The sequence below is a fragment of the Ovis canadensis genome, chromosome 2 (genome assembly GCF_042477335.2).
Source record: "Ovis canadensis isolate MfBH-ARS-UI-01 breed Bighorn chromosome 2, ARS-UI_OviCan_v2, whole genome shotgun sequence".
Classification (NCBI taxonomy): domain Eukaryota; kingdom Metazoa; phylum Chordata; class Mammalia; order Artiodactyla; family Bovidae; genus Ovis; species Ovis canadensis.
In genome coordinates this window covers 43,398,003-43,514,131 of record NC_091246.1, presented here as the reverse complement: position 1 = coordinate 43,514,131, position 116,129 = coordinate 43,398,003, and the positions used below count along the sequence as shown (strand labels likewise).

Genomic DNA, 116,129 nt, shown 5'->3' with positions numbered 1-116,129 from the left:
TTTGAATGGAATCTTGCAAAGACTGTGTGTTGCCTCCTCAGGCACCTTGATATAATTTATACCTTGCTATAACTGTCTCACTCTTTGCCTGAATGGCTGCCTTTATTTTTATAGGAAAGATCAAGCCTCTCTGTGGCTCAGGAGTTGTCAGGCCCCAACAATCTGGTCCCAAGTGGGACAGGGTCCTTGGCGCCACCTAGTGTCAGGTGTAGCCCTTGGCAGGGAGAATGCTCACAAAAGGGGACTGATTGACTCTGTAAATTCTTGGGTCCTGGCGCAGTGGGAATACCGGAAGAGCACTTTTGTGGGTTTCCCAAAGATATATAATCAAGTGGCAGCAATAGAGTTGACATGATGAAAAGTGCTATATGGTAGTGAGTGTAAAGAGCTTATGTGGATCATACAGCAGCACTCAGAGTTCAGAGCCAGGGCCATCATTGTCAGAGGAACAGGACTCAGACAGACACGAGGAGAGCCCTGCAGAGTGAGGGGGTCAGTGCAAGTGGAATGCTCAGGTTAGGGGAGAGGCTGAAGGCGATACTGAGACAAGATTGGAAAGGAAGATGGGAGCCTTGAATGCCGTAAGATATGGTTTGAATTTCACCTTGAGGCTCTGTGGACAGTAAAAAAAATTCAGCAGGGAAGTGACAGGTTGGAAAACAGAACGTTGGAATCTTAATATGATCAGATCACCACGTGTAACAAACCATTATCTTAGACTCATGGTAGCTCTAAGAAACAGAGAACAAATGGGGTATGGATGGAGGCCCATGTGAAATGGGTCAGCCAGTGAGTTGTTGAAGGCCTTTCAAAGGCTGGACAGGTTTTAACTAACAGTAGTGTAGTGTTAGTCGTGTCTGACTCTGCAACCCTGTGGGCTGTAGCCTGCCAGGCTCCTCTGTCCGTGGGATTCTCCGGGCAAGAAGACTGGAGTAGGTTGCCATTCCCCTAACTGAAGCAGTCAGCTTTCCTCCTCAGGGCCTAAGTGTTTCAGCATCAGAGCTCTTTGCAGCCATCAGCCAGCCCGAGCCTGGGGGAGGATATATAATATCCTTTGGAAGACAGAGTTATTAGTCAATCCTGGTTCTTTGGAAGACAGAGTTATTAGTCAATCCTGGTTGCCAGAGGAGAAGGTGGGGGGCAGCCTTTGGTCTGTGCCCAGCTGTGAGCATCTACCTGCTTTGACCCAGACAAGCTGGGGAGGGGACGGGACCCCACCTAAGCAGGCAGCTGCTATTTGTCCAGCTCAGTGCCCTCGTTACTTTCTTCTGTGTTTTGAGGAATGACTTCAGAAATGATGACAGATTCGAGTTACAAGTGACCTGAGAGAGCATCTGATACAGCCCCCTGCTATCAGAGATGAGAAAATGACTTTCCCAAAGTGACACTGCTAGATAATTCTCAGGTGCTTTAATGTCAATTCTCACCATTCTGAAATAGGTACTGTTGTTATCCTAGTTGTATCGATGAAGAAACTGAGGACAGGGAGGATAAGTCACTGATTCAAGAACTCCTGGCAGTAAGGGCAGGGGGCTGAGGAGGAGCCAGGAGCCTGACTTCTGGGTTCCTGGCTTACCCTGGGCTGCTCTTGTCCCTTCACCAAAGGCAGCCTTCCAGGTCACGGGGGAGGTCACCACAGCTTCCAGCCATCTCTAGTCTGCCAGAAGCTGCCCTGGGCTCTTGGGTTTGCCTTTCCTCCCACAGGGCCTAGCTGGCAGGAAACGTGCTTCCTGAAGCTGGGACTTCCCCCATGGAGGCTGAGGGATGCCTCTGCTGGGGCTACCATGTGTCTCAGGGACTCATGGTAGCTACTCATCTGTCAGTTCGGCAGCGAGGGTGTGCCCCTCCCATCCCTTCCAGCATCACTCAAAGATAGATGATTCTTCTCTGGTAGAAGGTGGGGGGAAGGAGAGACAGCCTTCTGGGGGGTGAAGACCTGGCTCAGCTCCAGCAGGCGCTTGCCACAGTTAGGACAGTAAAAGGCAGATGGGAAGGCAGCATGCGGCCCCCCACTGTGGGGGATCTCAACCACCTTGAAGGTTCTGGCATATCTACATGGGGAGGAAGGAGTGGCCTGGAGGAGAGTGTGCCTGGTGTGTGTGTGTGTGTCTGTGTGTGTGTGTCTCTGTGTGTGTGTGTCTGTGTGTGTGTCTGTGTGTCTGTGTGGTTTGGGCCCACACAGAGCCCCATGCTGAGACACTGCATTCCTGGCTGGGCTGGCTTCCTGCTCCAGATACATTCCTGCCCCAGAGTCACCACAGAGACTGCCTGGAATCTAGCCCCACATTCTTGAAATTCAGGACAAGATCTGGCAAAAGTTCCCTCCTTTTCCCTCCCCATCCTCTGACTCAGGAGGGGGGAAGCCCCTTGACAGCCAGCCCTCCCTCTGTACCCCCCCAACCTCCGCCTCCTCCTCTGGGAAGCTTGGTGCAGGATATACCCGGCTGTTGGACTTGTACTGTCCCCAGGCCCAGGCTTCTCTGTACCTGGGAAAGAGCCATGGGGGGTGGTTTCCAGGAGGACAGGGCCGCCAGCGGGCAACCCAGAGAACTCAGATAGCAGGGAAGGGTGTGGCCTGAAAATCAAGGTGTCAAGAGTAAATTTGGGCAGTCATTGTTCCCGGGGGAGTTGGGCGGGGTGGGGGGTGGGGATGGTGAGGGTTTCGCTGCAGGCCTGTTTCCCCGTCTCACAGAGTTAGAATCATGTAGTTTTTGATTCCTGACCGATCCTGCGGGGGCTGTTGGAGGAAGGGTAGGAGGAAGCAGGGGGTGGGCAGACTGTCTTCTCCCTCCCAGATAATTACCACTTGCAACTAGTGCCTCCAGCTCCAGCCCGCCCTCCTCCCTACTCCCAGAGGCTCAGGTGCAAGTTTGCACGTCCACCAGCTCCCTTATCTCCCTCCAGGGAATTTGGGTCCAGCTGGGATTTTTCCAGCTCCGGTGACCTTCCTCAGGAGACTGAGGTTTCCTTAGAGGCCACCACCCCATCTGATCACCAGGCTGTCTCAGCTTTTGCGGTTGCCTGCGGTGGTGGAGTTCCATGGACTCAAAGTGGGTGGGGCTGAGGACTGGTGAACCTTTATACTCCCAGACCTCCGGGCTGCCCTTCTGTCCCCCTGTTTCACTTTCCCGGATCCTGAACCATACCTTCGCCCCCGCCGGATTCTGCTCTAGCCCAGGTTCCAAGGCGCCCTGCAGTTGTTGGAAAGGATTTCTCTGTGCCGAGAATCCCTTCCACCTTTGATCGCGCCAGGTTTCAGAGTGGCTGAGTGACTTTCCCGAAGGCACACAGCTGAGCGCGCGGACGCGGACGTCCTGGCCGACGATCTTTCCACCGCCTGCACGTGCTGATCCATTTCCTTCCGCGCTCGCGTCCGGTCGCCGCCCCTCGCCTCTCCCAGCTTCATCTCGGCCGCAGGAAGACAGACTCGGCTTGGGAACTGTGGGCGGGGTGACCCCTTGCCACGGGCGAGACCGCGTCCCCCGCCAGGGTCCCCGCTCCTCGGCTAGGCCGGCTGGGCAAGGGAGCCAGGGGCGGGCCTCCTACCCCTGGCCCTGACCCCGGCCCCGGTCCCCGCCAACACTGGGCTGGGGGGCCCAGGCCCCGCCCTCGCGGCCCTCCTCGTCGCATTCGCACACCTGCGCACCCTTCCCCGCCCCGTCCCTCCCCAATCCGGGCTGGGAGTGTCCCGTGGCCGCGCCCTGCCGGGTCCGGACGCGCAAGCCTAGCCGCCCGCCCGACAGCGGCTCCGCCACGGCGGCCGTGATAGCTCGGTCCTGCTGCAGCGGCCACGGCCCGGGCGCCGCACTGGGGCCGGATTCGGGCCATGCTGGGCCGGCGGCGCGTCTTCGCCGTGGAGCCACTGGGCGTCCAGGGTGAGTCGCCCACTCAGGGGCGGGCCCGGACCTTTGGCCTGGAGCCAACTCTTGTGCCCTGGCCCCTGTCTGCGCTCTCCGCCCCACCCGCAGAGCCCGCACTGCCTGGCGCAGCCCGCAGACCTCGGTGCCCCCTCCTCGCCGCCTCCCTTAGGAAGGGCCGGGGATCGCGTCCGCTGTTGGAGACTCTTACTTTTTGGCGTTAAACCGATCGTCACCTCCACCCCATTTTCCCGGGGTCCACTTACCTCTAATTCCTGGTCAGGATCCTCCTTTCCCTGGCCCCTGCCCCAGCCGGCGGTCGCAAAAAGCCCTCATCTCTGCGGCGGCGGACCTCTTTGCAAAGGAGCCGCGCAGGGGTAGACTTCCTGGTGGACTTTCTTGCCCAGAGGGGCCTGGTTTGGCATCCAGGTGCGGCAGTCCGGGAGAAGGAGGCCGGCCTCCGTCCCCTCCAAACTCCAATTCTGTATCTTTACGATCGATCGGGCACCTAGATTGCAGGAGAGCCTGGCACAGACCAGGAGAGCTGTAGAGAGGACAGTGATTGGGCGACCGCGCTGCTTCTCCTTCTACCATTTGGGTTCCCTTTCCTCAGTTCAGATTTTTCTCAACTCTCCCAAATCTTCTGCTTCTCACTTAAAAGAACAAAAGTCCAAAATGATTATGGCTATTGTGATTTTCGGTACCTTTTCCCTCCAGGACTTCCGGGATGGACTTTCTCTTGCATCCTGAGGCCAGTATAGATCCCCGCTTCCCTCTTTGTGTCCTTCCCCCTCTCCCGGAGGCGGGGGCACAGTCACACTCCCCCTTGGGGAGCAGTTGAAGAGGCTATAGTTCCCCAGTGATGGCTCAGAGGTCTTAGGCTGACCTCAGGGGCCAGAGTGCAAGGGCTCCCTGGAAGCAAGTGCCCACCCCTCGAAGGAAGATATCATTAACAATTACTTTTGTAAAAGGGACCCCGGTCCTAACCCAATCTCCCAGACAGGGATGGAGGGATCTGGACACGGCTGTTGTCCGCTGGTCTCCTCCCGTCACCTTTGACCCAGGACACTCCACCCGGGGAACACCACCAGTTGCAGGAATGTTGGCGCAGCCGGCCCAGCCTGATGAGTGACTCTCCTTGCAGATGGGGCTGGCGAGGACCTGGCACATGGTTGTGTAGTGCCTGGAGTCATCAGCACCTACAGGAAGATCCCAGATGTGGCTCCAGTTTGCTCATCAGACTCCTGGAAGAGGCACGACCAGCTGAGAGGTCCCCAGGGGCAGGCACCGCTTCTCAAACTGGCCTCCCAGGACTCAGGAGTGGAGATGGCAGTTGGGGACAGCTCCCCGGCCACCTCACTTGACTTTTCTCAAGACTCTCTGAACTTTGAGCCCCTGGGGAACTCTGAGTCCCTAGCCCTTGGTGCCCTGGAGCCTCCTGCCCACCTAAGCCGGCTTCTAGCCAGCCGTAAGCTGGAGCAGGTGCTGGAGCGCTCCCACCAGCTCTCAGTTCCCCCTACCAGCTTATCTCAACACTGCCACTCCCCAAAGCTATCGCCTAAGTGTGAAATGCCCCATTCTGAAGCAAGAGGACCGGAGGCCACAGAGGCAGGGAGTGATTTAGAGGATGGCCTGGAACAAGCAGAGGTGGTAAGTGCCAACTCTCAAGTGTGGGATGGAGATGGACTCCCCCCTACCTCCCCTGCCACCGCCCCAACCTTGTTCTCCCTGGAACTCTCCTAGGCAGGGTATTGTGTGTGTGAGTGTGTTTGTGTATGTGTTAATCACTTAATTGTGTCCAACTCTTTGCGACCGCCATGAACTGCAGGAGGAGACAACCCTGGCGCCTGCAGCTTGCCAGGCTCCCCTGTCCATGGAATTCTCCAGGCATGAATACTGGAATGGATTGCCATTCCCTTCTCCAGGGGATCTTCCCAACCCAGGGATCAAACCTGAGTCTCCCATGTTGCAGGGAGACTTTTTACCATCTGAGCCACCAGGGAAGCTGGGGCAGGGCATTCCTTGCTTCTAATTGATGGGTTGAATGAGATGTCTCACCTCACCCCCAACCCCCAGCTGTGTGGAGATGAGCAGGGCCTGGGGCCTACCTGGCCCTTTGCCTGGTTGGGCACAGGGTGACCAGCTGGGTGTGTGTTCCTCCTCTTACTTTTTCTGACCCCATCTACTGGCCTGTTGGGTGGGAGTCTGGCTGGGTTCAGAAGTCTCTCTGACCTCACTGTGTCCCACAGGTGGAGGACTTGGGGCCTGCGGCCTGCTCCGGCCTTCCGGGGCAGGGTCTTCGCTATCTGGAGCACCTGTGCGTGGTGCTGGAGCAGGTGGCAAATCTACAGCAGCTCTGTCTGCAGCTGCAGACTCAGAGGGGCCCTGGGGTGAGTGAGCTGTGAGTGGGCAGGCCGGCTGGTGGGCAGGTGAATGGGGGAGGCAGAGGATCGGTGGGACCCCTGAAACCAGGACTCCCTTCAGAACAGCCTCAGCCCTCTAGCCAGGCCCAGAGAGCCTGTCTCTCCTGTGCACAGGATCCTGAAGAGGAGGCGCAGACAACCCTGGCGTCTTCACCTCTGCGTTCTTATGCCCCAGGCAGTGAGGTGCGCGGGCCGTGGGAACGGCTCAGCCAGACAGAGGAGACAGGTGAGCGCCAACGGCATCTCCCTCTGCATCTTGCCCGCCCAGGGCCCCACAGGCAGACTGCCTGAGCTCTGGGCTTGATGAGTGCCTTCCTGTTCCTTGCTTGGGGTAACCGGATTATCTTTCTGAAGGAGCAAAAACAGCTTCACCCCCAAAGGTAGGGGCGCCCAGTGCCAGCCCTCCCAGGCTGTCAGAGGCCCTGGCAGAGCCAGCTCACACCTTCTCATCCTCCCAGGAACACAAGGTGGGTGAGGGATATATGTGGGGCCTGGCCTGCTGCAGTGGGAAGCCTCGTGTGCTGCAGTCCATGGGGTCACAAAGAGTCGGACACAACTGGGTGACTGAACTGATATGTGGGGCCTGGTGACAGGATGGGGTGGGGGTGGTATGGTTGGGATGTGTGAATACCCTGAAAGCTAGAATATGAGAGGATTCCTATTTGGAGCAGGTGACTTGTCCTGATTGTGGTTACAACTATCTGTGGGAGCTTGGTCAGGGATATGTTGTGAGGAGGGACCCTGGGTGACCCCCCTCACCCTCTGCTCAGGGGGATCACTCCCACTGGAACAAAGTCAAGGTCCTGCTCAACCGGATCAGGTGGGGCAGCCCTCGACCTGCTGAACTTGCCACCTCTGCTGATGGCCCTGTCCCCAGGTGAGTCCTGTGACCCAGCCCCCAGGTGAGTTCTGTGACCCTACCCAGGGCAGGGCAGAAGGAGGAGCCTGATGAGCTAGGAGGCTGGGGTTGTGCTGCCAGTTGTTATTTTTGTCCCTGCAAAATTTGAGAGAGGCAGTCTTAGAGAAGGCTTCCCCGGTAGCTCAGCGGTAAAGAATCTGCCTGTGATGCAGGAGACCTGAGTTTGATACCTGGATCTGGAAGATCCCTTGGAGAAGGGCATGGCAACCCACTCTAGTATTCTTGTCTGGAGAATCCCATGGAGAGTGGAGCCTGATGGGGTCACAGAGTCGGACACAACTGAGCAACTAAACAACGAGTCTTGGAGAGGTTGTGGGAAGAAACAGAAAGTAGTTAAAAAGCCCCATTTATAGATGAGGAGTCTGAGAACTGGGCTGGGGAGGGAAGTCATCTTCCTGAGGCCACATGGCGAGCCAGTGGCAGAGCCAGGACCAAAAGATAGGAAATCGTCATGTGAACCCAGCAAGCCCTCAGCCCTCAAAGCTGAAACTTAGGTCACCTCCCTGGGTTTCCCCAGGAAAGCAAGGTAGCACACAGAATGCCACAGCGGGTGCTGGGAGTGAGGGCCAGCACCTTTACTGAATAACTCTCCAGGGGGGCTTATCCCCATCAGTTAATATTCTTAGGCTTTTCACAATTGTCGGTCAACTCTGGGGCCATCGTTACTTGTTTTTTTAAGATTAAGTTTTGGCTGTGCTGGACCTTTGTTGCTGCTCGGGCTTTCTCTAGTTGTGGCCACCGGGGGCTACTCTGTTGAGGTGTGTGGGCTTCTCACTGTGGTGGCTTCTCTCGTTGTTGAGCACAGGCTCCAGGACATACGGGCTGTAGTAGTTGGGGTGCATGTTAGCACAGCCTTGCAGACTGTGTGATCTTCCCAAACCAGGGATGGAACTCATGTCCACTACATTAGTAGGCAGATTCTTTTTTTAAAAAAAAAACAACAAAAACCCTTTTATTTTGTATTGGGATATAACTGATTATTCCAGGGCTATATTGAAACCCTGGTGATTGTCCAGTCAGTTATCACCAGGGCTTTCCAGGTGGCTCAGATAGTAGGGTCTTACTGCAGTGCAAGAGACCTGGGCTCAGTCCCTGGGTCATGAAGATCCCCTGGAGAAGGGAATGGCAACCCATCCCAGTATTCTTGCCTGGGAAATCCCATGGACAGAGGAGTCTGGCGGGCTACAGTCCATAGGGTCGCAAAGAGTCGGACGTGGCTGAGTGACCACCACTTTGACTTTCATGGCCAGTTAACAATGTTGTTGTAGTTTCTGGTGAATAGCAAAGGGACTCAGCCCTACACATGCTTGTATCCATTCTCCCCCAACCCCCGTCCCATCCAGGCTGCCACACAACACTGAGGAGAGTTCCATGTGCTGTACAGTAGGTCCTTGTTGGTTATGCATTTTGAATAGAGCAGTGTGTACATGACCTTTTCAAACTCCCTAACTGTCCCTCCTCCCCACCTCCCACCCCAACCCCTGCCCTAAGCAGGCGGACTCTTAATCACAGCAATCTGCCATCATTACCTTTGTTTTTTTCCCCTAGTCTAGAGCTTCCTTCCTTTTTCCACAGGATTGCATCAAGGGACCTCCCTGAAAGGCCTCTGGGCCACCCCCTCCAGAAGACCTTTATGCCATCGTTAGTGGTTAAGAAGAAGCAAGACAGAAACCTCTCTGTACGCTGAGACCTCCTGGTGCAGGGGTCTGACTCCCATGGGGCGAGTGCAGTGAAGTCTCCTTGCCGTCTGCCCTGATGCTGCTGCTGGGCACTGCCAGAAAAAGCTGTGGATGCTCTGTCTTCTCTCTGAACTCAGGCAAGGGCTGAGTCCTTCTCCTCTGAGCAGCCAAGGAGCCCTGGGTCCCTGAGAGGCCCCAAAGTGCAGCAACTCCGGGGCTCCTCCTTGGTTGCCAAAAATCCCTGGGCTTAGGCAGTGTGAACCTCACTGATTCATGGGGAATCCATGGGGCGTGTCAGGCACAGTGGTATATCGGCACCCAGTGTGGCTGTGGGTCTGTGGGACTGTCAGTGTGGTGAACGGATTGGATCCAGCTGGCTCTCTGGAATCATGCCCTCATGGTGAGGTAACCACAGGACGATGGACGTGGCCTTCACTCCTGAGTGGACAGTTACTGATCTGGAGTCCTATCTTCTTCCTCATACTCAAGTGGGTGGCCCTAGAACAGAGAAGGGTACTCTTGCTGCCTCTGCCTTGAAATCTTGCCTGAAGACTGCACCAGGGATGGGAGGGTCAAGTACAACACAAGGAACAGCAGAGTAATCTTCAAGGTCTACTCTCTGCTGCTTTACTGCTTATATCATGGCTGAAACCAGAGGCCCAAATTAGCATTTAGACCTTGACAAAATCGCTTAACTTTTCTGAGCCACAGCTGCCCACTTAATCTCCCAAATGGTACAACGATGCCTGCCTTGCCTACCTCACAGACTTGTTCTGAGGATAAAGTGAAATTAAGCTGCCTCAAAATGCTTGCTGCTGCTAAGTCACTTCAGTCGTGTCTCTGTGTGACCCCAAAGATGGCAGCCCACCAGGCTCCCCCGTCCATGGGATTTTCCAGGCAAGAGTACTGGAGTGGGGTGCCATTGCCTTCTGAATGTTAGATGAATAGGAAAGGGGGTTGGAGGGAGGCTAGACTGGAGGGATGGTGAGAAAGTCAGAGGATAAGGGGGAACTGGGGTTGCTAATTGGGGCTAAAATGGCCAGTGATTAGTGGCGAGACTTGGAGCGAGTCATTTGAGTCTCTCACATATCACATCTGGGAATTAGAACACTAACACCTGACCTGCTCATTCCCCAAGAGTTGATGTGAGGACTAAAGAAAACGACTGTGAGAATTCTTTGTAAATGTATACCTAAATATTGTGAAGGTTTATCTTTCCATATCACCTGTGTTGACTGAAAAAATACACACAACCTAAGAGACCTTTATTCCCTGGGAATTTTTAGGACTTCAGGCCTTGGAGACAGCATTTCCTCAGAGAACTCTTTCTAAGGAGGTGAGGCGAGGAGTCAGGTTATATAAAAGTTTGCAGCAGGGGATGGGGGTCTGAACAAAAGTTTATTGTTAATTAAGGAAAACCGAGTATCTCAAATCAAGAAATTTAGCACTCTTCTAAGTATCAGAAGCTGCAAGCGTCTGGGCTCCCTGAATTCATTCCTTTCATATGCGTCTCACTTATTGGGGGCCAAATCCTACTGCATGATCATATACATCTTTAATTCCTCTTTCAGCTTAGGGAGTGGGGGATGTGGTGGGTGGCTGCCTCTTGCTCCTTCTTGCACACACCTGCCCCCTGCCCCAAGCTCCTCAACATTTACCAGGGAAGTGGCTAAGTGGATGATGGCTGCCAGATAGCTGGTATTATTCTACCTGGGCTCAGAAAAGTATTTTTCTGAGTGAGGAAATGGAGGAAAATATTTTCTATAGGAGGAGGACACAGTCAGCACACCAATATGGGAGGAACTATTCCATTTCACACCTTTTAGGTTCCAAGCTCTGTTAACTGAGCAGGGGGTAAAGTTTAGTCTCCTGCAGGCACCCAGAAGATGGGAGGTATAAGTGGGGGGTACCCTCAACGAAGGGTAGGGCTAGAGATGGGGTCATTGGTTGAGTCAGACACAAGGATATCTCTATAGAAACAGGCACTGATCATGCATCCTCCTCCAGTCAGCTGGTTCTCTTGCTGCTGCTGGCTTGGGGGTCCGCCAGAATGAAGCATAGGTGCTGCTTTATGTTTGAGGGTCCAGCTCCAGCTGTCTTTGGACCAGGAACCAGTTCTCTGAAGTCTGCTTTTCTCATGGGGCACGTAAGCGAGGACACCACCGACGCGCGGCTTCCTAACGCATATCCAATCGGGGAAGGCGCACTTCCGCTCAGCAGTTGGAGCGGGATGGCAGGCCGGTGTGGGGGAAGGGAGAGGTCGGTGGAGAGGAGGGAGGGACTATATCCGGGAGAGTGGCAGCTTCCGACCAGTGGTCGTGCTTCCGGAGAGGCGCTTCCGGTGGCGGCGGCAGCAGTGGCTCTGGTGGTTCCGGGTGTCTTTGTCCCCCCGGTGTCGCGGCCCTGGCCCGCAGGTGGGTTGGGGGGGCCTTCCGCCGCCCCTCTGCCTCCTTGCCCCTCCCCCGGCCGAGGGGCTGCGAGAGCCAAGCCGCGAAGATGCACTGGGCGCGGAAGGGGCCGAGCCCCTCTCCGGACTGCAAGTCTCGTCTCCCTGGCAACGGCCTCGGCCCTGGGGGCGGGCGGGAGGAGGAGAAACCTCGCGCCTTCGTCCTCCCACGGCGGCCTGGCCGCGGCCCGGCCCGGGAGATCCGGCTCTGTTGGCCGCTGAGACGGGAGCCGAGGCACGGGGAGCGGGGGAGCAGGAGGGCGGGCGCGCAGCCGGATTTGCGTTCGCCTGGCCGCGGAGCTGTCTTCTCACCAGCCCGTCCGGGGAACAACGGGCCGGGCTTCCGGGGAGAGGGCCTACACCATCTCCTCTCCGGCACCAGCCTCCTCCATTTTTCCGGGCCTTGCGTGGAGCTTTTTGGCGGATGTATTTGAATGAATGAATGTCACCAGGGCTCTTTCCAACCCTTCACTCTCCCCAACCATCTGAGGGTGGCGTGGCATAGTGAGAGGAGCGCTGAGTTGTCGGGAGACCTAGGTGTGAGTCCTAGTTTTTAACGTACCTGGTTCTGTGCCTCGGGCAAGTCTCAGTCCCTCCGAGCTTCGGTTTCCTTTTGTTTGAGTGTAACAGTGTTACCCATCACTAGGTTATTGTGAGGGAAACTGGAGCATTGTAATTTCTCTATTTCCTGGTCCATTTCCTGTTCTCTCCATCTGTCTTCCCTATTCATTCTCAGTATACATTTCCCCACTTTCCTTCAGATCCTTAGTTCCTTTTTGGGGGGTAGGTGGAAAATCTTCCCTGTGAATTGTTAATTTATTTCTTTTCTGATTGAAGGTTTTTTCCCAAGACTCTGAAAGAGGACAGCATTCCCAATGTCCCAGTTTAAGCGCCAGCGGATCAACCCGCTTCCAGGGGGACGCAACTTCTCAGGTGATCACCTTTATCTCTACCTGGCCCCACATTGGGAAGTATGTGGTTTGAAGTTAGTCTTTAACAGAAGTTAGTCTTTAAATCCAACAGGGGTTTTCCTGGTGGAGTGCAGTTTGCTGCTAATGTTTCTTAGGAAACTAGTCAATGACCACAGTGGTTGTCAGCAAAACTCTGTTGGGGCTTGTACAGATCCACTTTACACTTTGGGTTTCCTGTCTCCTCTAGCTGACTCTAGTGCTTACCATGGTAGGTGCAGTTCCTGGATTGCTTCTCTTCCAACAGGCGCAGCTTCGACATCCCTTCTGGGCCCTCCTCCTGGTTTGCTCACTCCTCCTGTGGCCACAGACCTGTCCCAAAATGCCAGGCACCTTCAGGTAAGTTGGGCATTCTGTCTGGTGAGTTTCAGCACTCGGGAGGACCTCAGCATGCATGGTTGTCCGATGCTTTCATTCTTACATGACATTGTTCATCCTTCTTGACACTCCTGTCGTCAACCAGTCCAGAGATAATTAGATCTCTCTGACTGGGGAGTACTTGGTTTTGATTCTAGGGAAATCTCTAGGGTGCTTTTTGGAGTTACAGAAGAACTGGGAATCCTAGAAGCAGCTTATGGCCCAAGAATCAGCATGACTCCCCCCACCTTCAGTAGGTTATGTCCACTAGACACATGTGCTTCCTTCTACAGGAAGCTCTGTGCAGTACTTTGAGCTGGGGCTGGAGGGGTGGAGAAAGATGAGATGCTAATGGCAGAGCATGGATAGATGCTCCCTCTTACCTTTAAACTGCACTTTTCTCACATAGGGTGGAGAGAAACAACGGGTCTTCACTGGCATTGTTACCAGCTTGCATGACTACTTTGGGGTGGTGGATGAAGAAGTCTTTTTTCAGCTAAGGTAGGCTGAGGCTGTTCCCCTTCTGGAAATGCTTACGGGATTTGGTTCTGTCACCATGCTGGTGGGTCCTTCTAAAGACGTTGCTTTGCTGTTACGCAAGGTGTGAGAAATCTTGATGGGAAGGGCCTCATAGGGACAGTCAAGGTGGCTTGGCCAGGGTCTCTCTCCTGACTGGGTCTCCTGGCTTGTGTGCTGGCAGTGTGGTGAAGGGCCGGCTGCCCCAGCTGGGTGAGAAGGTGCTGGTGAAGGCTGCATACAACCCAGGTCAGGCAGTACCCTGGAATGCTGTCAAGGTGCAGACGCTCTCCAACCAGGTATTCATCTCTCCTCAGCTTGTGCATTGGAAAGGGGTAGGAGGGACACCCTGGTGCCCGGAAAGATGGACAGGAACCTTTCTTTGGTCAAGAGGGTAGGGCCACATCTTTCCAAGGTAGTGAGCGCTTCAGCCATGGGATGTCCTGAGTTTCCTGGTTACTGTCCTGCAGCCCCTACTGAAGTCCCCAGCACCTCCCCTTCTACATGTGGCAGCCCTGGGCCAGAAGCAAGGGATTCTGGGAGCTCAGCCCCAGCTGATCTTTCAGCCTCACCGGATTCCCCCACTCTTTCCTCAGAAGCGTGAGTACCAGCGACGTGGATATTGGGGGTGTGGCTTTATGGAGTACTCTGGTTGAATGGACTTGTAAGAATTAGGTTGTTCCTCTCAGTAGAAGTGGAGACTAGAAGAAGGGGACAGGAAAGTTGGGCAAATATTTAGGTGTTTTGAGTCACTATCCATTTCCTTTCTGCAGCTCTGAGTCTCTTCCAAACATCCCACACACTTCATCTGAGCCACCTGAACAGGTTTCCTGCTCGGGGCCCTCATGGACGATTGGATCAGGGCCGAAGGTAAGATGATGATCAAGCAGGAAAGGTGCTTCATTTCATTGCCTCTAAGAGAATGTGCCCCCCACCCCCACTTGTTTTTGGCCACTTCTTGACACTAACATTCTCTTTGTGCAGCTAGATCCTAGTCCCCTTGGATAGGCTGACACATTGAGAAATAGTGGATCTTTATAAGCTGGTTCAACAAGTAGGGATTTGGCATAATTCATCTTTCAAAATATCACACTGAATTTGTTTTTAATGTGTAATTTTGTCTTTTATTTCTAGTCTCTAAGATTGGGACACCAAGAATCAAAACTGAAGAAAATAGTAGGGTCCAAAAAAATTTTTTTTGCAGTGTGTTTTTTTAACTGAAGCATAATTTACAATGTTATACCAGTAGATTGGATATTTTATGTATTATGAGATGATTACCACAATAGCTGGTTACTATCTGCCACTCTACAGTGTTATTACAGTATTGATTATGTTGTCTATGCTGTATATTACATCTCCATGACTTACTTACTTTATAACTGGAAGTTTGTACCTTTTAATCCCCCTTCACCTGTATTAGGGCTTCCCTGATAGCTCTTTTGGTAGAGTCCACCTGCAATGCAGGAGACCCCAGTTTGATTCCTGGGTTGGGAAGATCTGCTGGGGAAGGGATAGACTACCCACCCACTCCAGTATTCTTGGGCTTCCCTGGTGGCTCAGTTGGTAAAGAATTCGCCTGCGATGAGGGAGACCTGGGTTCGATCCCTAGGTTGGATCCCTGGGTTGGGAAAATCCCCTGGAGAAGGGAAAGGCTAACCACTCCAGTATTCTGGCCTGGAGAATTCCATGGACTGTTTATATAGTCCATGGGGTCACAAAGAGTTGGACATGGTTGAGTGACTTTCACTTTCACCTATTTTGCCTGTTCCCCCCACAACCTCCTCCGCTCTGGTGACCACCAGTATGTTCTCTATATCTGTGAGTCTGTTTCTGTTTTTGTTGTTGTTGTTTTTTTTAGTTTCCTGCAGTGCATGATTTAATTCTTAGTATAAAACATGTTTCTTCCTATACACACAGAAGTCAGTGATGTGATGGACTATGTATGTTGCACTTTGTCCAGAAATCCTGTGCTGTGGACATGTAGACGTGGCCTTGTATGGAGCAAGGCTTTGGGCCTTTGGGGCATTCTGGGCCATTGTGTGTCATCTGTGAGTGTTGGGAACTGCCAGGAGCATGCTTCCTGTTTTCTGATCCTGCCTTACCCTACCTAAAAGTTTTTGTTTCTATCCCTAGGAGTTATGCTCTAGACTAGTTTGTTGAAGACACGTTCAAGTTATTTCTGTCAGTCTTCTTTTTAACTTTTTATTGTGGAAATTTTCAAGTATAAGCATAGTAAATACCGTCATATACCCATTACCCAGCTTCAACAAGTATCAATACCTGCCATTCTTTTTCATCTACCTTATACTTTTTTTTTTTTAAGGTAAAATTTATGTAGGTTGATGTGCACAGCTCTTAGATGGGCAGTTTTGACAAATGAAAAATCCCATGTGACTCACCCCTTTTAAGATACAGAATATGTCCATCACTCCAGAAAGGGTTTTCATGTTCTAGTTCTCTTCTGAAATGAGGACTGTTCTCAGAAGGAAACCGCTTCCTCTCCCAGAAGCCAGTGATTGTTACTTGTAAGTAAGGGCTAAGACTGCAGTCTACTGCAAACATGTAAAGGGGGCATGGAGTTCCTCAGAGAAAAAGCTTTAAGCAAAGTGATGTAGCTAGTCTGCTGAAGCTACTGTGTGTTGCCTTGGGATAGGTCATTGGGAACTTTGGAGTGGGGAGCTCTGATTGTGTAGGATTTTTTTCCACAGCATCTCCACTGCTTAAGACAGTTTCATTCTCATGTTACTGGTGTATAATTCACATACACCCATACCTCTTGTCCTCTGCATCTTCTTGGTCTTCAGTTTCCAAGGACTCTACAACTCTCCCGTTCTGTGACTTTATTAAAGACTTCATTATAGACTGAGGACAGCAGGTGCCCTCAGGGGTAATGTAGCCTGGGTGGAAATCAATGGCTGCTATTGACTTTTTGCTTTAGGTTCAAGTGCAGCCTTCCGGTAAAGCCAGTAGCATTTGATTGTCCAGGACACACCAAGCCCTGTGCAAGTTCTGTGTTCTGTTACTTGGGCCATAATGCTTCGGTGTCATGGCCTCTAGAGATAGAAGACATGACTTTTGGGAGCGAGATCCTACCATGAGGCTGTAGAAGGGATTTGCAGAGCAGGGGAGGGGCCAGTAGCAATGAGGTCACCCTCTCGGGGAACAACTGTTTATAACAGAATCAGCCATCTTAGTGTGACTGGAAACCAGGCTTTCTTTTTGAACTTCAGGTTTTGGGAGGCAGAGACCAGTGTCTCCTTTGGGTTGCTAATGCTCAACTACTGAGGGGTTTAGACAAGGATACTCAGCCGGGTAGACCGTCTCAGTGTCCTGCTGAAGTTACCCAGATGGCTTCCACTGTTCGTGCTTTATAGTCTCTTCCTGACAATTGACAATAAAGATTACAGGATTCAGTGGAACATGCACTTCAACTTGAGGTTGACAGCCTTTACTGAAGAGTTCACTTCAATCACGGGTGAGCTGAAGAGAGCTGTCAAAATGACTTTGGAGCAGTTCTTCTGTTAGAGACACAGAAGCACTGATATCCCACAAGGGCAAGATTAGAAGGCAGCTTTTGGAGGGAGATACTGATGAACAAGGACATTACCCAGGCAGAAACGTGAGAAAAGAAAATTTCTGCGTTAAATATAATTGAGTTAGTTAATCAGGGGTGTAATGATTAGGGAAACAACCTAAGCAGGTCTAAAGGAAAAGAGCAGAGACCTGGTAAATAAATATAATTAGCTCAGCATTACCTCAGCACGAAGAATTGACAGTTGATTTTATTTCCCTTGTGAGACATGGGTTTTTTCCCCCCTTATCAGTCTGGCATTTTATAATGGTCTAAAGGTTTTTTCTTTTCTACTGTTTTTATTGCTTGTACCATAACATAGTGGTACTGTAATAAATGATTTATTATAAAAATGTAGTGTATGATATTATATAAAGTTAAAATACTACAAAAATTATCATTCCCTCTTTCCCTTTAAAGGTAAGCATTTAAAAACTTTCTAATTAAAGTATAGTTGGTTTACAATATTTTATTAGTTTCAGGTGTACAATATAGCAGTTATACTCCATTTAAAGTTGTGTGCTTTTATAGCTCATACTCCATTTAAAGTTATAAAATGTTGGCTATAATCCCTGTGCTGTGTATTACGCCTTTGTATCTTATTTATTTTGTACATAGTAGTTTGTACCTCTTAGTCTCCTATTCTTATCCCCCCATCCCCCTGTCCCCAAGGTAGCCATTCTTATATTTAAAGACTTTTAGAAAAGCAAAATTACTTCTGTCACTTTTTTCCCCAGTGTTCTTTTCTAGTCTTTGTATATCTATCTATCTATCTATATATGCATAGTTTTTATAATTTTAATCTGAGTTCAGATTTTTTAATGCATTCTCATTGAACATGTGTTCCATATTGCAGAGTAATCCTCAGAATTGTTTTAATGGCTGTATGATTAGTGAATTTTTATGACTTAAATGTGTAGGGTTAAGGGTTTGTTGGGCTTCCCTGGTGGCTCTGATGGTAAAGAATCTGCCTGCAGTGTGGGAGACCCAGGTTTGATTCCTGGGTTGTGAAGATCCTCCAGAGAAAGGAATGGCTACCAACTCCAGTATTCTTGTCTGGAAGATTCCATGGAACAGAGGAGCCTGGTGGGCTACAGTCCATGGGGTTGCAAGAAAGTCAGACATGACTGAACAACTAACACTTTCACTTCACTTTTTTCAAGGGTTTGTTACCAGATCTGTCTCTCTTAATTAAACTTGATAGAACCCATAGCATGGTACCATATATGTATCTCTTGTTTAAAAAAAAGTTCTTTTTCTCATTTCAAAAAATTTCATGTTAGCTGTAACTTACAATGTTAAAAAAAAAATTTTCTTTTTCTCATTTCAAAAAATCACGTTAGCTGTAACTTACAATGTTTGTAAAAATATAAAAAAATTATTTATCAGCTTTATCAGTCAGAGGCGTCCACCATTAATCTTTTTTTTCTGTCAGTCTTTAAAGCTGTTTTTGCTCATTTGAGCACTGTTATCTATACAGTGTTCCATATTATACTTTTTGTTGAATATGAATGGTTTTCTGTTATTTAAAGCATTTAAATGTGTACTTTAATATCTTTAATAACAGTCTCTTATATGGCTGTTAGTATGGCTTATTTATCCATTTCTTTAAAGTTCAGGATTCAGATGGTTTCCAGCTCTTTTTAGGCCAACATGTCCTGAAGCTGTATTTAACAGTATGGTTTCTTCCTTCTGGTGATGAATCAACCTCCAGTGATGACTATGACTCCAAGAAACGCAAACAGCGAGCTGGTGGAGAGCCTTGGGGTGCTAAGAAACCAAGGCATGACCTGCCTCCTTACCGAGTCCATCTCACTCCGTATACTGTGGACAGGTGAGTGGGGAGGCTAGGCTTCGGGGTGAGACTTGTAGCTGGTAACATTTTTCTCGTGTAAATGAGATATAGTCTGGGAGTAATTGTGTATGTGTATTCTTATGACCTTTTTGCTCACTTCATTTTTGTTTTTTAATATGACAAATTTATTTCAGAATCTCAAATTCAGACCAGCATAGCACCACTGATTTATGATTTAATCACCAGAAGTTGTTATGCCAGCCTATAATTATGGCATCCCAATCAAAATCCAGGTGCCCAATACCAGTTATAAATCAGGTGGAAACTATGGGTCATGGGAACGGTGGGACTGGTTTCTCAGGGAAGCTGTGAATGGTTTCTTGAGTGTGACGGCATGTACGAGGTCACTGGCCCCCACACAAGCTTACTTCTCACGTGTAGAAACTGAGTAGATGAGTGATCCCAGATGCCAGCTAGCAGGGGAGATGCAGGGCTCCAGCTGCTGTGTTAGAAGCCCCCAGGGCAGATCGACTTTCGTCCACATGGAAGTGAGGGTGGCCTCTGAGCACCTCCTCATGATGGGCAGGGAGGGCGGGCTGCTCTGCTTCCTCCCCCAGGCCTAGGGCACACCTTGTACTCTACATGCTGACCCGCCTGCCTCCCTGGGGTAATCTCAGGAGACCCTGGTCCCCACATCACCACTGTGGGAGGGTGCATCTTGAGTGGTCAGGACACCGATTGCTAATGATTAGCCACACACACAGCTGTGATTTTTTTTTTAAATCACAGTGGAAGCCTGTTGTACATACTATTGGGCCCTTTGTTTTTTCACTTATCTTGGAATTTATTCCACAGTTTGTTAGACTGATCTCATTCTTTTTAGCAACCACACGGCTAAGTGGATGGACCAGAATTTATTGAAACAGGTCTCCATTTTTAATCTGTAGTTATTCTAAATCTTGTTGTAATAATAAACATTCTTCTCTAGACATGTCTGTGGACAGGTGCAAGCATTTTATTGAGCTCAGTTCCTAGAAATGGAGTAGCTGGCTTAAAGGTCTGTGAACCTTGAAGGTATGGCCAGGCTTCTCACAGAGGCTGGGTCAGTTTACCTTCTCAAACGAATTGTGAGGTACTTGTACCCCTAGCCTTTGCCAACACTGTGTTAGCCAGCTTCATGATCTCTGTCAGGCCAGTAGGGGAAAAGTGATACCCTGATTTGAATTTCTTCAATTATGAGTGATACTGAGGGTATTTTCATGAGCTCTTCAGTCTCATTCCTTTTTCTAAGTATCTGTTGCTATCAGTTTTTCCAGTTGTCTCTTAGATGTGATTTTTTTTAGTGATTTGTGGGGTTCCTTTTGTATTAACTTTAAGGTAAAGACTCTTTGCTGTCATATATTGCAAATGTCTTTTTTCCTTTCCCTAGATTGACTTATAGCATTTTAGTGGTCAAATCTAATCCATTTTTCTCTCTTCAGAGGTGTCTTCCTTAGAAAACTCTTCTTTCTCAGATTATAAAAGAATTTGCTTCCTTTTTCTTTCAAGTCTTTTTAACGGTTCCATGTTTAAAAAAAAAAAAAATTCGTCTTTGCTCAATCTGGAACTCCCTGCTTTCTTCCCACAGCCCCGTCTTTGATTTCTTAGAACTCCAGCGCCGTTACCGCACCCTCCTGGTTCCCTCAGATTTTCTGGCCGTGCATCTGAGCTGGCTGTCAGCCTTCCCTGTGAGCCAGCCCTTCTCTCTCCATCATCCAAGCCGCATCCAGGTGTCTTCGGAGAAGGAATCAGCTGCTGATGCTGGTGCAGAGCCCCCCCCTACAGACAGCGACCCCACCTACAGTTCCAAGGTGAGTTGGCTGGGGTCCTGCCACTTGATCCCCTTGTTGAGGGCTGAGAAAGCTCTCAAGTGTCTCCTTCACGCCTTCCCTATCAGGTACTGCTGCTCTCCTCCCCGGGACTGGAGGAATTGTATCGTTGTTGCATGCTGTTCGTGGATGACATGGCCGAGCCACGGGAGACCCCGGAACACCCTCTGAAGCAAATTAAAGTAAGAGCTGGGGCCCAGGAGGCAAGACACACTCACTGATGATGGTCAGTCCCTGTCAGCTGAGATGCTGCTCATGAGCTCAAAGAAACAGAGTTGAGATACTAGTCGTTCTGCCAGGAGCAGGGTGTGGCCCAGAGATGGTCTTACTAGATTCACGTGGGGTTCAAGTTCATGGGTAGAGAGCCGCCCTCCACATGCAGTATGGTGGACTCTGTTCCCCTTGTTTCCCAGGGGGAGGCCCAGATGATTGGTTTTTCGTGTCTTATCCCTGGTCTCTCTTTGCAGTTTTTGCTGGGCTGGAAGGATGATGAGGCAGTGCTGGTGGGGGGTGAGTGGTCTCCTTCGCTGGATGGCCTCGATCCCAAGGGCGACCCACAGGTGCTTGTCCGCACCGCCACACGCTGCGCACAGGCCCAGGCTGGCATCGACTTGAGTGCCTGCACCAAGTGGTGAGTGGCTGCCCGAGCTTGTCTGTGGGCACCACTGAGTGGGTGAGACCCGGCCGGAGGCCAGGCTTCTGCTGGGCCTTTCTGACCTGTCAGCTCCTGTCAGTTTCCTTGTCCCTGCTCATCTCCCTCCCTCCAGCCCTGCCAGTGGTTGCCGTAGTCCCGAGCACGGCTAGGGGTGTGTAATTGTGGTGAGAGCCAGCTGACCCTCCAAGGCTCCTCAGATGTGGTCCCCAGCCACATTCCAAGCTCCTTATTGCCACGGCATCTCGGATAGTAACTGTTGGGTTACCTGTCTCTTCCCATGGACCACTTCTTGAGGACTTGGGCTGTATCTTTTAGAGCTTGGCCCTCAGTACATGTTCATTAAGTGTTGACTGGCAGCTGAAGCACTCACTTATGAATGTCATGGGTCAGCACTTCATTTTTCCTTTCACTGTGAGCAGGTGGCGCTTTGCTGAGTTTCAGTACCTGCAGGCAGGACCCCCGCGGCGGCTCCAGACTGTGGTGGTGTACCTGCCGGACATCTGGACCATCATGCCCACTTTGGAAGAGTGGGAGGCCCTGTGCCAGCAGAAAGCTGCAGAGGCAGCTCCCCCGCCCCCAGAGGTGCCAGCGGTGAGGCCAAGGCTTACGAACCAATGAGGGAGGTAGGTACATGAACCCCGGGACCCAGGTGGTCATAGCCCTTGACGTCTGCCACAGGAAGCAGAGCCTCCAGAGCAGCCGGCTGATGGATCGGAGCAAGCAGCAGACACGTCTAAGCAGAGTGCCGAGAATCCGGAGGTCACAGCACAGCAGGAAGTGGACACCGACCTCCCGGAGGCCCCCCCACCCCCTCTGGAACCTGCTGTCATGGCACGCTCCCGCTGTGTAAACCTGTCCCTGCAAAGTATCGTGGAGGACCGGAGGCCAAAGGAAAGGATCTCTTTTGAGGCAGGTGTAGGAGCCGGCGGCTGTGGGGTGGTAGGGAGTGATGGGAACACTCTGTCCTGAGGCTCATGGCCTCCCGCCGCCTCCCCCACCAGGCCACGGTGTTGGCTGAGCTGTTTCTGGAGATGCTGCAGAGGGACTTTGGCTATAGGATTTATAAGACGCTCCTGAGCCTTCCTGAAAAGGTTGTGGCCCCGTCGGAGCCCGAGAAGGAGGAAGCAGCCAAGGAAGAAGAAGCGGTCAAGGAGGAGGCCAAGGAGGCCAAGGATGAGGTACAGAGTGAGGGCACAGCTGCCGAGGCAGACGCCCCGCCGGTGAGTATCGCTGCCCTCTGTGTGGGCACTGGGGCGGCAGGTCCTAAGGCCCAGCAGAACTGGAGCACAGGCACGCCACGGCTCTCCTCTCACTCCCCCACACTCACTGCACACGCCTCCTGACCCTGGTGTGATTTGGGCACGGGGCATGTAACTCTCCTGTGTGGCTACACAGCTCGGAGGTGAAGCACCTGGGAGAAGGGAGGCGGGCCTGGAGCATTGTGAAGGGAAGCGTGGTTGACAGGGCGCCATGGACATCTGTGTTCATAGCAATGCTTTGATGGGTACAGGTGTTTTCATGACCCTACGGTTAACTACAGTACTGCATTTTCTTAACTGTTTCTAAAGTCCATGGGTGTGCTTTTTGCCTAAATATAATCAAGTAAGCAGATTGCTTATGGGATTGGGCTTGACTCCTGAGGAGCACCCCAGGTGTCTGGAACTCGCCCTGGTCTGCTCTGTGACCCCTGTGTAACAAAGTACATTAAATGAGACACTGCACGTAAGCCTTTATCCCATTGCCTGAAGACGGCTGACGTGAAAATGTTAACCATTGTTATGGTGGGTAATTCCAGGGGCAGCTCTTCTTATCATCTGGGTCTGCTTCTCCTAGAAGGAAGATGGGCTTTTGCCCAAACCCCCAAATTCTGGGGGAGAAGATGAAGAGAAACCCCGGGGTGAGGCGTCCGAGGACCTGTGTGAGATGGCCTTGGACCCAGAACTGCTGCTCCTGAGAGACGACGGGGAGGAGGAATTTGGTATGTGTGGCGCCGGCCAGATGGTGGCTTCTTGACACTGTGGCCTTACTGCTCTCGTTCTGGGTGGAGCCAGCCCGGACCCGTGTGAGCCCTGCTCTAGGCTCACCTGAGGCTTTCTGTAGCAGGAGCCAAGCTGGAGGATTCCGAGGTCCGGTCGGTTGCTTCGAACCAGTCAGAGATGGAGTTCTCAACCCTTCAGGACATGGTGAGACCTTCAGTGTGCTCTTGGGGCTCCGTGATCGGGAAGCCTTGTAAGGCCTCGGACTCTGCTGGGAAAGGGATGCTTTTACTAAAGGGCCTCTGGCATTTTTTTTTTTTAATAGAATGATAGTTCAAAAAAATTTTGTTATTTTGGCTTCACTGGGTCTTAGTCATGGCACACCAGGTGTCTTTTGCTGTGGCACACCGATTCTCTAGTTGTGGCACGTGGGCGCTCTAGTTACTCCATGGCACGTAGGATCTTAGTTCGCCAACCAGCGATTGAACGTGTGTCCCCCACGCTGCAAGGTAGATGCTTATCTGCTGGACCACCAGGAAAGTCCCAGACACCTGGCACCTTCTCATTGATGAAAGACAAAGGTAGCTCTTGGCTCATGGGATACCATACTCATATGATCCAGGAGAATACTTCAGTGTCTCTATCAGTGTGGTTCTGAGCGAGCTGTCTGATCTAGGAGCACACACGGTTCCTCTCTGGGTGACAGGCCTTGGGGCGGAAGTGCCCTAGAGAGAGATCTTTGCTCATAGGCCAAGGGTCAGATCTCCAACTGGAAGGTGTGTCTGGGTGTGACTGTGTCAGCCAAGCTGCCTTATTTTGAAAGGGATTCATCCTGGGTGATTTAGCATTAAGAGAGCTATTTGTAAATCTTGTTCATCCTTGTTTCTCTTGCAGCCCAAGGAGCTGGAACCCTCTGCGGTGCTCCCTGTGGACTGTCTTCTTGCTTTCATCTACTTTGACGCCAATTGGTGTGGCTACTTGCACCGGCGAGACCTGGAGAGGATCCTGCTTACCCTTGGGCTGCGGCTCAGTGCAGAGCAGGTAATGTCTTCCAGTCCTCTCTGAGATGCCTCTCCCAATGTCGTTGCGTGTAGGTGTGGCTGGGGATGCTATGGCTCTAGGTTCTTGTGTGCCATTACAGGGGGCTTGCACCTTCTAACTGTGGGCATCGTGGGTGTGTGTTTCCTACAGGCCAAACAGCTGGTCAGCAGGGCGGTGTCTCAAAACATCTGCCAGTATCGGAGCCTTCAGTACAGCCGCCCGGAGGGCCCAGATGGCTCACTCCCTGAGGACCTGCTCTTCGGTGCGAACTGGGCTCTGCGGCCTCCAGGGGACGGGGGCAGCTGGGCTGCTTTCTCCCACTTCCCATCCCTGAGCCTTCTCCTGGCCCTCCTAGGGAACCTGGACCTGCTGCCTCCTCCCGGGAAGAGTGGGAAGCCGGGTACGACCCCAGTGGAGCACAAGGGCCTGGTGTCCCACAACGGCAGCCTCATCAATGTGGGGAACCTGCTGCAGCGTGCAGAGCAGCAGGACAGTGGGCGGCTCTACCTGGAGAACAAGATTCACACACTGGAGCTTAAGCTGGGTGAGTGGCCTGTGGCTTGGGGAGATGAAGCGGGAGGCCCGCACCCCAGACTCCAGGCTGCCCGCCATCCACTCCCCTCTTAGCTGAGCAGTCTCTCCGGCCTGCCCCCACCAGAGGAGAGCCATAACCGTTTCTCAGCCACTGAAGTGACAAATAAGACACTGGCAACAGAAATGCAGGATCTGCGGGCCCGGCTGGCCGAGGCTGAGGAGGTGGCCCGGACAGCCGAGCGACAGAAGAACCAGCTTCAGCGGCTGCTTCAGGAGTTCCGAAGGCGCCTGACCACCTTGCAGCTTGACACACAGCGGATGCTTGAAAAGGTGAGCCTCCTGGAGAGCCGGCCGTTGTGTGGTGAGGTGGGTCAGCACAGCCGGCCCAGCTTCACTGGCATTTGCCTCCATCTGCTAGTTTCTTATGGAATCCATCAGTCAGCAGCTTGTGACCGGGAGCCTCATAGGAGGAAGTGGTTAGTAGTTCTCACATGGGATCTCGGATCTCAGCCCTTCCTCCTCCGAGCCCGGATTCTCATGTCTGTTTCTAACAGGCTGACAGCTGGGTAGAGAAGGAGGAGCCAGCACCAAGCAACTGAGGGGCCTGGTGCAGGAGCCGCCATCCTATGAGGTCAGCGATGGAGCCTGCTGAAGTTAGAGCCCAGAAAGCAGCCAGAGCAGGACCTGGGAGCTGGAGGCAGGGGTGGCTGACCCGGCGGCAGTCAGCCTCTGTAGAGGCGCTCAGGCCGTCAGGGTGGGGTCTGTCTGTGCCACGTGGGTCGGATGAGTGAGGAAGCCGGTTCCACGCGCAACTAAATCCAACATCTTGTGCACCCCTCGGATGTCATTTTGCCCTCTACTTTGGGATTCCTCCTGGGGCCCTTTCGTCTTGTGCTGACTTTCTCCTGTCCTCTTCCAGTTTAGAATAAGACAGGGCAGGAAAAGGCTTTTCAAGTCTGTCATAAGGTCTGATGCCAATAAACTAAAGAAGCAGACGTGGAATCTGGTTGGGGTTGTAAGAGCCCTTATGAATGGCACAAATCCTGCCAGGTTCCAGGAGCAGGTTTTTGGGGAGGGGGCTCCCTGGCCATCGCAGGAATGGTGTCAGTGCTAGCGAGCGTTTGGTGTGGGGCCGTGTCTGCCAGTGAACACTGTGTTCCAGCTGCCCCAGACGTGCCAGAAGAAACCAGCACCTGTCCCCTGGCTCCCTGTGTTCAGAATGTGGTATTGGCTCTGGCCCAGCCTTTCCCCTTCCCCACAAGTCTTGCCTCTTTCCATTAATCCGTGGTTTCAGTTTGACTTTGTATATAAAGTTGGTTTTCTTTCTTTCTTTTTTTTTTTTTTTTGGCTTTTTGTTTTTTAAATAAACCAAAGTCAAAAACAAACCCAGTGTGCTCCACAGCTCTCCCCTTGACTCCTTGTCTAGGTCTGATTCTGCACCCTCCTCCCCACCCTCAACCCAGCCTCTGCTGGTGGAGGTGTCTCCTCTAGAGGATGGTTGGTGGGGGGCAGCTCTGGGGTCCATGGCCTGCTGGTCAGGAGAGGGGATGCTACGGGTGGTTGGGGCGACCCCACCCTGACCACCCCCCCTAACTCAGCAGGGGGCAGCCTAACCCAGAGAGAGACCTGGGGTGGCCCCCTCTTTATAATTACAGCATACTAATATATGGACATTTCATTGAAAATTTTACTTGGAAAAATAAAATTCCAAATAACCAGGTGAGACATACACCCACTATTCTTGCTCTGAGGCCCATGACTTTGTCGGTGACGTTTAGTGTGGTAGGATATTTACACACGTTGAGTCCCAGCTTCTAAGGAAGCTGTAGGACTAGGGGTCTCCCCTGCAAGTGACCAAAGGCTACAAGTGGGCTGAGCCTGAGTGCTGGGAGACACTCCAGGGCAGTGTCGCAGCCTCTCCCAGAAAAGGTGAGTCTGAGGTGAAAAGGCAGCGTAGGTGGGGGACTCCCAGGGGAGCCCTTCGGGAGGTAGATGTGGTCCCAACTGTAGCCAGGCGGAGACTTCTAGGGAGCTGACAGTCCAGGCTCTGGCCCGAGGCCAGGAGGCACTTTGGACGGTTCTTGAGGAGCAGACAGTCTACACTGCTTACCTGTCTGCCGGTTTCTGCTACAGTGGGGTAGAGACACAGTAGCCTGCTAGGGCTCTTGGTGTCAGGCTTTCCCGGGGGCTGGGGAGGGGGAGCCACCGCTATCCCCATACTTCTCCCAGGGAGGGGCCCTTTGCTGGCTGATGCCCGAGCTTTTGAGCTTTTGAAAAGGGCAGATGAGGGAGGCTGGCTTGTGTTCCAGAGTCTTCCCCAGGCCAGGCTCAGTCATCGGCCACAATGGAGAGGGCTCGGAGCTCGCTCAGCCTGGCCTCGTTCTCCCGCTCCCGCTGCTCGTCAGGGCAGCCGGGCTGGTCAAGCTGCTGGGTCAAGTCTCCAAAGATCTTGTGCATTTCTGAGTAGTACACGACCTGGGGATGGTAAGAGGAGAGGTCTGCAGGTGCTATGCTCAGGACACGGGGCCCCAAAGCACTGCACCCCTGGGATGGTGGGCAGAGAAGTTGGAGCCTATGGGCTGGCCCCCTGCTGTTCCGTCACCTCCCCTCCACCACCGCCCTTCCCCTTGGACTGCAGGACAACCACGGCCCTGAGCCCTTCAGGAACGTTTGCTGCCCATTGCCTGGGTGCAGAGGGGAGTGACAGGTCCTTGGTGAGGTGGAGGCTTGAGCTCTCCAGGCAGCTGAGGGGAGAGGGCTGGGGGGAGTGGGTAGACCCTTGGATCTTGGGGGTGGGCCTAGGGAGTCAGGCACTTGAGGGGCTACCTGCTTTATGGAAGCCAGGAGAAGCTCTTGGCCATGGGGGAGAGATCAAGGCAGCTCCCAGAGCCCTGGGACAGTCTTAGAGGTCAAGGTGAGAGGGGACACACCTTCCCAGCCCTGACCACCACCTCAGCTGCAGACCCAGGAAAGCCAAGCCAGAGACCAGGATTGTTCTGTGTCTCCTGCACAGACACCAGAGTAGGAAGGCGGCCTGCAGGAAGGACGTGGGGGCAGCAGGCTGAGGAGCGAGGACCATCAGCCGGGGGCCCCTTCTGCCTCAGCCTCCACCTCACAACCAAATGAAAGCATGGGCTTTCAAGAAAATGTTCGATACTGCTTGAGCACCCTGAAATTTTACCAGCTCCAGCTCCAAGGTGTCTCTGGGGAGGAGGAACTCTCCTTTTCCTGAGGCTTGCAGTGCTACTAGGGGCAAGGCCAGGTCACGTCGCCTTCCACACTCCCAGAGCTGGGTCTCCACTGGCTGAGGGGTAGTTGAATCAAGGTCTCCAAATCCTGTGTCACCCAAGGGGCTGGGGCCTGGGCTGGGGTGGTGAGGATGGATGGCTCCCTCCCCCAGCTCCCTGCCCCGAGCCGCACTGCGCAGGCTGAGTCACTCGGAATGCTCACTTCTGTGACTAATGACAGCAGCAGCCGCGGGAGGGGGAGGCTGGCGCTGACGAGGCAGTAAACAACCCCTCACCACCTTGCTGCCTGGTTACAGGGCGCCCAGAGCTCCCTGCCTGGGCACTTGGTTTTCCTCTTGCACACAGTGCAGGGTGGAGGGGCCGTGCTGGGGGCCTGGGAGCACGGCACAGGAGAGGGAAGGCTAGGGCCTCCTCAAACCATTGCCCTTTAGCCCAGGGAGAAGCCCCTGGAAGCAAGCCTGCATGCACCTCCAAGGGCAGGGCCACCCCCACGCACTCAGCTCTCTGCTTCACTTTCCCTGCACCCCCGGGGTTCTGGTCACTAATGTTAATCCTGCTCAGGGCTCCGGATCCCATGATTCCCATGGGTCCTGGGGTTCTCCCAAGATAGGCTGGGAGAGAGAAACCTGGCTTTTCCTCAGAGTCTGCAACTGTGGACGCTGCAAGAACGAGTGTGTCCACTAGAGGGCGCCAGACACCCAGGCCAGGAGCTGAGGAGCTGAGGTTGGAGGCGGAGGGGGACATGCTGAGCCTTTAGCTTTGTTACCTGGTGGGAAATTGGCAGAATGCTGACTACCTGCTGTCACCTTGTGGGGGGAGTGGGAGGAGGCGGCGGGGTGTCCCACATATAGAAAACCTTTTGGTTTTGGCACCTCAACCTTTTCCCGCTAACTGCCTGAAGAATGTGGGGCAGAGGAGGGCAGGAGCGACTCTGTCTTTACACCCTTGAGTGGCAGGAGGCATGGTTCCTAGGGCCACCTCAGTGCACCTCCACCCCAGCCCAGCCCGAGTGAGCCTACCTTTCCACCGAAAGTGGTGCCCCAGAGGGAGTGCTGAGCATGGTTCTCTCCAGGGTTTAGGGACCCTGCCCAGAGTTGCTAAAGGTCAAGACACTCCCTGGTCTTCCACCGAAAGGGCTAATCAGGGTCTGTAGGAAAAGGCCTCTGTTCTTGACCTGAGCCCACCAGGCAAGGTACCTGCCCATCAGGGTGAGGCACTGTAGGTGCGGCCTGGTTTCTTCCTGCCCTTGTGGTTGAGCGGGAGTGGGGAGAACTTGAGGGAAGGACTCATGGATAAGGTGGACCTTGTCCCAAGGCTAGGATTAACCACAGAGCAACAGAGAAACCAAAACAGGAATTCTAGCCAACAACCAGAGGTGCCTGGATTCCTCCCCTCAGGCAGTGCTGGGGAGGGCGGGGGTGGTGGGAGAAAGTGGCTAAGCCCACTTCAAGTGTGTGTGGTGGGGCTGGGCTGGTCCGAAGCCCACAGCCGCCTCCCCACCAAGAGAAGCAGTGCTGGGCCATCCTCCAGGGCAGGAGGGGTGGCAGCCGCCTCACCTGTGCTCTGATCAGGGACTCAAAGCTGGGCTGGAAGTAGTCCAGTCGGCTGTTGTAGAAGCGCGGCATCTCATCCAGGAGCTGCTTGTTCTTGGCCTCAAAGTCATCCCGCACTGGCCTAAGCTCTTCTCGGGCCTGGGGAGCAACACGCTGGGTGTCACGGCTCACCCAGAACCCTGACTGGGGCAAGATATGTGTGTGGGGGCGGTGGGGGGGGGGGAGGGTGGAGTTGTCAGGACATCTGGTGTCTCGGCCCCTTGGTGAAGGAGGAACTTGCCGTGTGGGACCACACGGCTTTCGGTCCACCCCCAGCACTTCCTCCTGGTACCTGGTGGAGTTTGGCCAGTACCGGTCCCGTCTTCTCCTTCTCCTCGTACTTCTCCACCTTGGCTTGGAGCCTTCTGTAGTCCTGCAAGGCCTGCTCCCGCCGTTTCACTGCCATATTGAGACTTGGGAACACACTGCCGAACCTGGGAAGACAGGCCCGTTCTTAGAGCTGCAGGCTGGCAGTTCATTGCTCATTCAGAAACACATACTGAGTGTCTATCAAGGACCAGGCTTCATTCTAGATCTTGGGGATCTTACTATGGATGAGACAGATGTGGCCCTGGCTTCAGTGGGGTACATGCTGAGAATATCACCGTGGGGTAAGGTCGGGGGAAGGAAGACAGGGCAAAGGGCCTCTCCATGGCCCCTAAGGAGACTCGGGGTCGTGAATGCAAGATGCCAAGGATGTGGCCACTGCCTTTTAGCCCCCACCTTGTAAGACTCCACACATTTCAGAGTATGGAGGAGCTGAAGACTCCTTGGAGTATTTTTTTTTTGACTTGGTACAAAATGATTCAGCTTCTATTAATTAGCATCATGCCTCTGAGAAGAAACAAAAGACAGACGAGCTAGCAGAACCAGGAGAGCTCCCTAGACAATCATGTAGGGACAGGGGTAGACAGGGCGCAGGAAGCCATTTGAGCAAATGGAGACACACCCTTCACGATTGGGCCTGGATCCAAGGGTGCTCCAGGAGCTGGGCCAAGGGCAGCCACTCTGAGGGCTGGTGTCAGAAAAGCCTGGAGATCAAGCTTCTGTCCAACATCTTCCTTTAAAAAAGTGCAAGAGCTGAGACCAGAGAGATGACATGAATTGTCTAAGGTCACAGTTAGGTAGTGCGGGCCCAGCAGAGGTTCACTCCAGGGTCCCAGCTCTCCATCTGGCACCTCCCCACCGCCTCACACTGCCATGAGGTGCAACCATGCCTGCTCCCACATCAATCAGCCATTAAAGAAGAATGAAGTGATGCCAGCTGCAGCAAGACTGATGGACCTAGAGACGACGATGCTAAATCAGACAGAGAAAGACAAGTATCATATTGTATTGTTCATACATAGACTCTAAAACACGACACGCATGAACAAAACAGAAACAGATTCGTAGACGTAGAAAACAAACTGATAGCTACCAAACAGCAAGAGCTGTCAGTCACTAAGTCGTGTCCGACTCTGCGACCCCGTGGAGTGCAGTTTACCAGGTTTCCCTGTCCTTCACTATCTCCCAGATTTTGATCAAACTCATGTCCATTGAGGAAGGGGAGGGGTAAATTAGGAGTTTGGGATTAGCCAGATACACACCGCTATATATAAAATAGATGAACAAGGATTTACTGCAAAGTAGTTGCTGTTTAGTCACTAAGTTGTGTTGGACTCTTTGCAACCCCATGGACTGACTGTAGCCTGCCAGGTTCCTTTGTCCATGGTATTCTCCAGGCAAGAATAATGGAGTGGGTTGCCACTTCCTTCTCCAGGGATCATCTGGACCCAGGGATCAAACCTGCATCTCCTGAATTGGCAGGTGGATTCTTTACCACTGAGCCACCTGGGAAGCCCTTACTGCATAGCATAGGGAACTATATTCAATATCTTGTAATAACCTATAATGGAAAACAATCTGAGGAAAACAATCTGAAAAAGAATGTTTATAAAACACACATACACACACATACATACATATATAACTGAATGGAGAATTCCCTGGTTGTCCAGTGGTTAGCACTCTGTCTGCACTCTCACTGTCAAGAACACAGGTTCAACCCCTGGTTGGGAAACTAAAATCCCACAAGCCACACGGCATAGCCAAAAAATAAAAACAAAAAACAGAATCACTCTGATGATGTACACCTGAAACTAACATAACCTTGTAAAACAACTATATTCCAATAAAACAACAACAACCTACTCCTGCCCTTTTCTACCAGTTCCACCAGAAACGCAAGAATCCGCATGTTCTGCTGTTGAAATAGCCAAACTGTCAGACCAAATGTTTGAGAAAAATGACTCAAGGAGCTCTGCCCCACCAGGACTAAAGCAACCACAGGGAAATGCTCCAGCAGCTGGTCAGAAAGAGCAGCAGCAGAGGCATGGCTGGCCACCGTAGGCACAGTCTTTGTGATGAAGGTCCTCTTTGACTGGGAAGGGCAACCTAGTCTTGAGACGAACCCAGGGCAGGACCACATCCATGCTGCGTTCTCCTCGACTAATGAGCGTGGGAGGAGGCCGGGCAAAGCCATGAGTGGGTTTTCTGGAACTGGACAGAAAAAGGGTGGTTTGAACACTAAGCCTGAGTAGCTGGTGGAGATGCCACCTCCAGCTGAGAAGATGATGGCCCAGCGGTTATTCTATGGCTGACAAGCATGAAGAGGGAGGCTCAGAAAATAGAAGTTGGGGCAGGAAAAAGACTCAGCAAATCAAGAGTGCAGTGACCTAAGAGTAGCGACCACTTCTGCCAGAGAACAGAGGACAGAAGCCTGACTGGAGCATAATGTCCCAAACAAAGCTATGGACCCAGGCAGTAAACTCGGATGAAACAAACAGGCCACTGAAGAGGACCCTTCTAACTGCCTGTGTGTCTGTAATGGGCTCACTGTGTAGCTGGAGATGCGAATGTGGGCCAGAGCAGCCACCCATCTCAGAATCCTTAGTCACGGGCCCCTGTACACTGTAATCAAACCAATACCCGAAGGACTGCTCTGCTGGGCAGAAGACTCAGGCCTACTCGGTGCTGGGCAAACTGGAGCAGATGGCCACCTCCACGACACATGGTCCCCCAGGTAGGGCTGGACACCTAGGTGGCTGAGACCCTCCAGAGAAGATGGGACTCATTTCACCTCTTTGGCCTCAGGCAGTGCTACAAGGGGGTCTCAGGTGCTAGGGGAGCCCCTGTCCTTCCACCCAAACTGGACATGGAACACCAGCAGCTGCCCTGACTCTCTCATTAGCAACACCCCTGCCTGGCATCCCCAGTGTCCCGGCCTCTGCTCCATCTCTCTGGCTGCCCGCGAGGTGGTGGGTGGGGGCAGGCACAGAGATAGGACAAGGACCAGGCAGGCAGAGAGCGGCAGACAGTTTCCTCGTCTTTGTCAAGGTGCTGTCACCTCAGCTCCTGTCCTTAGGAAGGAGGGTGCCATGATAAGGAAGCAGCGTGTGGGGGTAGATGTACAGCTCTGGACGGGCCACCATCCCACGGTCGGTCAAGCAGTTCTCACTACTCTGGCCCCGGCAGCACCTGAACCACACACAGCTCATAACCTCTCTTTCCCTGGTGGTCAACCAGGTTGTATCTCCAAGGCCAAGGTCAGATACACTTTGGAAGACTGACTCAGCATGGGAACTGGGCTAGCCTACACAGGAAGTGTGTGGAAGAGGAGATAGCAAGAATGAGCATCGACATTTTAGGAATCAGTGAATTAAAATTGGACTGGAATGGGTGAATCTAATTCAGATGACCATGACATCTACTACTGTGGGCAAGAAGCCCTTAGAAGAAATGCAGTAGCTCTCATATTCAAGCAAGAGTCCGGAATGCAGTACTTGGGTGCAATCTCAAAAACGACAGAATGATCTCTGTTTGTTTCCAAGGCTAACCATTAAATATCACAGTAATCCAAGTCTATGCCCCAATCACTAATGCTGAAGAAGCTGAAGTTGAATGGTTCTATGATGACCTATAAGACTTTCTAGAACTAACACTAAAAAGAGATGTCGTTTACATCATAGGGGACTGGAATGCAAAAATAGGAAGTCAAGAGATACCTGGAGTAACAGGCAAGTTTGGCCTTGGAGTACAGAGTGAAGCAGGGCAAAGGCTAACAGAGTTTTGCCCAGAGAACACAATGGCCAGAGCAAACACCCTCTTCCAACAACACAAGAAACGACTCTACACATGGACATCACCAGATGGTCAATACCAAAATCAGACTGATTATATTCTTTGCAGCTGAAGATGGAGCTTTATACAGTCAGCAAAACCAAGACTGGGAGCTAACTGTGGCTCACATCATGAATTCCTTATTGCAAAATTCAGACTTAAATTGAAGAAAGAAGGGAAAACCACTAGACAATTCAGGTATGACCTAAATTAAATCCATTATGATTATACAGTGGAAGTGACAAATAGATTCAAGGGATTAGATCTGATAGAGCGCCAAAGAACTATGGACAGAGGTTCATGACACTGTACAGGAGGCAGTGATCATCCCCAAGAAAAAGAAATGCAAAAAGGCAAAATGGTTGTCTGAAGAGCCCGGAGAAAAGAGGAGAAGCTAAAGGCAAAGGAGAAAAGGAAAGATATATCCGTCTGAATGCAGAGCTCCAAAGAATAGTAAGAAGAGATAAGAAAGCCTTCCTCAGCGATCAATGCAAAGAAACAGAAGAAAACAATAGGATGGGAAATCTAGAGATCTCGTCAAGAAAATTAGAGATACAAAGGGAACATTTCATGCAAAGATGGGTATGGACCTAACAGAAAGGAGAAGATATTAAGAAGAGGTGGCAAGAATACACAGAAGAACTGTACAAAAAAGATCTTCATGACCCAGATAATCATGATACTATCATTCACCTAGAGCCAGACATCCTGGAATGCAAAGTCAAAACAAAGCTAGTGGAGGTGACAGAATTCCAGTTGAGCTATTTCAAATCCTAAAAGACGATCCTGTGAAAGTGCTGCATTCCATATCCCAGCAAATTTGGAAAACTCAGCAGTGGCCACAGGACTGGAAAAGGTCAGTTTTCATTCCAATCCCAAAGAAAGGCTATGCCAAAGAATGCTCCAACTACCGCACAATTGCACTCATCTCACATGCTGGCAAAGTAATGCTCATAATTCTCCAAGCCAGGCTTCAACAGTATACATGAACTGAGAACTTACAGATGTTCAAGCTGAGTTTAGAAAAGGCAGAGGAACCAGAGATCAAATTGCCAACATCTGCTGGACCATCGAAAAAGCAAGAGAGTTCCAGAAAAACATCTACTTTTGCTTTATTGACTATGCCAAAGCCTTTGACTGTGTGGATCACTACAAACTGGGGAAAATTCTTCAAAGAGATGGGAATACCAGACCACCTGACCTGCCCCTGAGAAATCTGTATGCAGGCCAAGAAGCAACAGTTAGAACTGGACATGGAACAATGGACTGGTTCAAAATTGGGAAAGGAGTATGTAAAGGCTGTATATTGCCACCTGCTTTTTTAACTTATATGCAGAGTACATCACGAGAATCGCTGGACTGGATGAAGCACAAGCTGGAATCAAGACTGCTGGGAGAAATATCAACAACCTCAGATGTGCAGATGACACCACCCTTAATGGCAGAAAGCAAAGAGGAACTAAAGAGCCTCTTGATGAAACTGAAAGAGGAGAGTAAAAAAGCTGGCTTAAAACTCAACATTCAAAAAACGAAGGAAAAAAAAAAATGAAGATGGCATTCGGTACCATCACCTCAATGCAAACAGATGGAGAAACAATGGAAGCAATGATAGATTTCATTTTCTTGGGCTCCAAAATCACTGCAGATGGGGACTGCAGCCATGAAATTAAAAGGAATCTTGTTCCCTGGAAGAAAAGCTATGACAAACCTAGACAGCATATTAAAAAGCAGAGATATTACTTTGCTAACAAAGGTTCATCTAGTCAAAGTTATGGTTTTTCCAGTGGTCATGTATGGATGTGAGAGTTGGACTATAAAGAAAGCTGAGTGTCGAATGATCCTTCTGAACTGTGATGCTGAAGAAGACTCTTAAGAGTCCCTTGGATTGCAAGGAGATCAAACCAGTCAATCCTAAAGGAAATCAGTCCTGAATATTCATTGGAAGGACTGATGCTGAAGCTGAAACTCTAATACTTTGGCCACCTGATACAAATAACTGACTCACTGGAAAAGACCCAGATGCTGAGAAAGACTGAAGGTGGGAGGAGAAGGGGATGACAGAGGACGAGATGGTTGGATGGCATCACTGACTCAGTGGACTTGAGTTTGAGCAAGCTCTGGGAGTCGGTGATAGACAGGGAAGGCTGGAGTGCTGCAGTCCATGGGGCTGCAAAGAGTTGGATGCAACTGAGTGACTGAACTGAACTGAACACAGGAAGTAGGAATCCAACCCTAGGTTGGGCAGGTCCTGAGCTGAGGCAGGGAGAAATGGATCCAGGGCAGATTTCCAGGCAACCTCAGGGGATGAGTGTGCTCACAGGAGGCTAGCTTCAGCTTCGTGGGAGCAAGACCACTTGTCCTCTTGTGGGGAGCAGCAGCAGCTCTGTGAGACCCTCTAGGAAAATGGTCTCTTCAACTACACTAACTCCTGTCTCCCATCAGAGCACCCCACAGTCAAACCAGAGGCCGAGGAGGGCTGCTGCGCTCACTCTGTTTGCCACCGAGGATCATGAACCACTTACTACCTGTGTGGCTTTGGGCCCTGGACTTCAGGACCCCCTAGGGGCTGGGGTTATGCCCTTCCCATATGCAAGCAGGGAAACTGAGGTGGGGCAGGGGAGGTCAGGCAGTGTAATCCGAAGTAGCTGACGAAGGGTGGGGGTGATCAGGACTCTATAATCCCTGGCTCCTGTCACTGTCTCACTGAAGCCCCCCCTCATTTTCTCCTCAGAAGTTACAGAAAGAACTCTGTCAGCTCCACGTACTAGAGAGTATAAATACCACAGTGCTGACCCCGCTCCTCGTCTAGGGTGTATAAATGCCGCCTCTACCTTCACGTCGGGGCAGGGACATGGGAGGGAGGTTAGGACAAGCACAGGCTAGTCCCCAGGGCCTGGGCCCCTCCAAGACATGGCCCTGGGACCCTACAGGGCACCTTCGGAATTGATCTGACAAGGACAGGCAGCTCAGCTTTCCCTGGGGACCGAGTTTGCACTGTGACTGGGTGGCCATGAAGAAGCAAGGCTGAGGGCTCAGAACATCTCTGCTCAGTGCCGGGAGTCCCCTGAAAATTACTGGTGAGGGGGACACGGGGTCCCTGGTCCAGGACCCCAGGAGTGTCTCTGCCCTCCATGCACAGTGACTCCAGCCCATGACAGCTCCTTCACCCACTCAGGGAGGTGATGATGGGCTTGGTCATGTCGAGAGTTTAGCCCTGCTCCCCTTCCACAGACAGGAGACAAGCCTGGCCTGTCCACGGCTCTTCCTGCTCCACTGCACTGCCCTGCCTTGGCAGTTGTCACTCTGGACCATTTTTTGGGAATGCCACAGGGCTTCCTCACTACATCCCAAGCTCCTAAAGACTGAATCACATCTACCCACGGAGAAGCGAGAGCAAGGCTGGGCCTACCCCGGGCGCTTGCTGAAGCTCTGTCCATTTCTTGCCCATCCTGAGTGGGGAACAGCAAATGCCTCCCGGGGTACGCACTGGGTGAAGAGGCAGCGGGAGGTGGAGGGAAGGGAGGCCGGCTGGGAGGTGGGCTGGGAGCAGCCGGCCCTGGTGGGGAATGCCTGCCATTCCTCAATCTGTGCCCACACAGCCGGGATCTTCCACCCACCAGGAAAGGGAAATTGAAAGCATCCCCATCCGACCATGTGAACGTGGCCCAGAGACTGGGATTAGAGGCCAAGCCCCCCAGGGGAGGCTGGGGGCGGTGGGGAGGCCATGTGGCAATGTTCCTCATCAGAGGACAGGAAAGCTGCAGTTTCCTGTTTCCGGTACTGGGGTCCCCGGGAGCTTCTCGCCTGACAAGAGGCGGCAACAGGCAGTGCCGGGTTTACGTGGTTGGAGGGGATCGCATGTCGGCCACGGGATGCATAGAAGCCAGGCAGGCAGGCAGGCAGGCCAGGGGGCTCAGGCAGAGGTCAACGGATCTGCTGCGGAGATAGTGGCCGCCCCCTCGACCGGCCACTCACCCACCTTCCTGGCAGGTGGTGGGCTGCTGGAGTGGTGGGAAGCAGCCGGGATCTCTCTCCAGTTGGCTCTAGAAGCCAGGCATCGAATTTCAAGGCCGCCTCGGTGGTGGTGAAATTGAGGCGGGAGTCAGTCCCCCAGTTCTCCAGGCTGGTGTCCCCTGCCTCACCCTGCCAGCCTGGGTGTCCACAGCAGCCTCCATGACAGCCCCCGGGACCCCAGTGGGCAGGATCTGCTCGGCCCGAGGTCCTTCCCACCCAGCTCCGAACCCTCACACCTGGAGACTGACTCAGAGAGCCATCAGCAGTGGAGCTCTGATACCTCCCTCCTGAACTGCTTCCCTCCAGCACCCAGCTCCTTGGGTGACCCTGCCACCTAGGCGCGGGCAGGGGCTGGGGGCAGGGGCCCAGGGCAGGAGTGGGGAGAAATCCCTACAGGCCAAGGTCCGCCTCCCTCCGTGGCTGAGCCTCTAGACGGCCTGGCTTAGAAGGAGCTCTCCCTAATCCCACCCCTTGGACCCGAACAGGGAACAAGAGCTCAACAACCCCAACGCCAGGGGTTGGAGGATCAAAAACCTGCGCTCTTCATCTCCCTCCGGGCCCTGATCCAGGCCTAATGGTAATTAGCGCAGCCTCATTACCCAGCCCTGGTGAGGCAACTGCCAGGGACCACCACGGAAGAGGTAATAAAGAGCAGCTGCTGGGCTGGCGCGGGAGCCTTTCTAGGTCAGAGCTGGGCTGGGAGAGGCCAGGGAGGAAGATGAAGTGATTCGGGAGCTTCAAGGCGATGTTCCTGCCTGTCCTCCCCACCGCCGTCCCACTCCCCCCACCTTAGGGGACCCAGGGAATAGGCCCGTCTGATCGCTGACCAGAGCCTGCCAGACTGAAGTTCAGCCTCACAGAAGAATTTCTGACCCTGACAGGTCACGAGTTGGGGGACCTTCCCAGGCGGCTGTGCCCCTCCCTGTGTGTGGCCACCCCCACATTTTAAAAGCCGGGTGCTGCAGGCAGCTGCTCTCCCAGCCCGGGTGAGATGAAAGGCCTCGCTCATCTCCGCTGAGGGCTGGCCAAGATCTCTGCTAGCTTAACCCCACAAGCTCTGGTCCATCAGGAACAAAGGGACAACAACGTGGAAAGACTGCGGGGATGCCAGCCGGCTGCTGTGGAGGGTCAGGTGGGCCCTGTCGTCACTGAGCACTCCTGGCCAGGTGGGGTGCTCTGGAGCCACCCCGAGTGTCAACCCCAAGGCAAGCCACCAGTGTCCCCTGGAACTTCCTGTCTGCCCAGTGACTCTGGGGACAGGTTAACAGAAATGATATTCAGTTCCCAAGTGGCTGGCTGAACTACCTTTTCAGTACATGCCCTGAGGGCCATGGACCCCACGGCTTTTACTCACTTTTTTAAGGGTTCAATCACAGTCTTCTGTATCTGGTTCACCTGTTGAAAGAAAAACCAGATGGCGTCAAGACTTGGGGGAGGCCAGTCTTCCCCACAGGGGAGAAGAGAAAGGAAACGGGCCTGACAGGGGTACCCTGAGAGCTCCCAGCAGGGAGGGGCACCCCTAACTGCTGAAGGAGCGAGGCAGAGACGACGAGCAGGCAGCCTGGAGGGCGACCAGAGGCACTGGTCTTGTCCCACGGCAGTTCTCATCCTGTGGACCAGGGTCTGGAAGGCCAAATGTGGCCGTGTCTGGTGAGGAGGCTGGGTGGCTAGCCACAGTGAATCTGAGGGGATATGGGTGCAGGTGGGCGGAGCTGGCCTGAATCTCCTTTGTGGCCTCACGGTGAGTGACGTGAGCTCACGGGAGCCATGGCAAGCACCCACTGCAGGGGCACAGTGGCCAGGAGAGCTCACAGGGCTGGGACACTGAGGCACCCAGAGAGAAGACTGAGCCTCTGCAAAGACTCCATGCAGCACTTCTCCCAGAGAGAAGCCTTGAGAAGGGGGAAGACCAACACCTCAGCCACCCTGGAAATTCCCTGGTGGTCCAGTGCTTAAAGACTGCACTTCCACTGAAGGGGGAACAGGTTCGATTCCTGGTTGGGGAACTAAGATTCCTCCGGCTGTGGAATGTGGGGGGTGGGCAGAGACCCCAGTCACCTTTTCCTGGTTGAAGGCATCCATCCGCTTCATGGCCGTGTCCAGGGCGGTCACCATGTTCAGAAAGTCCTGGTCTTGCTCGCAGAGGGGGTTGGAGAGCAAGTCCAAGGATATCTTCACAGCGGATTTAGACATGGCTTTTTAAGAGAACAAAGTTCAGTGAACTGACGACAGGACAGGCTTCAAGGTCTTCTCTGCAGGCTCCCTGTCCTTCCTGGGCCCAGAGTCTTGCACCTGGATGACCTCTACCCACGGCCACAGGCCGTCAAAACCACAGTTACCCCAGAGGCACCAGGCACTGGCCTCATGGTACATAACATGCATGCCTGACGCTGCTAACGTTCATCGGATGCTGCTTGTGGGAATTCTTCTGAGCAGATTTACCTGCTGCAATGACCTATTTTCCAAACTCTAGATTCTAACAGAATCATTTGGATGGGAAGCTGTAAGGAATACATATTTCTAGCTCTAAAGATTTATTTCAGTAAGCCTGGAATCCAGGAATATGTGTTTGAAAAAATCTCAAAGCAGTCTGGATGTGAGGCTTGTTTGGGGCTCCCTCATGGAAACAGTAACATAGTATCTACATCAGGGAAGCAAACTTACTGTACAGGGCTACAGACAAGATTTTAGACTTACAACAACTCAACTCTGCCACAGATGATACCCAAAGAATGGGTGTGGCTATGTTCCAATAAAACTTTATTGACAAAACTTGGCAGGCTTTGGTGTGGCGAGGCAACCTGTCGGCAGTGTTGGAGTTCTTGGCTCTATAGACTTTTTCAGGCCTTTATTACCGGCAAACAAAATCCCAGAGGGGCCAGAAAGGCTGGAGAACGGCCTTGTTTGCCCTGTAGCGCCTGTACCAGTTTCAGGGGCTCAGGGGAAAACAAATCTTTGAACTATTTCTTACTATTTTATGTCATAACATTAAAGATGTTGTCAATTGTAAGACATGCCATTACTGTATAAGCCATTAAGGAAAAAAAAATGCTGCCAATTAAACCAAAGCACGCTATTGTAATAAGCACCTTGATTTCTCTTGACTCTGGGAGTGTGCCACAGATCCCCTCAGCCGAAGGGCAAAATATGAGAGATGACTGGAAATGTAAACCTCCCAGAGATGTTGACCCAATGGAGGGAAAAACCCTCTTAAAAAAAAAAAAAAGTAAAGTAACTTTGTAGGTTTAGGCACAAACTCATATGCACGTTGACTAGATCATGAAATGGCTGCAGACAACATCACTAAAAGATGAAAAAACCTGGACAAATCTAAAAATGTTTTTGGAAAATTTCTTCTGCCTTTTTTTTTTAATAGTTGAGGAGAAAACCCCCAAAAGGCAAAGGTCAGGTGGGAAGACTTTCTTCTTAATTTTCCTTTCCTTTCCTACAGGTGCCACATCTTCATGTGATGTCTCTTTGCCAGAACCACCTGAAGTGAATGAAAAGCGAGGATCTGCAGGGTGGCAACTGGGTTGAACTCCACTCTGGTATGACTGGCCTGCACGAACAGAGGGCCCCCCACGCTCCGCTGGAGCAGCTCACAGCCCCCACCCTAGCTCTGCAGGGTCAGAGGAGGGGCATGGCCAGACCAGTACAAACCAAGAGGCTTGGTGGGCTTTGTACCTTGGTCAGCTTGAGGTCTCGGACCCCACGTGAGTCTCTAGGGCCTTAACACAACCCGGGAGTGCCAGGGTTGATGAGGACCCAGCGGGGACTGGTCACGCCTCCTCGATCTTGTTTAGGACCCACAGCTTCGGACATGAGATCCTGTCTAGGCACCAGCTCAGGGGTTTCCAAGACCAGGAAAGGCATTATCTGATTCCCCCCGATTGTCTGGAGTAGTTTTCAAAGTGGGGTCCCTGGACCAGCAGAATCAGTGCTGCCTGGGAATTGGCTAGAAACACAAATTTTCAGGCCTTGCCCAGACCTGATGACTCAGAGCCTGGGGGTGGGCCGGGCCATCCGCACTACAGCGGGCACTCACTGCCTCTGACGCACCAGCTGCCAGGGTGTGAGGCTGCCTGGACTGGGGGACGCAGGCTTTGTGATGGGTGAGGGCACCACTGTGTCAGGAGGGCTTTCTCTGCCCAGACTCCACTTCTGACTTGGGGTGGAAGAGGTCAGGAATCTGAGGCCCCAGAGGCTGGCCGTTTATCCTGGTTTATTTGTTAAAAACCTGTGCTCTCTACAGTCAGAATCCACCTCACGGATTACTGATGTTCTGTTCCTTCCATTCACATTCTGAGGAGTATGGGGAAGCAGGAGGGAAAGGAAGCCCAGGCCGCAGCATCTCCTCCTGGGAAGACAGTAGGAGCCAACAAAGAAAGATGGGCTCCAGGTGACTCGGAACTAACCCCTACAAAACAGATAATAGATGGACTCAAACTCAGACCTGTGGCTTGCTATACAGTGTGGAGACACCGGGAGTCAGGAGAGTGGGGGAGGTCACGGCCAGAACCTCCCTTCCCTTGGATGAGCTCTGGCAGGAGGCTCTGGGGCACAGACCCCAGAAGCTGGCCTCCACCTGTCGCTGGTGGTGGCTGCTGTTCCAGGGAAAGCAGAGAGCAGCAGCCTGCTAAGTGAAACGGGGCCTTGTGCCACTTCTCAGGGACATCTGCGGGGCGACTGCTAAGTGCACCTTCTTCAAAGCCAGCCCTACAGGGACTGAGTGAGGAGGGCGACCATCTCTGCCCTTCTCCCCTCCAGGCTGAGTGCGGGGGAAGGGTCACCTACCCAGGTCGGCGTCTGTGCTCTTCCTCATGTCCTTCTGCAGCCTCTTGGTCTGCTCCTCCAGCCTGCAAGGCAGCAGTATGGGCCTGGAACTTGGCATCGCCTGGCTGCCTCTGCCCCTGTTCGCCCACCCATCTGAGCTGCACCCTATGTGGGACTCAGGGCTCCTGCCAGGAGGAGGAGGAGGAGCCTCGCTCTGCTAGGATGTTCCTACTGACCGAAGGGCCACTACAAGCTTGGCACGAGGCCACACACCCAAAGGCTACGAGATAATGACTATTAGGCGGCCACCACTCGGCAGAATTTCTGGCCAGTGGTGGATTGAGCTGCCCTGGCTCCTGGGGTGCCGACAGGATGGATGGTCAGTGGATGAGGTGATGTGGGAAGTGAGACTGGGCAGGAGAGTCTTTCCTTTCCCGAGCAGAACCCCCTTCCCGCCCACCCTTCTCGGGGCTGACACTCACTGCTGGAGTTTTCCATACTCTCGTTCAAAGTCTCTCTCCACCTGAAAAGGAAGTGATAACTCAATCACTGGAAGACTGACAGCACGTTGGAAAAAACCTGCCACCTACGAAACTCCCGGCCCGCCCTCCCAGCCACCCTTTCTGCAGAAAACAATGCCATCCAGTCCACACAAGCACCGCTCACGACACAGGAGCCTTGTGTTCCCAAATTAATTGTTTGATTTAGGGTGAAGGCCTCCCTTCCCAGACGGGCCAGCCAGGCAGGTACCAGCGGATCTCAGCTCTGTCTGACCCCGCAGGGAGTGAGGCTGGGCTGTGCTCCCTACACCCCTCCCCTCCCCTCCTCTCCCCATGGCTGGGGGAGCAGGTAAGGGGCTCAGAGTGTGACAAAAACTCCTCACCCAGGCTTGGCGGAAAGCAGGCGGGAACCAGTCCCCTCCCAACTCAGTTTCCTCACAAGTCCCAAGCCTGAGCGGTTCAGGTGGATCGTGAAAGACACAGGATCACCGCTCTGTGCGCTGGGATACTTATGCCCATCACAAATATCATCATTGACTCAGCAAGGCTATCTAAACTCTGGATGAGTTACCAGGTTTCCTCGATATTTAAACTGAGTGGGTGTGTGCCTGGACCCCAATTCCTTGGCTGACACGGCAGGTGAAGTGAGGAAAGTCACCGCACTTCTAGAGCCTGAATCTCCCCATCGGTCATGCAGGGCCCAGGCAGTGGTCTCAGCAGAGTGGCCAGTGGAGTCCCACAGGAGGACTGAGCCTTGCCTCTGCTTCGTCCTCTCCCAAGGAGGCCTAATTGTTCCCCGCACGTTTCCCGAGCCGGCTTTTCCTCCATCAGTCACATGGCAGGCAGGTGTGCTGAGGGCCCTCAACACACTGAGGTCCCTGGGACAGAGGGGTGTCGGCTGATCAAGGTCACACCACTACTGAGCAGGACGCCTAGGGTTTGAATACGGACAAGGCAGCCCGGCTCTCAGCTCTGTGCCCTTAACTGTCATGCTACCAAAGTGGGGAAAGCCCCAGCTGATGAACTGAGGCCATGACCTCCGAGAGGGCCTTCCTGGCTGCCACCCAGAGACTCCTGCTAGGGAGAGCCCTAAATCCTGTCACTGGACATACAGGTTATAGGTAAGGCACGCAAATCTGTAGTTATCATCAAAGACTCATGTGCTGTTCCCTCACACTGGCCTCACGTTCCACATCTGGATGGAGGTAAATTCAACACAGTCACAGACTGGCAGAACATTATCCAGGCCAAGGATTTCATGTGATAAGTGAGGAGCATGCTGCCAGAGGGAGTGATTTACTTCAGGACCCAGGCCTAATTTGTGGGATAGCAGGGCTAGAATGCAGACTGCTAGCTCAGGTCTTTAAAAAAAAAAAAAAAAAGAAGAAGAAGAAGAAAGAAAGAAAGAAAAACTACATTCACAGGATTTTCCTGGTGGTCCTGTGGCTAAGACTATGAACTCCCAATGCAGAGGGCCCAGGTTCAATCCCTGGTCGGGGAACTAAGACCCCATAAGCCACTTGGCACAAACAAAAAAAAAAACCCAAACAAACTCCCCAAACAAACAAAAAACCTCATCACTGGTGCCCCAGAAGAGTCTTCATGTCTTACAGGCATTTTTTGACCAAAAAGATGTAATTGAAATGAAGGTCATGGCTGGAGATTGCTCTCCTGAAGATCAAGAGCAGACAGAAGGGGCCCTGGGAGGTGGCGGGGGGTGGGAGTGGGGGAAAGGGGAAAGGAGGCGAAAGCCTGGCTTGCAGCATGCTCTTGTGCAATCCCCAGGGTGCTGTGCGGGGTGTCAGGGAACTTGGTCTCCCTGGGTGCCACTGCTGGTCCTTGCATGTAGAAGGGCTGTAGGTTTCCAACTGGCTCAGGAGAAACTTGGGGATCTTACGCTGGAAGCAGAGAGGTGCGTTGGGTGGGAACTCGGGCTCTTGCTCTACACACTGGCGGCCTAAGAGAAGGTCAAGGATGCTTCACCTCCTGTCTCTGGTAGCCGCCTGGGGCTACTTTCACAGCTCACTGTTCTGGAGGTCTCTGGTCCCCTGGGGAAAGATCTGAGAGGCACAGCACCCGGATTCTAGACTCTCAGACGATGGCTTAGGGGATCAAGGGACACACTGAAGTCTCGTTCCAAGGTGTATCCGTGCTGAGGAAAGGAGCCAAACACAAAAGATTTGAACATCTTTGGACACCCAATGGCTTTGCCAAAAAGGCAACTGGACCCCAGTCAACAATGCAAGTGTAAACACATGTGTGCGACCGTCGGCGGGTCAGGTCTGGCTGGTGAGGTCAGCGCTGGGAGGATCAAGCACTGAGACCGCCTCGGCATTCATGGAGGCTCGGGGTGGCCAGAAGCGCCGAGCGGCTCATGGCTCATCTCCAGGGCCTGGGCCAGACTGCCGCATGGTAGGAGCTCTGTGGTTGTTAAGTGAGTATGGGGCAGAATTTCTGCCCATTCACACGCATGGGGAAGACAGGGAGGCCCATGGGCAGGGCCAGGCGCTCATCCTGGGGCTATAAGCTGAGGTGAGGAAACAGGAACCCTGGGCCAGCTGAGAAACTCCCCTTCCAGGAAGCAGCCTCTCTCAGATTTGTTACAAAGGGTCCCTTCACTTTGTATGTGGAAACAGTTCTCAAGGGAAGGATCAACCTGCTGTGACTTCCATCTACTCTGACCTTCCGGAATGCCCGCCTGCCTGGCTGGGACGCTGGGCATATGCGAGACCCAGGGAAAGCCTTGCTTTAACGGCCAAAGTCTGGGACATCCTTGGTGGTCCAGTGGCTAAGACTCCACGTTCCAGATGCGGGAGGTCTGGGTTCAATCCCTGGTCAGGGAACTAAGATCTCATATGCTGCAACAAAGACCTGGTGTGGCCAAATAAGAAAAAAAAAAAAGACGTCTTCCATCTTCCTGGCTATAGAGGGAGGTACAGTTTCTCTTCTGCACCATGACACTCCAGCTCCTTGATGGGCTGGGGCAGTGGGAGAAGACTAAGCAGCAGCTGAGGACTAGGAGGTGGGCGAGTGCCCATCCTTCCATTTCTGTCCCAGGGGTCAGCCCCTGCAGAGAACACACCCTCCCAGCCAAAGCTTTGACAATCCTGGGGTTTGTGTTAATAACCTGGGCACAGGAGAATGGGGAGGGCAAATGCACAATGCTTTCTTTGTGTCTGATGCTTGGGTGCCTCAAGCCAAGAAAACTCCTGGAACTCCCTGAAGATAACATGAGCACTTCTTCCCATGACAAGGGTGCCGCGACTTCCAATAACCCAGGCAGCCACATCTGTTCCCTCCCCAAGAGGGCCTGGAAAAACAGAGTGCGTCACCCGAGTTTGAGGGCAGCTGCCAGAGATGCTGAGACAACTGCACGGCTTGGGCCTGTGTGGGGGCCAGGAGGGGGCTGGTGAGGTGGAGGGAGACTCCAAAGAAGCAGGGTCTTGCTCCACAGATTCAGTGCCTCTAGGGAGTCGAGGAAGCAAAGGCCTCTATTCCAAGCCATGAGTTGGCTCTGATTTCCTCTTGAGAAACTGAAGGCCCAGGTGACTGGACCGGTTGGTTGCAGTGGGGAATCCAGCTGTTTGGGACAGGCTGGGTCCTTGGTGGTTTATGCAGTCACGTCAGCTATCATCTCACTATGTAGTGAGTACTTGCTGAGAGCTCACTACCTGTCAGGTACTGTGTTAAGTGCTTCATCTGCTCCTCCTGTGAGATACATCACACATCAATGACATAGGAGCTAGTAACATCCTCACTTCACCAAAGAGAAAATGAAGGATCAGAAGGGCTTCCTTGGTAGTCCAGTGGTTAAAACTCCGAACTTTCAATGCAGGAAGGGGGTGGGGTTTGATCCCTGGTTGGGGAACTAAGACCTCATATGCAGCAGGGTGGCTTGACCAAAAAAAAAAAAAAAAAAAAAAAAACCACACAGAAACCCCCTGAAACGAAGGCTCAGAGAGGGTAAGGAACTTGCTGAGGCTCACAGGCAGCATGTGGCAGGGCCAGGACGGGAATCCAGACAGAGAAGCTTACAAATCCACTCAGTGCTACCCAGTCTGTCTGGAGGAGCTGATGCCAGGAGTGACAGGACTACAACTCTGTCCCAAACACGACGGACTCTAGGATGGGAAGAGGGAGGCCTTGGGCCCATCCACAGGCACTGAGTCTGCCATTTGCCCTTCCTCTGGGGAGTCCTGGCCATTCCCCCAAACAGAAGATCGAGAGACTTTCCAACAGCGAAGTCTGCCAAGGAAGCTAGAAACTGCATTCTCGTCTATACTTTTTCATGGAGAACAAAGCCTATTTTGATAAAGGCTGGGATGTTAGGAGACATTTTTGTTTCTTTGCTTGTTTTTTGGTAGTGAGTGCTGGGAATAAAAGACCCTTCTCGAAACCACTTCCCTTTCAGATCTGCCCTGGATTAAACTCTGGAGACTCAAAGCCACACCTTCCCACTTCCTGTGGCCAGCTGCAGCACGCCCAGATTCTCTGCGCCTCAGCCTCCACAGCTGCTCAGCCTCTGCATGGGAGGTAAGCTCTGAGTCTGTCCCTGGCCTGCCTTTGCTTGAAAAACAGGAGGGATCTTTTAATGCAGGCCCATTTCCTCCTAAGTGACCTGATGGTGGATTTCCAAAGATGAAGCCAGTGTTCAGATGTGCTCAGAACTTCCCTCGCCACCAAACCCAGTCCTGAGTCTTGCTGCTGCTGCTAAATCGCTTCAGTCGTGGCTGACTCTGTGCGACCTCATGGACTGCAGCCTACCAGGCTTCTCCGTCTATGGGATTCTCCAGGCAAGAGTATTGGAGTAGGGTGCCATTGCTTTCTCTGGTCCTGAGTTCTGAGCCAAGGTTATTCAGACAAGAACTGCCAGTGGCTCGGAAGACAGTGCAGAGCCTCCAGCAGGCTGACAAGTGCTAGGCTTACAGTTATGGTCTCCCACATTAGACCCTTATGAGTCTTACTCAGATTTGTGAGTGAGGGGTTGAAGAGGCCATTCCTGACTAGAATTTCAAAATCTCAGGTCTTCACAGTCCAAGTGAGAACGTACAAAGCAATGGCAAGGGTCCTGAACACGAGTCCTAATTCCAGCTCTGTCAGAATTAGGTTTAAGACCTTAGAAAGTCACCACAACTCTACGGCCACTGGTCTCCTTCTCAGGAAAACTGGAGGCTGGACTGGACAATCTCTAAGGGCACGGCATGTGGGATCTCAGTTCCCTGACCAGGGACTGAACCTGTGCCCCCTGCAGTGGAGGCAGAGTCCCAGTCACTGGACTGCCAGAGAAGTCACACAGTTCCAACTTCCTGAGAATCGAGATTCTCCTCCTCTTCGGTTGGGATGATAAAACGGGGGTAAAAACTGTGAGCTTACAAGAGGGTTGTTGTCGATGAGTCACTAAGTCATGTATGACTCTTTGAGAGCCCATGGACTGTAGCAAGTCAGGCTTCCCTGTCCTTCTCTATCTCCCAGCGTTTACTCAAACTCATGTCCACTCAGTCAATGATGCCATCCAACCATCTCATCCACTGCTGTCCCTTTCTTCTCCTGCCCTCAGTCTTTCCCAGCATCAGGGTCTTTTCTAATGATCTGGCTCTTCATATTAGGTGGCCAGAGTATTGGAGCTTCAGCATCAATCCTTCTAATGAATATTCAGGGTTGATTTCCTTTAGGATTTACTGGTTTGATCTCCCTGCCATCCAATGGACTCAAGAATCTTCTCCAGCACCACAGTTCAAAAGCATTAATTCTTCAGTGCTCAGCATTCTTCATGGTTCAAGTCTCACACCCGAACATGACTACTGGAAAAACCATAGCTTTGACTATATGGACCTTTGTCAGCAAAATGATGTCTCTGCTTTTTCATAGGAGGGTAGGAGTCAATCATGCCCTTCCTCTGAGTGGCTCTGGGTCCTGCCTAGGAATGAATGTAGCAGCAGAGAGAAGGGGACCTGGGCATCCCAGGAAGGCTCCCTGGGATGTTATGCAGCTTGAGGAGGCCGGAGATATAGGTCTGGGGCACATCCCTGCTGAGTTTCATGAATGCTTTTAGTAAAGTGCAGATTGTCACAGCCAGACCCCTGTGACAGGCTGCTCAGAAGCAGCGTGTCTGTCACCTTGTGACCCACGCTTGCCACTTCCCTAAGGAGGGGGAGGGGCCCAGGCTGACCTGAGAGAATAAAGTGTCCTGGGACAGGAGGGCCCTGCAAGCCCCCACCTACTAGAGACCCTAGAGTGACGCGACTGGGAGTAATCAGACCGGCTCTGCTTCTCCATCCCATGACCCGCTGAGTCAAAGCTCCGGTTCTATACAAAGGCCACATGCGTCTTGGAGTCAAAGAACTGGTTACTCACTGTTTTGGGGACAATCTGTTTCTTGGGCTGCCCAATCTTGAAAGGAATCCTGTGAGAGAGACAGAGAGAGATGAAGAGGGAGGTTAGGAGAAATGGGGAAGGACGTGGCTGAAAAGATTCAATGAGGTACGGCCACTTCTCCTCTGGAAGGGGTGCCTCACCTTAGGGTACTCATACCACATGACTTGGGTCGAGGACCATCAGCAGCCAGGCAGCAGTGGTCCTCCACGGACACGCAGATGGAGATGCCCTGAGCACTACTGTCTGTTGTTTAAACACACTGCAAAGGTGAAGCCAGGAAAGGCGAGACACTGTACTAGCAACAGTCACTACAAAGCTTGCATCTTGGGGAGTGGCTAGGGCAGAGACGTCACATGCTCACCTGGACAGTTCTCATCCTTGAAAACATGCCTTTAAAAAACCACCACAAAACCCACTATCATCTCCCCCCAAATAAATAAATACATAGAAGAAAACAAAAAACCCACTCTCATCTGTCCCTATTTTTCTAGAGAGAGACACACTGTGGAGGGCATTTTTTCTTTAACCTGAATTTTAAAAATATGTATTTATTTATATATTTGGTTGCACTGGGTCTTCGTTGCAGCATGTGGGATCTAGTTCCCTGAACAGGGGTTGAACCCAGGCCTCCTGCATTGAGAGCATGGAGTCTTAATCACTGGACCACCAGGGAAATTCTGAAACTGTGGAGAGCTTCTTGTGGGGCTGGGGAGAGAGGACAAATTGCAGGGGCATTAAGGATCAGTCAGGCTGGGTTATGTCCTGCAAGAACTGACAACATCTAAATAAAGCTAGCTTGGTGAAGAATCTGAATTCAGCTCAAGGTTGGCTCGAACTTGCTGGGAAGCTCTGCCCCTCAGGTTGTCCACCTGGAAATGGAAGACAGCTTGCCCTGACGGGAGGAAGGTCATGGTGGAAGAGTCTAACCCCACCTCCCCTCTCACGGACAGGCTGCCCTTCCCCAGGACTGTGCCAGGACTTAATCTCCTACTCTGGGAAACAAGAGGGTTAAACTGGGAGTCTACAAGTCTACAAGCTTCCTTCAGGTGCTGAAAATTCTACGATCCTATAATTCTGAGACTTAAAGAAGCCACAATGCAACCCAACAGCTACAGAAGTACAGGCTTCTCCTACCCAGGCAGGAGGGAGGGAAGCCTTCCTGGCCGGGATCAGCTCAGGGAAGAGCCCTCGGGGTGCGGGTTGGACCCCCGTCAAGGCTCTCCTTCCAGGCTCAGGACCAGTGGTCCCTTCCATTCAAACCTCCCGCTCCCACCGCATCCCTCACCCCCTCCCTACACACATCCCTCTCCTGGAGCCTGACTTCTGGCCCGCACTGACCAACACTGCCACTAAACCCAATGGTATAATTAACCACCGATAATAACCCCAGACAACGATCTGGTTGAGAGGATGGGCTGGCCTGAGTCACAGCGGTTTAAATTTAATTTCTGGAGGACATCCTGTTTATTGTTAACCCAGCCCCGTAATTTGGGAGTGTTAACCCTTTGGCGGCTGGCTCATTCACGTGGCTTCTGTAAACAAATCAGCTCTGGCTGTGTCATTACCAGGGAAAGGGAAGCGATGGAACAGAAAAGCAAAGGGAAAAAAAATGAAATTGCTACTTCTTTTTCTCAGACCTGAAGAAGACAGGTTAAGGGGAGAGCCTTAGACTCCTCCCCCTCCCCCCAGTTACTTTTCCCCTGATTGACACAATGGTTTTGGACAGTGAGACACTGCCTTCAAGGACCATTTTGGTAACAGTGCAAATGAGATCCTGGTGGCATTGCAAAAGGACTGATCCTGCTCTGTGGCAAGCATAAGGCCTATAAAAAGCTCGAGACCAGGAATCAGAAACCTTGGTCTCTGCCTCTGACTAGTTTCTTAGACAAACTATAAAACAAAGGAGTTGGACTAGGTGGTCCTTTCAGCTTATCTAAAACCTGAATTCTACACTGAATTTCCCTTCCAAGAATGTGGGGAGCAGGATGAGAATTCCAAACATGACTCGGAGCAGCCATCAAAGTGATTCTAGCTTGGCGTCTGGTACTACTGCCTCCCCGGTGGCTCTGATGGTAAAGAACCCGCCTGCCGTGCGGGAGACCTGGGTTCCATCCCTGGGTTGGGAAGATCCCCTGGAGAAGCGAATGGCAACCCACTCCAGTATTCTTGCCGGGGAAGTCCCATGGACAGAGGAGCCTACATGCAGGCCACAGTGCATGGGGCTGCAAAAGAGTCGGACGTGACTGAGCAGCTAACACACACACACATCACCGCCAACTAGAGACAAAGGAATTAGGAACCTCGGTTCCATTATTTGTGGTGCCACAGCCTCTTTCTCTCTAAATCTTAATTTTAGAATCACGATATTTTTAGAGCTGCGAGTTACCATAGAAATTTTTCCAGTTCAACCCTCTCATTTGGTGGATGGAGAAGGAGATATGGCGGGGCGCAGTGACGGGCCCAGGGTCGCGCAACGACAGGACGCAGAACAAACTGTCAGGGCCTCGATTTGTCCACGTTTCTCTCGGCTTCTCAGAGTGTAGTACTCTTTCACACGAACACATTCCTTCCCATGTATCTGAAGAAATTATGAAAGACCATCTGACCACAATACCTCATCTTAAAATACTATGGATTTTACAAAGGGTTCATGGTTATGAGACAGCACACGAAAAGAGGACCGTGTTATCAGGAGACTGGTGCTGAAAGGGGTGCTTCTACACAAATGAGAGGCTACATGCACCGTGTAGATGGAGCCAGGTCTCTGTAATCTCACTGTCAGCAACTGACAATCACCTAGAACTTTATCATTCAATTCTGATCAGGTTTCAGTTCACCTCTTCAAAAGCCATCTCCCTGCCTGAAGAATGCTTTTCTTTAAAAAAAAAAAGTTACTTTTAATTTTAAAAGTTTCAGGTTTACAGAACAATTGTGAAGACAGTCCCTAACTCCATATATTCCACACCCAGTTTCCCTTATTATTAACCTCTTACAGTTGCATGGTATATTTATTACAATTAAGAAGCCAGTCCTGAGATATCAAAGTCTGTGCTTTACTCAGATTCCCTTAGTTTTGACCTCAGGTCCTTTTGAAGTTCAGGATCCTAGCCAGGCTGCTGCATTCCGTTTAGTTGTTAAGTCTCCTTAGCCTCCTCTTGATCTTTTCTCAGACCTTCCCAGTTTTCTGATGACCCTGACCATTTTCAGGAGTGCTGGTCAGGTATTCTATGGACGGTCCCTTGGCTGGGGTTTGTCTGCTCTTTTTCTCATGACTGGATTGGGGTTACGGGTTGTGGGGGGTTTGAGCTATCAATGTGACTTTTTGGAAAAACAAAACAAAACAAAAAAAACTTACCATTGGAATTTTCTAAAAATTCTTTACTGACTTTGTAAACAATATTGCTTCTGATCTATGTTTTGCTTTTTTTTTTTTGGCCTCGAGGCATGTAGGATCTTAGCTCCCGGAGCAGGGATCCAACTTGCACCCCCTGCACTGGAAGGCGCAGTCTGAACCACTGGACTGCCAGGGAAGTCTCTCAGCGTGACTTCTTGCGGTTGATGTGAGCCTCGGTCACCGGGCGGAAGCAGTGTTTCTTGGGATTCTCCCCTCTATGGTCACTTCCCAGCCCCACGCCGATACGCCCCCTCCCCTCTTTGGAAGGAAGCCACTATGGAACAGCCCATACTTAAGGAGGCGTTATACTCCACCTCCTGGAGGGCAGAGTATTGGCACAAGTCGTTTGGGATTCCGCACGGGAGAATTCTGTTCTTCGTTTATTTATTTATTCAGTCATTTGTATAAACGCATACTTATTTTATAATGATTTATAACCCAATACTACTTTATTTGTCCTTCCGACTGTTCCAGCTTTGGGAGCTCCTTTAGTTGGCTCCTGTGTCCTTTTGACACACCCACATCAGTGTTGTGTGTGTTTTGTTTAGTACTTCCTTGCTTTCTGGACAACAAGATGCTCATTGTGTACATTTCCTGCAGCAGCCCTGGAACTGGTGAAGGGACTTCCGAAACCAGTAGTCACTGTGCCTCTTAATACGGTCTCGCTCTGCCTTTTAGCTTCCTTTCTCTTTCAGCCAATGCAACTACCACCCTGACTCAGCCAAGCGGCTGTTCATTTATTCCCCAAATCCTAAATCCCTGTCCCAAAGTGGGATGTCCATTTTTTTTTTTTAGCATCAACACTATTATTTACAATTTCATCAGGACTAAAGGTATAAAACTTGGGGCAACTGGGACATACAGCCATTCCACCCACAGGGAACCCTTCCCTTCTCTTGGTTTCATCGAAGCTGTTCTGAGTCTCAAACTTTTGCTGACCTTCTTTGAAATGTCGATGACTTTATTTGGCATTTTAAAATATTCTACCTTTTACAGTTGATTACATTTCATCTCTTTAAAAAGTAAAACATGCTCATCAGAGAAAACTTGAGAAATACAGAAAAGCCTAGAAGAGAGAAAAGAGAGACAGAAAGAGGAGAAAAAGAAAAAAACCCCAAACAGCCCTCAGTCTCCTATCAAAAGACAACCAAGGTTAGTGTTTTTGTGTTAATTATATTTTAACATTTGCAGGAAAAAAAAAACAAACAAACAAAGCTTGAAGCAGATATGCCAAATGTTAGTAGTTAATTCTGGGTGGTGGGAATATGATTACTGTTCTCTTCTTTGCACTTTCCCTATTTCTCAAATAAACTTAAGAAAAAATTTACTTTTTTTCTTGACTATAAAAATAACACCTGATCAGTGTTGAAAACTATGAAGAACACAACACAGATACAAACACACAAAATCCCAGAGAAAAAGTACCACCTAAATCTCAGTGTACATGAGTGTGCACACGTATACAGATGTATTACTTACATGACTTTTAAAAAATAAAGGGACCACATATCAGGAGTGTTTTTATATGCCAACTTAGTTTTCATTGGCCTTTTTCTTTTTTTATTATTTATTTTTAATTAGTTTATATTATTTGTTTTTAATTAAAGGATAACTGCTTTACAATATTCTATTGGTTTCTGCCATACAGCAACATGAATCAGTGATAGGTATACATATATTCTCTCCCTCTGAACCTCCCTCCCACCCCATCCTACCCCTCTAGGTTGTTGCAGAGCCTTAGTTTGAGTTCCAAGTCATTCATCAGATTCCCACTGGCTATCTATTTTACATATGGTAATGTATATGTTTCCATGCTTCTGTCTCCATTCATCCTCATCTTTCCCTCCTCCCCTGTGTTCATAAGTCTGTTCTCTACGTCAGCATCTCCATTGCTGCCCTGCACCATCTTTCTACATTCATCAGCACCATCTCTCTAGATTGCATATGTATGTGTTAAAATATGACATTTGTTTTCTCTGACTTCACTCTGTATAATAATTAGCCTGCCTTTTAAGAGCTAACTAGTATCTCATTCATCAACTGTACCACTAGTTTTCTTTTTGGACTCACATCGCTCACTTACTGTTCATTTCAACTGCTTCAAGCTTTTCTTCTCTTGAAAATGAAAAGGAATGGCTAAATCTTTGGGCACATCAAGGATTAGTTATAATTAGTTGGAATTGTTGGGTCAAAGGATACCTGCAGGTTCAAGGTTTTGATTCACTTGCCAAATGGATCCTGAGACAGATTGAAACAGTTTATATATTTTTAAAGGACTGAAATAGTTTCTATTTTGCTACCAGCGCTTTGGACAGTGTATCAGGATTCTTTTCCTGGCTTACTGTTTTCCTCTCCATTTTATACGTGTGTGTGTGTGTGTGTGTGTGTGTGTGTATTTAACGGACAGAAGGTTTTAATTAGTATGAAGCCAAAATGACCAAGTCTATCTTTTTCCTTTACGATTTCTTCTTTTGATATCCTACAAAGACCTGCCTCCTCCACCCCAACACAGAAAAATTCATCTAGATTTATTACTTTTATGATTTCCTCTTTAAGCTTTGCTCTTATTAAAGCTATACATGTGCACTGTTTAACAAGGGAACAATGTTTGCTAGGCAAAACATTAGGTTCTAGGCTCCCCAATCTCAATTGCTTGAGATGAGCACTTCTAACTTGGCTGTTCTTTTTTGGTTGTTGTTTTTTGATATGTACCTTTGCATCTTTAAATAGAAAATGTAAGCATTGCCCCTCAGTGATTATTAGGTTTCAGGCCCTAGCTATTGACTTTTTATAGTGGAAGAAGATTTAACTAAACAAACACATGCACCTCTTTTGGGTCTTCACCCCTATTACCAAAGGCATATTTGCAACTCTGTCTTCTCAATAGAGTTATACTGTGATCTGGTTAGATTCATATGAAATACACTATTAGGAACATAATGTGATTTGTTTTCCTTCCTGCATGTGGCAGCCAGCAGACTGTTCAGCCTCAGCCAAATCTTCAGGAGACAGCAGAGTTCCCAAGCCAAACTCCCCAGCTGAGCCACTCCCAAATTCCTGACAATCTGAAACTGGTATTGTTGGGAGGCACTGTTGGTGGCTGGGTGGGGAGGGAGGTAATCTGTTACACAGCAACACAGAACTCCGAACACTGCATAAGTTTCCCTAAAAATAGTTTTTACTTTCACATGCTTAATTTTCTATGTTGAGCCCTAATCCTCTCTCAGTTGTCTAAATCTACCCAGTACATTCCCTTGTATTAGGTATTCTATCACCTTCCCTTCCTGAAAGTCTCTACTGGAGCTTTGAACCTAGTCTGGATGGACTGCCTCTCCTGGGCTCTCCCATCACCATCTTCACAGGGATTTCTTTGGCCTCTCTCGTAGGAGCTTCTCCACCTGGACTCTGAGTCTTCCTTTCTTGGTTTAGTCCTCATTTGGGTGGACAAAGTGTAAGGGAGATCATTTTTTTAAAAATATATTTATTTGGTTGTGCCAGGTCTTAGTTGAAGCATGTGGAATCTAGTTCTCTGACCAGGGATTGAACCCGGGCCCTCTGCATTGGGAGTGTGGAGTCTTAGCCACTGAACCACCAACGAAGTCCTGGAGATCATTTTTGAGACGGCACAACCCAAACTCTTTTTACCCTATCCTCACGCTATAGTTACTTGGACTGGGTATAGAATTATAGGCTGGGAATGACTTCCAGAATCTCAAAGGCACTGGTTCCTTGGCTTCTCTTTTCCCAGTACCTTTTAGGTGGTGAAGTCTGAAGCCACTCGGATTCCCAAACCTTTGCATGGGATCTGCTTTTTATTCTCTTCATGCAAGCTTCGAGGATCAGATGTGCGTCCTCTGCAGTGCAGAATTTCACAACAGTGTACCTTGTGGTGTTTTTATCCATTGTGCTGGGGTATTCACAGGACTCTGTTAAGTTAGCCATTTATAATCTTTAGTTCTTGGATTAAAGGAGACTTTGTTGTTGATGACCCACTCCCATTTTCTGTTTGCCTTTTAAAAAAATTTCTGAAATAATTCTGGTGCTGACCTTGGTTGGTCCTCTAATTTCTCTTTTTTTTTTCTCAATGTTTCCTTGCTTTTTAATATTTCTAAAGAGATTTTCATTTCTGCTATCATGTTTTTCATTTCAACAGCTCTTCTTAATTTTCAGGATGTCTTTTCAAAAAAAGAGTAACCTGTTTTTACTTATCAGATGCTTTATCTGAAACTTTCAATGAGAGCTTTGGAAAGAGCTTCCTCTTCCTTTAGAGTCTCAGTTTCCCTTCAAGTTGCTTTTTTGGTTTGTTTTAGTCTCCGTTTTTCACACTAAATATGTCCCTTGGATGAACAGTACTTGGTTATCTTCTCGAATATATGACTAGGACCCAAAAGGCAGCTGTGAGTACATGAATAGTGTCTGTCTATTGTGTAGGATGATCTGGCTGAGAAGTCTTATAGGGGATCCTTGATGTCAGTAGCTGATCTTTTCTCTGAGGGAGGTGAAATTCCCTAGAGATGATTCTTCCACTCCCATGCACTGGATATAAAGACCTAGCTCACTGTTCTGGGATCGCAGGGAGCAGACGAGGCCGTGTGTGTGCACGTGGGGAAGGGGTGTGTCAGCACTCCATATGCATTCACCCACTTCGTCGCCTGTGAAGTCCTACCCGCACCTGCGCCTGAAGCGGGTCTAGGTGTTGTGGCCCTGAAGTGTACACAATTCTGCATGCCCTTTTACAGAAAGAGATTGCAAAGCTGCAAATGTAAAAATAGGTCTGATAGTGAATGTTTATTTAGACAGAGAAAGAGCATCATAAATTACAAGTTATAAAACCTGACAAATAACATGAACATCAGAAAATCAAGACTAACCTAATATTTTTATTAATCATCTGCCTGACACACCTTTATATTTACTTCTCTACTTTTTTTTTTTTTGGCTGCATGGTCTATGATTGCCTCTTCATATGACACAGACTTGATAAATCATTTTCTTAGAAAAGAAAGATAATTTAGCCTTTTTCCCAGTGGCATTGATTGAAATTTGTTTTCTATTACTGACAGTTTAGAAAAGCTTTTTTATGCAGCTTACTGGTAACATGGGACTTCCCTGGTGGCTCAGACGGTAAAGCGTCTGTCTACAATGCGGGAGACCCAGGTTCGATCCCTGGGTTGGGAAGATCCCCTGGAGAAGGAAACGGCAATCCACTCCAGGACTATTGCCTGGAAAATCCCATGGACAGAGGAGCCTGGTGGGCTGCAGTCCATGGGGTCGCAAAGAGTTGGACACGACTGAGCGAGCCCGACACACCTTTATATTTACTTCTCTACTTTTTTTTTCGGCTACATAGTCTATGATTGCCTCTTCATATGACAAAGACTTGATAAATCATTTTCTTAGAGAGAAAAGAAAGATAATTCAGCCTTTTTTCCAGTGGCGTTGATTGAAATTTGTTTTCTATTACTGACAGTTTAGAAAAGCTTTTTTATGCAGCTTACTGGAAACATATAAATACAATATAAATTTTAGGACTGTTGTAAAATTTATGAAAATCTCATGTTTCTTTCATAAGTAAACTGTAAGATTTCAGGGCACATTTCAGATTTTCTTGTACAATGACTAATCTTAAATGCTCTCTGAATTAATGAGAGAAACTGGCATGTCACTGATGTCCTTGTAGGAGGGCATACCATGAGTTTTATGTTTTCTTTGTTATGTCTCTCATGTTAAATCCATTAGAAATTTAAATGTTTTAGCAACATGTTCATATGATTTGCTCCTCCTCATTAGCTGGATTATCAAATAATCATCACTTCTATTTAAAACTGATCTATTCTCTTAATGAATTGCTAGCTTTTGGTACAATGTGACATTGTTTTGTTACACTTTACTTGATTTCAGAATAATATGTATTATTTCATTGCCCCCCCATCACTTGTTTTGTGTTTTATTTTTATCGAATTTTTCTTTTAACTATAAAATAAATTTGAAGATGTCCAAAAAAGGTATATCCTTTGTATATTTCCAACTTAGGAGTCTATAATTTGTCACTTGGTTTATTAAAGATTTCCAAAAATCTCCTTACAAATTGAAGTCAAAACAGCAAACTTTCAATTCAACATCCCCCCACCCCAATCCTGTCCCATCTCAAAAAAGGTCTAGGCTACTCTAAAGCTGCCTGACATGAAGAGGAGTATATAGAAGAAAAAGGAGGACCTAGAGATTGTAATACTGAGTGAAGTCACACAAAGACAGACATCATATGATACCGCTTTTATATGGAATCTAAAAAAATGGTACAGATGAACCTTTTACAAAATAGAAACTGAGTCAGATGTAGAAGACAAACTTATGGTCACCAAGGTAAAAAGATCAAGGAGGAATAAATTGGGAGTTTGGGACTGACATATACATACTACTATATATGAAATAGATAACTAAGCAATAAGGACTTGATGTGTAGCACAGGGAACTCTACTCAATACTCTGTAATAATGTGTAAGGGGGGCCTCACAGGGGCTCAGTGTTAAAAAAAAAAAGAAAAGAAAAGAAGAAACCTGCCTGCCCATTCAGGAGATGCAGGAGACTCAGGTTTGATCCCTGGTTGGGAAGATCCCCTGAAAAGGAAATGACAACCCACTCCAGTATTTTTGCCTGAAAAATCCCATGGACAGAGGAGCCTGGTGAGCCATAGTCCATGGGGTTGCAAAGAGTTGGACGTGACTGACCTACATGGGAACCTACACACACAACCTACATGGAAACAGAATCTAAAAAAGAATGGATACAAGTATTTGTATAACTGATTCACTTTGCTCTACAGCAGAAACTAACACAACATTGTAAATCAACTGTACTAAAAAAAAAAATAGTAAAAAAAGAAAATGGAAGAAAGGAAGGCAGAGGTATTCTTAACTGAGTGCAGTATAAATACATTTCCGAAGTTTATGGAAATAGGATTATTTGCACACATGGCTAGGTTTCCTACCAGGGCCCTGGACAAAGTCCATGTAAGCAAGGGGCCCTGAAGTTGAGGCTTTATTAGTTTCACACAGTAAATCCACTTTTGTGTGCCCCCGTAGAGAAACTCTCTGCTTCACAGTCTTCAGGGTGGAGCCCTTTCATTCTTATGCTAGGGTGAGGTGGGGACAGTCTCTGGGGAAATGGACCTGGGGAGGAGATGGTAGGACTCTCAACTTTTTCATAGGCAGCTTTCAACCAGTCTTCCTAACCTGAGTGTTTGGCTTCACTTCACTTCTAGAGGTGTCCAGGGCCACCAATTCCTGAACTTTTGAGGATTTTATGATGGAAGTTCTTGGTTTTCCTGAATGCCAGTTCATGATCTGGCTTCCTGGGAAATGCAAAGTCCGTTACTCAATGTAACTGCATTCTAAACCCCAAGTGTTGTTGATAACAAATACCAAAAAGCAAAGATTAAAAATCTAGAGTAGAGGTTAGACTCTCAAAAATACAATATTTAAAAAACAAACAAAACAAAATCACAAAGATTATAAAAATATATATATGAAGTTTGCTTTAAAAATAGGGTCTTTTTTTTTTGCAAGACAGGAAACACAGAAAAGATGTATAAACTTGAACCCCAAACAACAAAGTAAATGGCAATGGGATCATACTTATCAATAATTACCTTAAATGTAAATGGGTTGAATGCCCCAACCAAAAGACAAAGACTGGCTGAATGGATACAAAAACAAGACCCCATATATGCTGTCTACAAGAGACCCACCTCAAAACAAGGGACACATACAGACTGAAAGTGAAGGGCTGGAAAAAGATATTGCACGCAAATGGAGACCAAAAGAAAGTAGGAGTAGCAGTACTCATATCAGATAAAACAGACTTTGAAATAAAGGCTGTGAAAAGAGTCACTCCAAGAAGAAGATATAACAATTATAAATATATATGCACCCAACATAGGAGCACCGCAATATGTAAGGCAAATGCTAACAAGTATGAAAGGGGAAATTAACAATAACACAATAGGGGGAGACTTTAACACCCCACTCACACCTATGAACAGATCAACTAAACAGAAAATTAGCAAGGAAACACAAACTTTAAATCATACAATGGACCAGTTAGACCTAATTGATATCTATAGGACATTTCACACCAAAACAATGAATTTCACCTTTTTTTTAAGTGCACACGGAATCTTCTCCAGGATAGATCACATCCTGGGCCATAAATCTAGCCTTGGTAAATTCAAAAAAGTTGAAATCATTCCAAGTATCTTTTCTGATCACAATGCAGTAAGATTAGATGTCAATTACAGGGAAAAAAAAAACTATTAAAAATTCCAACATATGGAGGCTGAACAACATGCTTCTGAATAACCAACAAATCACAGAAGAAATAAAAAAAGAAATAAAAATATGCATAGAAACGAATGAAAACCAAGTGTTGTTGATGTCTCTATTTTCCTTGAATTTGTAGGTTCATGATTTTAAAAAAATCACCTCACTGTGTTTCTTGTAGGATTTGTAAGGGAGATAAAACTAGATGCATAATATTACACAGTATAATGTATAATGTGCTATATATATAGATACATTATATTATACTATATATACCTAGTTTCTCTCTCACAAATCCCACAACCTGTCACCTCTACTCAGAACCTGCTTTATTAATCTTAAATAACAACTTTATGAGATGAAATTCACATACTATAAGATTCATTCTTTTATAAGTGTACAATTTGGTGTTTTGGGTATATTCACAGACTTGTACAACTCTCATCACTAATTTTATTTCTGGCCATGCTGTGCAGCTTGTGGGATCTTAGTTCCCGGACCAGGGATTGAACCTGCACCCTTGGCAGTGAAAGCAGAGTCCTAACCACTGGATTGCCAGAGAATTCCCACCACTAACTAATTTTAGAACATTTTTATCACCCAAAAGGAAACCCTGTATCTATTAGCAGTCATTCATCATTTAAAGCTCGACATTCAGAAAACTAAGATCATGGCATCCGGTCCCATCACTTCACAGCAAATAGATGGGGAAACAGTGGGTGACTTTATTTTTCTGGGCTCCAAAGTCACTGCAGATGGTGAATGCAGCCATGAAATTAAAAGACACTCCTTGGAAGGAAAGTTATGACCAACCTAGACAGCATATTAAAAAGCAGAGATATTACTTTGCCAACAAAAGTCTGTCCAGTCAAGGCAATGGTTTTTCCAGTGGTCATGTATGGATGTGAGAGTTGGACTATAAAGCAAGCTGAGTGCCGAAGAACTGATGCTTTTGAACTGTGGTGTTGGAGAAGGCTCTTGAGAGTCCGTTGGACTGCAAGGAAATCCAACCAGTCCATCCTAAAGGAGATCAGTCCTGGGTGTCCATTGGAAAGACTGATTTTGAAGCTGAAACTCCAATACTTTGGCCACCTGATGCAAAGAGCTGACTCATTTGAAAAGACCCTGATGCCGGGAAAGATTGAGGGCAGGAGGAGAAGGGGACAACAGAGGACAAGATGGTTGGATGGCATCACTGACTCAGTGGACAAGGGTTTGGATGGACTCTGGGAGTTGGTGATGGACAGGGAGGCCTGGCGTGCTATGGTTCATGGGGTCACAGAGTCGGACACGACTGAGCGACTGAACTGAACTATTTTGTAGTGTAGCAGAAAGACACTTTCAGTCTCTAAGGATTTGCATATTCTGGATATTTCACATAAATAGAATTATATAACATGTGGCCTTTTGTGTTGGCTTCTTTCACTGAGCAAAATGTTTTCAAGGATTAGCCATGTTGCGGCATGTATGAGTATGATGTTGAGCATCTTTTTTGGTGTTTATTAGTCATTTGTGTATCTTCTCTGGAGGAAACATCCATTCAAATTGTTAGCCCATTTAAAAACTTGATGTTCTTTTAACTGTTAAGTTGTAAGAGTTCTTTATATACTCTGGGTACAAGTCCCTAATCAGAAATGTTTTGCAAATATTTTCTGTCATTTGTGATTTGTTTTTTTCTACTTTCTTCATGGTGTCCTTTGAAGAATTAAAGTTTTAGATTTTGAAATAGCCAAATCTATGTTTTCTTTTGTTGTTTGTGGTTTTGGATTTTGTATCTAAGAATTCTTTGCCAAATCCAAGGTCAGGAAGATTCACATTTATGTTTTCTTTACTTAGAGCATTCTAGTTTCAGCTCTTATGTTTAGGTCTTTGATCCTTTCTAACTTCAGTACATAGTGTAGTAAGGGTCCTACTTCATTGTTTCGCATGGGGCCATGTGGTTATCTCAATATTGTTGGTTGAAAAGACTTTCCTTTTCCGTAGAACTGTCCTGACAACCTTTTTAAAAATCAACAGACCATATGTAAAGGTTTATTTCTGGACTCTATTCTACTCCATTGATTTGCATATCTATCCTAATGCTGGTACTACACTGTCTTAATTACTGTTGCTTTGTAATAAGTTTTGAGATTGGGAAGAGTAAGTCCTCCAACTTTGAATTTCTTTGCTAAGACTGTTTTGGCTATTCTGTGTCCCTTGAATTTCCAAATGAATTTTAGTGGTTTGTTTTTTATATTTAAATCTTTACTCAATGTAGAGTTTGAGTGTATGGTTAGCCAGTTGCTTTAACGTGATTTTAAAAAATAATCTTTAAAATATATATATATTTGTTTTAAATGACCATTTTTAAAGTCTTTATTGAATTTGTTACAATATTGTTTCTGTTTTACATTGGCCATGAGGGATCATGTGGGATCATAGCTCCCCAACCAGGGATCGAACCTGTATCCCCTGCATTGGAAGGCAAAGTCTTAACTACTGGACCACCAGGGAAGTCCCCCCGCAAAAATTAATCTATCTTTGAAAAATCATTTTATTAGTGTTAAACATTTCCACTCTATACCACAAGTAGGTCCACTCTCTTTCGAACACAGATTTAATTATTTAGGTTTATAACAACTCAAATCTTTCTCATTACATTTCTTTTTTAGGTAATTTCTTGGCTACTTTGTTTTCAGATTTAAGATGAAATTCAAAATCATGTGCTGTATCCTCCCTTCTAAATCAGGATATTTATTACTGAAAATATATTCAATTCAGTTCAGTTGCTCAGTCGTGTCTGACTCTTTGCAACCCCAGGCCTCCCTGTCCATCACCAACTCCTGGAGTTTACTCAAACTCATGTCCACTCCAACCATTTCCTCCTCTGTTGTCCCCTTTTCCTCCTGCCTTCAATCTTTTCCAGCACAGGGTCTTTCCAAATGAGTCAGTTCTTCACATCAGGTGGCCAAAGTATTGGAGTGGCATCGGTCTTTCTAATGAATATTCAGGACTGATTTCCTTTAGGATGGACTGGTTGGATGTTCTTGCAGTCCAAAGGACTCTTAAGTCTTCTCCAACACCACAGTTCAAAAGCATCCATGCTTCGGTGCTCAGCTTTCTTTATAGTCCAGCTCTCACATCCATCCATACATGACTACTGGAAAAACCATAGCTTTGACTAGACGGACCATTGTTGGCAGAGTAATGTCTCTGCTTTTTAATATGCTGTCTAGGTTGGTCATAACTTTTCTTCAAAGGAGCAAGCGTCTTTTAATTTCATGACTACAGTCACCAGAAGATTAAACTCAGAGATTCTTACTAAAGTCAGAAGCATCATTTTCTGCAAATTCTAGCCAATGCCATTAGACAATAAATAGATATTAAATATTGGGGAAGAAGAGGAATATCTTACAGTTATTTTTATTTTTATTTTTTACAGTTATTTTTAAATGAAACGACTATTTGGAGCCCTAAAAAAATAAAGTGATTTTGGAGCCCCCCAAAAATAAAGTCTGTCGCTGTTTCTACTGTTTCCCCATCTATTTGCCATGAAGTGAAAATACATTATATTTATAAATTAACTTATGAAGAACTTACATCTTTATCTATATTAGGTTTGTTCATTTAGGGCCAAAACATTTCTTTCCAGTCATTCGAGTCTTTTCATCACTTCCTTTGGCCTTAAGAGTTTTTTCATATAGGTCTGCTACATTTATTTTGTTAAATATTAACATCCCAAAGAACACTTACTGGTGAAATTTTTTGCCCTACATGTCTTAGGTGCACTCCATGGAATTTTATATTTTGGTTATGCTACGAATGGATTCTCTTTTTCACTTCATCTTCCTGGTACACAGGAAAGCTGTGGGGTGTTAAATATTTACCCCACAACCAGTCACCACACCTATATATTTAACCTAGTCTTAAAAGCCCAAGAAATTTGGCTGGCAAGAAAAAAAGAACTCACTAGGTTTTCCAAATAGTCATATCATTTAAAAATAATTGTAAGATTTTCCTCTTCTTCCCCAATATTTAATATCTATTTATTATCTTGTATTATGGCATTGGCTAGAAATTACAGAAAATGATGCTTCTGACTTTAGTAAGAATCTCTGAGTTTAATCTTCTGCTGTAGAACAAGAAGAAGGCTCCTGGTTTCAGCCAAGTAGCCTCCCATTGGGTTGGCCAAAAAGTTCATTTAGGTTTTTTCTGTATGATAGTAGAAAAGCCTGAAAGAACATTTTGGCCAATCCAATAATAGTAAGGACATATTTTTCAGTTTCCAGTTTACTGAAAGATATAAAGATTGGACTTTTGAATTATATCAATGCCTTTTCAGCATGCATTAACTGACCAGTTGGTTGGCCTATGACCTTGTGCTGTGATGAACTATGTGAACGCATGTCTCCAGAATGAGCCATCCTTTCATTACTGAAGTAAGCTCTATTTGGTAGAAAGTATAGGTTAATTAACTCTGATGTGTACACATCTTGTTTTCTCATTACACCACAGAAGCACCTCACGGGTCGGGACTCTTGACTTATGGTTCTGTGCATCTCCTGCAAGTGCTGTGCTAGGCACAGTGCTATTCTCAACCTTTCACTGAATGAACAGCTGGAGACTATGTATTAAGGGTATCCTTCATGCCTAGTACTGTGTGAGGATTAGGGATCTCAGGATGAACAAGGCAGACTCATTCTATGATTTCGTGGAGCTTATAGTCTGGTTTCATACACATATTAAGCAGGTAATGAATGACTAAATGAATGAGTAAAATGAGACCATTGCCCTCGGGGCCCTATCAAATAGCACACTCTAATTTAGGGCTCCTGAAAAAAGCTACTCTTAGATCAGGCTATATACAGAACAAAGAAAGGTAGTATCATTGTCCTTGGTCTCCCAATCCTTATCTAGTTATAATAAAAACCTAAAAAGGCATCACCAGCCACAAGCACCAGCTGGGGTCAAGGCAAAGTACATTCAGTGGAGACCGAGAGAACAGAGCTGGCCTTTGGCGCTGGCAGTAAAGCCTGGCCAAGTTAGCAGCGTATGGGTCAAGGGAACACATTCTCAAGAGCCTGAGAGGAAATGTGAAAGGAGAAGAGTCTCCTGGGTGTCTTCTCAGGCTGCCAAAGGGCAAATGTGCTCTGCTCTGCCAGAGGAAGAGCCAGAGAACTTGGGCAGGTGGTCTGATGGAAGGATCAGATTCTCTGCCGCTGAAGTAGTAAAGGGTGGAGAGAGAGCAAAGCAACTTTAAGGCAACTGACTCTTCGGCCTCTTCGCCTCCTTGACCTCTGGATTTCACCCTGTGGTTCAAGGCCCCCACAGGGATGTCCTCAGAAGCAGCAGCAAGAGTGGCAGCACGGCAGCATCTCTTGAGGGCACTGCTGCCCTGGCATAGCTGGGGCTCTGGGATGAGGGGCTCACTGGGCTTCCAGACTTCTGTTCTCCTCCTCCTTGTCCTCACAGCTCTCCCCTTGGAATCGGGCGCGGAGGCGGGCGGTCAGGAGAGGTCCAGAGAGGAGATGGGGCTCGCTCCCCAGAGAACCTCTAAACTCTGGAGCTATCAGAAAGGCTGTGAGCTCCCAACCCAGGGAGTGGGCTTCCTTACTTGGTTCTCCTTGCCATTCCATAAATACAAGCATCAGAGGGCAGGGGAAGAAATATTTTGGTCTCGGGGACAAAATGGAGAAAACATTTCTCTCAGCCTTGCCCTTCTCCAACCCCCAGCCAGCCCCACCTCAAAAAAGAAAAAAAAAAAGAAAAAAAGTTCTATGTGTACAGAGGGAAAGGGGAAGAGGGGGGAAAGGGTTCTATTTTCTTTCACAATAAAGAAAAGTCAACAGGATGTTCTCCAAAGCTACAAATATACTTTTCAAACAGTAAATATCTCTATTAGCAGCAGGATGCCAGTTGGCTAATTCTGTCTCAGTAAAACCTTTCCCAAAAAACTCCTGCTCTTGTGTAATGTCTATTTACAAAACCGGCTCTTGTGCCTTTTCAATTTGCTGGGTTTTTTAATCTTTTGTTTCCCTACCCCCTCCACGGCAGAGGCAGAGACTGAGAGGCAGCCACAGATGGCAGCTGGGTGGGGATCCCCCTGGTCACCCCAGCTCCTCTCTCAAGCCCTGCCTTCTTTGGAGAGTCCTCTAGTCCATCACCAAGAAGAGATGAAAGAAGCTAAAACCTATGTCCTTCTCCCTGGCCTTCACTGGGCCTCTTGGATTTGTTTCTATGGAGGCTGAATGGGCCTAGGCCCCCGGCCGGGGGTGGAGAGAACCCTGGAATGATTCAGTCTACCCCCACCCCACCATCTTCCAGATATCTCCAGCTGAGCAAAGATCAGAGTTCGGGGTGGTGGGGAGAGGGAAGGCTGAGCAGAGAGTAGGAGGCAGTTGATAGTGGCTGAAATCCTGGCTCCCCAGGGAGTGGTCTGGGCCTGAGTCACCGTCTCGGCAAGAGCAGGAAGGTGGGCGAAAGGCAGCAGTTTCTGCAGGCTGGGAGGACGAGCCCCTCCTCCCCCAGCCCTCTGTCACTCTATTCTCGGGTAGCTGCTGGCTCTAGTCTGAGGCCCCCACCAAGGCTACCACCACCTTGACCATGAGAGAGAGGAAACAGCAGGCCGGGGCCAGGGCAGGGCTTACAGGGAGTCAGCTGGCTCCGGAGGAGCAGCTGCTCAAGGGATGCCATCTTCTCTGAAGGGCCAGCTGGCCACAATGCCTGGGGCCAAGGAAAGTTCAGCCGGAGCAAGGACACGAGAGACCCCATCAGAAAGACAAATGGCCTGAGCTATGAACAACCAGTTTCCAGTGCCTACGACCACAGCCTCTCCAGCCCCACCTCAGTCCTTCCCCTAAATTAGCTGGATCCCAAACCAGAGCACAGAGGACACCACCCTCACTTGCCACTGGACCGAGGAGGTGTGTGTGTGTTTAAAAATAAAAGGCATGACTCTGTGACTTGGCCGATTCAGTGCTTGGACCAGCATGATCGCCCAGCTCAGCTGTGATCCCTCCTTCCCCACGCTCCTGGGGCTGACCTCTGAAAGCAAAGGCAGAATGAATCACAGAGTGTGGAGTGAGTTCATCCAATAAAGAGGCCATTTACTGAGCATCTACTATTGCCAGTTTCTGTGCTCACTGCTTCCGCTACGTCAGTTCATTCAAAGTGCTGCCCTCCCGTATTTCACTCAAGAGACGGCGCACTGTGTGAGGGGATGGACTCTGGATCCAGGCTGCCTGGGTTCAAGATCTGGCTTTGCCAACTGCCAGCTATGAGACTTGACAAGTGACTTAATTTTCCTGTGTCTCAATTTCCCTGTCTATGAAATAGGATCATAATACAGCTATCGTATAGGGCGGCTGTGAAAGCTAAATGAGTTTACTCTTTACAATAGTTCCCGACCTATAATAAGCAGCCCATATCTGTCATAAAGATGAGGGTGGTGGTATCCTGTTGATGCTAATCAAACTGAGGCCTAGATGGGGGACTTGCACAGAGTTACACAGAGGTTAAGTACGGTCAGGAGACCTGAAATGGTTGTTTTCTGTTTGGGGAGCACGCAGCAGTCCTATAACATAATCGCCACTACCAGGATCAAGTTGATATATTTGCTTACAATTGAGTGGTGACTTCCTCCTGATCACTAAAAGGATTTGTGACAGAAGTCTGGAGACTTTTGGAACATCCAAAGATCAAGAAAAGAGAGTAAGGAAGGCAATTCGGGGAGGTGGCTTGGACTTTTTTTTTTTTTTTGCCTCTCTTTAAGAAACTCCTAATATTTGACAGACATTTAAAAAAAAAAGGTTTTCCCATTTTATAAAAGGGGACCATAAGGCACTTGGAGGCGCAATGTTTGTCCTGCTTACTGGACAAGCCAGAGCTAAGTCTTCTTTGGCCTGACCTCCACTCTGATGGGCTCATGGAGGCTGAGATGCAGAGACTCTTGAGAAGCACCAGATGAGCTGAGGCACTAGCTCTGATCTCATTCTCACTCCTGTCCTTCACCAACCAGGAATCTTAAAAGTGCTTTTACTCTGTCAGGTCCTCTTCTCTGTTGAAGGTCTGGTCCCGAGAAGTGAGAGGAAGGCTGGGATGGACATCCACCTGTAGGCTCCCCTCCCTTGGTCATCCCCAGCTTTTGGTCATAGGAGGAAATGATTCTTTTGCTATGAGGTCAGCCCTAGCTATGATGCTGGTCAGGCGAGGCATGAAAATAGTTACAGAAATATTGGAAATGAAAAATTCTGGCACATGTATAATAAATACTCATGTATCTACCACGGAGCAATGTGAAACTCTTAACACTGAGCCACACTTGCTTCAGGTCTTATCCTTCAGTCTATACAACAGCACAGATACTGCTGAAGCTCCTGGGGTTTTCCAACCTGATCCCATTTCCTTCTCCCCACCCCACTATCCTCGACATAACCACTACCCTGAATTCAGGGTGTATTATTCCCATATTTTCACTTCATAAATTTGAATCCATCAGCACAACACAGTACTGTTTCACAGGTCTAAACTTTATACAAATATGTGCTGGGCTTCCCAGGTGGCACTAGTGGTAAAGAACCCACCTGCCAATGAAGGAGACGTAAGAGACGTGGGTTCGATCCCTGGGTCGGGAAGATCCCCTGGAGGAGGGCATGGCAACCCACTCCAGTATTCTTGCCTGGAGAATCCCATGGACAGAGGAGCTTGGTGTAAAAAATCTCCCCTATGGGGCAGAGTTGTATAATCACAAAAAAAATGAGAAAAAGCAGGTCCCCACAGAGGTGCAGAGTCTAACATGACTAAAGTGACTTAGCACACACAAACATTATACAAATAGTACAATAAACGTACCATTTGGAAACTTTATGTCTAGCATGATGTTTCTGAGACACACATGACTTCATTCATTTTGACTACAGCTTATTTTACTATGTAACGATAAAGTGTTTTATTTCCCCATTCTTCAGAGTCTGGACATCTATTAATACAAACAATGCAGCAGGGGCATTTCTGCCGCAGGCCTCCTGCTGCACAGGTGTAAAAGGTTAACTGGGTGAGGGGTAGGCCCAACTCTGACTGCGTGCGGAGCTGCAAAACCTCCCAGTGGTCATGTCAATTCCCCGCCCCCACCCCATGCAGTGGCTGTAGTTCCCACTGCTTCCTCAGACACCTGGCATTGCTAGACGAAATTTACCGTATCTTTTGCCAGTCCAATAGCTGTGAAATGGCATCTCATTTCTCACTGTTGGTTTAATCTCCCCTTGAATATTATTATTATTATTTTTTTATGCGGACCATTTTTTTTTAATGTGGACCATTTTTTAAAGTCTTTATTGAATTTGTTACAATATTGTTTCTGTTTTATGTTTTGGGTTTTTTTGGCCCCAAGCCCTGTGGGATCTTAGCTCCTGGACCAGGGATTGAACCTGCACTCCCTGCATTGGAACCTGAAGTCTTAACCACTGGACCACCAGGGGAGTCCTTCTTTGATAATTAATACATGGAAAATCTTGGCTGAGGCTTTTGTCCACCTGGTTCTCTTTTCGATTAAGTGGTTGACAGTTTCCAAATCTATGGAATAAATTCTTATACAGAACCAACCAATGTTCTTTACAGCAGCCCCTTCTGTATTTATTATAACCTATGACAAAGAACCAAATAAACAAACAGCACTATCTTGACCAGGCTGAAGTCACAGGTAGAAGCTTCTAGTCTGAATATTTGTAATAAACTCTGGGTCTTGTGTAGAAGACCCATCACTCACTGATCATTTACACTACTGCATGTCATTCCACTGTAAACATCTATCAAAATCAGTCATGAAAGCAATGAAGTGGGTCTTTCTTTAAAAACCAAAATAGAACATAATAGAAATTATCTGAGTGCATCACACACACATCCAATGTGAAACTAATTTCAAGTGTGTGTGCTGACATCAAAGGCATTTCTAACTGCAAACTGTGGTCAAAAAATTTCAGAAGCCACTGTCCAAGTTGCCCCACCCCCATCTCCATTCTTTCGCTTCTGAATTATCCTGCAGACCACTGCCGAATTAACCTGACAAAAATCATTGCTTTTGCCCTGCCACTTCCCTGCTCAAAAACCTGCAATTTTCAAAAGCCTAGGCTTGATTTCAATTCCTCAGCATGGCACTGAAAGTGCTTACAGTAGGGCCCCAACCAGAGTGCCAGCTCCCATCCACGAAGCTTCTACCCAAATCACTATTTATTAAATACAAGCTGGCCTCCCAAATGCCCGCCCCCAACACTCTAGAAGCATTCCATCTCCACGCACTTTTCTCACACCACTTTTCCAACCTGTACACCCCCCTCTGTCGTTCCCCACTGCAATAGAATACGCTTACTAAGTCAACGTTGAGGTATAGTCACATCCTCTGCTTGATGTCTTTCATGATGATGCTACATGGACGTTTAGTGATCCGCTGTCATTCCTGTGAACCCCTGGCCCTTTGCATACACCAGATGAAGGCAAGGATAGATTCTTAAAGCCTTTGGAATGTCCCCCAATGTTTAGTGCTTGATATATGTTAAATCAACAAAGATTCATTGAGCTCTATCTATGTGCAACAAACTACACTGGGCTCTATTTAGTAGATCAGCCACCAGGCTAATGGTTTTGGGACAACAACTCTAACAGTTTAACTGCCAATCTGAAAGCTACCTCAATCCATTTACTTAGACTAGAATAATCAAGTTGGCCAAAAGGTTTGCTCAGGTTTTTCCACAAGATGTTATAGGAAAACCTGAATGAACTTCTTGGCCAACCCAATATAAGAATATGCCTTTGACTAAGAAGCTGTGGGACTCAAGATACTTGACTCTTTCAAACTGCTCCCAAATCAGGAAAAAGTCCCTTCCCCTCTTGTTACAAATGGCTGAAAGTAGAGTTTTACACCTGTGCACAAAACAATGTTGAATACAGAATCCCGTGGGCTCCTCATTGGGCATTGCTATGCTCTTTACGGGCTTCCCAGGTGGCATTAGTGGTAAAAAATCCGCCTGCCAATGCAGGAGACATAGGAGATGAAGTATTGATCCCTGGGTCTGGAAGATCCTCTGCAGGAGGAAATAGCAACCTGTTCTAGTATTCTTGCCTGGAGAATCACATGGACAGAGGAGCCTGGCAGGCTACAGTCCGTGGGGCCGCAAAGAGTCAGACAAAACTGAGCATATGGCTCTTTGTAGAGGAGGAAGAAGCTTGGGGAGAGGCTGGCCTGTCCAAAGTCACAGAAGTGAGTGGTAAGGCTACCCCAGGCGGGGAGGCCCCATAGTAGGAAGGAACCAAGATAGCCCAGAATACCTGAAGGTCTACAGGACATGGGACTTCCTCTGTCACTTAATGTGTGAAGACCGGTCACTTCCTATAATTTACTACCAACCTGCTCATGTTAATCAGCTGACAAAGTCAGACACCTTCCTCTGGGATCCAGTCAACTTGGGGATGGTCTTCCCCTTTCCTAATGTTCCTGTTCAAGCGTGGGAATTCTCAGGCTTCAGTTCCAGCTCTGCGAGGTGAATGAATTCAGATAAGTTGCTGAAGGGAGATAATCAGACCTGAACTGCAAACCTCAAAGCGTAGACGCAGGGATGCTATCAGATAATGGATGGGAACATAATTTGCAAAGTTTAAAGTACTGTAAGAATGTAAGATAGCAATGGTAGTGCCAGAGGGAAAAGAGCCTCCCCTGAGAAAATGTTTGCCATTGAATGGATGTCTCCCTCTGACCCAGCAGTTTACTGTCCTTCCTTTGCATTCCATCCAATCCATTTGACAATTACTGATTAGGTATCCACTATGTGCCACACACCATGTGTACACACAGATGGAGAAGCCATAGATCCTGCTCTCGGGGACTTTACCGTGTGAGAGGCACATGTTTACGATATGTGGAGAGCGCGGGAGAACTGTATGAGAAGCGCTGTGGAGCTGGAGAATAAAGGAGTTAAGGGTGGGGGTGGGTAGGGAAGGCAAAGGAGAGGACAGACAGAGTAGACTGGGAAGCCACTTCTTCATGTTAACGACAGCATACTTAGACCCTCTTCAGTTCGTAGAGTAGCTTTTGCACATTTTTATCTTACATTTTTCCTGAGCGAATGCAAGTCAGTATATGGGAATACAGTCCTCATTCACACATTTAGTCAACATTTACGGATTGCCGGGGACAGTGCTAAGGCTACTATGGTGGCCAAGAGACAACTGTTTTCAATAACTCATCATCTAGTGGGCTGACTGAAAAGCCAGCAATTCAAGTACAGATGCTAATGAGGGCCAGAAGAGGGGCACCCCACTCAGCTTGGCAGGGTGTGCAGGGGCCATTTAGGGAAGACCCTCAGAGGAGGTGAAACCTGCCCTGACTTTTTTTTACTTTTGGCTAGGCTGGGCATTTGTTGTTGCATCGGGGCTACCCTCTAGTTGGGCTGCACAGGCTTCTCATGTTGGTGCTTTCTCTTGTTGCAGAGCATGAACTCTAGGGTGCACAGGCTCAGTGGCTGTGGCACACAGGCTTAGTTGCCTTGAAGCATGTGGGATCTTCCTGGACCATGGATCAAACCCATGTCCCCTGCATTGGCAGGCAGGACCACCAAGGAAGCCCTGCCCTGACTCAAAGGATGAGCGGATGCTGGCCTGGAGGATAGTAGGGCACGGGGAGGAAAGCGTTTTGGGCAGAAGGGGCAGTGGGTAGAGAGGAGCAGGGGCACAAGAGACCACGAAAACCGTGGATGCAGGAGTGAAGGGAGATATCCAGATCCAGAAGGGCCTTATCAGACATGGCACGGAGTTAGGGCTTTATCCTGAAGATGATGGGGAGGGTACAGGGTGAGAACAGGGTGTAAAAAAAGATGTTCCCTGAGGAATACCAATGTTTAAGGGGGCAGAGAGAGGTAGAAAAGCCCAGAAGAATCACAAACACAAAAAATCAGATCTGCAGGGTTTCCATTCTTTTCACAGCAGATCTGGGTGACAAAGTGTCAGTTGAAAGTATACAATGGAGAAAACAAGACGGAGAAAGATCAAGTGCCTGACCAGGCCACACTGTGAATGAGGGAACCAGAGCCTGAACTCAGCACACCAACTCCCACCAAGTCTATTTGTGCTGATTTTAATTTCCTGTCTTCTGAGTCAAACTCCTGAGCCTCTAGGTACAGGCCGATTTCCTTCAGCAGTGCTCCTTTTTCCTTGTCGTTGAAGCCTAACATCATTGTCAAGGTGTGTGGTTCCAAGGAAGACAGATGAGTAAGATTAAAGCCACTATCCTTAAAACTACTTAATTCTTCCTCCACATCATAATAAAGACACACACACACCCAGGAAGAGAGGGAGTGATGGAGAAGAGGAGGGGAAAGAGAAGCACTTGGCTTAGGGCCAAGAGGTAGATCTGTGATCTGATATGTGAACATCAAATGCCTTCCTCAGAGCAGGGCCCACCACTTGGCCACCTTGCTGAAAGGCAGATCGGTGGATGGTGCAGGAAGGCAGCAAGGGCCCACTAAACAAACAGGCAGTGGGCGGGCTGCATGCACTGAGGAAGCAGAGAACAAAGGGCTCTCACTCTTCATGCAAAGTCCACAGTGTGCAAAGGGCACCAATATTGGACATTTCTCACTGTGACATTTTGAAAGCCCAGTCTAGCCCAGAACAATGGTTGCCCTCTGGGGACTAAGGGCTGCGTGCCCCTAGGCCTTATTCAATGATGGCTGGCATATCCTATGTGCTTGGTGAACTTGACCTTGGGCATCAGCCTCCCATGACGGCTCTACGTCACTCTGGTCTCTTCCCCCACTGAGAATTCCAGTCGCAGATGAATGGATGGATTCATTCTGGGAGCAGGAAAACCACTCCAGGAGTGAATCAGAAGGATCCAGCCCTGGTCCTCTTGCCAGCCATTGAGCCAGGAACTGAGTGTGATTGTGTGCCCAGGCGCCGGTGCTGTTCCCCTCTCAGGGAGAGAGGGTCAGGGTCCACGCAAGAGATGACGTAGAAGCCCTCTAAGGAGGAAGAGAAAGGAACCTCAGCTTTGAGGGACAAAGCTACCCTTTTGGTTGTGACCCTCAGTCCAAGGAGGAGCCAAGACGGGTGTGTACTGGTAAATTAATTCTACTGGATAAAATCTCAGCTTTGGCTGGACAGTTACTTGTCAATTTCAATTCTCTCCAGCCTGAAAGGCTTTAGGAAATAGGCTACTAGTTTTTTCAGGAAAAAAAGGTTTCTGTGAGACAGGTGGAAACAGTGCATCTCAGATCACCTAGAGAATCCTTTGGCTTCAGTGGTCTCTGCTCTGCTCCTCCCCTGATTTGTGAAAAAAAGATAGATTCACTCTTAAGAATTGTAAATGCCAGTCTAAGCAATGTAAAGCACTTGTACTGTCTGCTTTTGAGGAAATTAGGCAAGAGAACTCCAAAGATTCAAGATGCAGCAGGTAAGAAGACATCCATCTCACAAAGAAAGGGGACCCTGGTTGACCCTTTAAGGAAGCAATTCCTCTAGGAAGTGGAATTGAAGGATTGCCACTTTGCCCGTCACTGATTAGGTTATAACAAGATGGAAAAATCAGCTTTTTAAGGCTCTAGCCCCCTATCGGCCTCCTGGAGCAAAGGTGAAGGGAAAAGGAGCAGCTCCTGCTGGGGCTTGTTAGGGGATTGCTCCGGGCTGCCCTCCGCGTGCTGGCGCTGATTGTCTTATATTTGTCAATCTTCATCTAACAAGCAAGGGGGTTAGGTAGAAATGGCTTACTTTTACACTACAGAGCTGTCCTTTACACTGAATGACATCAGCTGCTTGTGGCCAGAACTTAGTTTCCACAGATGGCCAAATGCGAGCCTGCAAGAGCCTTCCTGAAGAATATTCTACCATCTTTGTTCATTCATAACTCGCTATCGTCGTGTACTTTTGGTAAAGAAACAGACTAGACTCTGAGAAGACAGTGGCGAAGATGATACCTACACTAACAGAACCTGGATTCCAAAAGGATTGATTCATCCTGTACCTCCCTGGTGGGGGGGGGGGGAGGGGAGGAGCAATGCATTCAGACCTATTCAACACCTATTGTGTTGGTTGGATGCCCTGGGGTTTGGAGTTGTGAATATGTAGGCTCTTGGGCCCGAGGGTAAGGTCCTTCAAGCAAATTGAGTTTTACAAAAGAAATCAACCATTGAACGACATCAAGTGTTTATCATCAGACAGTTTCATTGCAACGCACCGGCCAGCTCTTTAGTTGTGACTCTACTCTTGAGACTCCCTCCCTTCTCTTCTCTTGGCTTCCCATAACATTTACACTTACTTATGCTAACAGGGAAAGCAATGAGGGGGTAATGGCCCTGGAAACCATGAAAACTAGTCTGATACTGTACTGACAGGGTGCTGTGTAATTCTGGCATCTTCCAAAAGAGAAGCACGGTTTGTCTCTTGAAGACTAAGTGGGGCAAAGGTTACTCTTCTGAAAGCAAGGGGTTTAGATTCGTGAACTGGGCTCAGATTGTCAGAGTGAGGACCACCTGGCAGCGGTGGAGAGACGCTCACGAAGGGAGAAAAGGAGATATTTCTCAACGGATATCTAGAAAAGGAGGTAACAGGAGAGTCCCTCCCTTCACGTTGTCGAGAGAAGACGGACGGGACGGGCTCCTTGGAACAAAGTCAGAAAACAAACGCCAAGATCCGACGCTAAAGGGATCCCACGCCTCACCTCCCGGTGAGGCCTGCAGAGAGATGAAGCCTGCCGGCAAGCACCTGAGCAAGGCCCCTTGAACGACCCTAGATCCCGGGCCAGTCGGGCCCTGCTCCGGGGTGAAGGGTCCGCGAGCAGCAGGGACCAAGGGACACAACTCGGACGGACGCAGGGCAAAGCGCATTGCGGGCTGGGGGCTCCAGCTGTTCCCGCCGTCTGGCCTCACTCACCAACTCATGATCCCGAACCCTGCCCTGCCACCGGGGTCCTCAGCTGCAACTCAGCCCTGGGAGATCGCTTCCGGATTCAACCAGTCTCCAGGAAGTGACGTTAGCCCCGCCCCCTCTGCCCGGAAGAGGCGTTCGGGGGGGCGGGGGTGGGGCGCGCGGCGCGTTAACCCTTCCGCTGCCGCTTGCTTCCGAGGTGTTGCCCTGGCCCGCGACCCTCAAGCGTTGGCTTAGGGGCTCCAGAGGACTCAGGCTGTGGCGGGGGCTTGAGGACCCCTGGGTGCGTTTTGTTCCTTAAACACTGGCTTGGTAAAATTATCTTCCACAGACTACACGTGTTGCTTAAGCGCTGATTGCCTTAGTTTTTCAGTCTGTAAAGAGATTTCTCATCCAGGGACGGTAGCAGTAACTAATTGTCTGGGGATTGGGGTAGGGAGGGGGAGAGGAGGAGGATGAAGGAGGGAGTGTGATGGATGGAAACTTATATTCACTGTATGGACTTTTTTATCTTTTCAAAATTTTCTACTGGATACATAGTTACCTGTTACAAAGAAAGAAATAAATGGATCTTTCTGCTTCTCCAAGATGGCACAGGACTGTGAATAGAAATAGAATAGGTGCTTTTCAGGTTGGAATGTTCTGTGGATTTATTCAACAGAAGAAGAAGAAGAAGAGTAAGTGTTGTTCCCAGTCTTCCATCTGTGCTCCCCACTATAGAACCCAAATGATGTGAATTGTCCCATTCTTTCTACTCATTCAGCTAACAAATATTCACTGGGCTCCTACTGTGTGCCAGGCACTGCTCTAACTTCAAGAATACAACCATGGAAAAACAGTATAGTTCCCGTGTTTACGCTCTCCTAGAGCTACTTACCTGGCAGTTAGGCAGTTATAAGTGTTTGCCAGGCTCCTCTGTCCATGGAATTCTCCAAGCAAGAATACTGGGGTGGATAGCCATTCCCTTCTCCTGGGGAATCTTCCTGATCCAGGGATAAAACCTGGGTCTCCCACTTTGCAGGCAGATTCTTGACCATTTGAGCCACCAGGGAAGCCCCTGTAGGGAGAGGTAGTTAGGCAACTAAATAATAGTGTATAATGGGAAAGAACAAGGCATTGTGGCAGCCTGTAAGGGGCCCCCGTAAACTGCACATGGGTTTTTAGTGAAGGCTTCTGGGAGAAGCCAATGTGTAAGCCACATCCTGACGGCAAATCAGGCTGGCTGGGTGAGACCGAAGGGAGGCTTGGTGAAGGTGCGGGCAGTGGGAACCTATCCTGGCTGAGAAGAGGACTGAGTTTCAGGCAAGCAACTCATTTGCCTTGGGTCTTCCAAAGTCAGATTCAGGGCCTTAGTTCCTGCTAAGTTACCTGGGGTCCTGGGCCAAGCTGGTCTCCTTACCCCCCAGAAACTCCCTGCCTTAGAACAGAGAGCAGCAGGCAGTGAGGCTACAGGTTACGGCTGGGGCCCCAAGGGCCTTCCCTCTAGGTATTCTCCTCCTTCACATAGGCTTCAACGTTACTGGGGCTGCTTGGAGAGTAGTTAAGCCTGTAAACTAGAACAGCGGTCCCCAATCTTTTTGGCACCAGGGCCTGGTTTTGTGGAAGACAATTTTTCCATGATGATGGCTGGGGGTAGGGTGGGGCAGATGGTTCCAGTGGTAATGTGAGTGATGGGGAGTCGCACGTGAATCTTTGCTTGCTCCCTGCTGCTCACCTTCTGCTGAGTGGTCCATTAGTGGCCCCCCTAATGGGGGTTGGATACCCCTGAACTAGAGCAAGGAAATGTATGATTTTTTTAAAGACTTAATTTTTTTTGATTGGAGGATAATTGCTTTACAACATTGTGTTGTTTTCTGCTGTATATCATGAATCGTGCTAAGTGGTAAGTCACTTTAGTCGTGTCCGACTCTCTGTGACCCGATGGACTGTAGCCTGCCAGGTTCCTCTGTCCACAGGATTCTCCAGGTAAGAACTGGAGTGGGTTGCCATTCCCTTCTCCAGAAATATTCACGATTCAGGGGTCAAACCTGAGTCTCTTATGTCTCCTAAGTTGTGTTGGTTTCTGCCATACATCATTGTGAATCAGCTATAAGTATACATGTATCTTCTCCCTCTGGAGCCTCTCTCCCATCCACACCGCCCCCCCCCCCCAAGGAATGTTTGATTTATTCTGACCTCCCAGGGTAGGGAGGAGGGCTTGACCAGGGGAAGCAGGGGAGCTCATAAGATCATCCACAGGGAGTAGTCTCTCATTTTTATTTTCTGTTTCCATTCTTGAGGGTATATGACTCAACAGAGGTTTTCCAGTGAAGGGTGGGCCCCCAAGCACATCACACAGATTGGTTCCATCACCATGTTGCTCCTCAGGAGACAGGCCAAAGTGAGCAGCAGGACAGCATTGAAGAGCAGAGAAGAGGAAGAGAAGTCACCAAAGGGCAGTGAGGGTAGAGTGGACAAATGGAGGGACAGTCCTTGCTGCTTCGCCCAGGATGGACGGAGGGTGATGTGCTTATGAGCCTCCTGGAATTTCAGCACCTGTGGATGGCTCCCCCACCTGCTTCCTCATTTCCCCAAACTCTGTCTGCCCTGGTTATTGCCCCACAGTGCTAAAGAACTTCCAAGTATTAGCCTAGGCAACCACCATATCCCAGGGGAAGTCTGTTTCAGGGCTGTGGGATGGAAACCACATCCTGCAGGGCAAGAATGATGAGTTCCGGATTAAGAATCTGGAGGAGTCCTGCGCTCTGGCTCTTTGACCCCAAGATGACCTCAGACAAGTCACAGCTCTTTTCTGGGCCTTGATTCCTTCTTTGAGATGAGTGGATGGATCTCATCACCAAAGTCACTAGTATTTTGAGGTTCCAAGTCAACTATTGACTCCAGAGGCCCCCAGGAAACAGAATAATAGGAGAGGCATATGAGATGGGGCTTGAGCAGGGAGGGAGAGGCAAGCCCAGAGAAGTGAATAGGTCTGAGGAATCATCAATGTCTGGAAATGAAGCCAAACACGCACCTTCTGGAATGAAAGGATTCAGCCTGAGGCCCTCCCTGGGGCTGTACTGCTTACCTTTGACCCCAAAACTTTCATGTAGCCTGCACCTTTACTGGGAAAAGTGCTGGCCTCCCAGGAGTCTGTAAGGAGAGTGTCTGCTCTGAGCAGAGCTCCATCTGCCTACTGTGGCTCATTGGCTCAGCTTGAGGCATGCTGGGCTGAGGGTGGATGCTGGTCTCAGGCAGGCATCCTGCTATCCCATGAACTCACGAGCTTCCCTCCATGAGCATGGCATACCATGTGGCATTAATCCATGGGGAACTGAGCACAAGGAAGGACAAACACCTCCCACTGTTGGGGGAAACTCAGCTGTAGGGGCTCCAGACCCAGGGCTGGGAGCTTGTCTTGCTCTTCTATAACCAGCTCGCTCCAGTATTCTTGCCTGGAGAATCCCATGGACAGAGGAGCCTGGCAGGCTACGGGCCATAAGATCCCACAGAGTTGGACACAACGGAAGTGACTTAGCACACATGCATGCAACCAGCATGATATAGGTTGACCCTGGCCCTTCAGGGTGGGGGATGGACTAGAATATGAGCAAATTCAGTTTCTAGGTGGAAGCAGAGAGTGGACTGGTTTTGGGTAGAACTATCAATAGATGCTTCTGGTTTCAAGCCAGGTGGCTACTCCATTCTCCCCAGAAGCCTGAGTGTTCAGGTGGCAGGAACAAAGCAGAAGGAGAGCAGCTTAAGGGGTTTCCTGGTGGCTCAGTGGTAAAGAATCCACTTGCAAATGCAGGAGATGCAGATTTGCTCTCTGGGTCTGGAAGATTCCCCTGGAGGAGGAAATGGCAACCCATTCCAGGATTCTTGTCTGGAAAATCCCATGGACAGAGGAGCCTGGTGGGCTACAGTCCGTGGAGTCACCGAGTTGGTTGCGAATGAGCATGAGCACGAATGAAGCAGCAGCAGAACTAGCTTCACCACCTGACTTCTCGTTGGAGTTTTTCATGCCGTAGTTGGGAAGCAGCTGCTCCCTGTTAACCCTCATCTCTGAGTTTGTCATATACACCCTCCCCCAGCTTCCCCACACAGAAGTCTAGGGAGTGCTGGAGTGCTGTGCTGAGGATTCTGGGGAATCTTCCTATTGGTGGGGAAATTCTTCCTATTGGTTGACTAGCAATGTCTGCCATGGATGAGTAAGGGGAATATGATGGTATACATTCCACTTTATTATGTTGTTGTTATTATTTTTATGAGTTAATTGAGCAATCATGATATGCCAGGCACTATTATAAGCAGTTCCCATTTAATCTTTAAAAAAAAATTATTTACTTTATTTTTGACTGTGCTGGGTCTTTGTTGTTGCTTGGGCTTTTCTCTAGTTTTGGAGAGTGGGGGCTACTCTTCATTGTAAAGTCTGGGCTCTAGCGAACTCGGGCTTCAGCAGTCATGGTTCCTGGGTTCCAGAACACAGACTTGGTAGTTGTGGTACATGGGCTTAGTTGCTCCAAGACACATGGGATCTTCCCGGATCAGGGATCAAACCTGTGTCTCATGCATTGGCAGGCAGATTCTTTACTATTGAGCCACCAGGGAAGCACCCCCACCCCCACCCCTTACCCGTTTAATCTTCACAACAACCCTACGAGGTAGGTACTGTTGTTATTGTCCACCTGAAGTACAGTCAGTAAGTAGTGAAATGGAGATTCTAACATGGGCAACCTGACCTATGGCTGGGTTGGGGTGAAAGGAGGGGCAGCACATGACCAGGCACCTAACTAACAAGAAGCTGACATTCAGCCTCAGCCTCAGCCTGAGAGCTTTTACATGCTTCCTCCACTTTGGGGTGACCAGAAGGTGGCAGCACCTGGTAGGGTGAGAGGAAAGGGCAGATCCCAACTTGGCATGGGAGTCCTTTAGGGATCAGACAGCCCAGATATAGAGGAAAGCAAGAACAAATGAGGGTGTGGGGGAAGTCTAGCCAAGGGTCCAGGGGAGGAGAGACTGAGCCTCAGACCCACACTGGAGCTGCTACGGCCAATGCTTTAGTTCCATCTGCAGCATGAGTCTCTCAGCTTGCATTTCATGGTGCCTGCTGTGGGCTTTTTTTTTTTTTTTCTCCTCCACTCTGGGAGAATGACTAACTTTAAGGACTAAAAAAAAAGTGTTTTGATTACACTGCCTTTTTACCAACTGGGAGCATTAGTCACCGTGGATTGCTGCAGATAACGGGGAAGGCAAGCAGCATCCCCCTCCTCCCCCTCCTGCTCCCTGATTAGCTCACAGAAGCCAGGGAGGAGATGCGAGTGAGAGAGAGAGAGCACACCAGGAGGGAAAACAATCCCCCCTGGACAACATATGCCCCAGGCATCAGTCCAAGGGATGCTAAGTCAAGCCTGGGCAGCCCCCAGTGGCTTACCCCACAGTATCAGGAACCCTCTGGAAAGAGAACTGGTGGGAGGGGTACTGAGCCCATGGTTCCCCTCAGTCCATGTAGCTTTGGGTGACCTGTTCCTCCAGATGGGTCCACCAAGATCAAGTCAAAGGAAGTTCCTGAAGATGCGGCTCCCAGGATGGAGCACTGGCTGTCAAGGATGAGGGAGAGCATGGTGGAGTTGTGATGGCTGTGATGTGGGGCTGGTACCCGGGCTATGGTGGGGCTAAGGACTGCCTTGGTCTGGGGTCCTCAGGGCTCAGACTGGTCTTGCGAAGTTCCTGCAGGTGGTGATGGTACCCACTTTCCAAGCCCTGCTCTTCAGTATGCTTCCTTTCTCTCCATTCCCGAGGAGGAGGTATCTAGTATTTTGGCCTCACCCTTCTACCCAAGTGGCCTTCTTGGTACCTGCTGTGGTACTGGTGTAGCAGGAAAGCTAAGGCATTCTCCCAGTCTGGCCTGTTTGCCAGGGTGCCAGAGATGGGAGCTCTGTGCCTGGTTGGAGATGGGAAGTAGCGAGGGATGGCGCTCCGCTGCGTCGGGGACAGGCTGGCCCTGCGCATCCTGCTCTCTGGGCCCAGTGCTGCAGCCTGTTCCCCACAGTGTTGCACCACCTGGGGAGGAAGTCGGTTCTCTGAGTGGGCCTAGGAGGCCACTTGTGGATGTCTGTGTGAAGAATTCCAAGAATCAGGGCGAATTAGCATTGGACTCTAACAGTAAAGAAAAAAGCAACAGATTTACTTCTCTCTCAGGATCAAGGCACTTCATCTTGATTTTGCTGATTCTCTTTTAAAATAAAACATTTATGAATAAACAACCAGGTCCTACTATATAGCACAGGTGGCTATATTCAATATCTTGTGATAAACCATAATGGAAAAGCATGTTAAAAAAAAGAATGTATATATGTGTATAACTGAGTCACTTTGCTGTATGGCAGAGATTGGCACAACATGGTAAATCGACTATACTTCAATAAAAAGTTAAGCAAAAAAAAAGAAGAAATCCACAGGTGTCTGGTGTCCACTGATCTCAAGAAGCATATATATATATATACACATGTATATATACATATACATGTGTATATATGTGCCATCTTAGAGCAAATGGGACTGAAAGAGGAAGAAGGCCAGGTTTTCTTACTCTCTGCCCCCAGGGGCATCACTGAAACTGGGGGTGCTTGGGTGCTGTGGTCACTGTGTGGTTTGCCCCATCAGCCCTGGCCTGTCTCTTCAGGCTTTGCTCTTCTGAGTGTCTTAGCACTGGCCTCTAAGTGTTCCCCAGCCCCATTCTCTGGCCTTCTGAAGTTCCCCATAATAACAACTACCACCGGCACTTATTGATACTGGGTTAAGCATTTGGCATGCATTAGATAGCGTCTTTTTCACAGTAACTTGTTAAGGCAGCTCCTCTGATTATCTCCTTTTCATCAATGGGGAAACCGGAGCTGAACCGATTCCCCAAGGTCAAAGTGCCGGCCAAATGAGAACAAAAGGTTGTTTCAGCCCCTTGTGTAAAAGTAGCAGGAGGGCAGGGAGCCGGCATTTATGGGGGACTCAGTCTCACATGTCCCCTTAGGCTCCTCCCTGAAGGAGGACGATGAGGCTTGAAGGGCTTGATCACAGGAAAGTCTTGCTGAAGGTCACAAGGAAGTCCTAGCTGCAAAGCATGTTCTCCAGACATGGCATTGTCCAGGGGTCAGCTTACAGCTTGGGGAGGGGTGCTCACTGGGGGCAATATGGCGGGGTGGAGATATTCTTGGAGTTGATTGTGGGTAATGGAGTAGCCTCTGGACTTTTACCCCCTGGCTGGGATGGCTACCAGTTCCCAGCTGAAACCACAGGGCATCCCAGGAGGGCACAGCCCCCAGGAGAGCATGGCTTTCCTGGGGAATCCTTGCAGGTCCTGTGGGTGGTGAGGAGCAGATATGGGGAGTAGGGTGGGGAGGACTGCCCCAGTCTGACCTCACTCTAGGCCTGGCTGCCCAGTGTCCGCCCCCTGCTGCTGTGGCCGAGACAGCCCCCAGACACCGGCAGAGCAGGTGGCAATTATCCCGGGGCACTGATTACACCACAGGGCTGGTCAGAGCCCCAAATAGCCCAGCAGCTCAGCCTGGCACAGGGAGTGGGGGAGGAGGAGGGTCCCACTAGGGATGAAGGGGCAGGACTGAGGGTGCATGGGGTGGATGTGTTTGGAAGGACTTGGGGAGTGGAGGAGGAGTTCACCACATCAAGGCTTCTGCCTTTCAGGCAGGCAAGGGCTCTCAAAGGAAGGAATGAGTCCCCATTGCTCTAGGGTGACCCAGAGGGATTAGATGGGGCAGACACCATTACTACAGGATAAATCTGGTCACACTGAGAAGGTGGTACCCAGCATGAGCAGAGATGTCAAGCGGGGCTCGTAGCTGTAGAGAAAGAACCAGTGATGCCCCTGAGGCCAGGCCAGCTGCCCCCCAAGTCCTGGCCAGTGGTACCTCTGGACTGATCAGGAAAGGGTCCCCAAAGAAGGCACGTGGGGAGGGAAGGGAGACTAAGTGAGTATGAGGAGGGAACTGGGGGCACACCCCCCAAAAAAACCCTGCAGAGCTAGGACAAGATCTGTGTGCAGGACAGGTCTTAGACCCTCCTGTGCCCACCCCTTGTCTCATGTGGAACTGCAACTTCCCGGGCCCCATGGACCCTCCCTCAGGGTGGTCTTCAACCAGAAGTAAAGGCAGGTGGATGCGGGCATGGAGGGCTGGAGTCTGGGAGCTGAACCAGAACCTTTGGGTTGCGGCACCCTTCAAGACAAAGCTCTTCAACCCCTCTGTGTCTAACTGCCCTCCTTCTACCAAAGCCATAGCTTCTGGACTTCTCTGAGGTGTCACAGAAGACTTCAGACCTTTGGGGCCAGCATCTCTTCACAGCAAGGGCTGAGGGATAGGGGAGGGGGCCAAACCCAGTTTCTCAAGCAAGCCATGGAAAAGTCAGGGGCTGGACCCTGAGGGCGCTCTGATGCAGTGAGTGGCAGGGTTCCTCCTGGGGCCTCTCTGATCTGTCTCCCACAACCCTGGATGCGGCATCTTTAGAGGCTTGGTTCGTGCAACTGTATGAGTGCCCAGAATGATTGAACTGGAGGAGGTATATTGCGTGAAAATGAAATAGAAAAAGAGAAATATATTCCCCAGCATGGACCCCATTTTCCTTCTTGCATAAATATAGATGCCTCTGTGTTGATCCCTCTGCCCCCCTTACTACTTTGAGAGTCTGCAACCACAGCAGCCTCCAATCTGGTCAGCCTGGATTAAGTGGGGGAAGAAGTGGGGGTTGAGTTGCTGGCCCCTTCCCCACACCCAAGAGCTACAGCAGAGGACAGAGTTCTTCCAGGTATTTGCCACATTGGGGTCAAGGCCTCAAGGTTGGACAGAAAACTAGTTCCCTGAAAGTCCCTGATTGGTTTTTTGGTGGAGGGAGGTGGGGTGTGGTGGTCTCCTGGACCCACTGTGCCCAGCCTTGGGGCTCCTTTGCTCCAACCTGTGGGACCCAGTCCCTGCTCGAAAGCCACCTGTGAGTGCACCAGACCCAGGTCAGAGAAGGTTGTCAGTGGCTCCAAACCACCTCTCTCAGGAACTGTGCTGCTAATCCAAATAAGATAGGGAAAAGGCAGTGGGAGGAAATGATAGTTTCATGGTTATTTTCAGAAAGGAAACAAAAAAAAAAAATGCAAACAGGAGCACACCCTGCATTTTGGTACAAAATCTAGGAGTTTTAGGGAAAAGAACCTACAGTTCTTCCTTCTTGTCCTTTACCAGATGCTGGGGAGGGGCTTCCCCAGGCTGCTGGGGACCTTGAGCTGCTTTTTCTCAGGGGGAAAGAAAGTTGAGGGGCCTGCAAAGACCCCCTCTGATGAAGGCAGGCCGAGAGAAGCTGAGGTGTCTCTGTCTTGGGGCCCACCCTTTTGAGGGTGGAGTTGGAGGGGATGCGGTGGAGGAGCAAGCAGAGAACTGGGAAATTCTGGAGCTGAAGCTTGTAGAGCACAGTGGCGTGTGTAGGATTGGTGGGTTGGGAGGGCGTGTTCTTGGAGCACAGAACAGAGAGAGAAATCGAGAAGAGGGAAGGGAGGGCAGGAGAGACTGCTTGGGGGACAATGGAGTGGGGCGCCTGTGAGCAAGTGTGCAGGGCAAGCGTATAAAGATAAGAGCTGTGCCCCCAGGGCTGCACACAGAAGGGACTGCTGAGGTCCCCGCCAGATGCTGTGTGAACAGAGAGCAGAACCCTCTTCTTGTTCCCAGAGGAAAACTAGGCCTTGCTTTGTAACCTCTGGGTTTCCCTAGATGAGGCGGGGGCAATGCAGAGGGAAGTGGTGACCTGAGCCTCTGTGGGGAGGCCGGTGGGTCTGGAGGCCTGTTCCCAGGGATTTTATGGGATTTGGAGATTCCTATAAGAAAATCATCGGAGACTGGAGGGTAGGGGGTTGTGGATGGGAGAGAGCTAGTCCCCAGAGCAAGGGGCAAAGTGAGCTAAGAAACCCAAATGGATGCAGAAGAGGTGTTGTTCTCAGTACAGGGGTAAGAAAGAGCAGAGAACAAGCAGACCTGAGAGAACCAAAGAGGATCTTGGAAAGTGGGCTGGCCAGTGTCCTGCCTGAGGCAGGTGAGGCATCATTATCCTCATTTCAGAGATGTGTCATCTGAGGCCCAGAGAGTTGAGTTGGTTGCTGTGTCCAAGTTGCCCTGAATACTTGGAGGAGGTACTGCCAGGGGAAATGGGCAGGAGGAATACTCAGACAAGCTACTGGGTGGTCCAGGGGGTGATGGAGGCGGTTCACGGGGGTGACCTAGGAAGGCCCACCAGGGACTGTGCCAGGGAAGACAAAGTTAGGCTGAATCTCAGGGAAATCCTTGTCCTGGGAGGCCTCTTCTACTTTCATGGAAAGGATGTGTCTTCCCTCCCAGCCTGCTAAACCAGACCAAGCCCTGCGACCTGGGAGGACTGGGGAGGAGATGGAGGTAATGACTCAACCCATCCGACACAGGCCTGACCCAGGGGTGGTTGGGAAACCCAGCAGACGCTCCAGTGGGGTGAGGGGTTAGAATAAATAGGTGATGTTGGAGATAAGGGAGAGAGGGTGTGCCGGCCCGGCCTGGCCGGGAGGGGCTGCTGGCAGCCTACCGAGGAGGAGGATGGGGAGGAGCACACTTGGGTTTTGGGGTTCGGAAGAAGGAATGAGGTTCCAGAACTCCCTGGGAGGCCTTTCTTGGGACGAGGTCCTGGCAGCAGAGGCAGAGGCTCAGGTGGTGGCTTTGGGACTAAAAATCTAGCCATGGAGGACTCCCAGCAGTGTGAGTCTTCAGGATGGAGACCCAGAGGCAGAGCTCTTGAGCCCTCCTGCTCCCTCATCAAGGCAGTGGCTCCCTCAGGAACCAGCCACTCTCTGGGGCCTTCCAGTCCACAGGTGGGAGGCTGACCCATTCACGCATCTCAGGCCTCTCTGAGAGCATTTAGACTGACTGGAACCCCAAACCAGGGGACCTCACTCCACACCAGTTTCTATACACTTTGCAGGCAAATAAGGGGGGACAAAGGGTTTCCTGGGTGGCACTAGGGATAAAGAACCCGCCTGCCAATGCTGGAGACGCAGGAGACACGGACTTGATCCCTCGTGGGGAAAATCCCCTGGAGGAGGGCATGGCAACCCACTCCAGTATTCTTGCCTGGAGAATCCCATGGACAGAGGAGCTTGGTGGGCGACAGCCCATATGGTCACACAAAGTTGGACATGACTGAAATGACTTAGGAAGCCCACATGGGGAAGAGGGTTAAGAAACACATTCCCCAAATAATCACAGCCCCAGAACACTCCCCCAGTACAGACTCAGGCCAGAAGGAACTATAGTCAGGGAACAGAGGCCCCAGGGAGCCAGCACAGGGCTGGAGAGAGGCCGGAGCTTTTGAGCAGAAGGAAGCAGGATCATTAAGCTAGGGCCCAGGAGGACAAGAGCAGAGGCCTCTCCCTCAACCTGCAGTGGCGCAGCCCTGGCTCAGCTCTCCCTGCTGAGATGGAGGCCTGGGTCTTGTGTGGACCCATAAGACCCAGCCTGCCGTTCCCAGAAGATCACAGCTGGAAGTGATATGAGGGGGACACCGACTTTGCAAACATCATACAGTTTTGTCCTAATCTCAGAGTCAATACCAGTAGCCAGATGTCCTAACTCCTGATGCAGTGGGGCCCAGAGGTGAACAATGGTTTGACAATACAGATTCTCATTGGATGTAGATTTCCGCACCCCACGACCCAGAAGGTACAGTTTCTAATGGTGAAGCAGGGACCATGCTTGAGCTTGTCACCTGGACCCTGTGTGGTTTTTTCACATGATCTAGTAGGAAGAATTCAGACCTAGCTCCTAGATCTCTTGGGAACATCTGCCCAGAATATTCACCTGTAGAAGGAGAAAAGTATCCCCCAGCAGTCTTCTTCAAGCTTTTGGGACAGAAGAGCTCTTTATCACAATTTTACAATGCAGCAGATCCGCTCAACAGCCTGGTGGAGAGTAGGGGCATTAACCCCATTGTACAGATGGGAAAACAGAGACTCAGCCAAGTTATGAGGTTGACATATGGTCTAACACAGAAAGGCAATTCTGGGGCTGAAGCTATGCCTTTGGTCTTTTTTAAACAATTCTTATCAATGGTTAAATTTTATTTTTCTATTTGTTTTCTTGACATATGTCTTTTTCTATAAGAATAGTGAATTATCAGTGCTTATAATACTCTAAAATATCTGAAAGTGCAAGTCGTTAATAAATAATTTTTTCCTCAAATTTACTTGGCTTTTTTTTCACTTTATCGGAGTGCCTTTGGTCTTTTGGCTGAGAGATCTGAGCTCTTCCAACAGCAGCAAAGGAGAAGCAGGTGGGTGGGCTGATAGGGGGAAGGCAGAGGTCTGTCCCTGGTTGGAATTGTGGAAGTGTGTTAGTCACTCAGTAGTGTCCAAATCTTTTGCCACCCCACAAACTGTAGCCTGCCAGGCTCCTCTATCCATGGATTCTCCAGGCAAGAATACTGGAGTGGGTTGCCATGCCCTCTTCCAGGGGATCTTCCCAACCCAGGGATTGAACCTGGGTCTCCCACATTGCAAGCACATTCTTTATCATCTAAGCCACCAGAAAAGCCCCTGGAATTGTAGAAGCAGAACTCTGAGCATCAGAAGAAAGAGGGCGTGGTGTGGCCTTGGCTCCCAGCTGACCATCTCAGGCCCTGAGCTGAGAAACAGCTAAGGAGAAGAGCAGAAAGGATGCTCTGCATGGACCAAGAAGAATCTGGAGTCCCCATCCTACCCCCTCCCCAAGTCCCAGATAAGTCTGCCCTGTAGGAAGAAGCAACCAGAATGTAATACAGGGAAGTGTCATCTGGGTTGGACAACCTCCACCAAGCCAGCTGGGCCCGCTCCAGATATGCCAAGCTGCTATGTTGTTTTCTGGGGCCTGTGGGCCACCAGGATGTTCTCTTTCTCCTTCGGGAAAAGGACAAGAGTGAGCAGCCCCATAGGCCACCAGGTGAACATCCCAGGTAGATCCACTTCACCTCGAGCCCAGGGAGATAATTCACAAAAGAATCTAGCACAGCACTTGACAGGTAGTTAAGTTCCTGGTGACTTTGGGGCTTCATTATTATTGTGGGGTCTGGAGAGGATGCTCTAAGTTCCCCCAGGAAGCTTTCCTCACCCCACCCCCACCTCTCCCACCTCCCACTGGACTCTGATTTAGATGCCTTCCTATCAGGCATTACCATCACACGGCATGTGTGCTAAGACTCTTGAGTCATGTCTGACTCTGTGAGCCTGTAGACTGTAGCCCACCAGGCTCCTCTGTCCGTGGGATTTTCTAGGCAAGAATGCTGGAGTAGGTTGCCATGCCCTCCTCCAGGGGATTGAACCCATGTCTCTTCTCTCTTCTGCATTGGCAGGCAGGGTCTTTACCACCAATGCCACCTGGAAAGCGCACGTGAAAAGAGGCCCAATTTACGGACATGGTCTGTTTACGTGTCTGCCTCGCCCTTGACAGAATGGAAGATCCTTGAGGGCAGGAACTTTGCCCTGGGCTTGTTTGTCTTTGTACTGCTGCTGCCCCTCCCCTCGAAGGGGCAGCACTGGATCTGCTTTGATATGGTTTCACTAAATTAATGGATAAATTAATTAGATGCAAAGAAACTCTGGATGATGCCAAGTTGCCACAGAAAGATGGAGATTGATGGGGGCTTTTGGAAAGACATGAAGTGGAAGACCCAAAAAAAGGCAAGGGAAGACATTTTTTCTTCTCCAGAATGAAACTGCTCCGATGAGTGTATAGAAATGATGCTCCAAGATTTGCAAAAATCCAGGGAAATGGAGCTTATGCCAGGAAGACTGCAGATGAAGTGATTTCAGGAATGTTCCATCTTATAAGATGAGGGCTGAGACGGGATGAGAATATGACCCTACTGGAGAAAAGCGGCCATCCACCAGCTCTTTGCCAAGGCAGGAAACATGGCCAATCCAGCCACAGATGAAGGAGGCGGCTGCCTTTGCAGCAGTTCCTCAGAGATGAGGCCAAGGGAAATTCCCATTCTGAGGTTGGATAGCAGGAAGAGTCATCCATCTTATTAGGGACTTGGCATCAAGGCAAATGGCAACAGGAGGAGAAAGGGTTTTCAGGCTGTGGTTCTCAAAGGAGGCAGCTCTGTCTCTCCTTGGACAATCTAGAGTCTAGGAATCATCAGTGGCCTCTGAGAGGATGTGGAAGAAGGGTAAAGAAGACTGCAGTAAGGGGGTGAGGAGGCCAAGCAGAGGAAGGGGGTTTGAAGGGTGAAAGGAGAGGGGGAGAGAGGGGGCATCCAGGCACAGGTCAGTGTTCTCCCCAGACGCTTGATGGGGGGACGGGGCTCTCTCTGACCATCAGTTTTCAGAATGGGTTTGCTTTCTCTGTGATCTGGTCCCCACACTACCTCTCTGACTTCTTCCTATGGCTGACTCCTTCCCTGGCTTCTTTCCAGTCACTCTGGCTCCATGTGATTCCTTTAATACTCTAAGAATACCATCATTAGGACCTTTACACTTGCCATCTCCTTTGCCCGGAGAGCTAATGCCCAGAGGTCCCTGTGTGTCCAGCTCCATCATTTCCTGCATCTGTGCACAAAGGTCCCTTCCCTTTTTGGTTGTCCTGGACCACCCTACAGTATATTTTAAAAATATATTTATTTTTGGCTATGTCAAGTCTTAGTTGGAGCTAGAGGAATCTTTCATTGCAGTATGCAGTCTCTCTAGTTGTGGAGCGAGGGCTCGGTAAGCCCCCTGGCATGTGGGATCTTAGTTCCCCAACCAGGGATCTCCTGCATTGAAAGGCAGATTCTTTACCACTGGACCACCAGGGAAGTCCTGCACCCTATATAGTATTATAATCAGCTCCCCAACACTTGTCATTCTTCTTACCCTTCTTCTCTGTGACACATATCACAATCTGACACAACATATATTTCCTTGTTTGTTTTTTACCCGTTTCTTCCCTGGAGAAGAGAATCTTTGAGAACAGAGGGACTTTTTCTTTTGTTCACGGCTATATCCTTCCACAAATATTTATTAAATAAGTGAAGCAATTAGCACCCTTTTATGAGACCATCTGCCAAGAGTCTGGATCTGAAATCCTGACTTTGCTTTTACTGGATATATATGATCTTGGACAAATCATGACCTCTTCCACACTTGAAAAGGAGTGTGTTGGCCTAAATAGCCTCTCAAAGTCCCTTTGTTGTTTTGTTGTTTAGTCGATAAGTCATGTCCAACCCCATGGACAGTAGCCCGCCATGTTCCTCTGTCCATGGGATTTCCCAGGTGAGAATAGCGGAGCAGATTGCCATTTCTTTCTCCAAAGTCCCTTATGACTCTACAGACCTAGGGGAACCTGCCCAAGGGGGTGGGATGAGGTAAAGGCCCTGGCAACCCTGATTCCCTCAAGAACATCATTGTCATTAAAGCCCTGGATGGCACTTCTGTTCCCAAACTAGGGTGGGGCAGGGGCAGCACCAACAGCCCTGGGGCTGGAAGCTGAGAACTGGCCAGAAGGCTGAGGTCAAGGACTGATGACTAAGACCAAGTCTCAGATCCAGGGTGAGGGATGGTCCGGGAAGAGCTGGGGCTGCTGCGTTTTATTTAAATCCCTGATAAGGATCAGGAAGCAGGCAACAACCTGATGACACATTAATTAACTTTGCAGATGATACTGGATCAGGAAGGTGTTACATCCACCCATCTAAGTGAGAGAGACAAAAGGACCAGGGAAGGGGTCAGGAACCAGGGCAGGAAATGGCAACAATGAGCAGCAACTGCGGCCAAGAGGGGCCAGGACTCGAGTTCTCTGGGTGGATTGCGGGGGTGGGGTGGAGAGGACCCATTTTCAGAATACAGATGTCCCGTGGATGGCTGGGGTTGGGAGTGGCTTTGAGGACTGCACGTTCCTCTGGTTGTGTTTGGATCCATGTACCGATCCCTGGTGGAGCCAGATGCCTCTTTTCTCGCATCTGGGTTTGGAGGATGGGGAAAGAGGGTGGGGCAAGGAGCAAGCAAGATAAGTAGCGTTTGTGTTGCACCCACACTGAGTCAGGCATCGTACACATCACCTCACTTGAACCCCACAACAGTAATGATCAGACAGGAGGAAAGCGGTGTCCAGAGAGACCAAGAAACTTGTTGACAGTCACACTGCAAGAAAGTGGCAGAGCTGGGTTCAGATCAAGGATGGATGATGACTACAAAACAAGTTAAGGGCCCCAGGGGCACAGCTAGCGTAGCTGCTGGGTTATCAAACTGCCTCTCAATTTTCAGGACGGAGACCTGAGTAACAAGTGCCCCTAAGTAAGCTTTCCTTAACACCCGAAGGTCATACAGGAGCAGGAAAATTTTCTTTCCTGCTCAGAGGGCCTGACCTTCCTAAGCAGTAGGGGAAAGGGAACAAGGAAGAATGGAAGATCTCTGGGTGCCTGGACCACCTGGATGAGCAAAGCGCTCAGGAGTAAAAGTGCCAGAGCTCTTGCAGCCTTTGTTGAGAAGAAGCCAACGTTCCTGGAGGCCCAGTTCTGTCTAATCTCTTTCCCTTTGGTGGAGACAGGGACCTGATGACTTCTGGGTAAGTGGTCAACCCCTGAGGTGGACCAGAATGCAGGCCTGCAGATAAGGGTAACTTCCCTCATGCAGGGCTAGGCTGTCCTCCCTAGCCTCAGCAGTGTCAGACACTTCTCCTCCAGGGAGCTGAGAAATGGAAGCATTCTTGAGCCTGTCACTAGAAACCCAGTGGGTGACCCCAGAGGGGACTCAAGTCTGTTGTTGGCTGGATCAGAAAAGAGCATCAGTTTCTGGTTGGAGGTGATGCCACTGTGAACAGTTCAAAGTGAAGATGACGGCAGGCCCTGGGCAGGCCTCATGGGAAACTGCTCGGAGGGCTAGTTGTGTGGATCATGCTCCACACAAATAAGAGAACATAACTGGAGGAATGATGGCATTAGAGGGTTGTAGAGTCTTGAAGACCCCTAGGAATGGATGGAGGAGGAGACCATAAGAGCAGGGTGGGGTGCCTGAGATCAAGGAATAACATTCCAAAAGCCCAGAGATTATGTTTGTTCTTTGTCCAGAGACCTTGAGAGCGGAGCAGGATCTCAGTAAGCGACCCCATATTCTGCTGAGTAGGCAGCACCATCTAGAACACTGTATTCTCTTATTCTTGTTTGCCACTTTGTGGCCATGATCTGTTTACATTACCTCCTTAGTAAGATTGCTCAGAAACCTTGCTTCTCACCACCTGTATGTTTGTCAGAGAGGAAGACATAGTTTTTTCATGCCCATTAGGGGGCTGAGGAGCACTGTACCCCTGGGGGCCTGCAGGGGTGGTGGTGGCAGGGAAGACCTCAATTCCAGAGCCCACATGAAGAATGGGGATTAAGGATCCCATGCAGGAAGCTCAAGACCTGCACTCTTTCTGCCCGGGCATAACCCATTAGAGACTCTAGTGCAAACTGGGGAGAGCCCCACAAGACTGCCCCCAACCCTGCCCCCACCTCTGTTGTTGCAGGGAAGTGAAAATGGTCAGTGTGGAAAATATTAGAGATGGCTGGCATGGATGGGAACTTTCCAGCAAAAGGAGCAGTGAAATTTCAAGAGCTAGGATGCTAGGAGAAGCTGATGAGGCCAGACATGTTCCACGCCTTCGCAGATGACAGATGGAGGAGTGATGGTGTGCCCTAAAGACTGTCTCAGGGGCTGCTGGGACCAAAGGGCTCCAAGGGTCACTCAGATCCATCCCCTTCTTCTGGGGAATTCACTCCTCCCCACACAAAGAGCGGGTTTGCTAAAAGGAGCCACTAGGGATAGATTTAGGATTACGACCTATTTTTAAAACCCCATGGCACCTTTTAGAAAGTCATTTTCCCTTAGTCGTTAAGATTTTTGCCAGGATGATTTCTAGTCTTTGGGATACACAGAGGCCTCCTACTTTCCCCAGGTTTATTGTTCCAGGACACAAGGGGAGCCAATGGAGGCCAGGAGAAGGCAGTTCACAACCCTCACCTCCAGCAAGCAAATTCTGGACTAGCAAAAGGGGATCAGGAATGAGGGGCCACGCGTTATTGCCTACACTCACCAGAATCCACCTTCCTATTCCTTTTTATATACTTTTGAATAATACATAGACACACACACACTCGTTCACTCACTCACCACCACCACCAAATAAAAATATAAGCTATTCCCTGCCCCCGGTTCTCACAAAGTATCGCCTCATTTGTACCCAATCCCAGTTCACTAAGTACAATTTTCTAGAGTCATCACTTTCAGTATGCCACTCCGAGGGGTGTGTATGTGTGTTGGGGGGCATCCCTTCATTCACCCCCAAACAACTTAGGGGTTTCCACACTCCCGGGCCTCTTCTTGGCAAAGCCCCCATGGATTGTTTCTCATGATAGCCCCATCCAGAACTTTCCTCTTCCCTACCCTCACTTCACCCTTAAGTTTCAGGGTTGAATCTCCTCTCCCCACATTTACAAAACTCAGGCAGGTTGGGTTGGTGATGTGATGCTATCTGGGGCAGCCTTATCTACCTACAAAGTGTGAATCAGAGATTACACCACAGAGGGCTGGTGCCAGCCAGGCAGGCTGCCATATTGCCAAGTAGCCCAGTGGTTGAACCAGGTCGAGTTGAGTAACATGCACCAATGGGAAGCAAGTTTATTAATCAAGCCAGTAGTACACTGTTGACGAAGTGTCCCTCTGAATGCCGGGTTTGACTGGAGAAGGCACAGGTAGGGCTGTGTCCTAACTGTGAAGAAACCCAGTGACCTCTCTTCCTCTGATAATGTTCACTTGAAAAACACATGGAAATCTGGAAGGATTCATCCAGTTTAGCAAGGAGACGGACTATATTCTCTATCACTAGGACCTTTCAGCCATCTTGGATTCCTTGGGTTAAAAAAGAAGGATACCTCCTTACAGCTGTACACAAAGTTGCAGCTTGGAAGTTTCCAAGTTTCATGAGGCCAGAGAAGGGAATTCAAGATGGCAGCCAGTGACCTAGAGCTGTGTGGGTGAGAACATGAGAGATTGCACACTGCATTCTCTTTATTGATCTCTCACATCAAAAACATTCTTTTCTAAGCCACAGCCCACCTCCTCCACCCAGGTCTGCTCTCAGCCTCCACCCAGGTCTGCTCTCAACCAGAAATACCACCCATATTTTTCACTCTAATGGGCCTGCATGGAGGGCAGGGGGCATGATAGAATGGTTTTCAAGCAGGGACACCGCAATGTCGTTCCCTCACTGGATGGCTGGCCTGGCTGGCACCTCAGGTGGTGGGGCGCTGTTCCCAAGTCACAGTGTCATGGTACACTACACAGTTCTGTATCGTACAACAAGCTCCTACATGTTGCTGAGGCAGGTAAGATACAAAATGCATGGCTAAGAAACACAAGCGAGTGTTTCAGGGGGCAGGCAGGAGAGGGAGAGACTGATCTGTCCAAAGACTGTCCTAGAACAAGCCTCTCAAGGATAAAGGATTCTATAGACGATGGGAAATAAGGAGCAGGATGGAGATGTGAACACAGGAAGGAAGTGGAGAGTACGTGTCTCTTCAAGAGAAACGGTGAAAGCTCTGGGGCTGGCAAATAAAGTAGGTTAAGATGAAGTAAGGTTCCAGAGAAGAAAGCTCCGAGGGTAGGGAAAGCATTACTCCTATGGGAGATAGAAATTGTAAGATGGGAGGGATTACTGTTATAGAAAACATTCCCTGTATTTCTCCAAATTCTAGGGTTCTTTCTCTTCTAAGCATTGGATCCTTGGGTAGTTCATAAAAACTAGGACTCCCTTTTCCAGGTCGCTATGAATAGTGGGACCTGGAGAAGCCTGTCCAAGTAGGACTGCGTTGTAGAGCCTTTAAACCCAATTTTTCCCAATTATCTGATCACAAGAAGAGCTCTCCCTCTCTCTAGTGATCTTGCCAACCCTGAAGAACCCCCCTCAAATCTCTATCTGCTTTTCAGTAGCTTTAAAAACTCCAACTAGAGCATGACTGAATGTGGCTGCAGAGACACTCACCCCCCAACCCTGGGTCCTGCTCTGGTGCTCACTGTAACCACCAGAGAAGTAGATCCTAAACCAGGAGCTCCCTTCCCTTCTACCCTCAAATAACCATTGGAAACCAGAGAGAAAGAGTCCAGCCCAGAGTCCCATGAGCTTATCTAATCTGTTCGTCTAATCTCTCTGGCAGTTTGAGGCTCTCAGAAGGGTGGAGGAGAAACCTTAGAACCACAGTGGAATTCGCTGAGAACCACAATAAACACTCAACATGGACCTGGAAACACCAGAACCCCATACAAAATTCTGACCACCTTCTAATAACGCCAGACTCCACCTTTCCACGGTAAAGGGTCTCAGAGAAAGAACCACAAAAACCAGGCACAAGCACCACCTATCAAACCAACTACCAGCCAAAAACAAAACAAGACAAAAAAAAAAAACAGGCCAAACCAAAACTTTATGCCATGAAAACAAGAAATAAAATAAGGAGATTTATAGGCCGGCTGATTGTCAGCAAACACAATATATTTACTGTATTAGCATTTGCTCACAGTGCAAATGGTACAACATGACACCATTTCAATATTTCAGTTTTTAAAAATGCTGTTTTCATTAACTATATTATATTGGCATAACAATGTGACAAAGGAGCAAATGAAATGTTGGTGAAGAATTTCACCTTTTCACAATATCAAGCATATTTTTTTAACCTTAGTATAAGGTACTATAAATCCAAGAAATAAAAACATCCACAAAATATATTACATCTGGTTTGTCTTTTTCTAAGTACTCAACTTTATACAAAAGTCTTTCAAAAAATATCATTCCCCATAGGTTTTCCTGTTTAAAACCTGATTTTTTTTTCTCTCAGTTCACATAAGTTAGAGTGCATTTTCTCTTTTTTTCTCTTAAAACATGCAGACATATAAAAAATCTGGATAGCACAACCTTTTGGCAACAAAGTCATTTTTCTCTTAGTTTAGCTTAAATGTCTGAGAACAGTTTTATTAAAACAAAGGAAAACTCAGAATTATCATGCAGTGACATGCATAGATCAGAAGGAGCAAGGAAAAAATATTAAAGGGTATCTGATTCCTCCTTCCAGCTTTGAAGTGACCAAAATTTTTGTTTTGTTTTTTTAAATAATCATCACATTATAAAAAGTATTCAGCAAAATACTGTCTCTGCAAAGAAAGATTTTACCCTTCAGCTGAAAAAATATGGGCCCTCCTGACAAACTTCATCCACTTCTCTCTCCTTCTACAAAAAATCCAAGTACCTGGAAATCCACAATCCTCTTGCTCTATGATTTCCCCCTCCCCTTTCACTAGATTCCTTTTAGTATTATTTATCCACCACCAAAAAAACCGGTGCTTTTTTCTTTAAAAAAAAAAAAAAAGTGGGAAACGCATAAAGTGACTTTAAAAACAGACATTCTGTAAACTCCAGACCTGTCTTCCTTCTCTCTGGGCAGCTTACTGACCCCAGGAGAAATAACGCTAACAGGGAACAGTACATTCAGGCAAGACTGCACTGGAAGCTGTGTCTCAGGCCAGCTTCCCTACTACTCCACATCCAAATAGTTCCCCCTGTGCGGAGGAGGCTGGGGAGGAGGGGGTGCCTGAGAAGAGGTGAGGTAGGGCAGGGAGAAGGTGAGACTGGGGTATGGAGAGATGTGCCTCATTCATCAACATGGATTAATGCAGACATCCCCATAACTTGAGGAAAATTGGGACACAGATGTGTGTCTATGTGTTTCTATGGATGCATATATACATACTCACATACACATACACACATGGGCAGATACAGTCTCATTGGTTCCATTTTTTCATAAAAAATAAATCGTTTAAAGCTGTATATGCCTATAAGTTCTCTTTATTCCGGTGCACTGCACTGGATTGCCAAGTACCTTAGAGATTTAATTTTGCTAGAAATACATACTGTGTGCAGGTTATATATATGTGTGTGTGTGTATATATATATGTGGGTGTGAACACACACACCTATTTATACACATACATACACACACACATGCCATTTACCTAAATTTGAATTCTACCTGTTGTATGGATGATGACAAAGGAGGGGAAAAAGGCTGCATTCCAATCAATGGCGGGAAGAGAAATGGGTACGTGAGAGAGAAAACAAAAAGATGGTGAAATGGGGTGGCTGGTTGAGGCCTGCCTTTTTGGAAAAAAGATTTGGAAAAAGATGGGAAAAGGCTTAGAGGGGAAAGGAAGGGGAAGGCAGAGGGCAAACTCAGATTTTTAAAAGTGGGGCTGAGGAACACATTTCTAAGAAGGCAGGTTCAAGGATGGCTGCTCCTTCTCCCCGCAAATCAAACTGCCCTGAGGCCTTGAGAGGGAAGCGCTCAGAAAAGGAGGGATTCTGAGGGGCCAAACCCTAAGCGGCGGTAGCAGCACCGCGGCGGCGGCATCCGAGGCATTTCTGTAAGAAACATTATTTCTGAGCAGATGGAAGACCGTCTCGTCCCGCCACGCGCAGGCCCCCAGGCTGGGACGTTTCCCTAGTGGCCCGGGGACCCGAAGTGGGGAAGAGTTTGGGGTGGACACAGCCCAGTTCAGCTCAAGAGTCTCACACACACTCGTGCGCGCGCGCGCACACACACAGAAACACACACACGCACACATAACACATACACACACGCGAGCACGCACACTCGCGCGCATCCCCGCACGCAGGCGCGCGTGCGTGCGGCGGGCAGCAAGCTCTGCGCTTTGGTGCGCTCCTTACCCCCTCCCCCTCTCGGGTCTTCGAGGGGGAATCGAGGGACACGTGGGGGGAACCGTGAGGTGCTTGGGTCCGGCGAGGCTTGGGCGGACCCCGCCTTCAGTCCCCGGCAGGTCCTTGGCCCGGCCCGGCGGCCCCTGGATCAAGACGATCCGAACTGAACAAAGCGGGCTAGACGCCACCTTTCCGCCCCCACGCCTTGGCTAAGGGGTGGGCAGCGAGGGGAAGGCGCCTCTTGCCCTGGCCCCCGACCGTCGGCCGATGTGAAAGGGTGGAGACGGGGACAGCGAAGGGAAACAAGGGGCCTTACGTCCATGGAGAGGCCAGGGCGCGGCCCCTGCGCCTCCGTAGCTAGCTTTTCGGCTGCGCATTCAGGCGAGCAGCCGGGAGACACTGAAGGGGAAAAGTGGGATCTGGGGGCCCGAGCCTCAGGCGCAGGTGGTGACCACAGGGGCCAGGGACACCGGGGCCGCCGAGGACGCAGAAGGCGCACCCCCCTTATCCGCTTTCTTCTCTTTTTGCTTGAGGTGGATCTTGGCGTGGCGCTTGCGTTCGTCGCTGCGCGCAAACTTGCGCCCGCAGAACTCGCAGGCAAAGGGTTTCTCGCCCGTATGCGTGCGGATGTGAGTGGTAAGGTGGTCGCTGCGGCTGAAGCTCCGCATGCAGATCCTGCACTGGAAGGGCTTGTGGCCCGTGTGGATGCGCAGATGCCGGGTCAGCTCGTCCGAGCGGCTGAAGCGGCGGTCGCAGCCCTCCGCCGGGCACGCGTGTGGCCGCTCGTGGAGAGGGGTCTTGCTAGGTCGGTTGGGGTACTTGCGAGGCCGTATGGGCTTGAGCGTGAGCGGCGGCTGGGGCAGGCTGCCAAAGCCCGGGTGGATCTGCTTGTCTTTGAATGCCTTGATGGTCTCCAGCGGGGTGATAGGGGGCGGGTTGACCCGGATGGGGTCCATGCCCTGGAAGGGCTTGTGCTCCGGCATGGAGCCCATGTCGTTGGGGTGGTGGTATAGATTGTAGTCGGGAATCATGGGGAAGAGGTTGCTGTCCAAGGCCGGTTTGGCCGATTGGTAATCCTGGGGGGAATAGGCGAGCCCGGGGTTGCCCTGGGGGTCGTGGAAAGACACAGGCTCCGAGTAGAGATCACTGCAGTTAGAGTAAGGGGGCAGCGCCGGATACATGGCCTCTACGTCCCCCTGCGGCGGCTGCACCATGCTGGCCGTGGAGGTCTGCGTGCTGAGTGCCCCAGAGGCCGGGGGCACCCCCAAAATGCCGGCGCTCATGAGGCTAATGATGTTGTCCTGGCACCAGTTGGAAGGGGAGTCGAAGGCGAACTTTCCCAGGTAGGTCACGGTCTTGTTGCCGGGGGCTGGCTGGAAGGAGCCCGAATATGAGAGTTCCGGGTTGGGCTTCTCGTTGGTCAGACCGATGTCCATCACATTCTCTGCGGAGAGCGGGGGAGAGAGGGGAGGGGTGAGTGAAGCCGAGTCGGCTCCCGGGCCGGGGCGCCCAGGTCCTTGCCCAGGTGTGGAGGGTGCGGCCGCGTGGAGTGCGCAGAGGATGGGATAAGAGGAAAGAAAGCTGCGCCCAGCGCAAAGCGGGCGGTGCCGCGCTCCCGGGCGCAACCTGGATACAGCAAAATACTACGGATCGGGGTGTGGAGTGGCTGCTGCACACACACCGCACACGCCGTACACACACACTCCCGTACCACACACACACACACACACACACACACACAGGCGCGAGAGCGAGAAGCATTGTTGTTATTCCCGAGGTGGGGCGGGCAGGTAGCTGCAGCTACAGGTAGTTTCAGACCCGGAGCGCGCCGGGCTCTCGCTCTCCAGCGCACACAACTCGGCCCTCTTCCCCTAGCCCTGTCCGCGCCGGACCCCGCGCCTTTCCTGCCCCGACGAAGCCCCCTGTGCGCACCGCGCGCGGGTAGCTGACCCGGAGCGCTCTGTCGCTTTGTCCTCGGCGCGTAGAGGGGTGCTGCCCGCAAAGGGAGCTCTCCCGCCGCCTCCCCCAGCCCCAGCCTCCTCCGGGCCTGAAGGAGCTTTCGGCTCCTGCTGGAGGGGGAAAGCCCAGCCTCAGCTTAGCGAGAGTGGAGGGCGGCGGAAAACCGGCCGGCGTCTCCATGGCGGGAGTGGCCGCTCTTCCCAAGCTCCTCGGTCCGGGGATCGCCCCCCGTGGCAGCCCCCAGGCGGGTGGATCCCCACCTTCTCCCCTCCCCGCCGTCCCCACACCCCCACGGCTTTGCTGAACGCCCTGGAAAGGCAGCGTCGCAGTACCTCTCCCACCGCGGGGACTCCACGCCGCACATGGCTCCATCCCGGGTGGGAGGCTGAGGGAGTAAGGGGGGAGAGCGCGGGTGAAAAGGGACGTTGGGCTCCTCCCGGGAAAGGGGGCGACGGCACTACGCCTTGCGCGCAGCCCGGCGATCGCGCCCCCTAAGTGGAGAACCCCAGAGCCGCTCGCACCTACCTCCCTTCGGTCGGCGGCTGCCCCCACCCGGAAGAATCGAAGCCTCTACCGTGGCGTCGCCAACCGAGCCTTCCCGATCGGGGAGGGCGGGAGGAGTGGGTGGGAAAAGCAACTCGCCCCCCGGAAAATTCCCAGCGCGCGGCCACCCCCCCATCTCTCCATCCATCCATCCATCTATCCATCCGTAGCTAGCTCGTTCCCTCCTCCTCTTCCTCTTTCCCTTTCCTTCCTCGCTGCCTCGCCGCCTCCCCGCCGCCCTTACCTGTAGCCATCTGATTGTAATGGGCTACCGAGTCGCTGCTGCCAGAAAAGAGGTTGAGCGCGCTGGGGATCTCCTCGGGGTACAGATTGTCAGGCAGTTGGTTTAGCAAACTGCTCATGGTCACCGGCAGCTTCTCGGCGAGTTTGCCGGTCATAGCACTCCCGAGCTGCCGCCGCCGCCGCCGCCGCTCGCTCCTAACGCAGCTTCCAGGCAAGCGGCATCCGAGAGGCGATCGGTGGTGCAGGGGAAAAGCATGCGAGAGGGAAAGTTCGGGGGGAGGGGGGAGGGAAGAGGGGAAGGGGTGGGCCTGGGGAAGGGATCTTCTCTTTTTTGAGGGGTGGGTGGGGGAGAGGGTAAAGGGTGGGTAATCCTCTTGGATGCCTCAGCTGGCGCCGTGGTAGGAGGCTGGGTCGTGGTGGTGTTGGGGGGGGGGGCGGGGAGGCGTGTGCGCGAGGTGGGTGGGGGCTGGGTTCGGGTGGGGTGGGGAGATCTCGGTCCAAGGGGGTCGCACGCGGCCTCAGTATTGATATCACCAACAGACACGCGCCCGCGGCCCCCCCGCCCCCCGATCCGCCACCGCCACCGCCGCCACTGCCTCTGCCAGCCGCCTCTGCCGCTGCCGCTGCCGCTGCTACCGCCAGCACCAGCCCCGCCGCTTCCTAGCAAGCTCACTGCTGCCCAAAAGCTCCCAGCCAGGGAACTCCACCAGCCTATTTATCTGAGCCCCGGGAAAGCTCCGTGACGTAGCTGCCCATATATGGACAGACAAAGCCCAGCCGAAGGGGCGCGACGTCACAATGGAAGCTCCTCACAATGGAACATTAGAAAGCAGGAAGCGGGCCGCAGCCAACGTGCGGCGCCCGCACCGCTCGCGGATCTTAAAAAAAAAGAGAAATAAAAGAGAAGAAGGAAAGAAAATTCGAGAGGCGAGAGGAAAGAGGGCTGTAACTGAAAGTGAAGCGTAAAGCTCACAGCGCGGGGTCGAAAGAGCGGTAATCTCCTGTGTGTTTATTTGGTGTCGGCACTTGGAGAGAGCGCGCTTATAGGATCGCAGGGCGGGGCGGGGGGCAGTGAGGTGGGGTGGTTTGCAAGTGTCCTCCGACACTCTCCCCACAGCAGGAAGAAAAAGGATTGAAAACACACGGCAGAGGTCCCTTTGCAGCCTGGGAACTTCTGGGGAACCCGGAAGGTGTGCGCTCCGACCCTGACCCCGCACCGCTCCTCTCCTGTCCAGGACTCCTCTTGCCTGGGACTGGGACAAAGTCCCTCTGAGGAGGATTCCAGCGGGCGAGGGGTCTCCGGTCCAGCACCTCGGAACTTTTGTGCCTCCCTCCCTCGGGTTTGCCGCCCACATTCCTGCTGCTCCCTGGGCCCCTGACCCTGAGCTGACACCAGGCTGAGCGTAGTGTTGGGGAGATTGGTAGCTGCAGAGCGGCTGCGCTGGAGGCGAGAACCCCGCACCTCGGGAGGTCGAGGGTGTGCAATTTTGGTGGTGGAATGATGTCGAGGGGATAGGAAACGTGTGTACCAAACCCTCCAAAAATCGCCTAATGGTTCCAAAGCACCCCTTTGACCACGGGATGGCAGGAGGGCCCAGCAGGCCCAGACGCAGTCGCTGTGTAGTGCTTCCTGAGAAGGGCGCGCCACCGAGTTGCCGCAAGAGTCTGCCGAACCCACAGTCTCCGAGCCACCGCGGCGACCTCCCCTGGTCTCTGCCCTCCCCCTGGCTTTCTACAGGGCTGTCCCCGTGGCTGAGTGCCGGGTGCCCTGCAGTCGAGGGCCGCCTGTTAGCCGACCCCGAGCGATGTCACCTCTCGGGGGAGGCAGAGATCCCGGGGGCGGCTGATAGGTTCCCCGAGGCCTGTTCCCGGAGCGCGCGCGGCCGGGCCGCGGGAGAGGGGGAGGAGAGGAGAGGAGCGTGGGGGAACGACCCCAGATCACACCGTCTCGGCGTAGGAGGATTCCCTCCTCGGTGGCCGTGTGGGCGCTGTGGATCCCGCGGTCCCTGGCCCGGGAGCTGGGGTTGGGGGAACGTGCATTTCTCAGGGGGAGTGGGAGTGTTGACAAGGAGGAGGAGAGGATCCCCGGGCCTCACTCCGTAGGAGGGCCACGCGGGCCGGGGACGTGTGGGAGGAACTCCCAAGCTGCTGCTCGTCGTGGGGGTGGATGACAACCTCGCTCTCCTCCCCTCCATTTCACTCGATGGAGAGCTAGGGGTGGGAGGGCCCGGTCTCCCCCGGATCTCCTCTGGTGCTTAGGAAAGGAGGGATTCCCGCCGCCCGCGGGTCCCCTCTCCCCCGCCCCTGCTGCCGCTCCCGCCAGGCTCCCCGCACCTATACCAGGGAGGTTCTGCGCCCCCCGGGCTCTCCTCCGCCCGCGCGGCGCGGGGAGGGAGCGTTCTGCAGCGGTCCCCGGCTCCGGCCGGAATCAGGGCATGCAGAGCCTCCCGCCCCCGGCTCCCTCCCAAGGCGGCGGGGCGGGAGGGTGGGGGGGCGACTGGCCGGCCAGGGGGCGTGGGCGGCAGTGTGAGCCGGGCTGGGCGCGGGAGGGGCCTTGGCGGCTGTAGGGAGGGTCGCAGGGCGGCGGGCCAAGCCGGGAAGAGCCATACAAGGAGCGGATCCGGTGACGCGCCGGCCGCGCCCCTTCTCCTTCTCGATTTGGTTGCAGATTCCGGTCCCCGGATTTGCATATTTTGGCATCCAGTGGAAAAGGAAAGAAGAACGGAACCCGCAGCCTTTAAAGGAACCACACAAGCTGTAGCGTCACCTAGGGAGGCGGTCTGGGGGGCGTGAAAAATTAGCCAGCGGCTCCGGCCTCTGGCCGCGGAGCCTGGCAACTGGGGAGAGACGGCGAGAGGCAGGGAGCAGCGACCCCCGGCGAGCATCGGCCGCTCCAGTTCCGGCCGTGGCCTCTCCGCGGCGCTTTCTGCTGCGCGTGCACCCGGAGGTGGAGAGGGGTTCTGTGAATTCCTGTCCGGGGCCAAGAGACGCCGCGAGGTTCGCGGCCTTCATGCGAGCCGCAGAAACCAGTGGTGCCTGCAGTGCCCATGTTTCCCCGCGCGAGGCACAGCTCAGCCCGCGGGGGTGGCGGGGAGGAAGTGCGAGCGCTCCCGGCCGCCCGGCTCAACTCGGGAGGACCCTACCATGATGCAACCGCCACCCTCGTTGAGACCTGGGAGAGGGAGATTGAGGAGCTGGAAACCCTGGGCCTGTTTGAAAGGCACCCGCATTAGGAAAGGCAGAGGCCGGTGGGAGAATCTGGGATTCTTGAAAGCTTCCGGGGCCCCAAAGACCATAGAGGAGTGTAGCCATTCCAGAGGTGGGCCGCACACACTTTTAGGCCAACGGGACCTGTTGCATACAAGGAGAACAAGTAGAGTTTGCAGGCCTGCTCCAGACCTGCTTGCTTGGTGAGAATGGGTAGGAGTCTTTTTTTGAGCAAAATGCCCGTCCCCTTCTTCCTGCTTGTCTGTGACCTAGAATGGGAGCCTTCAATTAAATAAGTATTCATTAAAACTTTAGTGTGATCTTGGGCAAATTTCTGAATCTCTTTCTGGGTCTCAGTTTTCTTGTCTGTAAATTGGGATAATAATAGTACCTACCCCTTAAGAAGGTGTCCCCTAGTGGCTCACCATAAAGAATCCACCTGTCAATGGAGGAGATGGGGGTTCTGTTCCTTGGGTTGGGAAGATCCCTTTGAGAAGGAAATGGCAACCCACTCCAGTATTCCTGCTCGGGAAATCCCATGGATGAGGAGCCTGGTGGGCTACAGTCCATGGGGTCGCAAAAGAGTCAGGACTTAGCAACTGAACAACAACAACAACAGTCCCTTAGGAAGAACTAAATTAGATAACGTCATAGAACACTTTGGCTAGATCAGTAGCAGCACTCAATAAATGGCAATTATTATTGGTAAACTCTATTTTCCCCCACCCTACCATGTGACAGAAAAGCCCATTCCCCTTGTGTATCTTAAGGGTGAGTGTAGTTGACACAGGGAGTAAAAAGGGCCAGGTAGGAAACCCCATACCCTTCATCACACATATCAGTGTGATCATATATAGGAAGTTTTCATGTGTGAGCTTTACATCATCACAGAGATGGTTAAGGAATGGTCCCTACTCTGTGAGAACCCAGACAAGGATGGAGCCCTTGGTAGCTGGTGATGACATAAAGTAGAATACCAAGCAGTCATTCAGTTGCTCTTTAACACTCTGGAGCATCCTTCTAGACATGTTATAGAGGATGGCTGTGGCTTCAGGATGGGGTGGGGGATCCTGGAAGGATCCATGCTGGGGAAAGCCCACCTCCGCAAGCATGGGTCCTCACTGCCTGAGTGCTGGTCTGATTTCAGCCCACACAGTTGACCCCTGTCAATCTGGATGAAGGTGGCAAACAGAGGCCAGGGATCTATGGTGGGCACGGGCAACCCTGCCTATTAGAGTTGGGGTAGAAGGTATGGAGTGGCCCCTTAGAGACTAACAGCATTCTCCCTTCTGCTTGCTCTGTCTTGAATTCAGCATAGAAAAAAAAAATTCCCTTCCCTCCCATTTTCTCGCCTTTCTGCCTCCTGAACAGGGGCTGAGGGTGATTGTCTCAGTTTATTGGCGGGCTCAGGTGAGTTTGCCAAGGGCCTAATTACCTGAACTGGAAGCCTTGGACTTGTTGGGGAACGAGTAGGCACTGGCTCAGGGCATCTTCACCCTGGAGATGGTGAGAGGCAGGCCCGCGGCTCTGCAGCAGGGCCAAGGCCACCCATTCCTCTCTGCTTACCTCTGGGATTGCTGCTGCTTGTGGGGGCAACGAGTGTGTTTGTCTTGGTGAAAGAGTGGAGGGAGGAGGGACTTGGCCCTACAAATCCATCACAGAAAAAGGCCAGGTTGGAACTCTGTCTTATTCCTTAGTCACCTCTGCCCTAGGAACTTGAGCTCCTTTTTACTAAAGATATCCAGTACTTCTCTGCTGTCTTATAAGAAAGAAGCCTTTATTTGGGGGAGAATGGATACATGTATGTGTATGGCTAATTCCCTTTGCTGTCTACCTGAAACTATTAATATCACAACATTATTGATTGGCTCCACTCCAATATAAAATAAAAAGTTAAAAAAATAAAGAAGCCCCCAATTATTTCAAACTAGGGTGCTGGTGAGTTAATGCCTTACCATTTCAGACAAGATTTGTCTTTTTTATCAGAAAATGCTTAGAAGAGGGTAGTGTGTAACCCAGAGGAAGTTAGCCCATTGTTAAGCATGGTGCCTGGAAAATGATAGGAACTCAGATACGTTGATGGGCTGAGGTCTGACTGTGGGATGTCAGACCCAGTGACAAGGATTTGGAAGCTTGGGGTACAGAGAACAGCTGGCATTCCTCAAGTCACACCATGCACCCATGTAGAGAGCCTACCCTGGTGAGATTGCTCCTGAATGATAACTTCCTCAAGGGCTTCCAATTGCTTTCTGTTTTGGGGCACCCCACAAGAGATGGACTGTTCATCCTTGGAATCAACCTGGACAACCCTCCTTGGCATTTTAGAGGTCATGCAGGAGACCTGGGTTCGATCTCTGGGTCAGGAAGTTCCCCTGGAGTGGCAACCCACTCCAGTCTTCCTGTCTGGAAAATCCCATGGACAGAGAAACCTGGCGGTCTGCAGTCCATAGGGTCACAAAGAGTAGGACACGACTGAGCGACTAACACACACAGCCAGCTCTGAGGTGAGATGGGTTTGGTCTAGAAGCCCATGGAGGGAACTTGACAGTAATGACAATTTGCGGGGGCGGGTGGTCCTGGTTAAGAGTGTTGTGTGGGGATTGCTGGAGGCATCCGGCTCACTGATCTTCTGTACCCACAAAAGATGGTGGCCTGTGGAGATACACCAGCTTCATTCTTCACAACAATTCTGTGAGGAAGCTTTAACAGCTGCCCCTCAATAGTTTTTTTTTTTTTTTTTTTCCCCTTCATGAAAGATTTAAGGAGTTGGAAGAAATCTGAGTAGTTAGTTGGAGGGTACTTGGCCAGGAAATGGCTGAGCTGAGATTTGAACTCAGGGTCTTGTGACTCCAAAGATACTGTTCTTAATTCCAGCCTTTCTGGCTGTCAGGAGAAAGAAAGGAAATGGCAGGTGTGGTAAGAGGAAGTGAGTGCATGCTCAGTCGTGTCCTACTCTTTGCGACCCCATGGACTGTAGTGCACCATGCTCCTCTGTCTAGGGATGATTTTCTCAGCAGGAATACTGGAATGGGTTACCATGCCCTCCTTCAGGGGATCTTTCCGACCCAGGGACCTAATCCACGTCTCCTGCAGCTCCTGCGTTGTGGGTAGGTTCTTTACCACTGAGCCGCTGGGGCAGCCCAGGTAAGAGGAAGGAGAGGTGTAAAACCTATGGAGGAGGCAATGAATAGAAGAAAGCCTACCAGGCCTCCTAGCATCCTCAGGGCCCAGCTGGCAGAGAGGAGAGGAGCCCCTTCCCAGGGGAGAGGAGGGACTCTAGCCCACAGGCAGGTCAGGGAGGAGCAGCGTTTCTGCCAGGGTTCCCAGTAGGCAGAAGAACATCTTTCCCCTTGGAGCTCGGGTCCCACTGCCCTAGGCTGTCACAGAGGTCACAGGCTCCTCACTAAGCCAATTGTATACTTTCTTCTGAAACATCTGCTGTGCCAATTTGAACAAACTCATTATAATTGTGTTGAATAAGGGTGTTTTTGCTTACTCTTCAAGCAATGATGGGGAGAAGCTAGTGACTGAAGGGAGAAAGTCTTGTTACAAAGTTACATTTGCTGGGGGGTAAGGTGGGATATAAAGCCTTCTTGGAGATCCCTCCTCAGACACAAGTCCCAGGCTGTAATTGCTATGGGGGTCCAGAGGTTGAGATTTCGGGCAGGGCTGGTCTAGGGAAGGGAAAGAAGGCTGGTCTTAGATAAAAGGCAAGACATGGAAAAAGTGTACTGTATGGGGACGTGGAAAGAACAGGCCCTGGCCTGGGAATCAGGACTTCTGGTTTCCACTATCAGTTATCTGTGTGACCTTGGGCTGCCCTCTGACTCCTGGGCTTTTGGGAGGGATTGGACTGGCTAACCTACCTCTAAATTCCTCCTAGTAGTGTTGATTCACCAGTTCTGGATTCTATTTTGGAAAGGGCTGGGAGGGGAGTTTGAGGAAGAATGGATACATGTATGTGGATAGCTGAGTCCCTTCACTGTTCCCCCGAAACTATCACAGTATTGTTAATTGGCTATACTCCACCAGAAAACAAAAAGTTTAAATTAAAAAATAAAGGATATCTTCTGTGGCATTAAAAAGAATAAATTCCTCCCAGCAATGTTGTCCTTGAGTTTTGGATTCTATTGCACAAAGTATTGGGAAGAGATGCATGTTCCCAGCCAAGTTTGGGCTTCTAGGACCCTCAGGGAGGAAGAGGGATGGGTCAGGGGGTAAGGGCTTGTAATGGGAACTTGGCTGTCATAGCTCAGGGGTGCATGGAGGGTAAGTGGAGTCATGTGCTTGGGTGGAGGGGTCTGCCATTGCCCCTGGGGGCCACAGTGGGGCAGCCCCCTTCTCAGCTGGGAGGGATGATGTCTCTGCAGTGAAGACTCTTGGGGGATGAGGCTTTTTGGAAAGAGGAACTTTGTCATCTGAAGTGAACCAGAAAAGGTGTGAGTGTGGGGGTGGGGTGGGGGAGGCAGTAGAGGGAGCACACAGGGAGTAAGACAGAAAAGGAGGGAGAGAGAGGTGAGAGCACAGATGAGAACAGGGGCCCCCTACCACTTGCCCACACAGCCAGCCTTCTGTTGGCTGCAGGCTTCAAGCGTGTGACAGGTCAAGCATCTAAAAGCCTGGCAGGTTCCTTTCCTCTCTGCCCTGGAAAGACAACCGTTGGAGGATCGGAGAGCTGTGGTCTCTAGATCTTGGTGTTTCAGATCAGCTCCCAGTCTCAGGACCCTCCTCAGCCTTAAACAAGTGGGCCTTTGGCCTCATCCACCAAGGTGATGAGTTAGGGGCCGACTTTTGGCTTCTTCTTTGTTATTTTATGTTGTCAAAAAAAAAAAAAATTACCCTGGGATGAGGGGAAAAGCAGTTAATGACTCTTTTGGGCCCAGAATTCGAAGTCCTCAGTTAGGTTAGTATCCTCTTTCACCAGAAGGGCCAGGCAGGGCTTCCTAACTTTTGTTATGCCGTAGCTCTCCTAGAAAATGAAATTCTTTACAACCACTGGTGTAAAGAACTGACATTGCCTCTGGCCCATCCCATCACTCTGAGGGCTGACAGTACTAGCCAGCTGGTACTCACAGGAAGTCTGCCTATCAGCCTGACTGATGGCATGAGCTTTTTCTGCTGGGGTTCGGGGCAGATGGGCAAAGGAGAAGGGGCATGATAGATTTCTCTTTCTCTCTGCAGAATTATTTTGGCCTTTTAGAGTTATCTGGCCCCAGATCACCAAGAAAGTTACTGGATAACAAGAGTTGGTATCTGAGCTCCCTGGGGACAGGGACTGAGTCTGATTCCTCTGCCTCCCTAATACTCCCCTGGCTGTTCCCAGCAGGTGCTCCACAGGCAGTTGTTGACCCAGCTCAAGTGTCCACATGGGTGATTCTGAAGCAGGCCGATTTGAGGGACTAGGATCCGCAGTGTGCTTCCTACCTTGTTCTTGCATTTCTACTACTCCAGCGTCCACTACCCCCCCACTATATAGGATGGGGGACCTCTTGTCTACCTTGTTCTTGCATTTTTACCACTCCAGCACACCACCCCATATTATAATACAGGATGGGTTCTATCACTCCAGCACCCACTTCTCCCCACACTATACAGGATGGGGGACCCTTTGTCTACCAAAGTTTATTTCTCACTGGAGTGAAGGGAGAGGCTCCTGTGTCTGGGACTAAATTCTCTCGTTTAGGGAGCACTTCCTGTAGAGGGACTCAGGCTTAAGACTGGGATTTGCCATGTGTCAGGGAGCAGGCAATTTAAAGGGAAGTGAGGGATGAGACTGAGGTAGAAGCGAGGACACACAAGGCACGATCGCTTCTCAGAGGAAGCGCCGGCAAGGAGTTCAGGCAGGGAATGACTTGCAGGAGGACAAGCTCAGAGACGGGAAAGCCTGATGGGGGTGTTGATCAAGACCTTGAGGACTGGGTTGGCTAAGACTTCTAAGTGAGGAGGAGAGGGAAGGGCAGGGGTATTCTGTGTGAAGTGAAAGTGTTAGTCACTCAGTTGTGTCTGACTCTGCGACCCCATGGACTGTGTAGCCCTCCAGGCTCCTCTCTCCATGGAATTTTCCAGGCAGGAATACTGGAGTGGATAGCCATTCCCTTTCTCTAGAGGATCTTCCTGACCCAGGGATCAAACCCAGGTCTCCTGCATTACAGACACATTCTTTTACTGTCTGAGACCCAGGGAAGCCCATTCTGTATAAGGAGCTGTGATTCACCCCTTATTTTCATGTCAATTTTTAAAAAAAAATCTCTGAAACTAGCTAGAGCCCATTAGCACTGTCCTTTCAGAACTTTTCTGTTAGTTTGTGGATGAGTGAGGAATCCTAGAGGAAGGGAAGGAAGACAGCTCTGAGGCAGGATCTGGAGATGCCAGCAGACACTGGAGCATCTACTAGAACATAGGGTCCAGGAAGGCAAAGGCTGGGGTCCAGACCTGCACCGCTGTACCCCCAGCTAGACCCTGGCTTATGGGGGTTCTCCATAATGTGGGTGCTCCATTTGTATCTGTAATATCTGTGGGAGAATGAATGTGCTAGACCCTCTATCATGTCCCGTGTGGGGTGCTATTAGCACGAACAGGAAAGGGGCTAAGTTCAGGTGTGGACTCCAGGAGAGAGGAGGTACTTGAGGAGTCCCAAGGCAACCTGGATCCCAGGTTAGGGGCGGGGTAGGATTCATCAGACATAAACTCAAGTGGTAATAGCTCCGTTAATTGAGTGGTAATGATCCTTGGTATTTTTCATCTTCAAAGCCAGGAAAGAACTGTAATTAATACTCCCGCCACCCGGGGGCAGGGTGGGGGTGGTGTGGAGAAACTTGAGCTGCTGTTGCTGCTCAGTCGGGGAAACTGAGGCACTGACAGAGAACGTGCCGTTAGGGGCAGTCGATGCCAAGGCCAGCAGATCCCGGCGGAGTCGGCAGGGGTGCCCTGAGCACCACAGAGCGCTACCGGCTTCCAAAGCCAGGCAGCGGGGGAGTCGAGGTCAAAAATGATGGGGAGGGGCCGCTGGAGACCTGCGCAGGGGCAGAGGAAGAAGTCTCAGCCGAGGGCCTGGCCGAGGGTGGCAGTGGGCGATTGGCTTTGCCGGTGGCTTGGTGGAGGAAAGCCGGCCGGGGGCCTCAGCTCCCCGCGCTCCTGGGGCGGTGCTGGAAGGGCGCGCGGAGCAGGAGAGGCGACCCGAGAGTCCCTCGGGCCGCAGCGCGCTGCACACTCAGCCTGAGTCACCGGCGGCTCCGAAATGCCTCCCGGTTTCCTCATCGCAGTCTGGCTGGCCCGCGCCCGGAGGGAGTTTTTCATTAGGGTGATTATTACCCTGACATCATTAACAGCCGGTAAACATCACCCAGGGACCAAGGGCGCGCAGCGGCCTCTAACTGCAGCCGGGGGTTCGCAGGCCCAGGAGGTGTGCAGCACGGCCCGCCTAACCCCGCCATCCGTCGGAACCACTTGCCGCGGCCCCAATGCCGTCCCGCATCTAGAGTGACGTTTTCTCTGGACCCTGGTGTCTTGGAGGACATTCTTCCTTCAGTTCAGTCACCGCTCACCCAGAAAAGCCTTTCCTCTGAGACCCTTGGTCCATGTGTTTGTTGCTATGTCCAGTGGTTACCAGTCCAGTGCTAAATGCTCACTGCACCAAATAGCCCTCCTGGGTTGCCCTGGTCCTACCCACCTTTTCACATGAGTCTGTGTCATTCTTTGATGGGTGTCTGCCTCTCACCCTCCTGCCCCAAGTTCCAGAAAGGCAGGAGCCACTTCTGATTTTACATATTCCCATGATATGGTCCCCTCTCAACCCACCCCATCCCCACCTAGGGCTACAGTCTGGTGTAACAGCAGCCCACAGCATTTTCTTCTTCTTTTTTTGACCTCACCACCTGGCATGCGAGATTTTAGTTCCCTGAGGAGGGATTGAACCTGCATTCCCTACACTGAAAGTTCAGAGTGCTAACCACTGGATCACCAGGCAAGTCCCATAGGCCTCAGCATTTGTGAGTTAACAAGTTCTCATGAGGCAAGAGAACTGTTTGGTGACTTCCCCTCTACCTGATTGTCTTCAACATTTAAGATTTATCTATTGTGCACCTACTGTGTGTCTGGCATTGGAGACAGCTGTGATGAAAAGAGCTTGTGCGAAGACTCAAGGCCTAATGAGGATTCAGGGTGAGAATGGGCTGTAAGAAAATTCATACAAGGTGGTGGTAAGTGATGTGAGGAAAAAGAAATGAGGATAGCAGGGTGATGGGGAGTGCGCACTGGAATCTTGTTATATGTAGTCAGTCATTCTTCCCCAATGCTTGCATTTGCAGCCAGCATTAGTGCCACAGACTAAAGTACTGACTCAGAACATTTGAGGTCTGTGCTGTTAGTCCAGCTGATTCATTGGATACTCTTTGAAAATTTCTGGGTAAATAAGATCTTTGTTTTTTAAAAAGATTACATCAAAGTTCAGTAAGGAAAGTCACGTCTCTGAAGGCAGAGTCACCTGTGATTGGGCCCCTTACCCCTAGCACAGCCCCTCTTCCCTGGTCAGCTTTCCTGCCTGCCACCAGGTGGCCTGAGAGAAAATTCTGATGCGGTCTTCTTTAGCGGCTTCTGGGGAAAGGATGGCAGTGGGCCAAGGGCGACTGTGGCTGTGAGTACCTCAGGCCTGAGTCTCAGAGCCCACACTGCCTCTCGCACCAACCCTCTTGTGGATGGGCAGGAGAGTTTCATCTAGACCCCAAATGAAAGAAAGAGTTGCTGCAATGGAAACTCAAACTAACCTCCCCTCTTGCCCCACTTCCCTCCCGCGGTCACACTTCCGGCAGCCGCCACAGGGTATTTTGGGTTCGAAAACAAAGCGTCAGATCTATTTGAGCAAGTTTTTTTTTCCATCGGAGTAGAAGCCCAGGGGCCTGTGGCCACCCTGGGCTCGGCCACTTCCCCAGGGAACTGACGCGTTTCCCTTTCTCCACTGAAGACCAATTTAGCAAGTCAGACTGGCCACTTTTAGCTTCTCCTTTCCCTGGCCTGGCAGCAGGCGAGGGCACAGGGAGTGGGTAGGGCTGCTGGGAGGAGGGCGTGTGTCTCAGTACCTTCCTTGTGGCCTTCAGGGGAAGGCCTGGTTCGCTTCTTCAGCCAGAACCTTCTTTTCACCCCTCTCCATACACCCCCCACCCGAAACTGCACACACACACACACACACACTCACACGAACACAGACACACACGAACACAGACACACACACACAGACTCACACACACACACAAATATAGACACACACATAAACATACACACACATACACATATAACCTCCAAAACTGCCGCCACAAATCCGCTTGCTGTATCAGGAGTCTGAAAAGTGAGAATTGGGGTTAGGCCTTGGTCTGATCTCAGTTTAAAGGATGGTGTGTTCCTGTCACTGGTGGGTCAGTGGGTAGTGGGTTGTGAATGAAGTGGGCATGCACACATGGAGACCGCTTGTGTATGCAAATCCTATGTTCTCCACTTCCTGAGCGGAACAGTGCACACGCATGCATCTAGCATGGATGTCTAGAAAGAGCTTGGCAGAGGCAAAACCCTGGAGTGTCTAGCGGGTGCATACACCATGTGATTTTGTGTGGGCTGGTATATTTACAGTATCTGTGCAGGATGCGTAGAGTAGAGGTGTGTGTGAGTGTGTGCACACACGTTCATAGACGTGCGGACGGTAGGGCCTGATTCTCAGGGTGCTGCGGGGAGGAAGACAGGCGAACTCTGGATAGGGGTCACCAGCATCCTTGTGTTCAAATGCAGCTTCTGCTCCGAGGAGGTGGGGGATGGACAGAGAACTTCCAGGCTTCTTTTGTAATCCCTTCAATTCTTAGCACTTGGCCAAGCCTCCATCAATACTGGGGAAGGAGTGTCGGGGCTCTGGCTTCACAGTCACAGAGAGTGGAGGCAATCTATTGCCTTATGGTGACTTGAGTATCCACATCCAGCTGTTTGTGTGTGTGTGTGAATGAATGAGTGTGCTGATGTGTGAGTATGGAAGTGAGTGCGGGAGGTCTGAGTTTGTGTGAATGAGTGTGGGTGTAGGAGGAGGGTGTTTGGACTCCTTTTGGGCACTGCCCGGGCTTGTCCTTATGCCCAGGCCCTAAAGGAAGCCCCCTCAGCTTACTGTCTGCTTTTTTTCTTGATACTGGAGGTGAAAGTTGGACCCAGGGCCCTGCTGTGCCCGCCTTTCTGACAGGCTCAGCCTCTTTCCTTTGAGCTCTCAGCTTCCTGCTGGGTTGCTAGATAGCAGTGGTGTGGATTCCAGCTCCCAAGGAATAAAGGGGGCAACTTCTGTGTCCTGCCCTCATTCAGGGCAGGTCAGGAGGATCCCAAATCATATTTCTTTCTTTCTTTTATTTGGCCATGCCATGCAGCTTGTGGAATCTTGTTCAATCCCTGACACAGGATTGAACTTGGGTCCTGGCAGTGAAAGTGCCGAGTCCTAACCACCGGACTGCCAGGCAATTCCCCCAAGTCATATTTCTACCTTCTGTGCCCTTCCGTCCTCCCTCCTCCAGGTCCCTGAAGGGTCTCCCCAGGCCAGGATCTG

The 116,129-nt window shown here is 50.3% G+C and overlaps 4 protein-coding genes across 31 annotated transcripts; 2 read left to right on the top strand and 2 right to left on the bottom strand.

The window, feature by feature from the left end:
* The first annotated feature begins 3,241 nt into the window (after window positions 1-3,241).
* On the top strand, window positions 3,242-9,684 carry C2H8orf58 (chromosome 2 C8orf58 homolog). 2 transcript variants are annotated; one of them, XM_069576019.1, is made up of 7 exons: window positions 3,242-3,875; window positions 5,002-5,507; window positions 6,107-6,247; window positions 6,395-6,506; window positions 6,635-6,747; window positions 7,051-7,157; window positions 8,775-9,684. In XM_069576019.1, exons 1-7 carry the CDS (start codon window positions 3,827-3,829, stop codon window positions 8,884-8,886), a joined length of 1,140 nt encoding a protein of 379 aa, XP_069432120.1. In that variant the 5' UTR covers window positions 3,242-3,826; the 3' UTR covers window positions 8,887-9,684. The 2 variants fall into 2 exon arrangements, with proteins under 2 accessions (XP_069432120.1, XP_069432121.1); XM_069576020.1 differs by lacking the exon at window positions 6,635-6,747 and having other exon boundaries at window positions 6,342-6,506.
* Window positions 8,775-25,993, top strand: CCAR2 (cell cycle and apoptosis regulator 2). 18 transcript variants are annotated; one of them, XM_069575982.1, is made up of 21 exons: window positions 8,775-9,015; window positions 12,162-12,257; window positions 12,540-12,631; window positions 13,059-13,150; window positions 13,350-13,464; window positions 13,636-13,765; window positions 13,939-14,035; window positions 18,454-18,573; window positions 20,162-20,384; window positions 20,471-20,584; window positions 20,870-21,033; window positions 21,477-21,648; window positions 21,736-21,966; window positions 22,059-22,277; window positions 22,891-23,035; window positions 23,158-23,240; window positions 23,928-24,074; window positions 24,225-24,336; window positions 24,430-24,618; window positions 24,733-24,938; window positions 25,163-25,993. In XM_069575982.1, exons 2-21 carry the CDS (start codon window positions 12,200-12,202, stop codon window positions 25,205-25,207), a joined length of 2,754 nt encoding a protein of 917 aa, XP_069432083.1. In that variant the 5' UTR covers window positions 8,775-9,015; window positions 12,162-12,199; the 3' UTR covers window positions 25,208-25,993. The 18 variants fall into 18 exon arrangements, with proteins under 18 accessions (XP_069432083.1, XP_069432078.1, XP_069432081.1 ...); XM_069575980.1 differs by lacking the exon at window positions 8,775-9,015 and adding an exon at window positions 11,065-11,292; XM_069575988.1 differs by lacking the exon at window positions 8,775-9,015 and adding an exon at window positions 11,068-11,292 and having other exon boundaries at window positions 21,477-21,639; window positions 23,161-23,240.
* A 284-nt stretch (window positions 25,994-26,277) lies between these two features.
* BIN3 (bridging integrator 3) lies at window positions 26,278-76,997 on the bottom strand. Of its 9 annotated transcripts, none has more exons than XM_069576037.1 (12): window positions 76,875-76,952; window positions 72,361-72,486; window positions 51,658-51,849; window positions 49,412-49,530; window positions 49,251-49,299; window positions 42,879-42,919; window positions 42,418-42,479; window positions 39,682-39,818; window positions 38,978-39,018; window positions 29,741-29,882; window positions 29,413-29,547; window positions 26,278-27,083 (listed from the first exon to the last, which is right to left on the bottom strand). In XM_069576037.1, exons 4-12 carry the CDS (start codon window positions 49,423-49,425, stop codon window positions 26,937-26,939), a joined length of 768 nt encoding a protein of 255 aa, XP_069432138.1. In that variant the 5' UTR covers window positions 49,426-49,530; window positions 51,658-51,849; window positions 72,361-72,486; window positions 76,875-76,952; the 3' UTR covers window positions 26,278-26,936. The 9 variants fall into 9 exon arrangements, with proteins under 9 accessions (XP_069432138.1, XP_069432137.1, XP_069432142.1 ...); XM_069576036.1 differs by having other exon boundaries at window positions 49,412-49,661; window positions 76,875-76,931; XM_069576041.1 differs by lacking the exon at window positions 51,658-51,849 and having other exon boundaries at window positions 76,875-76,940.
* Window positions 76,998-97,369: 20,372 nt separating this feature from the next.
* EGR3 (early growth response 3) lies at window positions 97,370-103,049 on the bottom strand. Of its 2 annotated transcripts, XM_069575974.1 has the most exons (3): window positions 102,360-102,594; window positions 101,905-101,957; window positions 97,370-101,057 (listed from the first exon to the last, which is right to left on the bottom strand). In XM_069575974.1, the coding sequence occupies exons 2-3, from the start codon at window positions 101,942-101,944 to the stop codon at window positions 100,048-100,050; spliced, it is 1,050 nt and encodes a 349-aa protein (XP_069432075.1). In that variant the 5' UTR covers window positions 101,945-101,957; window positions 102,360-102,594; the 3' UTR covers window positions 97,370-100,047. The 2 variants fall into 2 exon arrangements, with proteins under 2 accessions (XP_069432075.1, XP_069432074.1); XM_069575973.1 differs by lacking the exon at window positions 101,905-101,957 and having other exon boundaries at window positions 102,360-103,049.
* Window positions 103,050-116,129: the final 13,080 nt, after the last annotated feature.

Coding starts and splice junctions, on each gene's coding strand:
- EGR3 (XM_069575973.1), bottom strand. CDS start 102,513: ATGACCGGCAAACTCGCCGAGAAGCTGCCGGTGACCATGAGCAGTTTG. Junction 101,058..102,359: donor TTACAATCAGATGGCTACAG/GTAAGGGCGGCG, acceptor CGCTCTCCGCAG/AGAATGTGATGGACATCGGT.
- CCAR2 (XM_069575977.1), top strand. CDS start 12,200: ATGTCCCAGTTTAAGCGCCAGCGGATCAACCCGCTTCCAGGGGGACGC. Junction 20,385..20,470: donor ACCCCACCTACAGTTCCAAG/GTGAGTTGGCTG, acceptor CTTCCCTATCAG/GTACTGCTGCTCTCCTCCCC. Junction 24,939..25,162: donor CACAGCGGATGCTTGAAAAG/GTGAGCCTCCTG, acceptor TGTTTCTAACAG/GCTGACAGCTGGGTAGAGAA.
- BIN3 (XM_069576037.1), bottom strand. Junction 42,480..42,878: donor GAGTATGGAAAACTCCAGCA/GTGAGTGTCAGC, acceptor GCTGCCTTGCAG/GCTGGAGGAGCAGACCAAGA. Junction 39,019..39,681: donor ATGCCTTCAACCAGGAAAAG/GTGACTGGGGTC, acceptor TTCTTTCAACAG/GTGAACCAGATACAGAAGAC.
- C2H8orf58 (XM_069576019.1), top strand. CDS start 3,827: ATGCTGGGCCGGCGGCGCGTCTTCGCCGTGGAGCCACTGGGCGTCCAG. Junction 6,248..6,394: donor AGACTCAGAGGGGCCCTGGG/GTGAGTGAGCTG, acceptor TCCTGTGCACAG/GATCCTGAAGAGGAGGCGCA. Junction 6,748..7,050: donor CATCCTCCCAGGAACACAAG/GTGGGTGAGGGA, acceptor CCCTCTGCTCAG/GGGGATCACTCCCACTGGAA.